Here is a 144,179-nt window from a genome sequence, read left to right on the forward strand (position 1 = left end):
AATCAAGGCAGAATTGCAGGAAACAGATTTCAGGAGGTAGATTCGAATCGCCTTTAAAGCACATGAAAAGCGGCAAAACGTTGACAATGATGCCCTTGGCCAAAAAGGGCGTATGCGTTTTTTCCTGAATATATTCAGGAAAAAACGCATACGCCCTTTTTGGCCAACCAAGCAACCTGGAAAGGCAAATCAGCGCTACAAAGAAGTCTCGCTTCCCATCGGTCAAAAGGGCCATGCTGAAAAAAGTGTCAAAACCAGAAATGCAGGACAGGCCATGGAGAAATGGGAGCCTTGCTACACTGATGGGCGGGATGTAAATCGCCAACAGCCACTCTGGAGAAGTGTACGGTGTGTCCTGAAACATCTAAAAAACACAGCTTAGAGAGCATAGGGCACTTCCACGCATGGGGGGATAAAGTGGGAAAATTGAAAATCAGCAAGACACAAGCACCCCAAAGTTTAGGGCTGCTCTGTTGACAAGGACCTCCACTTCATTCCACCTTAAATATCCCAGGAAAGCGAAAAATGGATCAAAAAGTTGTGGTCCTTATGTACAATGGAATATCACTCAGCCATGAAATCAATGTCATAAGGCTAGTAGCAGCATGATGAGTGGATTTAGGTAAGACGATTCTAAGTGAAATAAGTCACACAGAAAAGGACACTTCTCCTAAGGTGTCACTTATAGAGGGAATGTAAAAACCGTTACACTTGAACTGAATTACAAAACAGAACAGAGTCACACATGCAGAAAACACACTATGGCTGCTTAACGGGAAAGGTGAGGTGGGGTGATACATAAAACAAGAGTTTCAAATTAGCTCAGACACCGTTCCATAAACCCAATATGTAATAGACAAGACCTACTCCTTGCTCAGAGAACGGGACTCAACACGCCCGATTCACCGCACAAGAATATATCTGACTAGTAATAATCTTAAAACCTATGTATTGATATCTCTCTGTTAGTGTGTCAAGTGGGTGCAAAGCGGCATAAACACAGCCGTGAAAAGCAGCTAAACCCCATTATAAAAATAAATTACTTTTAAAAACCCATGAAACAAAGACAGGGAAAGACAGAGAAATTCTTACACAATTCGTTCAGGGGCTGTGATGCAACCTGGATTGACCATATCTAGACCCACAGCTGGATGAGACATAAGGGTGGACACTCTTGGGGCTGAGAGGTTTGGTGAGGTTGGGTGAGCAAACGCAGACCCTTTAAAGTAATACTGCGTGTTACCCATCGCATGGGTCCCAAATCTCCAGGTTCAAGGGCATCTTCCTACATCGAAAACATGCATGAGAAACCCAGAAGATGGTACACCGTGTGATGGGGAAAGGTTTCTAAAACGCACCTCATTTCTCATCTCCTTGTGCTCGGGTTCGCCATTCCAGCCACTTTACTAGCAATCTCCCTACTTGGAGCATCAGCACCTTTAACCTCCTGTTCCGTACAGGTTGCAATTTGTCCTGAGGATGCACGGGAAGACGGGGAACCAATGAGAGACTAGCTCTTGGTGTTGGGACATTCACAGGTCACTCTATTTTCCCATCAGGAAGAAGAATTAACCACAGGCTCAGCCTGCCCCCCGGAACCAGAACAGGGCCTGAAGCCATCCTGCGCTTTTGCGGCCAGCTCCCAAAGAAGCGTCTTGTAAAATGGAGCTTCAGGGCACTGCAATTCACAAACCTGCGAGTTATAAATGATTACTCTCGTCCACAAATATATTGAGGGAAGGCAAAGAAGAGGATTTGAAATCAAGGCAGAATTGCAGGAAACAGATTTCAGGAGGTAGATTCGAATCGCCTTTAAAGCACATGAAAAGCGGCAAAACGTTGACAATGATGCCCTTGGCCAAAAAGGGCGTATGCGTTTTTTCCTGAATATATTCAGGAAAAAACGCATACGCCCTTTTTGGCCAACCAAGCAACCTGGAAAGGCAAATCAGCGCTACAAAGAAGTCTCGCTTCCCATCGGTCAAAAGGGCCATGCTGAAAAAAGTGTCAAAACCAGAAGTGCAGGACAGGCCATGGAGAAATGGGAGCCTTGCTACACTGATGGGCGGGATGTAAATCGCCAACAGCCACTCTGGAGAAGTGTACGGTGTGTCCTGAAACATCTAAAAAACACAGCTTAGAGAGCATAGGGCACTTCCACGCATGGGGGGATAAAGTGGGAAAATTGAAAATCAGCAAGACACAAGCACCCCAAAGTTTAGGGCTGCTCTGTTGACAAGGACCTCCACTTCATTCCACCTTAAATATCCCAGGAAAGCGAAAAATGGATCAAAAAGTTGTGGTCCTTATGTACAATGGAATATCACTCAGCCATGAAATCAATGTCATAAGGCTAGTAGCAGCATGATGAGTGGATTTAGGTAAGACGATTCTAAGTGAAATAAGTCACACAGAAAAGGACACTTCTCCTAAGGCGTCACTTATAGAGGGAATGTAAAAACCGTTACACTTGAACTGAATTACAAAACAGAACAGAGTCACACATGCAGAAAACACACTATGGCTGCTTAACGGGAAAGGTGAGGTGGGGTGATACATAAAACAAGAGTTTCAAATTAGCTCAGATACCGTTCCATAAACCCAATATGTAATAGACAAGACCTACTCCTTGCTCAGAGAACTGGACTCAACACGCCCGATTAACCGCACAAGAATATATCTGACTAGTAATAATCTTAAAACCTATGTATTGATATCTCTCTGTTAGTGTGTCAAGTGGGTGTAAAGCGGCATAAACACAGCCGTGAAAAGCAGCTAAACCCCATTATAAAAATAAATTACTTTTAAAAACCCATGAAACAAAGACAGGGAAAGACAGAGAAACTCTTACACAATTCGTTCAGGGGCTGTGATGCAACCTGGATTGACCATATCTAGACCCACAGCTGGATGAGACATAAGGGTGGACACTCTTGGGGCTGAGAGGTTTGGTGAGGTTGGGTGAGCAAACGCAGACCCTTTAAAGTAATACTGCGTGCTACCCATCGCATGGGTCCCAAATCTCCAGGTTCAAGGGCATCTTCCTACATCGAAAACATGCATGAGAAACCCAGAAGATGGTACACCGTGTGATGGGGAAAGGTTTCTAAAACGCACCTCATTTCTCATCTCCTTGTGCTCGGGTTCGCCATTCCAGCCACTTTACTAGCAATCTCCCTACTTGGAGCATCAGCACCTTTAACCTCCTGTTCCGTACAGGTTGCAATTTGTCCTGAGGATGCACGGGAAGACGGGGAACCAATGAGAGACTAGCTCTTGGTGTTGGGACAGGCACAGGTCACTCCATTTTCCCATCAGGAAGAAGAATTAACCACAGGCTCAGCCTGCCCCCCGGAACCAGAACAGGGCCTGAAGCCATCCTGCGCTTTTGCGGCCAGCTCCCAAAGAAGCGTCTTGTAAAATGGAGCTTCAGGGCACTGCAATTCACAAACCTGCGAGTTATAAATGATTACTCTCGTCCACAAATATATTGAGGGAAGGCAAAGAAGAGGATTTGAAATCAAGGCAGAATTGCAGGAAACAGATTTCAGGAGGTAGATTCGAATCGCCTTTAAAGCACATGAAAAGCGGCAAAACGTTGACAATGATGCCCTTGGCCAAAATGGGCGTATGCGTTTTTTCCTGAATATATTCAGGAAAAAACGCATACGCCCTTTTTGGCCAACCAAGCAACCTGGAAAGGCAAATCAGCGCTACAAAGAAGTCTCGCTTCCCATCCGTCAAAAGGGCCATGCTGAAAAAAGTGTCAAAACCAGAAATGCAGGACAGGCCATGGAGAAATGGGAGCCTTGCTACACTGATGGGCGGGATGTAAATCGCCAACAGCCACTCTGGAGAAGTGTACGGTGTGTCCTGAAACATCTAAAAAACACAGCTTAGAGAGCATAGGGCACTTCCACGCATGGGGGGATAAAGTGGGAAAATTGAAAATCAGCAAGACACAAGCACCCCAAAGTTTAGGGCTGCTCTGTTGACAAGGACCTCCACTTCATTCCACCTTAAATATCCCAGGAAAGCGAAAAATGGATCAAAAAGTTGTGGTCCTTATGTACAATGGAATATCACTCAGCCATGAAATCAATGTCATAAGGCTAGTAGCAGCATGATGAGTGGATTTAGGTAAGACGATTCTAAGTGAAATAAGTCACACAGAAAAGGACACTTCTCCTAAGGTGTCACTTATAGAGGGAATGTAAAAACCGTTACACTTGAACTGAATTACAAAACAGAACAGAGTCACACATGCAGAAAACACACTATGGCTGCTTAACGGGAAAGGTGAGGTGGGGTGATACATAAAACAAGAGTTTCAAATTAGCTCAGACACCGTTCCATAAACCCAATATGTAATAGACAAGACCTACTCCTTGCTCAGAGAACGGGACTCAACACGCCCGATTCACCGCACAAGAATATATCTGACTAGTAATAATCTTAAAACCTATGTATTGATATCTCTCTGTTAGTGTGTCAAGTGGGTGTAAAGCGGCATAAACACAGCCGTGAAAAGCAGCTAAACCCCATTATAAAAATAAATTACTTTTAAAAACCCATGAAACAAAGACAGGGAAAGACAGAGAAATTCTTACACAATTCGTTCAGGGGCTGTGATGCAACCTGGATTGACCATATCTAGACCCACAGCTGGATGAGACATAAGGGTGGACACTCTTGGGGCTGAGAGGTTTGGTGAGGTTGGGTGAGCAAACGCAGACCCTTTAAAGTAATACTGCGTGCTACCCATCGCATGGGTCCCAAATCTCCAGGTTCAAGGGCATCTTCCTACATCGAAAACATGCATGAGAAACCCAGAAGATGGTACACCGTGTGATGGGGAAAGGTTTCTAAAACGCACCTCATTTCTCATCTCCTTGTGCTCGGGTTCGCCATTCCAGCCACTTTACTAGCAATCTCCCTACTTGGAGCATCAGCACCTTTAACCTCCTGTTCCGTATAGGTTGCAATTTGTCCTGAGGATGCACGGGAAGACGGGGAACCAATGAGAGACTAGCTCTTGGTGTTGGGACATTCACAGGTCACTCTATTTTCCCATCAGGAAGAAGAATTAACCACAGGCTCAGCCTGCCCCCCGGAACCAGAACAGGGCCTGAAGCCATCCTGCGCTTTTGCGGCCAGCTCCCAAAGAAGCGTCTTGTAAAATGGAGCTTCAGTGCACTGCAATTCACAAACCTGCGAGTTATAAATGATTACTCTCGTCCACAAATATATTGAGGGAAGGCAAAGAAGAGGATTTGAAATCAAGGCAGAATTGCAGGAAACAGATTTCAGGAGGTAGATTCGAATCGCCTTTAGAGCACATGAAAAGCGGCAAAACGTTGACAATGATGCCCTTGGCCAAAAAGGGCGTATGCGTTTTTTCCTGAATATATTCAGGAAAAAACGCATACGCCCTTTTTGGCCAACCAAGCAACCTGGAAAGGCAAATCAGCGCTACAAAGAAGTCTCGCTTCCCATCGGTCAAAAGGGCCATGCTGAAAAAAGTGTCAAAACCAGAAGTGCAGGACAGGCCATGGAGAAATGGGAGCCTTGCTACACTGATGGGCGGGATGTAAATCGCCAACAGCCACTCTGGAGAAGTGTACGGTGTGTCCTGAAACATCTAAAAAACACAGCTTAGAGAGCATAGGGCACTTCCACGCATGGGGGGATAAAGTGGGAAAATTGAAAATCAGCAAGACACAAGCACCCCAAAGTTTAGGGCTGCTCTGTTGACAAGGACCTCCACTTCATTCCACCTTAAATATCCCAGGAAAGCGAAAAATGGATCAAAAAGTTGTGGTCCTTATGTACAATGGAATATCACTCAGCCATGAAATCAATGTCATAAGGCTAGTAGCAGCATGATGAGTGGATTTAGGTAAGACGATTCTAAGTGAAATAAGTCACACAGAAAAGGACACTTCTCCTAAGGTGTCACTTATAGAGGGAATGTAAAAACCGTTACACTTGAACTGAATTACAAAACAGAACAGAGTCACACATGCAGAAAACACACTATGGCTGCTTAACGGGAAAGGTGAGGTGGGGTGATACATAAAACAAGAGTTTCAAATTAGCTCAGATACCGTTCCATAAACCCAATATGTAATAGACAAGACCTACTCCTTGCTCAGAGAACTGGACTCAACACGCCCGATTCACCGCACAAGAATATATCTGACTAGTAATAATCTTAAAACCTATGTATTGATATCTCTCTGTTAGTGTGTCAAGTGGGTGTAAAGCGGCATAAACACAGCCGTGAAAAGCAGCTAAACCCCATTATAAAAATAAATTACTTTTAAAAACCCATGAAACAAAGACAGGGAAAGACAGAGAAACTCTTACACAATTCGTTCAGGGGCTGTGATGCAACCTGGATTGACCATATCTAGACCCACAGCTGGATGAGACATAAGGGTGGACACTCTTGGGGCTGAGAGGTTTGGTGAGGTTGGGTGAGCAAACGCAGACCCTTTAAAGTAATACTGCGTGCTACCCATCGCATGGGTCCCAAATCTCCAGGTTCAAGGGCATCTTCCTACATCGAAAACATGCATGAGAAACCCAGAAGATGGTACACCGTGTGATGGGGAAAGGTTTCTAAAACGCACCTCATTTCTCATCTCCTTGTGCTCGGGTTCGCCATTCCAGCCACTTTACTAGCAATCTCCCTACTTGGAGCATCAGCACCTTTAACCTCCTGTTCCGTACAGGTTGCAATTTGTCCTGAGGATGCACGGGAAGACGGGGAACCAATGAGAGACTAGCTCTTGGTGTTGGGACAGGCACAGGTCACTCTATTTTCCCATCAGGAAGAAGAATTAACCACAGGCTCAGCCTGCCCCCCGGAACCAGAACAGGGCCTGAAGCCATCCTGCGCTTTTGCGGCCAGCTCCCAAAGAAGCGTCTTGTAAAATGGAGCTTCAGGGCACTGCAATTCACAAACCTGCGAGTTATAAATGATTACTCTCGTCCACAAATATATTGAGGGAAGGCAAAGAAGAGGATTTGAAATCAAGGCAGAATTGCAGGAAACAGATTTCAGGAGGTAGATTCGAATCGCCTTTAAAGCACATGAAAAGCGGCAAAACGTTGACAATGATGCCCTTTGCCAAAAAGGGCGTATGCGTTTTTTCCTGAATATATTCAGGAAAAAACGCATACGCCCTTTTTGGCCAACCAAGCAACCTGGAAAGGCAAATCAGCGCTACAAAGAAGTCTCGCTTCCCATCGGTCAAAAGGGCCATGCTGAAAAAAGTGTCAAAACCAGAAGTGCAGGACAGGCCATGGAGAAATGGGAGCCTTGCTACACTGATGGGCGGGATGTAAATCGCCAACAGCCACTCTGGAGAAGTGTACGGTGTGTCCTGAAACATCTAAAAAACACAGCTTAGAGAGCATAGGGCACTTCCACGCATGGGGGGATAAAGTGGGAAAATTGAAAATCAGCAAGACACAAGCACCCCAAAGTTTAGGGCTGCTCTGTTGACAAGGACCTCCACTTCATTCCACCTTAAATATCCCAGGAAAGCGAAAAATGGATCAAAAAGTTGTGGTCCTTATGTACAAAGGAATATCACTCAGCCATGAAATCAATGTCATAAGGCTAGTAGCAGCATGATGAGTGGATTTAGGTAAGACGATTCTAAGTGAAATAAGTCACACAGAAAAGGACACTTCTCCTAAGGTGTCACTTATAGAGGGAATTTAAAAACCGTTACACTTGAACTGAATTACAAAACAGAACAGAGTCACACATGCAGAAAACACACTATGGCTGCTTAACGGGAAAGGTGAGGTGGGGTGATACATAAAACAAGAGTTTCAAATTAGCTCAGATACCGTTCCATAAACCCAATATGTAATAGACAAGACCTACTCCTTGCTCAGAGAACTGGACTCAACACGCCCGATTCACCGCACAAGAATATATCTGACTAGTAATAATCTTAAAACCTATGTATTGATATCTCTCTGTTAGTGTGTCAAGTGGGTGTAAAGCGGCATAAACACAGCCGTGAAAAGCAGCTAAACCCCATTATAAAAATAAATTACTTTTAAAAACCCATGAAACAAAGACAGGGAAAGACAGAGAAATTCTTACACAATTCGTTCAGGGGCTGTGATGCAACCTGGATTGACCATATCTAGACCCACAGCTGGATGAGACATAAGGGTGGACACTCTTGGGGCTGAGAGGTTTGGTGAGGTTGGGTGAGCAAACGCAGACCCTTTAAAGTAATACTGCGTGCTACCCATCGCATGGGTCCCAAATCTCCAGGTTCAAGGGCATCTTCCTACATCGAAAACATGCATGAGAAACCCAGAAGATGGTACACCGTGTGATGGGGAAAGGTTTCTAAAACGCACCTCATTTCTCATCTCCTTGTGCTCGGGTTCGCCATTCCAGCCACTTTACTAACAATCTCCCTACTTGGAGCATCAGCACCTTTAACCTCCTGTTCCGTACAGGTTGCAATTTGTCCTGAGGATGCACGGGAAGACGGGGAACCAATGAGAGACTAGCTCTTGGTGTTGGGACAGGCACAGGTCACTCCATTTTCCCATCAGGAAGAAGAATTAACCACAGGCTCTGCCTGCCCCCCAGAACCAGAACAGGGCCTGAAGCCATCCTGCGCTTTTGCGGCCAGCTCCCAAAGAAGCGTCTTGTAAAATGGAGCTTCAGGGCACTGCAATTCACAAACCTGCGAGTTATAAATGATTACTCTCGTCCACAAATATATTGAGGGAAGGCAAAGAAGAGGATTTGAAATCAAGGCAGAATTGCAGGAAACAGATTTCAGGAGGTAGATTCGAATCGCCTTTAAAGCACATGAAAAGCGGCAAAACGTTGACAATGATGCCCTTGGCCAAAAAGGGCGTATGCGTTTTTTCCTGAATATATTCAGGAAAAAACGCATACGCCCTTTTTGGCCAACCAAGCAACCTGGAAAGGCAAATCAGCGCTACAAAGAAGTCTCGCTTCCCATCGGTCAAAAGGGCCATGCTGAAAAAAGTGTCAAAACCAGAAGTGCAGGACAGGCCATGGAGAAATGGGAGCCTTGCTACACTGATGGGCGGGATGTAAATCGCCAACAGCCACTCTGGAGAAGTGTACGGTGTGTCCTGAAACATCTAAAAAACACAGCTTAGAGAGCATAGGGCACTTCCACGCATGGGGGGATAAAGTGGGAAAATTGAAAATCAGCAAGACACAAGCACCCCAAAGTTTAGGGCTGCTCTGTTGACAAGGACCTCCACTTCATTCCACCTTAAATATCCCAGGAAAGCGAAAAATGGATCAAAAAGTTGTGGTCCTTATGTACAATGGAATATCACTCAGCCATGAAATCAATGTCATAAGGCTAGTAGCAGCATGATGAGTGGATTTAGGTAAGACGATTCTAAGTGAAATAAGTCACACAGAAAAGGACACTTCTCCTAAGGCGTCACTTATAGAGGGAATGTAAAAACCGTTACACTTGAACTGAATTACAAAACAGAACAGAGTCACACATGCAGAAAACACACTATGGCTGCTTAACGGGAAAGGTGAGGTGGGGTGATACATAAAACAAGAGTTTCAAATTAGCTCAGATACCGTTCCATAAACCCAATATGTAATAGACAAGACCTACTCCTTGCTCAGAGAACTGGACTCAACACGCCCGATTCACCGCACAAGAATATATCTGACTAGTAATAATCTTAAAACCTATGTATTGATATCTCTCTGTTAGTGTGTCAAGTGGGTGTAAAGCGGCATAAACACAGCCGTGAAAAGCAGCTAAACCCCATTATAAAAATAAATTACTTTTAAAAACCCATGAAACAAAGACAGGGAAAGACAGAGAAACTCTTACACAATTCGTTCAGGGGCTGTGATGCAACCTGGATTGACCATATCTAGACCCACAGCTGGATGAGACATAAGGGTGGACACTCTTGGGGCTGAGAGGTTTGGTGAGGTTGGGTGAGCAAACGCAGACCCTTTAAAGTAATACTGCGTGCTACCCATCGCATGGGTCCCAAATCTCCAGGTTCAAGGGCATCTTCCTACATCGAAAACATGCATGAGAAACCCAGAAGATGGTACACCGTGTGATGGGGAAAGGTTTCTAAAACGCACCTCATTTCTAATCTCCTTGTGCTCGGGTTCGCCATTCCAGCCACTTTACTAGCAATCTCCCTACTTGGAGCATCAGCACCTTTAACCTCCTGTTCCGTACAGGTTGCAATTTGTCCTGAGGATGCACGGGAAGACGGGGAACCAATGAGAGACTAGCTCTTGGTGTTGGGACAGGCACAGGTCACTCCATTTTCCCATCAGGAAGAAGAATTAACCACAGGCTCAGCCTGCCCCCCGGAACCAGAACAGGGCCTGAAGCCATCCTGCGCTTTTGCGGCCAGCTCCCAAAGAAGCGTCTTGTAAAATGGAGCTTCAGAGCACTGCAATTCACAAACCTGCGAGTTATAAATGATTACTCTCGTCCACAAATATATTGAGGGAAGGCAAAGAAGAGGATTTGAAATCAAGGCAGAATTGCAGGAAACAGATTTCAGGAGGTAGATTCGAATCGCCTTTAAAGCACATGAAAAGCGGCAAAACGTTGACAATGATGCCCTTGGCCAAAAAGGGCGTATGCGTTTTTTCCTGAATATATTCAGGAAAAAACGCATACGCCCTTTTTGGCCAACCAAGCAACCTGGAAAGGCAAATCAGCGCTACAAAGAAGTCTCGCTTCCCATCGGTCAAAAGGGCCATGCTGAAAAAAGTGTCAAAACCAGAAATGCAGGACAGGCCATGGAGAAATGGGAGCCTTGCTACACTGATGGGCGGGATGTAAATCGCCAACAGCCACTCTGGAGAAGTGTACGGTGTGTCCTGAAACATCTAAAAAACACAGCTTAGAGAGCATAGGGCACTTCCACGCATGGGGGGATAAAGTGGGAAAATTGAAAATCAGCAAGACACAAGCACCCCAAAGTTTAGGGCTGCTCTGTTGACAAGGACCTCCACTTCATTCCACCTTAAATATCCCAGGAAAGCGAAAAATGGATCAAAAAGTTGTGGTCCTTATGTACAATGGAATATCACTCAGCCATGAAATCAATGTCATAAGGCTAGTAGCAGCATGATGAGTGGATTTAGGTAAGACGATTCTAAGTGAAATAAGTCACACAGAAAAGGACACTTCTCCTAAGGTGTCACTTATAGAGGGAATGTAAAAACCGTTACACTTGAACTGAATTACAAAACAGAACAGAGTCACACATGCAGAAAACACACTATGGCTGCTTAACGGGAAAGGTGAGGTGGGGTGATACATAAAACAAGAGTTTCAAATTAGCTCAGACACCGTTCCATAAACCCAATATGTAATAGACAAGACCTACTCCTTTCTCAGAGAACGGGACTCAACACGCCCGATTCACCGCACAAGAATATATCTGACTAGTAATAATCTTAAAACCTATGTATTGATATCTCTCTGTTAGTGTGTCAAGTGGGTGTAAAGCGGCATAAACACAGCCGTGAAAAGCAGCTAAACCCCATTATAAAAATAAATTACTTTTAAAAACCCATGAAACAAAGACAGGGAAAGACAGAGAAATTCTTACACAATTCGTTCAGGGGCTGTGATGCAACCTGGATTGACCATATCTAGACCCACAGCTGGATGAGACATAAGGGTGGACACTCTTGGGGCTGAGAGGTTTGGTGAGGTTGGGTGAGCAAACGCAGACCCTTTAAAGTAATACTGCGTGCTACCCATCGCATGGGTCCCAAATCTCCAGGTTCAAGGGCATCTTCCTACATCGAAAACATGCATGAGAAACCCAGAAGATGGTACACCGTGTGATGGGGAAAGGTTTCTAAAACGCACCTCATTTCTCATCTCCTTGTGCTCGGGTTCGCCATTCCAGCCACTTTACTAGCAATCTCCCTACTTGGAGCATCAGCACCTTTAACCTCCTGTTCCGTACAGGTTGCAATTTGTCCTGAGGATGCACGGGAAGACGGGGAACCAATGAGAGACTAGCTCTTGGTGTTGGGACATTCACAGGTCACTCTATTTTCCCATCAGGAAGAAGAATTAACCACAGGCTCAGCCTGCCCCCCGGAACCAGAACAGGGCCTGAAGCCATCCTGCGCTTTTGCGGCCAGCTCCCAAAGAAGCGTCTTGTAAAATGGAGCTTCAGGGCACTGCAATTCACAAACCTGCGAGTTATAAATGATTACTCTCGTCCACAAATATATTGAGGGAAGGCAAAGAAGAGGATTTGAAATCAAGGCAGAATTGCAGGAAACAGATTTCAGGAGGTAGATTCGAATCGCCTTTAAAGCACATTAAAAGCGGCAAAACGTTGACAATGATGCCCTTGGCCAAAAAGGGCGTATGCGTTTTTTCCTGAATATATTCAGGAAAAAACGCATACGCCCTTTTTGGCCAACCAAGCAACCTGGAAAGGCAAATCAGCGCTACAAAGAAGTCTCGCTTCCCATCGGTCAAAAGGGCCATGCTGAAAAAAGTGTCAAAACCAGAAGTGCAGGACAGGCCATGGAGAAATGGGAGCCTTGCTACACTGATGGGCGGGATGTAAATCGCCAACAGCCACTCTGGAGAAGTGTACGGTGTGTCCTGAAACATCTAAAAAACACAGCTTAGAGAGCATAGGGCACTTCCACGCATGGGGGGATAAAGTGGGAAAATTGAAAATCAGCAAGACACAAGCACCCCAAAGTTTAGGGCTGCTCTGTTGACAAGGACCTCCACTTCATTCCACCTTAAATATCCCAGGAAAGCGAAAAATGGATCAAAAAGTTGTGGTCCTTATGTACAATGGAATATCACTCAGCCATGAAATCAATGTCATAAGGCTAGTAGCAGCATGATGAGTGGATTTAGGTAAGACGATTCTAAGTGAAATAAGTCACACAGAAAAGGACACTTCTCATAAGGTGTCACTTATACAGGGAATGTAAAAACCGTTACACTTGAACTGAATTACAAAACAGAACAGAGTCACACATGCAGAAAACACACTATGGCTGCTTAACGGGAAAGGTGAGGTGGGGTGATACATAAAACAAGAGTTTCAAATTAGCTCAGATACCGTTCCATAAACCCAATATGTAATAGACAAGACCTACTCCTTGCTCAGAGAACTGGACTCAACACGCCCGATTCACCGCACAAGAATATATCTGACTAGTAATAATCTTAAAACCTATGTATTGATATCTCTCTGTTAGTGTGTCAAGTGGGTGTAAAGCGGCATAAACACAGCCGTGAAAAGCAGCTAAACCCCATTATAAAAATAAATTACTTTTAAAAACCCATGAAACAAAGACAGGGAAAGACAGAGAAACTCTTACACAATTCGTTCAGGGGCTGTGATGCAACCTGGATTGACCATATCTAGACCCACAGCTGGATGAGACATAAGGGTGGACACTCTTGGGGCTGAGAGGTTTGGTGAGGTTGGGTGAGCAAACGCAGACCCTTTAAAGTAATACTGCGTGCTACCCATCGCATGGGTCCCAAATCTCCAGGTTCAAGGGCATCTTCCTACATCGAAAACATGCATGAGAAACCCAGAAGATGGTACACCGTGTGATGGGGAAAGGTTTCTAAAACGCACCTCATTTCTCATCTCCTTGTGCTCGGGTTCGCCATTCCAGCCACTTTACTAGCAATCTCCCTACTTGGAGCATCAGCACCTTTAACCTCCTGTTCCGTACAGGTTGCAATTTGTCCTGAGGATGCACGGGAAGACGGGGAACCAATGAGAGACTAGCTCTTGGTGTTGGGACAGGCACAGGTCACTCTATTTTCCCATCAGGAAGAAGAATTAACCACAGGCTCAGCCTGCCCCCCGGAACCAGAACAGGGCCTGAAGCCATCCTGCGCTTTTGCGGCCAGCTCCCAAAGAAGCGTCTTGTAAAATGGAGCTTCAGGGCACTGCAATTCACAAACCTGCGAGTTATAAATGATTACTCTCGTCCACAAATATATTGACGGAAGGCAAAGAAGAGGATTTGAAATCAAGGCAGAATTGCAGGAAACAGATTTCAGGAGGTAGATTCGAATCGCCTTTAAAGCACATGAAAAGCGGCAAAACGTTGACAATGATGCCCTTTGCCAAAAAGGGCGTATGCGTTTTTTCCTGAATATATTCAGGAAAAAACGCATACGCCCTTTTTGGCCAACCAAGCAACCTGGAAAGGCAAATCAGCGCTACAAAGAAGTCTCGCTTCCCATCGGTCAAAAGGGCCATGCTGAAAAAAGTGTCAAAACCAGAAGTGCAGGACAGGCCATGGAGAAATGGGAGCCTTGCTACACTGATGGGCGGGATGTAAATCGCCAACAGCCACTCTGGAGAAGTGTACGGTGTGTCCTGAAACATCTAAAAAACACAGCTTAGAGAGCATAGGGCACTTCCACGCATGGGGGGATAAAGTGGGAAAATTGAAAATCAGCAAGACACAAGCACCCCAAAGTTTAGGGCTGCTCTGTTGACAAGGACCTCCACTTCATTCCACCTTAAATATCCCAGGAAAGCGAAAAATGGATCAAAAAGTTGTGGTCCTTATGTACAAAGGAATATCACTCAGCCATGAAATCAATGTCATAAGGCTAGTAGCAGCATGATGAGTGGATTTAGGTAAGACGATTCTAAGTGAAATAAGTCACACAGAAAAGGACACTTCTCCTAAGGTGTCACTTATAGAGGGAATTTAAAAACCGTTACACTTGAACTGAATTACAAAACAGAACAGAGTCACACATGCAGAAAACACACTATGGCTGCTTAACGGGAAAGGTGAGGTGGGGTGATACATAAAACAAGAGTTTCAAATTAGCTCAGATACCGTTCCATAAACCCAATATGTAATAGACAAGACCTACTCCTTGCTCAGAGAACTGGACTCAACACGCCCGATTCACCGCACAAGAATATATCTGACTAGTAATAATCTTAAAACCTATGTATTGATATCTCTCTGTTAGTGTGTCAAGTGGGTGTAAAGCGGCATAAACACAGCCGTGAAAAGCAGCTAAACCCAATTATAAAAATAAATTACTTTTAAAAACCCATGAAACAAAGACAGGGAAAGACAGAGAAATTCTTACACAATTCGTTCAGGGGCTGTGATGCAACCTGGATTGACCATATCTAGACCCACAGCTGGATGAGACATAAGGGTGGACACTCTTGGGGTTGAGAGGTTTGGTGAGGTTGGGTGAGCAAACGCAGACCCTTTAAAGTAATACTGCGTGCTACCCATCGCATGGGTCCCAAATCTCCAGGTTCAAGGGCATCTTCCTACATCGAAAACATGCATGAGAAACCCAGAAGATGGTACACCGTGTGATGGGGAAAGGTTTCTAAAACGCACCTCATTTCTCATCTCCTTGTGCTCGGGTTCGCCATTCCAGCCACTTTACTAGCAATCTCCCTACTTGGAGCATCAGCACCTTTAACCTCCTGTTCCGTACAGGTTGCAATTTGTCCTGAGGATGCACGGGAAGACGGGGAACCAATGAGAGACTAGCTCTTGGTGTTGGGACAGGCACAGGTCACTCCATTTTCCCATCAGGAAGAAGAATTAACCACAGGCTCAGCCTGCCCCCCAGAACCAGAACAGGGCCTGAAGCCATCCTGCGCTTTTGCGGCCAGCTCCCAAAGAAGCGTCTTGTAAAATGGAGCTTCAGGGCACTGCAATTCACAAACCTGCGAGTTATAAATGATTACTCTCGTCCACAAATATATTGAGGGAAGGCAAAGAAGAGGATTTGAAATCAAGGCAGAATTGCAGGAAACAGATTTCAGGAGGTAGATTCGAATCGCCTTTAAAGCACATGAAAAGCGGCAAAACGTTGACAATGATGCCCTTGGCCAAAAAGGGCGTATGCGTTTTTTCCTGAATATATTCAGGAAAAAACGCATACGCCCTTTTTGGCCAACCAAGCAACCTGGAAAGGCAAATCAGCGCTACAAAGAAGTCTCGCTTCCCATCGGTCAAAAGGGCCATGCTGAAAAAAGTGTCAAAACCAGAAATGCAGGACAGGCCATGGAGAAATGGGAGCCTTGCTACACTGATGGGCGGGATGTAAATCGCCAACAGCCACTCTGGAGAAGTGTACGGTGTGTCCTGAAACATCTAAAAAACACAGCTTAGAGAGCATAGGGCACTTCCACGCATGGGGGGATAAAGTGGGAAAATTGAAAATCAGCAAGACACAAGCACCCCAAAGTTTAGGGCTGCTCTGTTGACAAGGACCTCCACTTCATTCCACCTTAAATATCCCAGGAAAGCGAAAAATGGATCAAAAAGTTGTGGTCCTTATGTACAATGGAATATCACTCAGCCATGAAATCAATGTCATAAGGCTAGTAGCAGCATGATGAGTGGATTTAGGTAAGACGATTCTAAGTGAAATAAGTCACACAGAAAAGGACACTTCTCCTAAGGTGTCACTTATAGAGGGAATGTAAAAACCGTTACACTTGAACTGAATTACAAAACAGAACAGAGTCACACATGCAGAAAACACACTATGGCTGCTTAACGGGAAAGGTGAGGTGGGGTGATACATAAAACAAGAGTTTCAAATTAGCTCAGATACCGTTCCATAAACCCAATATGTAATAGACAAGACCTACTCCTTGCTCAGAGAACTGGACTCAACACGCCCGATTCACCGCACAAGAATATATCTGACTAGTAATAATCTTAAAACCTATGTATTGATATCTCTCTGTTAGTGTGTCAAGTGGGTGTAAAGCGGCATAAACACAGCCGTGAAAAGCAGCTAAACCCCATTATAAAAATAAATTACTTTTAAAAACCCATGAAACAAAGACAGGGAAAGAGAGAGAAATTCTTACACAATTCGTTCAGGGGCTGTGATGCAACCTGGATTGACCATATCTAGACCCACAGCTGGATGAGACATAAGGGTGGACACTCTTGGGGCTGAGAGGTTTGGTGAGGTTGGGTGAGCAAACGCAGACCCTTTAAAGTAATACTGCGTGCTACCCATCGCATGGGTCCCAAATCTCCAGGTTCAAGGGCATCTTCCTACATCGAAAACATGCATGAGAAACCCAGAAGATGGTACACCGTGTGATGGGGAAAGGTTTCTAAAACGCACCTCATTTCTCATCTCCTTGTGCTCGGGTTCGCCATTCCAGCCACTTTACTAGCAATCTCCCTACTTGGAGCATCAGCACCTTTAACCTCCTGTTCCGTACAGGTTGCAATTTGTCCTGAGGATGCACGGGAAGACGGGGAACCAATGAGAGACTAGCTCTTGGTGTTGGGACATTCACAGGTCACTCTATTTTCCCATCAGGAAGAAGAATTAACCACAGGCTCAGCCTGCCCCCCGGAACCAGAACAGGGCCTGAAGCCATCCTGCGCTTTTGCGGCCAGCTCCCAAAGAAGCGTCTTGTAAAATGGAGCTTCAGGGCACTGCAATTCACAAACCTGCGAGTTATAAATGATTACTCTCGTCCACAAATATATTGAGGGAAGGCAAAGAAGAGGATTTGAAATCAAGGCAGAATTGCAGGAAACAGATTTCAGGAGGTAGATTCGAATCGCCTTTAAAGCACATTAAAAGCGGCAAAACGTTGACAATGATGCCCTTGGCCAAAAAGGGCGTATGCGTTTTTTCCTGAATATATTCAGGAAAAAACGCATACGCCCTTTTTGGCCAACCAAGCAACCTGGAAAGGCAAATCAGCGCTACAAAGAAGTCTCGCTTCCCATCGGTCAAAAGGGCCATGCTGAAAAAAGTGTCAAAACCAGAAGTGCAGGACAGGCCATGGAGAAATGGGAGCCTTGCTACACTGATGGGCGGGATGTAAATCGCCAACAGCCACTCTGGAGAAGTGTACGGTGTGTCCTGAAACATCTAAAAAACACAGCTTAGAGAGCATAGGGCACTTCCACGCATGGGGGGATAAAGTGGGAAAATTGAAAATCAGCAAGACACAAGCACCCCAAAGTTTAGGGCTGCTCTGTTGACAAGGACCTCCACTTCATTCCACCTTAAATATCCCAGGAAAGCGAAAAATGGATCAAAAAGTTGTGGTCCTTATGTACAATGGAATATCACTCAGCCATGAAATCAATGTCATAAGGCTAGTAGCAGCATGATGAGTGGATTTAGGTAAGACGATTCTAAGTGAAATAAGTCACACAGAAAAGGACACTTCTCATAAGGTGTCACTTATACAGGGAATGTAAAAACCGTTACACTTGAACTGAATTACAAAACAGAACAGAGTCACACATGCAGAAAACACACTATGGCTGCTTAACGGGAAAGGTGAGGTGGGGTGATACATAAAACAAGAGTTTCAAATTAGCTCAGATACCGTTCCATAAACCCAATATGTAATAGACAAGACCTACTCCTTGCTCAGAGAACTGGACTCAACACGCCCGATTCACCGCACAAGAATATATCTGACTAGTAATAATCTTAAAACCTATGTATTGATATCTCTCTGTTAGTGTGTCAAGTGGGTGTAAAGCGATATAAACACAGCCGTGAAAAGCAGCTAAACCCCATTATAAAAATAAATTACTTTTAAAAACCCATGAAACAAAGACAGGGAAAGACAGAGAAACTCTTACACAATTCGTTCAGGGGCTGTGATGCAACCTGGATTGACCATATCTAGACCCACAGCTGGATGAGACATAAGGGTGGACACTCTTGGGGCTGAGAGGTTTGGTGAGGTTGGGTGAGCAAACGCAGACCCTTTAAAGTAATACTGCGTGCTACCCATCGCATGGGTCCCAAATCTCCAGGTTCAAGGGCATCTTCCTACATCGAAAACATGCATGAGAAACCCAGAAGATGGTACACCGTGTGATGGGGAAAGGTTTCTAAAACGCACCTCATTTCTCATCTCCTTGTGCTCGGGTTCGCCATTCCAGCCACTTTACTAGCAATCTCCCTACTTGGAGCATCAGCACCTTTAACCTCCTGTTCCGTACAGGTTGCAATTTGTCCTGAGGATGCACGGGAAGACGGGGAACCAATGAGAGACTAGCTCTTGGTGTTGGGACAGGCACAGGTCACTCTATTTTCCCATCAGGAAGAAGAATTAACCACAGGCTCAGCCTGCCCCCCGGAACCAGAACAGGGCCTGAAGCCATCCTGCGCTTTTGCGGCCAGCTCCCAAAGAAGCGTCTTGTAAAATGGAGCTTCAGGGCACTGCAATTCACAAACCTGCGAGTTATAAATGATTACTCTCGTCCACAAATATATTGACGGAAGGCAAAGAAGAGGATTTGAAATCAAGGCAGAATTGCAGGAAACAGATTTCAGGAGGTAGATTCGAATCGCCTTTAAAGCACATGAAAAGCGGCAAAACGTTGACAATGATGCCCTTTGCCAAAAAGGGCGTATGCGTTTTTTCCTGAATATATTCAGGAAAAAACGCATACGCCCTTTTTGGCCAACCAAGCAACCTGGAAAGGCAAATCAGCGCTACAAAGAAGTCTCGCTTCCCATCGGTCAAAAGGGCCATGCTGAAAAAAGTGTCAAAACCAGAAGTGCAGGACAGGCCATGGAGAAATGGGAGCCTTGCTACACTGATGGGCGGGATGTAAATCGCCAACAGCCACTCTGGAGAAGTGTACGGTGTGTCCTGAAACATCTAAAAAACACAGCTTAGAGAGCATAGGGCACTTCCACGCATGGGGGGATAAAGTGGGAAAATTGAAAATCAGCAAGACACAAGCACCCCAAAGTTTAGGGCTGCTCTGTTGACAAGGACCTCCACTTCATTCCACCTTAAATATCCCAGGAAAGCGAAAAATGGATCAAAAAGTTGTGGTCCTTATGTACAAAGGAATATCACTCAGCCATGAAATCAATGTCATAAGGCTAGTAGCAGCATGATGAGTGGATTTAGGTAAGACGATTCTAAGTGAAATAAGTCACACAGAAAAGGACACTTCTCCTAAGGTGTCACTTATAGAGGGAATTTAAAAACCGTTACACTTGAACTGAATTACAAAACAGAACAGAGTCACACATGCAGAAAACACACTATGGCTGCTTAACGGGAAAGGTGAGGTGGGGTGATACATAAAACAAGAGTTTCAAATTAGCTCAGATACCGTTCCATAAACCCAATATGTAATAGACAAGACCTACTCCTTGCTCAGAGAACTGGACTCAACACGCCCGATTCACCGCACAAGAATATATCTGACTAGTAATAATCTTAAAACCTATGTATTGATATCTCTCTGTTAGTGTGTCAAGTGGGTGTAAAGCGGCATAAACACAGCCGTGAAAAGCAGCTAAACCCAATTATAAAAATAAATTACTTTTAAAAACCCATGAAACAAAGACAGGGAAAGACAGAGAAATTCTTACACAATTCGTTCAGGGGCTGTGATGCAACCTGGATTGACCATATCTAGACCCACAGCTGGATGAGACATAAGGGTGGACACTCTTGGGGCTGAGAGGTTTGGTGAGGTTGGGTGAGCAAACGCAGACCCTTTAAAGTAATACTGCGTGCTACCCATCGCATGGGTCCCAAATCTCCAGGTTCAAGGGCATCTTCCTACATCGAAAACATGCATGAGAAACCCAGAAGATGGTACACCGTGTGATGGGGAAAGGTTTCTAAAACGCACCTCATTTCTCATCTCCTTGTGCTCGGGTTCGCCATTCCAGCCACTTTACTAGCAATCTCCCTACTTGGAGCATCAGCACCTTTAACCTCCTGTTCCGTACAGGTTGCAATTTGTCCTGAGGATGCACGGGAAGACGGGGAACCAATGAGAGACTAGCTCTTGGTGTTGGGACAGGCACAGGTCACTCCATTTTCCCATCAGGAAGAAGAATTAACCACAGGCTCAGCCTGCCCCCCAGAACCAGAACAGGGCCTGAAGCCATCCTGCACTTTTGCGGCCAGCTCCCAAAGAAGCGTCTTGTAAAATGGAGCTTCAGGGCACTGCAATTCACAAACCTGCGAGTTATAAATGATTACTCTCGTCCACAAATATATTGAGGGAAGGCAAAGAAGAGGATTTGAAATCAAGGCAGAATTGCAGGAAACAGATTTCAGGAGGTAGATTCGAATCGCCTTTAAAGCACATGAAAAGCGGCAAAACGTTGACAATGATGCCCTTGGCCAAAAAGGGCGTATGCGTTTTTTCCTGAATATATTCAGGAAAAAACGCATACGCCCTTTTTGGCCAACCAAGCAACCTGGAAAGGCAAATCAGCGCTACAAAGAAGTCTCGCTTCCCATCGGTCAAAAGGGCCATGCTGAAAAAAGTGTCAAAACCAGAAATGCAGGACAGGCCATGGAGAAATGGGAGCCTTGCTACACTGATGGGCGGGATGTAAATCGCCAACAGCCACTCTGGAGAAGTGTACGGTGTGTCCTGAAACATCTAAAAAACACAGCTTAGAGAGCATAGGGCACTTCCACGCATGGGGGGATAAAGTGGGAAAATTGAAAATCAGCAAGACACAAGCACCCCAAAGTTTAGGGCTGCTCTGTTGACAAGGACCTCCACTTCATTCCACCTTAAATATCCCAGGAAAGCGAAAAATGGATCAAAAAGTTGTGGTCCTTATGTACAATGGAATATCACTCAGCCATGAAATCAATGTCATAAGGCTAGTAGCAGCATGATGAGTGGATTTAGGTAAGACGATTCTAAGTGAAATAAGTCACACAGAAAAGGACACTTCTCCTAAGGTGTCACTTATAGAGGGAATGTAAAAACCGTTACACTTGAACTGAATTACAAAACAGAACAGAGTCACACATGCAGAAAACACACTATGGCTGCTTAACGGGAAAGGTGAGGTGGGGTGATACATAAAACAAGAGTTTCAAATTAGCTCAGATACCGTTCCATAAACCCAATATGTAATAGACAAGACCTACTCCTTGCTCAGAGAACTGGACTCAACACGCCCGATTCACCGCACAAGAATATATCTGACTAGTAATAATCTTAAAACCTATGTATTGATATCTCTCTGTTAGTGTGTCAAGTGGGTGTAAAGCGGCATAAACACAGCCGTGAAAAGCAGCTAAACCCCATTATAAAAATAAATTACTTTTAAAAACCCATGAAACAAAGACAGGGAAAGACAGAGAAACTCTTACACAATTCGTTCAGTGGCTGTGATGCAACCTGGATTGACCATATCTAGACCCACAGCTGGATGAGACATAAGGGTGGACACTCTTGGGGCTGAGAGGTTTGGTGAGGTTGGGTGAGCAAACGCAGACCCTTTAAAGTAATACTGCGTGCTACCCATCGCATGGGTCCCAAATCTCCAGGTTCAAGGGCATCTTCCTACATCGAAAACATGCATGAGAAACCCAGAAGATGGTACACCGTGTGATGGGGAAAGGTTTCTAAAACGCACCTCATTTCTCATCTCCTTGTGCTCGGGTTCGCCATTCCAGCCACTTTACTAGCAATCTCCCTACTTGGAGCATCAGCACCTTTAACCTCCTGTTCCGTACAGGTTGCAATTTGTCCTGAGGATGCACGGGAAGACGGGGAACCAATGAGAGACTAGCTCTTGGTGTTGGGACATTCACAAGTCACTCTATTTTCCCATCAGGAAGAAGAATTAACCACAGGCTCAGCCTGCCCCCCGGAACCAGAACAGGGCCTGAAGCCATCCTGCGCTTTTGCGGCCAGCTCCCAAAGAAGCGTCTTGTAAAATGGAGCTTCAGGGCACTGCAATTCACAAACCTGCGAGTTATAAATGATTACTCTCGTCCACAAATATATTGAGGGAAGGCAAAGAAGAGGATTTGAAATCAAGGCAGAATTGCAGGAAACAGATTTCAGGAGGTAGATTCGAATCGCCTTTAAAGCACATGAAAAGCGGCAAAACGTTGACAATGATGCCCTTGGCCAAAAAGGGTGTATGCGTTTTTTCCTGAATATATTCAGGAAAAAACGCATACGCCCTTTTTGGCCAACCAAGCAACCTGGAAAGGCAAATCAGCGCTACAAAGAAGTCTCGCTTCCCATCGGTCAAAAGGGCCATGCTGAAAAAATTGTCAAAACCAGAAGTGCAGGACAGGCCATGGAGAAATGGGAGCCTTGCTACACTGATGGGCGGGATGTAAATCGCCAACAGCCACTCTGGAGAAGTGTACGGTGTGTCCTGAAACATCTAAAAAACACAGCTTAGAGAGCATAGGGCACTTCCACGCATGGGGGGATAAAGTGGGAAAATTGAAAATCAGCAAGACACAAGCACCCCAAAGTTTAGGGCTGCTCTGTTGACAAGGACCTCCACTTCATTCCACCTTAAATATCCCAGGAAAGCGAAAAATGGATCAAAAAGTTGTGGTCCTTATGTACAATGGAATATCACTCAGCCATGAAATCAATGTCATAAGGCTAGTAGCAGCATGATGAGTGGATTTAGGTAAGACGATTCTAAGTGAAATAAGTCACACAGAAAAGGACACTTCTTATAAGGTGTCACTTATACAGGGAATGTAAAAACCGTTACACTTGAACTGAATTACAAAACAGAACAGAGTCACACATGCAGAAAACACACTATGGCTGCTTAACGGGAAAGGTGAGGTGGGGTGATACATAAAACAAGAGTTTCAAATTAGCTCAGACACCGTTCCATAAACCCAATATGTAATAGACAAGACCTACTCCTTGCTCAGAGAACGGGACTCAACACGCCCGATTCACCGCACAAGAATATATCTGACTAGTAATAATCTTAAAACCTATGTATTGATATCTCTCTGTTAGTGTGTCAAGTGGGTGTAAAGCGGCATAAACACAGCCGTGAAAAGCAGCTAAACCCCATTATAAAAATAAATTACTTTTAAAAACCCATGAAACAAAGACAGGGAAAGACAGAGAAATTCTTACACAATTCGTTCAGGGGCTGTGATGCAACCTGGATTGACCATATCTAGACCCACAGCTGGATGAGACATAAGGGTGGACACTCTTGGGGCTGAGAGGTTTGGTGAGGTTGGGTGAGCAAACGCAGACCCTTTAAAGTAATACTGCGTGCTACCCATCGCATGGGTCCCAAATCTCCAGGTTCAAGGGCATCTTCCTACATCGAAAACATGCATGAGAAACCCAGAAGATGGTACACCGTGTGATGGGGAAAGGTTTCTAAAACGCACCTCATTTCTCATCTCCTTGTGCTCGGGTTCGCCATTCCAGCCACTTTACTAGCAATCTCCCTACTTGGAGCATCAGCACCTTTAACCTCCTGTTCCGTACAGGTTGCAATTTGTCCTGAGGATGCACGGGAAGACGGGGAACCAATGAGAGACTAGCTCTTGGTGTTGGGACATTCACAGGTCACTCTATTTTCCCATCAGGAAGAAGAATTAACCACAGGCTCAGCCTGCCCCCCGGAACCAGAACAGGGCCTGAAGCCATCCTGCGCTTTTGCGGCCAGCTCCCAAAGAAGCGTCTTGTAAAATGGAGCTTCAGGGCACTGCAATTCACAAACCTGCGAGTTATAAATGATTACTCTCGTCCACAAATATATTGACGGAAGGCAAAGAAGAGGATTTGAAATCAAGGCAGAATTGCAGGAAACAGATTTCAGGAGGTAGATTCGAATCGCCTTTAAAGCACATGAAAAGCGGCAAAACGTTGACAATGATGCCCTTTGCCAAAAAGGGCGTATGCGTTTTTTCCTGAATATATTCAGGAAAAAACGCATACGCCCTTTTTGGCCAACCAAGCAACCTGGAAAGGCAAATCAGCGCTACAAAGAAGTCTCGCTTCCCATCGGTCAAAAGGGCCATGCTGAAAAAAGTGTCAAAACCAGAAGTGCAGGACAGGCCATGGAGAAATGGGAGCCTTGCTACACTGATGGGCGGGATGTAAATCGCCAACAGCCACTCTGGAGAAGTGTACGGTGTGTCCTGAAACATCTAAAAAACACAGCTTAGAGAGCATAGGGCACTTCCACGCATGGGGGGATAAAGTGGGAAAATTGAAAATCAGCAAGACACAAGCACCCCAAAGTTTAGGGCTGCTCTGTTGACAAGGACCTCCACTTCATTCCACCTTAAATATCCCAGGAAAGCGAAAAATGGATCAAAAAGTTGTGGTCCTTATGTACAAAGGAATATCACTCAGCCATGAAATCAATGTCATAAGGCTAGTAGCAGCATGATGAGTGGATTTAGGTAAGACGATTCTAAGTGAAATAAGTCACACAGAAAAGGACACTTCTCCTAAGGTGTCACTTATAGAGGGAATTTAAAAACCGTTACACTTGAACTGAATTACAAAACAGAACAGAGTCACACATGCAGAAAACACACTATGGCTGCTTAACGGGAAAGGTGAGGTGGGGTGATACATAAAACAAGAGTTTCAAATTAGCTCAGATACCGTTCCATAAACCCAATATGTAATAGACAAGACCTACTCCTTGCTCAGAGAACTGGACTCAACACGCCCGATTCACCGCACAAGAATATATCTGACTAGTAATAATCTTAAAACCTATGTATTGATATCTCTCTGTTAGTGTGTCAAGTGGGTGTAAAGCGGCATAAACACAGCCGTGAAAAGCAGCTAAACCCAATTATAAAAATAAATTACTTTTAAAAACCCATGAAACAAAGACAGGGAAAGACAGAGAAATTCTTACACAATTCGTTCAGGGGCTGTGATGCAACCTGGATTGACCATATCTAGACCCACAGCTGGATGAGACATAAGGGTGGACACTCTTGGGGCTGAGAGGTTTGGTGAGGTTGGGTGAGCAAACGCAGACCCTTTAAAGTAATACTGCGTGCTACCCATCGCATGGGTCCCAAATCTCCAGGTTCAAGGGCATCTTCCTACATCGAAAACATGCATGAGAAACCCAGAAGATGGTACACCGTGTGATGGGGAAAGGTTTCTAAAACGCACCTCATTTCTCATCTCCTTGTGCTCGGGTTCGCCATTCCAGCCACTTTACTAGCAATCTCCCTACTTGGAGCATCAGCACCTTTAACCTCCTGTTCCGTACAGGTTGCAATTTGTCCTGAGGATGCACGGGAAGACGGGGAACCAATGAGAGACTAGCTCTTGGTGTTGGGACAGGCACAGGTCACTCCATTTTCCCATCAGGAAGAAGAATTAACCACAGGCTCAGCCTGCCCCCCAGAACCAGAACAGGGCCTGAAGCCATCCTGCGCTTTTGCGGCCAGCTCCCAAAGAAGCGTCTTGTAAAATGGAGCTTCAGGGCACTGCAATTCACAAACCTGCGAGTTATAAATGATTACTCTCGTCCACAAATATATTGAGGGAAGGCAAAGAAGAGGATTTGAAATCAAGGCAGAATTGCAGGAAACAGATTTCAGGAGGTAGATTCGAATCGCCTTTAAAGCACATGAAAAGCGGCAAAACGTTGACAATGATGCCCTTGGCCAAAAAGGGTGTATGCGTTTTTTCCTGAATATATTCAGGAAAAAACGCATACGCCCTTTTTGGCCAACCAAGCAACCTGGAAAGGCAAATCAGCGCTACAAAGAAGTCTCGCTTCCCATCGGTCAAAAGGGCCATGCTGAAAAAATTGTCAAAACCAGAAGTGCAGGACAGGCCATGGAGAAATGGGAGCCTTGCTACACTGATGGGCGGGATGTAAATCGCCAACAGCCACTCTGGAGAAGTGTACGGTGTGTCCTGAAACATCTAAAAAACACAGCTTAGAGAGCATAGGGCACTTCCACGCATGGGGGGATAAAGTGGGAAAATTGAAAATCAGCAAGACACAAGCACCCCAAAGTTTAGGGCTGCTCTGTTGACAAGGACCTCCACTTCATTCCACCTTAAATATCCCAGGAAAGCGAAAAATGGATCAAAAAGTTGTGGTCCTTATGTACAATGGAATATCACTCAGCCATGAAATCAATGTCATAAGGCTAGTAGCAGCATGATGAGTGGATTTAGGTAAGACGATTCTAAGTGAAATAAGTCACACAGAAAAGGACACTTCTTATAAGGTGTCACTTATACAGGGAATGTAAAAACCGTTACACTTGAACTGAATTACAAAACAGAACAGAGTCACACATGCAGAAAACACACTATGGCTGCTTAACGGGAAAGGTGAGGTGGGGTGATACATAAAACAAGAGTTTCAAATTAGCTCAGACACCGTTCCATAAACCCAATATGTAATAGACAAGACCTACTCCTTGCTCAGAGAACGGGACTCAACACGCCCGATTCACCGCACAAGAATATATCTGACTAGTAATAATCTTAAAACCTATGTATTGATATCTCTCTGTTAGTGTGTCAAGTGGGTGTAAAGCGGCATAAACACAGCCGTGAAAAGCAGCTAAACCCCATTATAAAAATAAATTACTTTTAAAAACCCATGAAACAAAGACAGGGAAAGACAGAGAAATTCTTACACAATTCGTTCAGGGGCTGTGATGCAACCTGGATTGACCATATCTAGACCCACAGCTGGATGAGACATAAGGGTGGACACTCTTGGGGCTGAGAGGTTTGGTGAGGTTGGGTGAGCAAACGCAGACCCTTTAAAGTAATACTGCGTGCTACCCATCGCATGGGTCCCAAATCTCCAGGTTCAAGGGCATCTTCCTACATCGAAAACATGCATGAGAAACCCAGAAGATGGTACACCGTGTGATGGGGAAAGGTTTCTAAAACGCACCTCATTTCTCATCTCCTTGTGCTCGGGTTCGCCATTCCAGCCACTTTACTAGCAATCTCCCTACTTGGAGCATCAGCACCTTTAACCTCCTGTTCCGTACAGGTTGCAATTTGTCCTGAGGATGCACGGGAAGACGGGGAACCAATGAGAGACTAGCTCTTGGTGTTGGGACATTCACAGGTCACTCTATTTTCCCATCAGGAAGAAGAATTAACCACAGGCTCAGCCTGCCCCCCGGAACCAGAACAGGGCCTGAAGCCATCCTGCGCTTTTGCGGCCAGCTCCCAAAGAAGCGTCTTGTAAAATGGAGCTTCAGGGCACTGCAATTCACAAACCTGCGAGTTATAAATGATTACTCTCGTCCACAAATATATTGACGGAAGGCAAAGAAGAGGATTTGAAATCAAGGCAGAATTGCAGGAAACAGATTTCAGGAGGTAGATTCGAATCGCCTTTAAAGCACATGAAAAGCGGCAAAACGTTGACAATGATGCCCTTTGCCAAAAAGGGCGTATGCGTTTTTTCCTGAATATATTCAGGAAAAAACGCATACGCCCTTTTTGGCCAACCAAGCAACCTGGAAAGGCAAATCAGCGCTACAAAGAAGTCTCGCTTCCCATCGGTCAAAAGGGCCATGCTGAAAAAAGTGTCAAAACCAGAAGTGCAGGACAGGCCATGGAGAAATGGGAGCCTTGCTACACTGATGGGCGGGATGTAAATCGCCAACAGCCACTCTGGAGAAGTGTACGGTGTGTCCTGAAACATCTAAAAAACACAGCTTAGAGAGCATAGGGCACTTCCACGCATGGGGGGATAAAGTGGGAAAATTGAAAATCAGCAAGACACAAGCACCCCAAAGTTTAGGGCTGCTCTGTTGACAAGGACCTCCACTTCATTCCACCTTAAATATCCCAGGAAAGCGAAAAATGGATCAAAAAGTTGTGGTCCTTATGTACAAAGGAATATCACTCAGCCATGAAATCAATGTCATAAGGCTAGTAGCAGCATGATGAGTGGATTTAGGTAAGACGATTCTAAGTGAAATAAGTCACACAGAAAAGGACACTTCTCCTAAGGTGTCACTTATAGAGGGAATTTAAAAACCGTTACACTTGAACTGAATTACAAAACAGAACAGAGTCACACATGCAGAAAACACACTATGGCTGCTTAACGGGAAAGGTGAGGTGGGGTGATACATAAAACAAGAGTTTCAAATTAGCTCAGATACCGTTCCATAAACCCAATATGTAATAGACAAGACCTACTCCTTGCTCAGAGAACTGGACTCAACACGCCCGATTCACCGCACAAGAATATATCTGACTAGTAATAATCTTAAAACCTATGTATTGATATCTCTCTGTTAGTGTGTCAAGTGGGTGTAAAGCGGCATAAACACAGCCGTGAAAAGCAGCTAAACCCAATTATAAAAATAAATTACTTTTAAAAACCCATGAAACAAAGACAGGGAAAGACAGAGAAATTCTTACACAATTCGTTCAGGGGCTGTGATGCAACCTGGATTGACCATATCTAGACCCACAGCTGGATGAGACATAAGGGTGGACACTCTTGGGGCTGAGAGGTTTGGTGAGGTTGGGTGAGCAAACGCAGACCCTTTAAAGTAATACTGCGTGCTACCCATCGCATGGGTCCCAAATCTCCAGGTTCAAGGGCATCTTCCTACATCGAAAACATGCATGAGAAACCCAGAAGATGGTACACCGTGTGATGGGGAAAGGTTTCTAAAACGCACCTCATTTCTCATCTCCTTGTGCTCGGGTTCGCCATTCCAGCCACTTTACTAGCAATCTCCCTACTTGGAGCATCAGCACCTTTAACCTCCTGTTCCGTACAGGTTGCAATTTGTCCTGAGGATGCACGGGAAGACGGGGAACCAATGAGAGACTAGCTCTTGGTGTTGGGACAGGCACAGGTCACTCCATTTTCCCATCAGGAAGAAGAATTAACCACAGGCTCAGCCTGCCCCCCAGAACCAGAACAGGGCCTGAAGCCATCCTGCGCTTTTGCGGCCAGCTCCCAAAGAAGCGTCTTGTAAAATGGAGCTTCAGGGCACTGCAATTCACAAACCTGCGAGTTATAAATGATTACTCTCGTCCACAAATATATTGAGGGAAGGCAAAGAAGAGGATTTGAAATCAAGGCAGAATTGCAGGAAACAGATTTCAGGAGGTAGATTCGAATCGCCTTTAAAGCACATGAAAAGCGGCAAAACGTTGACAATGATGCCCTTGGCCAAAAAGGGCGTATGCGTTTTTTCCTGAATATATTCAGGAAAAAACGCATACGCCCTTTTTGGCCAACCAAGCAACCTGGAAAGGCAAATCAGCGCTACAAAGAAGTCTCGCTTCCCATCGGTCAAAAGGGCCATGCTGAAAAAAGTGTCAAAACCAGAAATGCAGGACAGGCCATGGAGAAATGGGAGCCTTGCTACACTGATGGGCGGGATGTAAATCGCCAACAGCCACTCTGGAGAAGTGTACGGTGTGTCCTGAAACATCTAAAAAACACAGCTTAGAGAGCATAGGGCACTTCCACGCATGGGGGGATAAAGTGGGAAAATTGAAAATCAGCAAGACACAAGCACCCCAAAGTTTAGGGCTGCTCTGTTGACAAGGACCTCCACTTCATTCCACCTTAAATATCCCAGGAAAGCGAAAAATGGATCAAAAAGTTGTGGTCCTTATGTACAATGGAATATCACTCAGCCATGAAATCAATGTCATAAGGCTAGTAGCAGCATGATGAGTGGATTTAGGTAAGACGATTCTAAGTGAAATAAGTCACACAGAAAAGGACACTTCTCCTAAGGTGTCACTTATAGAGGGAATGTAAAAACCGTTACACTTGAACTGAATTACAAAACAGAACAGAGTCACACATGCAGAAAACACACTATGGCTGCTTAACGGGAAAGGTGAGGTGGGGTGATACATAAAACAAGAGTTTCAAATTAGCTCAGATACCGTTCCATAAACCCAATATGTAATAGACAAGACCTACTCCTTGCTCAGAGAACTGGACTCAACACGCCCGATTCACCGCACAAAAATATATCTGACTAGTAATAATCTTAAAACCTATGTATTGATATCTCTCTGTTAGTGTGTCAAGTGGGTGTAAAGCGGCATAAACACAGCCGTGAAAAGCAGCTAAACCCCATTATAAAAATAAATTACTTTTAAAAACCCATGAAACAAAGACAGGGAAAGACAGAGAAACTCTTACACAATTCGTTCAGTGGCTGTGATGCAACCTGGATTGACCATATCTAGACCCACAGCTGGATGAGACATAAGGGTGGACACTCTTGGGGCTGAGAGGTTTGGTGAGGTTGGGTGAGCAAACGCAGACCCTTTAAAGTAATACTGCGTGCTACCCATCGCATGGGTCCCAAATCTCCAGGTTCAAGGGCATCTTCCTACATCGAAAACATGCATGAGAAACCCAGAAGATGGTACACCGTGTGATGGGGAAAGGTTTCTAAAACGCACCTCATTTCTCATCTCCTTGTGCTCGGGTTCGCCATTCCAGCCACTTTACTAGCAATCTCCCTACTTGGAGCATCAGCACCTTTAACCTCCTGTTCCGTACAGGTTGCAATTTGTCCTGAGGATGCACGGGAAGACGGGGAACCAATGAGAGACTAGCTCTTGGTGTTGGGACATTCACAAGTCACTCTATTTTCCCATCAGGAAGAAGAATTAACCACAGGCTCAGCCTGCCCCCCGGAACCAGAACAGGGCCTGAAGCCATCCTGCGCTTTTGCGGCCAGCTCCCAAAGAAGCGTCTTGTAAAATGGAGCTTCAGGGCACTGCAATTCACAAACCTGCGAGTTATAAATGATTACTCTCGTCCACAAATATATTGAGGGAAGGCAAAGAAGAGGATTTGAAATCAAGGCAGAATTGCAGGAAACAGATTTCAGGAGGTAGATTCGAATCGCCTTTAAAGCACATGAAAAGCGGCAAAACGTTGACAATGATGCCCTTGGCCAAAAAGGGCGTATGCGTTTTTTCCTGAATATATTCAGGAAAAAACGCATACGCCCTTTTTGGCCAACCAAGCAACCTGGAAAGGCAAATCAGCGCTACAAAGAAGTCTCGCTTCCCATCGGTCAAAAGGGCCATGCTGAAAAAAGTGTCAAAACCAGAAGTGCAGGACAGGCCATGGAGAAATGGGAGCCTTGCTACACTGATGGGCGGGATGTAAATCGCCAACAGCCACTCTGGAGAAGTGTACGGTGTGTCCTGAAACATCTAAAAAACACAGCTTAGAGAGCATAGGGCACTTCCACGCATGGGGGGATAAAGTGGGAAAATTGAAAATCAGCAAGACACAAGCACCCCAAAGTTTAGGGCTGCTCTGTTGACAAGGACCTCCACTTCATTCCACCTTAAATATCCCAGGAAAGCGAAAAATGGATCAAAAAGTTGTGGTCCTTATGTACAATGGAATATCACTCAGCCATGAAATCAATGTCATAAGGCTAGTAGCAGCATGATGAGTGGATTTAGGTAAGACGATTCTAAGTGAAATAAGTCACACAGAAAAGGACACTTCTTATAAGGTGTCACTTATACAGGGAATGTAAAAACCGTTACACTTGAACTGAATTACAAAACAGAACAGAGTCACACATGCAGAAAACACACTATGGCTGCTTAACGGGAAAGGTGAGGTGGGGTGATACATAAAACAAGAGTTTCAAATTAGCTCAGACACCGTTCCATAAACCCAATATGTAATAGACAAGACCTACTCCTTGCTCAGAGAACGGGACTCAACACGCCCGATTCACCGCACAAGAATATATCTGACTAGTAATAATCTTAAAACCTATGTATTGATATCTCTCTGTTAGTGTGTCAAGTGGGTGTAAAGCGGCATAAACACAGCCGTGAAAAGCAGCTAAACCCCATTATAAAAATAAATTACTTTTAAAAACCCATGAAACAAAGACAGGGAAAGACAGAGAAATTCTTACACAATTCGTTCAGGGGCTGTGATGCAACCTGGATTGACCATATCTAGACCCACAGCTGGATGAGACATAAGGGTGGACACTCTTGGGGCTGAGAGGTTTGGTGAGGTTGGGTGAGCAAACGCAGACCCTTTAAAGTAATACTGCGTGCTACCCATCGCATGGGTCCCAAATCTCCAGGTTCAAGGGCATCTTCCTACATCGAAAACATGCATGAGAAACCCAGAAGATGGTACACCGTGTGATGGGGAAAGGTTTCTAAAACGCACCTCATTTCTCATCTCCTTGTGCTCGGGTTCGCCATTCCAGCCACTTTACTAGCAATCTCCCTACTTGGAGCATCAGCACCTTTAACCTCCTGTTCCGTACAGGTTGCAATTTGTCCTGAGGATGCACGGGAAGACGGGGAACCAATGAGAGACTAGCTCTTGGTGTTGGGACATTCACAGGTCACTCTATTTTCCCATCAGGAAGAAGAATTAACCACAGGCTCAGCCTGCCCCCCGGAACCAGAACAGGGCCTGAAGCCATCCTGCGCTTTTGCGGCCAGCTCCCAAAGAAGCGTCTTGTAAAATGGAGCTTCAGGGCACTGCAATTCACAAACCTGCGAGTTATAAATGATTACTCTCGTCCACAAATATATTGAGGGAAGGCAAAGAAGAGGATTTGAAATCAAGGCAGAATTGCAGGAAACAGATTTCAGGAGGTAGATTCGAATCGCCTTTAAAGCACATTAAAAGCGGCAAAACGTTGACAATGATGCCCTTGGCCAAAAAGGGCGTATGCGTTTTTTCCTGAATATATTCAGGAAAAAACGCATACGCCCTTTTTGGCCAACCAAGCAACCTGGAAAGGCAAATCAGCGCTACAAAGAAGTCTCGCTTCCCATCGGTCAAAAGGGCCATGCTGAAAAAAGTGTCAAAACCAGAAGTGCAGGACAGGCCATGGAGAAATGGGAGCCTTGCTACACTGATGGGCGGGATGTAAATCGCCAACAGCCACTCTGGAGAAGTGTACGGTGTGTCCTGAAACATCTAAAAAACACAGCTTAGAGAGCATAGGGCACTTCCACGCATGGGGGGATAAAGTGGGAAAATTGAAAATCAGCAAGACACAAGCACCCCAAAGTTTAGGGCTGCTCTGTTGACAAGGACCTCCACTTCATTCCACCTTAAATATCCCAGGAAAGCGAAAAATGGATCAAAAAGTTGTGGTCCTTATGTACAATGGAATATCACTCAGCCATGAAATCAATGTCATAAGGCTAGTAGCAGCATGATGAGTGGATTTAGGTAAGACGATTCTAAGTGAAATAAGTCACACAGAAAAGGACACTTCTCCTAAGGTGTCACTTATAGAGGGAATGTAAAAACCGTTACACTTGAACTGAATTACAAAACAGAACAGAGTCACACATGCAGAAAACACACTATGGCTGCTTAACGGGAAAGGTGAGGTGGGGTGATACATAAAACAAGAGTTTCAAATTAGCTCAGATACCGTTCCATAAACCCAATATGTAATAGACAAGACCTACTCCTTGCTCAGAGAACTGGACTCAACACGCCCGATTCACCGCACAAGAATATATCTGACTAGTAATAATCTTAAAACCTATGTATTGATATCTCTCTGTTAGTGTGTCAAGTGGGTGTAAAGCGGCATAAACACAGCCGTGAAAAGCAGCTAAACCCCATTATAAAAATAAATTACTTTTAAAAACCCATGAAACAAAGACAGGGAAAGACAGAGAAACTCTTACACAATTCGTTCAGGGGCTGTGATGCAACCTGGATTGACCATATCTAGACCCACAGCTGGATGAGACATAAGGGTGGACACTCTTGGGGCTGAGAGGTTTGGTGAGGTTGGGTGAGCAAACGCAGACCCTTTAAAGTAATACTGCGTGCTACCCATCGCATGGGTCCCAAATCTCCAGGTTCAAGGGCATCTTCCTACATCGAAAACATGCATGAGAAACCCAGAAGATGGTACACCGTGTGATGGGGAAAGGTTTCTAAAACGCACCTCATTTCTCATCTCCTTGTGCTCGGGTTCGCCATTCCAGCCACTTTACTAGCAATCTCCCTACTTGGAGCATCAGCACCTTTAACCTCCTGTTCCGTACAGGTTGCAATTTGTCCTGAGGATGAACGGGAAGACGGGGAACCAATGAATGACTAGCTCTTGGTGTTGGGACAGGCACAGGTCACTCTATTTTCCCATCAGGAAGAAGAATTAACCACAGGCTCAGCCTGCCCCCCGGAAGCAGAACAGGGCCTGAATCCATCCTGCGCTTTTGCGGCCAGCTCCCAAAAAAGCGACTTGTAAAATGGAGCTTCAGGGCACTGCAATTCACAAACCTGCAGAGTTATTAATGATAACTCTCGTCCACAAATATATTGAGGGAAGGCAAAGAAGAGGATTTGAAATCAAGGCAGAATTGCAGGAAACAGATTTCAGGAGGTAGATTCGAATCGCCTTTAAAGCACATGAAAAGCGGCAAAACGTTGACAATGATGCCCTTGGCCAAAAAGGGCGTATGCGTTTTTTCATGAATATATTCAGGAAAAAACGCATACGCCCTTTTTGGCCAACCAAGCAACCTGGAAAGGCAAATCAGCGCTACAAAGAAGTCTCGCTTCCCATCGGTCAAAAGGGCCATGCTGAAAAAAGTGTCAAAACCAGAAATGCAGGCCAGGCCATGGAGAAATGGGAGCCTTGCTACACTGATGGGCGGGATGTAAATCGCCAACAGCCACTCTGGAGAAGTGTACGGTGTGTCCTGAAACATCTAAAAAACACAGCTTAGAGAGCATAGGGCACTTCCACGCATGGGGGGATAAAGTGGGAAAATTGAAAATCAGCAAGACACAAGCACCCCAAAGTTTAGGGCTGCTCTGTTGACAAGGACCTCCACTTCATTCCACCTTAAATATCCCAGGAAAGCGAAAAATGGATCAAAAAGTTGTGGTCCTTATGTACAATGGAATATCACTCAGCCATGAAATCAATGTCATAAGGCTAGTAGCAGCATGATGAGTGGATTTAGGTAAGACGATTCTAAGTGAAATAAGTCACACAGAAAAGGACACTTCTCCTAAGGTGTCACTTATAGAGGGAATGTAAAAACCGTTACACTTGAACTGAATTACAAAACAGAACAGAGTCACACATGCAGAAAACACACTATGGCTGCTTAACGGGAAAGGTGAGGTGGGGTGATACATAAAACAAGAGTTTCAAATTAGCTCAGATACCGTTCCATAAACCCAATATGTAATAGACAAGACCTACTCCTTGCTCAGAGAACTGGACTCAACACGCCCGATTAACCGCACAAGAATATATCTGACTAGTAATAATCTTAAAACCTATGTATTGATATCTCTCTGTTAGTGTGTCAAGTGGGTGTAAAGCGGCATAAACACAGCCGTGAAAAGCAGCTAAACCCCATTATAAAAATAAATTACTTTTAAAAACCCATGAAACAAAGACAGGGAAAGACAGAGAAACTCTTACACAATTCGTTCAGGGGCTGTGATGCAACCTGGATTGACCATATCTAGACCCACAGCTGGATGAGACATAAGGGTGGACACTCTTGGGGCTGAGAGGTTTGGTGAGGTTGGGTGAGCAAACGCAGACCCTTTAAAGTAATACTGCGTGCTACCCATCGCATGGGTCCCAAATCTCCAGGTTCAAGGGCATCTTCCTACATCGAAAACATGCATGAGAAACCCAGAAGATGGTACACCGTGTGATGGGGAAAGGTTTCTAAAACGCACCTCATTTCTCATCTCCTTGTGCTCGGGTTCGCCATTCCAGCCACTTTACTAGCAATCTCCCTACTTGGAGCATCAGCACCTTTAACCTCCTGTTCCGTACAGGTTGCAATTTGTCCTGAGGATGCACGGGAAGACGGGGAACCAATGAGAGACTAGCTCTTGGTGTTGGGACAGGCACAGGTCACTCTATTTTCCCATCAGGAAGAAGAATTAACCACAGGCTCAGCCTGCCCCCCGGAACCAGAACAGGGCCTGAAGCCATCCTGCGCTTTTGCGGCCAGCTCCCAAAGAAGCGTCTTGTAAAATGGAGCTTCAGGGCACTGCAATTCACAAACCTGCGAGTTATAAATGATTACTCTCGTCCACAAATATATTGTGGGAAGGCAAAGAAGAGGATTTGAAATCAAGGCAGAATTGCAGGAAACAGATTTCAGGAGGTAGATTCGAATCGCCTTTAAAGCACATGAAAAGCGGCAAAACGTTGACAATGATGCCCTTGGCCAAAAAGGGCGTATGCGTTTTTTCCTGAATATATTCAGGAAAAAACGCATACGCCCTTTTTGGCCAACCAAGCAACCTGGAAAGGCAAATCAGCGCTACAAAGAAGTCTCGCTTCCCATCGGTCAAAAGGGCCATGCTGAAAAAAGTGTCAAAACCAGAAGTGCAGGACAGGCCATGGAGAAATGGGAGCCTTGCTACACTGATGGGCGGGATGTAAATCGCCAACAGCCACTCTGGAGAAGTGTACGGTGTGTCCTGAAACATCTAAAAAACACAGCTTAGAGAGCATAGGGCACTTCCACGCATGGGGGGATAAAGTGGGAAAATTGAAAATCAGCAAGACACAAGCACCCCAAAGTTTAGGGCTGCTCTGTTGACAAGGACCTCCACTTCATTCCACCTTAAATATCCCAGGAAAGCGAAAAATGGATCAAAAAGTTGTGGTCCTTATGTACAAAGGAATATCACTCAGCCATGAAATCAATGTCATAAGGCTAGTAGCAGCATGATGAGTGGATTTAGGTAAGACGATTCTAAGTGAAATAAGTCACACAGAAAAGGACACTTCTCCTAAGGTGTCACTTATAGAGGGAATTTAAAAACCGTTACACTTGAACTGAATTACAAAACAGAACAGAGTCACACATGCAGAAAACACACTATGGCTGCTTAACGGGAAAGGTGAGGTGGGGTGATACATAAAACAAGAGTTTCAAATTAGCTCAGATACCGTTCCATAAACGCAATATGTAATAGACAAGACCTACTCCTTGCTCAGAGAACTGGACTCAACACGCCCGATTCACCGCACAAGAATATATCTGACTAGTAATAATCTTAAAACCTATGTATTGATATCTCTCTGTTAGTGTGTCAAGTGGGTGTAAAGCGGCATAAACACAGCCGTGAAAAGCAGCTAAACCCAATTATAAAAATAAATTACTTTTAAAAACCCATGAAACAAAGACAGGGAAAGACAGAGAAATTCTTACACAATTCGTTCAGGGGCTGTGATGCAACCTGGATTGACCATATCTAGACCCACAGCTGGATGAGACATAAGGGTGGACACTCTTGGGGCTGAGAGGTTTGGTGAGGTTGGGTGAGCAAACGCAGACCCTTTAAAGTAATACTGCGTGCTACCCATCGCATGGGTCCCAAATCTCCAGGTTCAAGGGCATCTTCCTACATCGAAAACATGCATGAGAAACCCAGAAGATGGTACACCGTGTGATGGGGAAAGGTTTCTAAAACGCACCTCATTTCTCATCTCCTTGTGCTCGGGTTCGCCATTCCAGCCACTTTACTAGCAATCTCCCTACTTGGAGCATCAGCACCTTTAACCTCCTGTTCCGTACAGGTTGCAATTTGTCCTGAGGATGCACGGGAAGACGGGGAACCAATGAGAGACTAGCTCTTGGTGTTGGGACAGGCACAGGTCACTCCATTTTCCCATCAGGAAGAAGAATTAACCACAGGCTCAGCCTGCCCCCCAGAACCAGAACAGGGCCTGAAGCCATCCTGCGCTTTTGCGGCCAGCTCCCAAAGAAGCGTCTTGTAAAATGGAGCTTCAGGGCACTGCAATTCACAAACCTGCGAGTTATAAATGATTACTCTCGTCCACAAATATATTGAGGGAAGGCAAAGAAGAGGATTTGAAATCAAGGCAGAATTGCAGGAAACAGATTTCAGGAGGTAGATTCGAATCGCCTTTAAAGCACATGAAAAGCGGCAAAACGTTGACAATGATGCCCTTGGCCAAAAAGGGCGTATGCGTTTTTTCCTGAATATATTCAGGAAAAAACGCATACGCCCTTTTTGGCCAACCAAGCAACCTGGAAAGGCAAATCAGCGCTACAAAGAAGTCTCGCTTCCCATCGGTCAAAAGGGCCATGCTGAAAAAAGTGTCAAAACCAGAAATGCAGGACAGGCCATGGAGAAATGGGAGCCTTGCTACACTGATGGGCGGGATGTAAATCGCCAACAGCCACTCTGGAGAAGTGTACGGTGTGTCCTGAAACATCTAAAAAACACAGCTTAGAGAGCATAGGGCACTTCCACGCATGGGGGGATAAAGTGGGAAAATTGAAAATCAGCAAGACACAAGCACCCCAAAGTTTAGGGCTGCTCTGTTGACAAGGACCTCCACTTCATTCCACCTTAAATATCCCAGGAAAGCGAAAAATGGATCAAAAAGTTGTGGTCCTTATGTACAATGGAATATCACTCAGCCATGAAATCAATGTCATAAGGCTAGTAGCAGCATGATGAGTGGATTTAGGTAAGACGATTCTAAGTGAAATAAGTCACACAGAAAAGGACACTTCTCCTAAGGTGTCACTTATAGAGGGAATGTAAAAACCGTTACACTTGAACTGAATTACAAAACAGAACAGAGTCACACATGCAGAAAACACACTATGGCTGCTTAACGGGAAAGGTGAGGTGGGGTGATACATAAAACAAGAGTTTCAAATTAGCTCAGATACCGTTCCATAAACCCAATATGTAATAGACAAGACCTACTCCTTGCTCAGAGAACTGGACTCAACACGCCCGATTCACCGCACAAGAATATATCTGACTAGTAATAATCTTAAAACCTATGTATTGATATCTCTCTGTTAGTGTGTCAAGTGGGTGTAAAGCGGCATAAACACAGCCGTGAAAAGCAGCTAAACCCCATTATAAAAATAAATTACTTTTAAAAACCCATGAAACAAAGACAGGGAAAGACAGAGAAACTCTTACACAATTCGTTCAGTGGCTGTGATGCAACCTGGATTGACCATATCTAGACCCACAGCTGGATGAGACATAAGGGTGGACACTCTTGGGGCTGAGAGGTTTGGTGAGGTTGGGTGAGCAAACGCAGACCCTTTAAAGTAATACTGCGTGCTACCCATCGCATGGGTCCCAAATCTCCAGGTTCAAGGGCATCTTCCTACATCGAAAACATGCATGAGAAACCCAGAAGATGGTACACCGTGTGATGGGGAAAGGTTTCTAAAACGCACCTCATTTCTCATCTCCTTGTGCTCGGGTTCGCCATTCCAGCCACTTTACTAGCAATCTCCCTACTTGGAGCATCAGCACCTTTAACCTCCTGTTCCGTACAGGTTGCAATTTGTCCTGAGGATGCACGGGAAGACGGGGAACCAATGAGAGACTAGCTCTTGGTGTTGGGACATTCACAAGTCACTCTATTTTCCCATCAGGAAGAAGAATTAACCACAGGCTCAGCCTGCCCCCCGGAACCAGAACAGGGCCTGAAGCCATCCTGCGCTTTTGCGGCCAGCTCCCAAAGAAGCGTCTTGTAAAATGGAGCTTCAGGGCACTGCAATTCACAAACCTGCGAGTTATAAATGATTACTCTCGTCCACAAATATATTGAGGGAAGGCAAAGAAGAGGATTTGAAATCAAGGCAGAATTGCAGGAAACAGATTTCAGGAGGTAGATTCGAATCGCCTTTAAAGCACATGAAAAGCGGCAAAACGTTGACAATGATGCCCTTGGCCAAAAAGGGTGTATGCGTTTTTTCCTGAATATATTCAGGAAAAAACGCATACGCCCTTTTTGGCCAACCAAGCAACCTGGAAAGGCAAATCAGCGCTACAAAGAAGTCTCGCTTCCCATCGGTCAAAAGGGCCATGCTGAAAAAAGTGTCAAAACCAGAAGTGCAGGACAGGCCATGGAGAAATGGGAGCCTTGCTACACTGATGGGCGGGATGTAAATCGCCAACAGCCACTCTGGAGAAGTGTACGGTGTGTCCTGAAACATCTAAAAAACACAGCTTAGAGAGCATAGGGCACTTCCACGCATGGGGGGATAAAGTGGGAAAATTGAAAATCAGCAAGACACAAGCACCCCAAAGTTTAGGGCTGCTCTGTTGACAAGGACCTCCACTTCATTCCACCTTAAATATCCCAGGAAAGCGAAAAATGGATCAAAAAGTTGTGGTCCTTATGTACAATGGAATATCACTCAGCCATGAAATCAATGTCATAAGGCTAGTAGCAGCATGATGAGTGGATTTAGGTAAGACGATTCTAAGTGAAATAAGTCACACAGAAAAGGACACTTCTTATAAGGTGTCACTTATACAGGGAATGTAAAAACCGTTACACTTGAACTGAATTACAAAACAGAACAGAGTCACACATGCAGAAAACACACTATGGCTGCTTAACGGGAAAGGTGAGGTGGGGTGATACATAAAACAAGAGTTTCAAATTAGCTCAGACACCGTTCCATAAACCCAATATGTAATAGACAAGACCTACTCCTTGCTCAGAGAACGGGACTCAACACGCCCGATTCACCGCACAAGAATATATCTGACTAGTAATAATCTTAAAACCTATGTATTGATATCTCTCTGTTAGTGTGTCAAGTGGGTGTAAAGCGGCATAAACACAGCCGTGAAAAGCAGCTAAACCCCATTATAAAAATAAATTACTTTTAAAAACCCATGAAACAAAGACAGGGAAAGACAGAGAAATTCTTACACAATTCGTTCAGGGGCTGTGATGCAACCTGGATTGACCATATCTAGACCCACAGCTGGATGAGACATAAGGGTGGACACTCTTGGGGCTGAGAGGTTTGGTGAGGTTGGGTGAGCAAACGCAGACCCTTTAAAGTAATACTGCGTGCTACCCATCGCATGGGTCCCAAATCTCCAGGTTCAAGGGCATCTTCCTACATCGAAAACATGCATGAGAAACCCAGAAGATGGTACACCGTGTGATGGGGAAAGGTTTCTAAAACGCACCTCATTTCTCATCTCCTTGTGCTCGGGTTCGCCATTCCAGCCACTTTACTAGCAATCTCCCTACTTGGAGCATCAGCACCTTTAACCTCCTGTTCCGTACAGGTTGCAATTTGTCCTGAGGATGCACGGGAAGACGGGGAACCAATGAGAGACTAGCTCTTGGTGTTGGGACATTCACAGGTCACTCTATTTTCCCATCAGGAAGAAGAATTAACCACAGGCTCAGCCTGCCCCCCGGAAGCAGAACAGGGCCTGAAGCCATCCTGCGCTTTTGCGGCCAGCTCCCAAAGAAGCGTCTTGTAAAATGGAGCTTCAGGGCACTGCAATTCACAAACCTGCGAGTTATAAATGATTACTCTCGTCCACAAATATATTGAGGGAAGGCAAAGAAGAGGATTTGAAATCAAGGCAGAATTGCAGGAAACAGATTTCAGGAGGTAGATTCGAATCGCCTTTAAAGCACATTAAAAGCGGCAAAACGTTGACAATGATGCCCTTGGCCAAAAAGGGCGTATGCGTTTTTTCCTGAATATATTCAGGAAAAAACGCATACGCCCTTTTTGGCCAACCAAGCAACCTGGAAAGGCAAATCAGCGCTACAAAGAAGTCTCGCTTCCCATCGGTCAAAAGGGCCATGCTGAAAAAAGTGTCAAAACCAGAAGTGCAGGACAGGCCATGGAGAAATGGGAGCCTTGCTACACTGATGGGCGGGATGTAAATCGCCAACAGCCACTCTGGAGAAGTGTACGGTGTGTCCTGAAACATCTAAAAAACACAGCTTAGAGAGCATAGGGCACTTCCACGCATGGGGGGATAAAGTGGGAAAATTGAAAATCAGCAAGACACAAGCACCCCAAAGTTTAGGGCTGCTCTGTTGACAAGGACCTCCACTTCATTCCACCTTAAATATCCCAGGAAAGCGAAAAATGGATCAAAAAGTTGTGGTCCTTATGTACAATGGAATATCACTCAGCCATGAAATCAATGTCATAAGGCTAGTAGCAGCATGATGAGTAGATTTAGGTAAGACGATTCTAAGTGAAATAAGTCACACAGAAAAGGACACTTCTCCTAAGGTGTCACTTATAGAGGGAATGTAAAAACCGTTACACTTGAACTGAATTACAAAACAGAACAGAGTCACACATGCAGAAAACACACTATGGCTGCTTAACGGGAAAGGTGAGGTGGGGTGATACATAAAACAAGAGTTTCAAATTAGCTCAGATACCGTTCCATAAACCCAATATGTAATAGACAAGACCTACTCCTTGCTCAGAGAACTGGACTCAACACGCCCGATTCACCGCACAAGAATATATCTGACTAGTAATAATCTTAAAACCTATGTATTGATATCTCTCTGTTAGTGTGTCAAGTGGGTGTAAAGCGGCATAAACACAGCCGTGAAAAGCAGCTAAACCCCATTATAAAAATAAATTACTTTTAAAAACCCATGAAACAAAGACAGGGAAAGACAGAGAAACTCTTACACAATTCGTTCAGGGGCTGTGATGCAACCTGGATTGACCATATCTAGACCCACAGCTGGATGAGACATAAGGGTGGACACTCTTGGGGCTGAGAGGTTTGGTGAGGTTGGGTGAGCAAACGCAGACCCTTTAAAGTAATACTGCGTGCTACCCATCGCATGGGTCCCAAATCTCCAGGTTCAAGGGCATCTTCCTACATCGAAAACATGCATGAGAAACCCAGAAGATGGTACACCGTGTGATGGGGAAAGGTTTCTAAAACGCACCTCATTTCTCATCTCCTTGTGCTCGGGTTCGCCATTCCAGCCACTTTACTAGCAATCTCCCTACTTGGAGCATCAGCACCTTTAACCTCCTGTTCCGTACAGGTTGCAATTTGTCCTGAGGATGAACGGGAAGACGGGGAACCAATGAATGACTAGCTCTTGGTGTTGGGACAGGCACAGGTCACTCTATTTTCCCATCAGGAAGAAGAATTAACCACAGGCTCAGCCTGCCCCCCGGAAGCAGAACAGGGCCTGAAGCCATCCTGCGCTTTTGCGGCCAGCTCCCAAAAAAGCGACTTGTAAAATGGAGCTTCAGGGCACTGCAATTCACAAACCTGCAGAGTTATTAATGATAACTCTCGTCCACAAATATATTGAGGGAAGGCAAAGAAGAGGATTTGAAATCAAGGCAGAATTGCAGGAAACAGATTTCAGGAGGTAGATTCGAATCGCCTTTAAAGCACATGAAAAGCGGCAAAACGTTGACAATGATGCCCTTGGCCAAAAAGGGCGTATGCGTTTTTTCCTGAATATATTCAGGAAAAAACGCATACGCCCTTTTTGGCCAACCAAGCAACCTGGAAAGGCAAATCAGCGCTACAAAGAAGTCTCGCTTCCCATCGGTCAAAAGGGCCATGCTGAAAAAAGTGTCAAAACCAGAAATGCAGGACAGGCCATGGAGAAATGGGAGCCTTGCTACACTGATGGGCGGGATGTAAATCGCCAACAGCCACTCTGGAGAAGTGTACGGTGTGTCCTGAAACATCTAAAAAACACAGCTTAGAGAGCATAGGGCACTTCCACGCATGGGGGGATAAAGTGGGAAAATTGAAAATCAGCAAGACACAAGCACCCCAAAGTTTAGGGCTGCTCTGTTGACAAGGACCTCCACTTCATTCCACCTTAAATATCCCAGGAAAGCGAAAAATGGATCAAAAAGTTGTGGTCCTTATGTACAATGGAATATCACTCAGCCATGAAATCAATGTCATAAGGCTAGTAGCAGCATGATGAGTGGATTTAGGTAAGACGATTCTAAGTGAAATAAGTCACACAGAAAAGGACACTTCTCCTAAGGTGTCACTTATAGAGGGAATGTAAAAACCGTTACACTTGAACTGAATTACAAAACAGAACAGAGTCACACATGCAGAAAACACACTATGGCTGCTTAACGGGAAAGGTGAGGTGGGGTGATACATAAAACAAGAGTTTCAAATTAGCTCAGATACCGTTCCATAAACCCAATATGTAATAGACAAGACCTACTCCTTGCTCAGAGAACTGGACTCAACACGCCCGATTAACCGCACAAGAATATATCTGACTAGTAATAATCTTAAAACCTATGTATTGATATCTCTCTGTTAGTGTGTCAAGTGGGTGTAAAGCGGCATAAACACAGCCGTGAAAAGCAGCTAAACCCCATTATAAAAATAAATTACTTTTAAAAACCCATGAAACAAAGACAGGGAAAGACAGAGAAACTCTTACACAATTCGTTCAGGGGCTGTGATGCAACCTGGATTGACCATATCTAGACCCACAGCTGGATGAGACATAAGGGTGGACACTCTTGGGGCTGAGAGGTTTGGTGAGGTTGGGTGAGCAAACGCAGACCCTTTAAAGTAATACTGCGTGCTACCCATCGCATGGGTCCCAAATCTCCAGGTTCAAGGGCATCTTCCTACATCGAAAACATGCATGAGAAACCCAGAAGATGGTACACCGTGTGATGGGGAAAGGTTTCTAAAACGCACCTCATTTCTCATCTCCTTGTGCTCGGGTTCGCCATTCCAGCCACTTTACTAGCAATCTCCCTACTTGGAGCATCAGCACCTTTAACCTCCTGTTCCGTACAGGTTGCAATTTGTCCTGAGGATGCACGGGAAGACGGGGAACCAATGAGAGACTAGCTCTTGGTGTTGGGACAGGCACAGGTCACTCTATTTTCCCATCAGGAAGAAGAATTAACCACAGGCTCAGCCTGCCCCCCGGAACCAGAACAGGGCCTGAAGCCATCCTGCGCTTTTGCGGCCAGCTCCCAAAGAAGCGTCTTGTAAAATGGAGCTTCAGGGCACTGCAATTCACAAACCTGCGAGTTATAAATGATTACTCTCGTCCACAAATATATTGAGGGAAGGCAAAGAAGAGGATTTGAAATCAAGGCAGAATTGCAGGAAACAGATTTCAGGAGGTAGATTCGAATCGCCTTTAAAGCACATGAAAAGCGGCAAAACGTTGACAATGATGCCCTTGGCCAAAAAGGGCGTATGCGTTTTTTCCTGAATATATTCAGGAAAAAACGCATACGCCCTTTTTGGCCAACCAAGCAACCTGGAAAGGCAAATCAGCGCTACAAAGAAGTCTCGCTTCCCATCGGTCAAAAGGGCCATGCTGAAAAAAGTGTCAAAACCAGAAATGCAGGACAGGCCATGGAGAAATGGGAGCCTTGCTACACTGATGGGCGGGATGTAAATCGCCAACAGCCACTCTGGAGAAGTGTACGGTGTGTCCTGAAACATCTAAAAAACACAGCTTAGAGAGCATAGGGCACTTCCACGCATGGGGGGATAAAGTGGGAAAATTGAAAATCAGCAAGACACAAGCACCCCAAAGTTTAGGGCTGCTCTGTTGACAAGGACCTCCACTTCATTCCACCTTAAATATCCCAGGAAAGCGAAAAATGGATCAAAAAGTTGTGGTCCTTATGTACAAAGGAATATCACTCAGCCATGAAATCAATGTCATAAGGCTAGTAGCAGCATGATGAGTGGATTTAGGTAAGACGATTCTAAGTGAAATAAGTCACACAGAAAAGGACACTTCTCCTAAGGTGTCACTTATAGAGGGAATTTAAAAACCGTTACACTTGAACTGAATTACAAAACAGAACAGAGTCACACATGCAGAAAACACACTATGGCTGCTTAACGGGAAAGGTGAGGTGGGGTGATACATAAAACAAGAGTTTCAAATTAGCTCAGATACCGTTCCATAAACCCAATATGTAATAGACAAGACCTACTCCTTGCTCAGAGAACTGGACTCAACACGCCCGATTCACCGCACAAGAATATATCTGACTAGTAATAATCTTAAAACCTATGTATTGATATCTCTCTGTTAGTGTGTCAAGTGGGTGTAAAGCGGCATAAACACAGCCGTGAAAAGCAGCTAAACCCCATTATAAAAATAAATTACTTTTAAAAACCCATGAAACAAAGACAGGGAAAGACAGAGAAATTCTTACACAATTCGTTCAGGGGCTGTGATGCAACCTGGATTGACCATATCTAGACCCACAGCTGGATGAGACATAAGGGTGGACACTCTTGGGGCTGAGAGGTTTGGTGAAGTTGGGTGAGCAAACGCAGACCCTTTAAAGTAATACTGCATGCTACCCATCGCATGGGTCCCAAATCTCCAGGTTCAAGGGCATCTTCCTACATCGAAAACATGCATGAGAAACCCAGAAGATGGTACACCGTGTGATGGGGAAAGGTTTCTAAAACGCACCTCATTTCTCATCTCCTTGTGCTCGGGTTCGCCATTCCAGCCACTTTACTAGCAATCTCCCTACTTGGAGCATCAGCACCTTTAACCTCCTGTTCCGTACAGGTTGCAATTTGTCCTGAGGATGCACGGGAAGACGGGGAACCAATGAGAGACTAGCTCTTGGTGTTGGGACAGGCACAGGTCACTCCATTTTCCCATCAGGAAGAAGAATTAACCACAGGCTCAGCCTGCCCCCCGGAACCAGAACAGGGCCTGAAGCCATCCTGCGCTTTTGCGGCCAGCTCCCAAAGAAGCGTCTTGTAAAATGGAGCTTCAGGGCACTGCAATTCACAAACCTGCGAGTTATAAATGATTACTCTCGTCCACAAATATATTGAGGGAAGGCAAAGAAGAGGATTTGAAATCAAGGCAGAATTGCAGGAAACAGATTTCAGGAGGTAGATTCGAATCGCCTTTAAAGCACATGAAAAGTGGCAAAACGTTGACAATGATGCCCTTGGCCAAAAAGGGCGTATGCGTTTTTTCCTGAATATATTCAGGAAAAAACGCATACGCCCTTTTTGGCCAACCAAGCAACCTGGAAAGGCAAATCAGCGCTACAAAGAAGTCTCGCTTCCCATCGGTCAAAAGGGCCATGCTGAAAAAAGTGTCAAAACCAGAAATGCAGGACAGGCCATGGAGAAATGGGAGCCTTGCTACACTGATGGGCGGGATGTAAATCGCCAACAGCCACTCTGGAGAAGTGTACGGTGTGTCCTGAAACATCTAAAAAACACAGCTTAGAGAGCATAGGGCACTTCCACGCATGGGGGGATAAAGTGGGAAAATTGAAAATCAGCAAGACACAAGCACCCCAAAGTTTAGGGCTGCTCTGTTGACAAGGACCTCCACTTCATTCCACCTTAAATATCCCAGGAAAGCGAAAAATGGATCAAAAAGTTGTGGTCCTTATGTACAATGGAATATCACTCAGCCATGAAATCAATGTCATAAGGCTAGTAGCAGCATGATGAGTGGATTTAGGTAAGACGATTCTAAGTGAAATAAGTCACACAGAAAAGGACACTTCTCCTAAGGTGTCACTTATAGAGGGAATGTAAAAACCGTTACACTTGAACTGAATTACAAAACAGAACAGAGTCACACATGCAGAAAACACACTATGGCTGCTTAACGGGAAAGGTGAGGTGGGGTGATACATAAAACAAGAGTTTCAAATTAGCTCAGATACCGTTCCATAAACCCAATATGTAATAGACAAGACCTACTCCTTGCTCAGAGAACTGGACTCAACACGCCCGATTCACCGCACAAGAATATATCTGACTAGTAATAATCTTAAAACCTATGTATTGATATCTCTCTGTTAGTGTGTCAAGTGGGTGTAAAGCGGCATAAACACAGCCGTGAAAAGCAGCTAAACCCCATTATAAAAATAAATTACTTTTAAAAACCCATGAAACAAAGACAGGGAAAGACAGAGAAATTCTTACACAATTCGTTCAGGGGCTGTGATGCAACCTGGATTGACCATATCTATACCCACAGCTGGATGAGACATAAGGGTGGACACTCTTGGGGCTGAGAGGTTTGGTGAGGTTGGGTGAGCAAATGCAGACCCTTTAAAGTAATACTGCGTGCTACCCATCGCATGGGTCCCAAATCTCCAGGTTCAAGGGCATCTTCCTACATCGAAAACATGCATGAGAAACCCAGAAGATGGTACACCGTGTGATGGGGAAAGGATTCTAAAACGCACCTCATTTCTCATCTCCTTGTGCTCGGGTTCGCCATTCCAGCCACTTTACTAGCAATCTCCCTACTTGGAGCATCAGCACCTTTAACCTCCTGTTCCGTACAGGTTGCAATTTGTCCTGAGGATGAACGGGAAGACGGGGAACCAATGAGAGACTATCACTTGGTGTTGGGACAGGCACAGGTCACTCTATTTTCCCATCAGGAAGAAGAATTAACCACAGGCTCAGCCTGCCCCCCGGAAGCAGAACAGGGCCTGAAGCCATCCTGCGCTTTTGCGGCCAGCTCCCAAAAAAGCGACTTGTAAAATGGAGCTTCAGGGCACTGCAATTCACAAACCTGCAGAGTTATAAATGATAACTCTCGTCCACAAATATATTGAGGGAAGGCAAAGAAGGGGATTTGAAATCAAGGCAGAATTGCAGGAAACAGATTTCAGGAGGTAGATTCGAATCGCCTTTAAAGCACATGAAAAGCGGCAAAACGTTGACAATGATGCCCTTGGCCAAAAAGGGCGTATGCGTTTTTTCCTGAATATATTCAGGAAAAAACGCATACGCCCTTTTTGGCCAACCAAGCAACCTGGAAAGGCAAATCAGCGCTACAAAGAAGTCTCGCTTCCCATCGGTCAAAAGGGCCATGCTGAAAAAAGTGTCAAAACCAGAAATGCAGGACAGGCCATGGAGAAATGGGAGCCTTGCTACACTGATGGGTGGGATGTAAATCACCAACAGCCACTCTGGAGAATTGTACGGTGTGTCCTGAAACATCGAAAAAACACAGCTTAGAGCGCATAGGGCACATCCACTCATTGGCATATAAATTGGGAAAACTAAAAATCAGCAAGACATAGGCACCCCAAAGTTTAGGGCTGCTCTGTTGACAAGAACCTCCACTTCATGACACCTTAAATATCCCAGGAAAGAGAAAAATGGATAAAGAAGTGGTGGTCCTTATGTACAATGGAATATCACTCAGCCATGAAATCAATGTCATAAGGCTAGTAGCAGCATGATGAGTGGATTTAGGTAAGACGATTCTAAGTGAAATAAGTCACACAGAAAAGGACACTTCTCCTAAGGTGTCACTTATAGAGGGAATGTAAAAACCGTTACACTTGAACTGAATTACAAAACAGAACAGAGTCACACATGCAGAAAACACACTATGGCTGCTTAACGGGAAAGGTGAGGTGGGGTGATACATAAAACAAGAGTTTCAAATTAGCTCAGATACCGTTCCATAAACCCAATATGTAATAGACAAGACCTACTCCTTGCTCAGAGAACTGGACTCAACACGCCCGATTCACCGCACAAGAATATATCTGACTAGTAATAATCTTAAAACCTATGTATTGATATCTCTCTGTTAGTGTGTCAAGTGGGTGTAAAGCGGCATAAACACAGCCGTGAAAAGCAGCTAAACCCCATTATAAAAATAAATTACTTTTAAAAACCCATGAAACAAAGACAGGGAAAGACAGAGAAACTCTTACACAATTCGTTCAGGGGCTGTGATGCAACCTGGATTGACCATATCTAGACCCACAGCTGGATGAGACATAAGGGTGGACACTCTTGGGGCTGAGAGGTTTGGTGAGGTTGGGTGAGCAAACGCAGACCCTTTAAAGTAATACTGCGTGCTACCCATCGCATGGGTCCCAAATCTCCAGGTTCAAGGGCATCTTCCTACATCGAAAACATGCATGAGAAACCCAGAAGATGGTACACCGTGTGATGGGGAAAGGTTTCTAAAACGCACCTCATTTCTCATCTCCTTGTGCTCGGGTTCGCCATTCCAGCCACTTTACTAGCAATCTCCCTACTTGGAGCATCAGCACCTTTAACCTCCTGTTCCGTACAGGTTGCAATTTGTCCTGAGGATGCACGGGAAGACGGGGAACCAATGAGAGACTAGCTCTTGGTGTTGGGACATTCACAAGTCACTCTATTTTCCCATCAGGAAGAAGAATTAACCACAGGCTCAGCCTGCCCCCCGGAACCAGAACAGGGCCTGAAGCCATCCTGCGCTTTTGCGGCCAGCTCCCAAAGAAGCGTCTTGTAAAATGGAGCTTCAGGGCACTGCAATTCACAAACCTGCGAGTTATAAATGATTACTCTCGTCCACAAATATATTGAGGGAAGGCAAAGAAGAGGATTTGAAATCAAGGCAGAATTGCAGGAAACAGATTTCAGGAGGTAGATTCGAATCGCCTTTAAAGCACATGAAAAGCGGCAAAACGTTGACAATGATGCCCTTGGCCAAAAAGGGCGTATGCGTTTTTTCCTGAATATATTCAGGAAAAAACGCATACGCCCTTTTTGGCCAACCAAGCAACCTGGAAAGGCAAATCAGCGCTACAAAGAAGTCTCGCTTCCCATCGGTCAAAAGGGCCATGCTGAAAAAAGTGTCAAAACCAGAAGTGCAGGACAGGCCATGGAGAAATGGGAGCCTTGCTACACTGATGGGCGGGATGTAAATCGCCAACAGCCACTCTGGAGAAGTGTACGGTGTGTCCTGAAACATCTAAAAAACACAGCTTAGAGAGCATAGGGCACTTCCACGCATGGGGGGATAAAGTGGGAAAATTGAAAATCAGCAAGACACAAGCACCCCAAAGTTTAGGGCTGCTCTGTTGACAAGGACCTCCACTTCATTCCACCTTAAATATCCCAGGAAAGCGAAAAATGGATCAAAAAGTTGTGGTCCTTATGTACAATGGAATATCACTCAGCCATGAAATCAATGTCATAAGGCTAGTAGCAGCATGATGAGTGGATTTAGGTAAGACGATTCTAAGTGAAATAAGTCACACAGAAAAGGACACTTCTCCTAAGGTGTCACTTATAGAGGGAATGTAAAAACCGTTACACTTGAACTGAATTACAAAACAGAACAGAGTCACACATGCAGAAAACACACTATGGCTGCTTAACGGGAAAGGTGAGGTGGGGTGATACATAAAACAAGAGTTTCAAATTAGCTCAGATACCGTTCCATAAACCCAATATGTAATAGACAAGACCTACTCCTTGCTCAGAGAACTGGACTCAACACGCCCGATTCACCGCACAAGAATATATCTGACTAGTAATAATCTTAAAACCTATGTATTGATATCTCTCTGTTAGTGTGTCAAGTGGGTGTAAAGCGGCATAAACACAGCCGTGAAAAGCAGCTAAACCCCATTATAAAAATAAATTACTTTTAAAAACCCATGAAACAAAGACAGGGAAAGACAGAGAAACTCTTACACAATTCGTTCAGGGGCTGTGATGCAACCTGGATTGACCATATCTAGACCCACAGCTGGATGAGACATAAGGGTGGACACTCTTGGGGCTGAGAGGTTTGGTGAGGTTGGGTGAGCAAACGCAGACCCTTTAAAGTAATACTGCGTGCTACCCATCGCATGGGTCCCAAATCTCCAGGTTGAAGGGCATCTTCCTACATCGAAAACATGCATGAGAAACCCAGAAGATGGTACACCGTGTGATGGGGAAAGGTTTCTAAAACGCACCTCATTTCTCATCTCCTTGTTCTCGGGTTCGCCATTCCAGCCACTTTACTAGCAATCTCCCTACTTGGAGCATCAGCACCTTTAACCTCCTGTTCCGTACAGGTTGCAATTTGTCCTGAGGATGAACGGGAAGACGGGGAACCAATGAGAGACTAGCTCTTGGTGTTGGGACAGGCACAGGTCACTCTATTTTCCCATCAGGAAGAAGAATTAACCACAGGCTCCGCCTGCCCCCCGGAACCAGAACAGGGCCTGAAGCCATCCTGCGCTTTTGCGGCCAGCTCCCAAAAAAGCGACTTGTAAAATGGAGCTTCAGGGCACTGCAATTCACAAACCTGCAGAGTTATTAATGATAACTCTCGTCCACAAATATATTGAGGGAAGGCAAAGAAGAGGATTTGAAATCAAGGCAGAATTGCAGGAAACAGATTTCAGGAGGTAGATTCGAATCGCCTTTAAAGCACATGAAAAGCGGTAAAACGTTGACAATGATGCCCTTGGCCAAAAAGGGCGTATGCGTTTTTTCCTGAATATATTCAGGAAAAAACGCATACGCCCTTTTTGGCCAACCAAGCAACCTGGAAAGGCAAATCAGCGCTACAAAGAAGTCTCGCTTCCCATCGGTCAAAAGGGCCATGCTGAAAAAAGTGTCAAAACCAGAAATGCAGGACAGGCCATGGAGAAATGGGAGCCTTGCTACACTGATGGGCGGGATGTAAATCGCCAACAGCCACTCTGCAGAAGGGTACGGTGTGTCCTGAAACATCTAAAAAACACAGCTTAGAGAGCATAGGGCACTTCCACGCATGGGGGGATAAAGTGGGAAAATTGAAAATCAGCAAGACACAAGCACCCCAAAGTTTAGGGCTGCTCTGTTGACAAGGACCTCCACTTCATTCCACCTTAAATATCCCAGGAAAGCGAAAAATGGATCAAAAAGTTGTGGTCCTTATGTACAATGGAATATCACTCAGCCATGAAATCAATGTCATAAGGCTAGTAGCAGCATGATGAGTGGATTTAGGTAAGACGATTCTAAGTGAAATAAGTCACACAGAAAAGGACACTTCTCATAAGGTGTCACTTATAGAGGGAATGTAAAAACCGTTACACTTGAACTGAATTACAAAACAGAACAGAGTCACACATGCAGAAAACACACTATGGCTGCTTAACGGGAAAGGTGAGGTGGGGTGATACATAAAACAAGAGTTTCAAATTAGCTCAGACACCGTTCCATAAACCCAATATGTAATAGACAAGACCTACTCCTTGCTCAGAGAACGGGACTCAACACGCCCGATTCACCGCACAAGAATATATCTGACTAGTAATAATCTTAAAACCTATGTATTGATATCTCTCTGTTAGTGTGTCAAGTGGGTGTAAAGCGGCATAAACACAGCCGTGAAAAGCAGCTAAACCCCATTATAAAAATAAATTACTTTTAAAAACCCATGAAACAAAGACAGGGAAAGACAGAGAAATTCTTACACAATTCGTTCAGGGGCTGTGATGCAACCTGGATTGACCATATCTAGACCCACAGCTGGATGAGACATAAGGGTGGACACTCTTGGGGCTGAGAGGTTTGGTGAGGTTGGGTGAGCAAACGCAGACCCTTTAAAGTAATACTGCGTGCTACCCATCGCATGGGTCCCAAATCTCCAGGTTCAAGGGCATCTTCCTACATCGAAAACATGCATGAGAAACCCAGAAGATGGTACACCGTGTGATGGGGAAAGGTTTCTAAAACGCACCTCATTTCTCATCTCCTTGTGCTCGGGTTCGCCATTCCAGCCACTTTACTAGCAATCTCCCTACTTGGAGCATCAGCACCTTTAACCTCCTGTTCCGTACAGGTTGCAATTTGTCCTGAGGATGCACGGGAAGACGGGGAACCAATGAGAGACTAGCTCTTGGTGTTGGGACATTCACAGGTCACTCTATTTTCCCATCAGGAAGAAGAATTAACCACAGGCTCAGCCTGCCCCCGGGAACCAGAACAGGGCCTGAAGCCATCCTGCGCTTTTGCGGCCAGCTCCCAAAGAAGCGTCTTGTAAAATGGAGCTTCAGGTCACTGCAATTCACAAACCTGCGAGTTATAAATGATTACTCTCGTCCACAAATATATTGAGGGAAGGCAAAGAAGAGGATTTGAAATCAAGGCAGAATTGCAGGAAACAGATTTCAGGAGGTAGATTCGAATCGCCTTTAAAGCACATGAAAAGCGGCAAAACGTTGACAATGATGCCCTTGGCCAAAAAGGGCGTATGCGTTTTTTCCTGAATATATTCAGGAAAAAACGCATACGCCCTTTTTGGCCAACCAAGCAACCTGGAAAGGCAAATCAGCGCTACAAAGAAGTCTCGCTTCCCATCGGTCAAAAGGGCCATGCTGAAAAAAGTGTCAAAACCAGAAGTGCAGGACAGGCCATGGAGAAATGGGAGCCTTGCTACACTGATGGGCGGGATGTAAATCGCCAACAGCCACTCTGGAGAAGTGTACGGTGTGTCCTGAAACATCTAAAAAACACAGCTTAGAGAGCATAGGGCACTTCCACGCATGGGGGGATAAAGTGGGAAAATTGAAAATCAGCAAGACACAAGCACCCCAAAGTTTAGGGCTGCTCTGTTGACAAGGACCTCCACTTCATTCCACCTTAAATATCCCAGGAAAGCGAAAAATGGATCAAAAAGTTGTGGTCCTTATGTACAATGGAATATCACTCAGCCATGAAATCAATGTCATAAGGCTAGTAGCAGCATGATGAGTGGATTTAGGTAAGACGATTCTAAGTGAAATAAGTCACACAGAAAAGGACACTTCTCCTAAGGTGTCACTTATAGAGGGAATGTAAAAACCGTTACACTTGAACTGAATTACAAAACAGAACAGAGTCACACATGCAGAAAACACACTATGGCTGCTTAACGGGAAAGGTGAGGTGGGGTGATACATAAAACAAGAGTTTCAAATTAGCTCAGATACCGTTCCATAAACCCAATATGTAATAGACAAGACCTACTCCTTGCTCAGAGAACTGGACTCAACACGCCCGATTCACCGCACAAGAATATATCTGACTAGTAATAATCTTAAAACCTATGTATTGATATCTCTCTGTTAGTGTGTCAAGTGGGTGTAAAGCGGCATAAACACAGCCGTGAAAAGCAGCTAAACCCCATTATAAAAATAAATTACTTTTAAAAACCCATGAAACAAAGACAGGGAAAGACAGAGAAACTCTTACACAATTCGTTCAGGGGCTGTGATGCAACCTGGATTGACCATATCTAGACCCACAGCTGGATGAGACATAAGGGTGGACACTCTTGGGGCTGAGAGGTTTGGTGAGGTTGGGTGAGCAAACGCAGACCCTTTAAAGTAATACTGCGTGCTACCCATCGCATGGGTCCCAAATCTCCAGGTTCAAGGGCATCTTCCTACATCGAAATCATGCATGAGAAACGCAGAAGATGGTACACCGTGTGATGGGGAAAGGTTTCTAAAACGCACCTCATTTCTCATCTCCTTGTGCTCGGGTTCGCCATTCCAGCCACTTTACTAGCAATCTCCCTACTTGGAGCATCAGCACCTTTAACCTCCTGTTCCGTACAGGTTGCAATTTCTCCTGAGGATGCACGGGAAGAGGGGAACCAATGAGAGACTAGCTCTTGGTGTTGGGACAGGCACAGGTCACTCTATTTTCCCATCAGGAAGAAGAATTAACCACAGGCTCAGCCTGCCCCCCGGAACCAGAACAGGGCCTGAAGCCATCCTGCGCTTTTGCGGCCAGCTCCCAAAGAAGCGTCTTGTAAAATGGAGCTTCAGGGCACTGCAATTCACAAACCTGCGAGTTATAAATGATTACTCTCGTCCACAAATATATTGAGGGAAGGCAAAGAAGAGGATTTGAAATCAAGGCAGAATTGCAGGAAACAGATTTCAGGAGGTAGATTCGAATCGCCTTTAAAGCACATGAAAAGCGGCAAAACGTTGACAATGATGCCCTTGGCCAAAAAGGGCGTATGCGTTTTTTCCTGAATATATTCAGGAAAAAACGCATACGCCCTTTTTGGCCAACCAAGCAACCTGGAAAGGCAAATCAGCGCTACAAAGAAGTCTCGCTTCCCATCGGTCAAAAGGGCCATGCTGAAAAAAGTGTCAAAACCAGAAATGCAGGACAGGCCATGGAGAAATGGGAGCCTTGCTACACTGATGGGCGGGATGTAAATCGCCAACAGCCACTCTGGAGAAGTGTACGGTGTGTCCTGAAACATCTAAAAAACACAGCTTAGAGAGCATAGGGCACTTCCACGCATGGGGGGATAAAGTGGGAAAATTGAAAATCAGCAAGACACAAGCACCCCAAAGTTTAGGGCTGCTCTGTTGACAAGGACCTCCACTTCATTCCACCTTAAATATCCCAGGAAAGCGAAAAATGGATCAAAAAGTTGTGGTCCTTATGTACAATGGAATATCACTCAGCCATGAAATCAATGTCATAAGGCTAGTAGCAGCATGATGAGTGGATTTAGGTAAGACGATTCTAAGTGAAATAAGTCACACAGAAAAGGACACTTCTCCTAAGGTGTCACTTATAGAGGGAATGTAAAAACCGTTACACTTGAACTGAATTACAAAACAGAACAGAGTCACACATGCAGAAAACACACTATGGCTGCTTAACGGGAAAGGTGAGGTGGGGTGATACATAAAACAAGAGTTTCAAATTAGCTCAGATACCGTTCCATAAACCCAATATGTAATAGACAAGACCTACTCCTTGCTCAGAGAACTGGACTCAACACGCCCGATTCACCGCACAAGAATATATCTGACTAGTAATAATCTTAAAACCTATGTATTGATATCTCTCTGTTAGTGTGTCAAGTGGGTGTAAAGCGGCATAAACACAGCCGTGAAAAGCAGCTAAACCCCATTATAAAAATAAATTACTTTTAAAAACCCATGAAACAAAGACAGGGAAAGACAGAGAAATTCTTACACAATTCGTTCAGGGGCTGTGATGCAACCTGGATTGACCATATCTAGACCCACAGCTGGATGAGACATAAGGGTGGACACTCTTGGGGCTGAGAGGTTTGGTGAGGTTGGGTGAGCAAACGCAGACCCTTTAAAGTAATACTGCGTGCTACCCATCGCATGGGTCCCAAATCTCCAGGTTCAAGGGCATCTTCCTACATCGAAAACATGCATGAGAAACCCAGAAGATGGTACACCGTGTGATGGGGAAAGGTTTCTAAAACGCACCTCATTTCTCATCTCCTTGTGCTCGGGTTCGCCATTCCAGCCACTTTACTAGCAATCTCCCTACTTGGAGCATCAGCACCTTTAACCTCCTGTTCCGTACAGGTTGCAATTTGTCCTGAGGATGCACGGGAAGACGGGGAACCAATGAGAGACTAGCTCTTGGTGTTGGGACAGGCACAGGTCACTCCATTTTCCCATCAGGAAGAAGAATTAACCACAGGCTCAGCCTGCCCCCCGGAACCAGAACAGGGCCTGAAGCCATCCTGCGCCTTTGCGGCCAGCTCCCAAAGAAGCGTCTTGTAAAATGGAGCTTCAGGGCACTGCAATTCACAAACCTGCGAGTTATAAATGATTACTCTCGTCCACAAATATATTGAGGGAAGGCAAAGAAGAGGATTTGAAATCAAGGCAGAATTGCAGGAAACAGATTTCAGGAGGTAGATTCGAATCGCCTTTAAAGCACATGAAAAGCGGCAAAACGTTGACAATGATGCCCTTGGCCAAAAAGGGCGTATGCGTTTTTTCCTGAATATATTCAGGAAAAAACGCATACGCCCTTTTTGGCCAACCAAGCAACCTGGAAAGGCAAATCAGCGCTACAAAGAAGTCTCGCTTCCCATCGGTCAAAAGGGCCATGCTGAAAAAAGTGTCAAAACCAGAAATGCAGGACAGGCCATGGAGAAATGGGAGCCTTGCTACACTGATGGGCGGGATGTAAATCGCCAACAGCCACTCTGGAGAAGTGTACGGTGTGTCCTGAAACATCTAAAAAACACAGCTTAGAGAGCATAGGGCACTTCCACGCATGGGGGGATAAAGTGGGAAAATTGAAAATCAGCAAGACACAAGCACCCCAAAGTTTAGGGCTGCTCTGTTGACAAGGACCTCCACTTCATTCCACCTTAAATATCACAGGAAAGCGAAAAATGGATCAAAAAGTTGTGGTCCTTATGTACAATGGAATATCACTCAGCCATGAAATCAATGTCATAAGGCTAGTAGCAGCATGATGAGTGGATTTAGGTAAGACGATTCTAAGTGAAATAAGTCACACAGAAAAGGACACTTCTCCTAAGGTGTCACTTATAGAGGGAATGTAAAAACCGTTACACTTGAACTGAATTACAAAACAGAACAGAGTCACACATGCAGAAAACACACTATGGCTGCTTAACGGGAAAGGTGAGGTGGGGTGATACATAAAACAAGAGTTTCAAATTAGCTCAGATACCGTTCCATAAACCCAATATGTAATAGACAAGACCTACTCCTTGCTCAGAGAACTGGACTCAACACGCCCGATTCACCGCACAAGAATATATCTGACTAGTAATAATCTTAAAACCTATGTATTGATATCTCTCTGTTAGTGTGTCAAGTGGGTGTAAAGCGGCATAAACACAGCCGTGAAAAGCAGCTAAACCCCATTATAAAAATAAATTACTTTTAAAAACCCATGAAACAAAGACAGGGAAAGACAGAGAAATTCTTACACAATTCGTTCAGGGGCTGTGATGCAACCTGGATTGACCATATCTAGACCCACAGCTGGATGAGACATAAGGGTGGACACTCTTGGGGCTGAGAGGTTTGGTGAGGTTGGGTGAGCAAACGCAGACCCTTTAAAGTAATACTGCGTGCTACCCATCGCATGGGTCCCAAATCTCCAGGTTCAAGGGCATCTTCCTACATCGAAAACATGCATGAGAAACCCAGAAGATGGTACACCGTGTGATGGGGAAAGGTTTCTAAAACGCACCTCATTTCTCATCTCCTTGTGCTCGGGTTCGCCATTCCAGCCACTTTACTAGCAATCTCCCTACTTGGAGCATCAGCACCTTTAACCTCCTGTTCCGTACAGGTTGCAATTTGTCCTGAGGATGCACGGGAAGACGGGGAACCAATGAGAGACTAGCTCTTGGTGTTGGGACAGGCACAGGTCACTCTATTTTCGCATCAGGAAGAAGAATTAACCACAGGCTCAGCCTGCCCCCCGGAAGCAGAACAGGGCCTGAAGCCATCCTGCGCTTTTGCGGCCAGCTCCCAAAAAAGCGACTTGTAAAATGGAGCTTCAGGGCACTGCAATTCACAAACCTGCAGAGTTATAAATGATAACTCTCGTCCACAAATATATTGAGGGAAGGCAAAGAAGGGGATTTGAAATCAAGGCAGAATTGCAGGAAACAGATTTCAGGAGGTAGATTCGAATCGCCTTTAAAGCACATGAAAAGCGGCAAAACGTTGACAATGATGCCCTTGGCCAAAAAGGGCGTATGCGTTTTTTCCTGAATATATTCAGGAAAAAACGCATACGCCCTTTTTGGCCAACCAAGCAACCTGGAAAGGCAAATCAGCGCTACAAAGAAGTCTCGCTTCCCATCGGTCAAAAGGGCCATGCTGAAAAAAGTGTCAAAACCAGAAATGCAGGACAGGCCATGGAGAAATGGGAGCCTTGCTACACTGATGGGCGGGATGTAAATCACCAACAGCCACTCTGGAGAATTGTACGGTGTGTCCTGAAACATCGAAAAAACACAGCTTAGAGCGCATAGGGCACATCCACTCATTGGCATATAAATTGGGAAAACTAAAAATCAGCAAGACACAGGCACCCCAAAGTTTAGGGCTGCTCTGTTGACAAGGACCTCCACTTCATTCCACCTTAAATATCCCAGGAAAGCGAAAAATGGATCAAAAAGTTGTGGTCCTTATGTACAATGGAATATCACTCAGCCATGAAATCAATGTCATAAGGCTAGTAGCAGCATGATGAGTGGATTTAGGTAAGACGATTCTAAGTGAAATAAGTCACACAGAAAAGGACACTTCTCCTAAGGTGTCACTTATAGAGGGAATGTAAAAACCGTTACACTTGAACTGAATTACAAAACAGAACAGAGTCACACATGCAGAAAACACACTATGGCTGCTTAACAGGAAAGGTGAGGTGGGGTGATACATAAAACAAGAGTTTCAAATTAGCTCAGATACCGTTCCATAAACCCAATATGTAATAGACAAGACCTACTCCTTGCACAGAGAACTGGACTCAACACGCCCGATTCACCGCACAAGAATATATCTGACTAGTAATAATCTTAAAACCTATGTATTGATATCTCTCTGTTAGTGTGTCAAGTGGGTGTAAAGCGGCATAAACACAGCCGTGAAAAGCAGCTAAACCCCATTATAAAAATAAATTACTTTTAAAAACCCATGAAACAAAGACAGGGAAAGACAGAGAAACTCTTACACAATTCGTTCAGTGGCTGTGATGCAACCTGGATTGACCATATCTAGACCCACAGCTGGATGAGACATAAGGGTGGACACTCTTGGGGCTGAGAGGTTTGGTGAGGTTGGGTGAGCAAACGCAGACCCTTTAAAGTAATACTGCGTGCTACCCATCGCATGGGTCCCAAATCTCCAGGTTCAAGGGCATCTTCCTACATCGAAAACATGCATGAGAAACCCAGAAGATGGTACACCGTGTGATGGGGAAAGGTTTCTAAAACGCACCTCATTTCTCATCTCCTTGTGCTCGGGTTCGCCATTCCAGCCACTTTACTAGCAATCTCCCTACTTGGAGCATCAGCACCTTTAACCTCCTGTTCCGTACAGGTTGCAATTTGTCCTGAGGATGAACGGGAAGACGGGGAACCAATGAGAGACTAGCTCTTGGTGTTGGGACAGGCACAGGTCACTCTATTTTCCCATCAGGAAGAAGAATTAACCACAGGCTCAGCCTGCCCCCCGGAACCAGAACAGGGCCTGAAGCCATCCTGCGCTTTTGCGGCCAGCTCCCAAAAAAGCGACTTGTAAAATGGAGCTTCAGGGCACTGCAATTCACAAACCTGCAGAGTTATTAATGATAACTCTCGTCCACAAATATATTGAGGGAAGGCAAAGAAGAGGATTTGAAATCAAGGCAGAATTGCAGGAAACAGATTTCAGGAGGTAGATTCGAATCGCCTTTAAAGCACATGAAAAGCGGCAAAACGTTGACAATGATGCCCTTGGCCAAAAAGGGCGTATGCGTTTTTTCCTGAATATATTCAGGAAAAAACGCATACGCCCTTTTTGGCCAACCAAGCAACCTGGAAAGGCAAATCAGCGCTACAAAGAAGTCTCGCTTCCCATCGGTCAAAAGGGCCATGCTGAAAAAAGTGTCAAAACCAGAAATGCAGGACAGGCCATGGAGAAATGGGAGCCTTGCTACACTGATGGGCGGGATGTAAATCGCCAACAGCCACTCTGGAGAAGTGTACGGTGTGTCCTGAAACATCTAAAAAACACAGCTTAGAGAGCATAGGGCACTTCCACGCATGGGGGGATAAAGTGGGAAAATTGAAAATCAGCAAGACACAAGCACCCCAAAGTTTAGGGCTGCTCTGTTGACAAGGACCTCCACTTCATTCCACCTTAAATATCCCAGGAAAGCGAAAAATGGATCAAAAAGTTGTGGTCCTTATGTACAATGGAATATCACTCAGCCATGAAATCAATGTCATAAGGCTAGTAGCAGCATGATGAGTGGATTTAGGTAAGACGATTCTAAGTGAAATAAGTCACACAGAAAAGGACACTTCTCCTAAGGTGTCACTTATAGAGGGAATGTAAAAACCGTTACACTTGAACTGAATTACAAAACAGAACAGAGTCACACATGCAGAAAACACACTATGGCTGCTTAACGGGAAAGGTGAGGTGGGGTGATACATAAAACAAGAGTTTCAAATTAGCTCAGATACCGTTCCATAAACCCAATATGTAATAGACAAGACCTACTCCTTGCTCAGAGAACTGGACTCAACACGCCCGATTCACCGCACAAGAATATATCTGACTAGTAATAATCTTAAAACCTATGTATTGATATCTCTCTGTTAGTGTGTCAAGTGGGTGTAAAGCGGCATAAACACAGCCGTGAAAAGCAGCTAAACCCCATTATAAAAATAAATTACTTTTAAAAACCCATGAAACAAAGACAGGGAAAGACAGAGAAACTCTTACACAATTCGTTCAGGGGCTGTGATGCAACCTGGATTGACCATATCTAGACCCACAGCTGGATGAGACATAAGGGTGGACACTCTTGGGGCTGAGAGGTTTGGTGAGGTTGGGTGAGCAAACGCAGACCCTTTAAAGTAATACTGCGTGCTACCCATCGCATGGGTCCCAAATCTCCAGGTTCAAGGGCATCTTCCTACATCGAAAACATGCATGAGAAACCCAGAAGATGGTACACCGTGTGATGGGGAAAGGTTTCTAAAACGCACCTCATTTCTCATCTCCTTGTGCTCGGGTTCGCCATTCCAGCCACTTTACTAGCAATCTCCCTACTTGGAGCATCAGCACCTTTAACCTCCTGTTCCGTACAGGTTGCAATTTGTCCTGAGGATGCACGGGAAGACGGGGAACCAATGAGAGACTAGCTCTTGGTGTTGGGACAGGCACAGGTCACTCTATTTTCCCATCAGGAAGAAGAATTAACCACAGGCTCAGCCTGCCCCCCGGAAGCAGAACAGGGCCTGAAGCCATCCTGCGCTTTTGCGGCCAGCTCCCAAAGAAGCGTCTTGTAAAATGGAGCTTCAGGGCACTGCAATTCACAAATCTGCGAGTTATAAATGATTACTCTCGTCCACAAATATATTGAGGGAAGGCAAAGAAGAGGATTTGAAATCAAGGCAGAATTGCAGGAAACAGATTTCAGGAGGTAGATTCGAATCGCCTTTAAAGCACATGAAAAGCGGCAAAACGTTGACAATGATGCCCTTGGCCAAAAAGGGCGTATGCGTTTTTTCCTGAATATATTCAGGAAAAAACGCATACGCCCTTTTTGGCCAACCAAGCAACCTGGAAAGGCAAATCAGCGCTACAAAGAAGTCTCGCTTCCCATCGGTCAAAAGGGCCATGCTGAAAAAAGTGTCAAAACCAGAAATGCAGGACAGGCCATGGAGAAATGGGAGCCTTGCTACACTGATGGGCGGGATGTAAATCGCCAACAGCCACTCTGGAGAAGTGTACGGTGTGTCCTGAAACATCTAAAAAACACAGCTTAGAGAGCATAGGGCACTTCCACGCATGGGGGGATAAAGTGGGAAAATTGAAAATCAGCAAGACACAAGCACCCCAAAGTTTAGGGCTGCTCTGTTGACAAGGACCTCCACTTCATTCCACCTTAAATATCCCAGGAAAGCGAAAAATGGATCAAAAAGTTGTGGTCCTTATGTACAATGGAATATCACTCAGCCATGAAATCAATGTCATAAGGCTAGTAGCAGCATGATGAGTGGATTTAGGTAAGATGATTCTAAGTGAAATAAGTCACACAGAAAAGGACACTTCTCCTAAGGTGTCACTTATAGAGGGAATGTAAAAACCGTTACACTTGAACTGAATTACAAAACAGAACAGAGTCACACATGCAGAAAACACACTATGGCTGCTTAACGGGAAAGGTGAGGTGGGGTGATACATAAAACAAGAGTTTCAAATTAGCTCAGATACCGTTCCATAAACCCAATATGTAATAGACAAGACCTACTCCTTGCTCAGAGAACTGGACTCAACACGCCCGATTCACCGCACAAGAATATATCTGACTAGTAATAATCTTAAAACCTATGTATTGATATCTCTCTGTTAGTGTGTCAAGTGGGTGTAAAGCGGCATAAACACAGCCGTGAAAAGCAGCTAAACCCCATTATAAAAATAAATTACTTTTAAAAACCCATGAAACAAAGACAGGGAAAGACAGAGAAACTCTTACACAATTCGTTCAGTGGCTGTGATGCAACCTGGATTGACCATATCTAGACCCACAGCTGGATGAGACATAAGGGTGGACACTCTTGGGGCTGAGAGGTTTGGTGAGGTTGGGTGAGCAAACGCAGACCCTTTAAAGTAATACTGCGTGCTACCCATCGCATGGGTCCCAAATCTCCAGGTTCAAGGGCATCTTCCTACATCGAAAACATGCATGAGAAACCCAGAAGATGGTACACCGTGTGATGGGGAAAGGTTTCTAAAACGCACCTCATTTCTCATCTCCTTGTGCTCGGGTTCGCCATTCCAGCCACTTTACTAGCAATCTCCCTACTTGGAGCATCAGCACCTTTAACCTCCTGTTCCGTACAGGTTGCAATTTGTCCTGAGGATGCACGGGAAGACGGGGAACCAATGAGAGACTAGCTCTTGGTGTTGGGACAGGCACAGGTCACTCTATTTTCCCATCAGGAAGAAGAATTAACCACAGGCTCAGCCTGCCCCCCGGAAGCAGAACAGGGCCTGAAGCCATCCTGCGCTTTTGCGGCCAGCTCCCAAAGAAGCGTCTTGTAAAATGGAGCTTCAGGGCACTGCAATTCACAAACCTGCGAGTTATAAATGATTACTCTCGTCCACAAATATATTGAGGGAAGGCAAAGAAGAGGATTTGAAATCAAGGCAGAATTGCAGGAAACAGATTTCAGGAGGTAGATTCGAATCGCCTTTAAAGCACATGAAAAGCGGCAAAACGTTGACAATGATGCCCTTGGCCAAAAAGGGCGTATGCGTTTTTTCCTGAATATATTCAGGAAAAAACGCATACGCCCTTTTTGGCCAACCAAGCAACCTGGAAAGGCAAATCAGCGCTACAAAGAAGTCTCGCTTCCCATCGGTCAAAAGGGCCATGCTGAAAAAAGTGTCAAAACCAGAAATGCAGGACAGGCCATGGAGAAATGGGAGCCTTGCTACACTGATGGGCGGGATGTAAATCGCCAACAGCCACTCTGGAGAAGTGTACGGTGTGTCCTGAAACATCTAAAAAACACAGCTTAGAGAGCATAGGGCACTTCCACGCATGGGGGGATAAAGTGGGAAAATTGAAAATCAGCAAGACACAAGCACCCCAAAGTTTAGGGCTGCTCTGTTGACAAGGACCTCCACTTCATTCCACCTTAAATATCCCAGGAAAGCGAAAAATGGATCAAAAAGTTGTGGTCCTTATGTACAATGGAATATCACTCAGCCATGAAATCAATGTCATAAGGCTAGTAGCAGCATGATGAGTGGATTTAGGTAAGACGATTCTAAGTGAAATAAGTCACACAGAAAAGGACACTTCTCCTAAGGTGTCACTTATAGAGGGAATGTAAAAACCGTTACACTTGAACTGAATTACAAAACAGAACAGAGTCACACATGCAGAAAACACACTATGGCTGCTTAACGGGAAAGGTGAGGTGGGGTGATACATAAAACAAGAGTTTCAAATTAGCTCAGATACCGTTCCATAAACCCAATATGTAATAGACAAGACCTACTCCTTGCTCAGAGAACTGGACTCAACACGCCCGATTCACCGCACAAGAATATATCTGACTAGTAATAATCTTAAAACCTATGTATTGATATCTCTCTGTTAGTGTGTCAAGTGGGTGTAAAGCGGCATAAACACAGCCGTGAAAAGCAGCTAAACCCCATTATAAAAATAAATTACTTTTAAAAACCCATGAAACAAAGACAGGGAAAGACAGAGAAACTCTTACACAATTCGTTCAGTGGCTGTGATGCAACCTGGATTGACCATATCTAGACCCACAGCTGGATGAGACATAAGGGTGGACACTCTTGGGGCTGAGAGGTTTGGTGAGGTTGGGTGAGCAAACGCAGACCCTTTAAAGTAATACTGCGTGCTACCCATCGCATGGGTCCCAAATCTCCAGGTTCAAGGGCATCTTCCTACATCGAAAACATGCATGAGAAACCCAGAAGATGGTACACCGTGTGATGGGGAAAGGTTTCTAAAACGCACCTCATTTCTCATCTCCTTGTGCTCGGGTTCGCCATTCCAGCCACTTTACTAGCAATCTCCCTACTTGGAGCATCAGCACCTTTAACCTCCTGTTCCGTACAGGTTGCAATTTGTCCTGAGGATGAACGGGAAGACGGGGAACCAATGAGAGACTAGCTCTTGGTGTTGGGACAGGCACAGGTCACTCTATTTTCCCATCAGGAAGAAGAATTAACCACAGGCTCAGCCTGCCCCCCGGAAGCAGAACAGGGCCTGAAGCCATCCTGCGCTGTTGCGGCCAGCTCCCAAAAAAGCGTCTTGTAAAATGGAGCTTCAGGGCACTGCAATTCACAAACCTGCAGAGTTATAAATGATAACTCTTGTCCACAAATATATTGAGGGAAGGCAAAGAAGGGGATTTGAAATCAAGGCAGAATTGCAGGAAACAGATTTCAGGAGGTAGATTCGAATCGCCTTTAAAGCACATGAAAAGCGGCAAAACGTTGACAATGATGCCCTTGGCCAAAAAGGGCGTATGCGTTTTTTCCTGAATATATTCAGGAAAAAACGCATACGCCCTTTTTGGCCAACCAAGCAACCTGGAAAGGCAAATCAGCGCTACAAAGAAGTCTCGCTTCCCATCGGTCAAAAGGGCCATGCTGAAAAAAGTGTCAAAACCAGAAATGCAGGACAGGCCATGGAGAAATGGGAGCCTTGCTACACTGATGGGCGGGATGTAAATCACCAACAGCCACTCTGGAGAATTGTACGGTGTGTCCTGAAACATCGAAAAAACACAGCTTAGAGCGCATAGGGCACATCCACTCATTGGCATATAAATTGGGAAAATTAAAAATCAGCAAGACACAGGCACCCCAAAGTTTAGGGCTGCTCTGTTGACAAGAACCTCCACTTCATGACACCTTAAATATCCCAGGAAAGAGAAAAATGGATAAAGAAGTGGTGGTCCTTATGTACAATGGAATATCACTCAGCCATGAAATCAATGTCATAAGGCTAGTAGCAGCATGATGAGTGGATTTAGGTAAGACGATTCTAAGTGAAATAAGTCACACAGAAAAGGACACTTCTCCTAAGGTGTCACTTATAGAGGGAATGTAAAAACCGTTACACTTGAACTGAATTACAAAACAGAACAGAGTCACACATGCAGAAAACACACTATGGCTGCTTAACGGGAAAGGTGAGGTGGGGTGATACATAAAACAAGAGTTTCAAATTAGCTCAGATACCGTTCCATAAACCCAATATGTAATAGACAAGACCTACTCCTTGCTCAGAGAACTGGACTCAACACGCCCGATTCACCGCACAAGAATATATCTGACTAGTAATAATCTTAAAACCTATGTATTGATATCTCTCTGTTAGTGTGTCAAGTGGGTGTAAAGCGGCATAAACACAGCCGTGAAAAGCAGCTAAACCCCATTATAAAAATAAATTACTTTTAAAAACCCATGAAACAAAGACAGGGAAAGACAGAGAAACTCTTACACAATTCGTTCAGGGGCTGTGATGCAACCTGGATTGACCATATCTAGACCCACAGCTGGATGAGACATAAGGGTGGACACTCTTGGGGCTGAGAGGTTTGGTGAGGTTGGGTGAGCAAACGCAGACCCTTTAAAGTAATACTGCGTGCTACCCATCGCATGGGTCCCAAATCTCCAGGTTCAAGGGCATCTTCCTACATCGAAATCATGCATGAGAAACGCAGAAGATGGTACACCGTGTGATGGGGAAAGGTTTCTAAAACGCACCTCATTTCTCATCTCCTTGTGCTCGGGTTCGCCATTCCAGCCACTTTACTAGCAATCTCCCTACTTGGAGCATCAGCACCTTTAACCTCCTGTTCCGTACAGGTTGCAATTTCTCCTGAGGATGCACGGGAAGAGGGGAACCAATGAGAGACTAGCTCTTGGTGTTGGGACAGGCACAGGTCACTCTATTTTCCCATCAGGAAGAAGAATTAACCACAGGCTCAGCCTGCCCCCCGGAACCAGAACAGGGCCTGAAGCCATCCTGCGCTTTTGCGGCCAGCTCCCAAAGAAGCGTCTTGTAAAATGGAGCTTCAGGGCACTGCAATTCACAAACCTGCGAGTTATAAATGATTACTCTCGTCCACAAATATATTGAGGGAAGGCAAAGAAGAGGATTTGAAATCAAGGCAGAATTGCAGGAAACAGATTTCAGGAGGTAGATTCGAATCGCCTTTAAAGCACATGAAAAGCGGCAAAACGTTGACAATGATGCCCTTGGCCAAAAAGGGCGTATGCGTTTTTTCCTGAATATATTCAGGAAAAAACGCATACGCCCTTTTTGGCCAACCAAGCAACCTGGAAAGGCAAATCAGCGCTACAAAGAAGTCTCGCTTCCCATCGGTCAAAAGGGCCATGCTGAAAAAAGTGTCAAAACCAGAAATGCAGGACAGGCCATGGAGAAATGGGAGCCTTGCTACACTGATGGGCGGGATGTAAATCGCCAACAGCCACTCTGGAGAAGTGTACGGTGTGTCCTGAAACATCTAAAAAACACAGCTTAGAGAGCATAGGGCACTTCCACGCATGGGGGGATAAAGTGGGAAAATTGAAAATCAGCAAGACACAAGCACCCCAAAGTTTAGGGCTGCTCTGTTGACAAGGACCTCCACTTCATTCCACCTTAAATATCCCAGGAAAGCGAAAAATGGATCAAAAAGTTGTGGTCCTTATGTACAATGGAATATCACTCAGCCATGAAATCAATGTCATAAGGCTAGTAGCAGCATGATGAGTGGATTTAGGTAAGACGATTCTAAGTGAAATAAGTCACACAGAAAAGGACACTTCTCCTAAGGTGTCACTTATAGAGGGAATGTAAAAACCGTTACACTTGAACTGAATTACAAAACAGAACAGAGTCACACATGCAGAAAACACACTATGGCTGCTTAACGGGAAAGGTGAGGTGGGGTGATACATAAAACAAGAGTTTCAAATTAGCTCAGATACCGTTCCATAAACCCAATATGTAATAGACAAGACCTACTCCTTGCTCAGAGAACTGGACTCAACACGCCCGATTCACCGCACAAGAATATATCTGACTAGTAATAATCTTAAAACCTATGTATTGATATCTCTCTGTTAGTGTGTCAAGTGGGTGTAAAGCGGCATAAACACAGCCGTGAAAAGCAGCTAAACCCCATTATAAAAATAAATTACTTTTAAAAACCCATGAAACAAAGACAGGGAAAGACAGAGAAATTCTTACACAATTCGTTCAGGGGCTGTGATGCAACCTGGATTGACCATATCTAGACCCACAGCTGGATGAGACATAAGGGTGGACACTCTTGGGGCTGAGAGGTTTGGTGAGGTTGGGTGAGCAAACGCAGACCCTTTAAAGTAATACTGCGTGCTACCCATCGCATGGGTCCCAAATCTCCAGGTTCAAGGGCATCTTCCTACATCGAAAACATGCATGAGAAACCCAGAAGATGGTACACCGTGTGATGGGGAAAGGTTTCTAAAACGCACCTCATTTCTCATCTCCTTGTGCTCGGGTTCGCCATTCCAGCCACTTTACTAGCAATCTCCCTACTTGGAGCATCAGCACCTTTAACCTCCTGTTCCGTACAGGTTGCAATTTGTCCTGAGGATGCACGGGAAGACGGGGAACCAATGAGAGACTAGCTCTTGGTGTTGGGACAGGCACAGGTCACTCCATTTTCCCATCAGGAAGAAGAATTAACCACAGGCTCAGCCTGCCCCCCGGAACCAGAACAGGGCCTGAAGCCATCCTGCGCCTTTGCGGCCAGCTCCCAAAGAAGCGTCTTGTAAAATGGAGCTTCAGGGCACTGCAATTCACAAACCTGCGAGTTATAAATGATTACTCTCGTCCACAAATATATTGAGGGAAGGCAAAGAAGAGGATTTGAAATCAAGGCAGAATTGCAGGAAACAGATTTCAGGAGGTAGATTCGAATCGCCTTTAAAGCACATGAAAAGCGGCAAAACGTTGACAATGATGCCCTTGGCCAAAAAGGGCGTATGCGTTTTTTCCTGAATATATTCAGGAAAAAACGCATACGCCCTTTTTGGCCAACCAAGCAACCTGGAAAGGCAAATCAGCGCTACAAAGAAGTCTCGCTTCCCATCGGTCAAAAGGGCCATGCTGAAAAAAGTGTCAAAACCAGAAATGCAGGACAGGCCATGGAGAAATGGGAGCCTTGCTACACTGATGGGCGGGATGTAAATCGCCAACAGCCACTCTGGAGAAGTGTACGGTGTGTCCTGAAACATCTAAAAAACACAGCTTAGAGAGCATAGGGCACTTCCACGCATGGGGGGATAAAGTGGGAAAATTGAAAATCAGCAAGACACAAGCACCCCAAAGTTTAGGGCTGCTCTGTTGACAAGGACCTCCACTTCATTCCACCTTAAATATCACAGGAAAGCGAAAAATGGATCAAAAAGTTGTGGTCCTTATGTACAATGGAATATCACTCAGCCATGAAATCAATGTCATAAGGCTAGTAGCAGCATGATGAGTGGATTTAGGTAAGACGATTCTAAGTGAAATAAGTCACACAGAAAAGGACACTTCTCCTAAGGTGTCACTTATAGAGGGAATGTAAAAACAGGTTACACTTGAACTGAATTACAAAACAGAACAGAGTCACACATGCAGAAAACACACTATGGCTGCTTAACGGGAAAGGTGAGGTGGGGTGATACATAAAACAAGAGTTTCAAATTAGCTCAGATACCGTTCCATAAACCCAATATGTAATAGACAAGACCTACTCCTTGCTCAGAGAACTGGACTCAACACGCCCGATTCACCGCACAAGAATATATCTGACTAGTAATAATCTTAAAACCTATGTATTGATATCTCTCTGTTAGTGTGTCAAGTGGGTGTAAAGCGGCATAAACACAGCCGTGAAAAGCAGCTAAACCCCATTATAAAAATAAATTACTTTTAAAAACCCATGAAACAAAGACAGGGAAAGACAGAGAAATTCTTACACAATTCGTTCAGGGGCTGTGATGCAACCTGGATTGACCATATCTAGACCCACAGCTGGATGAGACATAAGGGTGGACACTCTTGGGGCTGAGAGGTTTGGTGAGGTTGGGTGAGCAAACGCAGACCCTTTAAAGTAATACTGCGTGCTACCCATCGCATGGGTCCCAAATCTCCAGGTTCAAGGGCATCTTCCTACATCGAAAACATGCATGAGAAACCCAGAAGATGGTACACCGTGTGATGGGGAAAGGTTTCTAAAACGCACCTCATTTCTCATCTCCTTGTGCTCGGGTTCGCCATTCCAGCCACTTTACTAGCAATCTCCCTACTTGGAGCATCAGCACCTTTAACCTCCTGTTCCGTACAGGTTGCAATTTGTCCTGAGGATGCACGGGAAGACGGGGAACCAATGAGAGACTAGCTCTTGGTGTTGGGACAGGCACAGGTCACTCTATTTTCCCATCAGGAAGAAGAATTAACCACAGGCTCAGCCTGCCCCCCGGAAGCAGAACAGGGCCTGAAGCCATCCTGCGCTTTTGCGGCCAGCTCCCAAAAAAGCGACTTGTAAAATGGAGCTTCAGGGCACTGCAATTCACAAACCTGCAGAGTTATAAATGATAACTCTCGTCCACAAATATATTGAGGGAAGGCAAAGAAGGGGATTTGAAATCAAGGCAGAATTGCAGGAAACAGATTTCAGGAGGTAGATTCGAATCGCCTTTAAAGCACATGAAAAGCGGCAAAACGTTGACAATGATGCCCTTGGCCAAAAAGGGCGTATGCGTTTTTTCCTGAATATATTCAGGAAAAAACGCATACGCCCTTTTTGGCCAACCAAGCAACCTGGAAAGGCAAATCAGCGCTACAAAGAAGTCTCGCTTCCCATCGGTCAAAAGGGCCATGCTGAAAAAAGTGTCAAAACCAGAAATGCAGGACAGGCCATGGAGAAATGGGAGCCTTGCTACACTGATGGGCGGGATGTAAATCACCAACAGCCACTCTGGAGAATTGTACGGTGTGTCCTGAAACATCGAAAAAACACAGCTTAGAGCGCATAGGGCACATCCACTCATTGGCATATAAATTGGGAAAACTAAAAATCAGCAAGACACAGGCACCCCAAAGTTTAGGGCTGCTCTGTTGACAAGGACCTCCACTTCATTCCACCTTAAATATCCCAGGAAAGCGAAAAATGGATCAAAAAGTTGTGGTCCTTATGTACAATGGAATATCACTCAGCCATGAAATCAATGTCATAAGGCTAGTAGCAGCATGATGAGTGGATTTAGGTAAGACGATTCTAAGTGAAATAAGTCACACAGAAAAGGACACTTCTCCTAAGGTGTCACTTATACAGGGAATGTAAAAACCGTTACACTTGAACTGAATTACAAAACAGAACAGAGTCACACATGCAGAAAACACACTATGGCTGCTTAACGGGAAAGGTGAGGTGGGGTGATACATAAAACAAGAGTTTCAAATTAGCTCAGATACCGTTCCATAAACCCAATATGTAATAGACAAGACCTACTCCTTGCTCAGAGAACTGGACTCAACACGCCCGATTCACCGCACAAGAATATATCTGACTAGTAATAATCTTAAAACCTATGTATTGATATCTCTCTGTTAGTGTGTCAAGTGGGTGTAAAGCGGCATAAACACAGCCGTGAAAAGCAGCTAAACCCCATTATAAAAATAAATTACTTTTAAAAACCCATGAAACAAAGACAGGGAAAGACAGAGAAATTCTTACACAATTCGTTCAGGGGCTGTGATGCAACCTGGATTGACCATATCTAGACCCACAGCTGGATGAGACATAAGGGTGGACACTCTTGGGGCTGAGAGGTTTGGTGAGGTTGGGTGAGCAAACGCAGACCCTTTAAAGTAATACTGCGTGCTACCCATCGCATGGGTCCCAAATCTCCAGGTTCAAGGGCATCTTCCTACATCGAAAACATGCATGAGAAACCCAGAAGATGGTACACCGTGTGATGGGGAAAGGTTTCTAAAACGCACCTCATTTCTCATCTCCTTGTGCTCGGGTTCGCCATTCCAGCCACTTTACTAGCAATCTCCCTACTTGGAGCATCAGCACCTTTAACCTCCTGTTCCGTACAGGTTGCAATTTGTCCTGAGGATGCACGGGAAGACGGGGAACCAATGAGAGACTAGCTCTTGGTGTTGGGACAGGCACAGGTCACTCTATTTTCCCATCAGGAAGAAGAATTAACCACAGGCTCAGCCTGCCCCCCGGAAGCAGAACAGGGCCTGAAGCCATCCTGCGCTTTTGCGGCCAGCTCCCAAAAAAGCGACTTGTAAAATGGAGCTTCAGGGCACTGCAATTCACAAACCTGCAGAGTTATAAATGATAACTCTCGTCCACAAATATATTGAGGGAAGGCAAAGAAGGGGATTTGAAATCAAGGCAGAATTGCAGGAAACAGATTTCAGGAGGTAGATTCGAATCGCCTTTAAAGCACATGAAAAGCGGCAAAACGTTGACAATGATGCCCTTGGCCAAAAAGGGCGTATGCGTTTTTTCCTGAATATATTCAGGAAAAAACGCATACGCCCTTTTTGGCCAACCAAGCAACCTGGAAAGGCAAATCAGCGCTACAAAGAAGTCTCGCTTCCCATCGGTCAAAAGGGCCATGCTGAAAAAAGTGTCAAAACCAGAAATGCAGGACAGGCCATGGAGAAATGGGAGCCTTGCTACACTGATGGGCGGGATGTAAATCACCAACAGCCACTCTGGAGAATTGTACGGTGTGTCCTGAAACATCGAAAAAACACAGCTTAGAGCGCATAGGGCACATCCACTCATTGGCATATAAATTGGGAAAACTAAAAATCAGCAAGACACAGGCACCCCAAAGTTTAGGGCTGCTCTGTTGACAAGGACCTCCACTTCATTCCACCTTAAATATCCCAGGAAAGCGAAAAATGGATCAAAAAGTTGTGGTCCTTATGTACAATGGAATATCACTCAGCCATGAAATCAATGTCATAAGGCTAGTAGCAGCATGATGAGTGGATTTAGGTAAGACGATTCTAAGTGAAATAAGTCACACAGAAAAGGACACTTCTCCTAAGGTGTCACTTATACAGGGAATGTAAAAACCGTTACACTTGAACTGAATTACAAAACAGAACAGAGTCACACATGCAGAAAACACACTATGGCTGCTTAACGGGAAAGGTGAGGTGGGGTGATACATAAAACAAGAGTTTCAAATTAGCTCAGATACCGTTCCATAAACCCAATATGTAATAGACAAGACCTACTCCTTGCTCAGAGAACTGGACTCAACACGCCCGATTCACCGCACAAGAATATATCTGACTAGTAATAATCTTAAAACCTATGTATTGATATCTCTCTGTTAGTGTGTCAAGTGGGTGTAAAGCGGCATAAACACAGCCGTGAAAAGCAGCTAAACCCCATTATAAAAATAAATTACTTTTAAAAACCCATGAAACAAAGACAGGGAAAGACAGAGAAACTCTTACACAATTCGTTCAGGGGCTGTGATGCAACCTGGATTGACCATATCTAGACCCACAGCTGGATGAGACATAAGGGTGGACACTCTTGGGGCTGAGAGGTTTGGTGAGGTTGGGTGAGCAAACGCAGACCCTTTAAAGTAATACTGCGTGCTACCCATCGCATGGGTCCCAAATCTCCAGGTTCAAGGGCATCTTCCTACATCGAAAACATGCATGAGAAACCCAGAAGATGGTACACCGTGTGATGGGGAAAGGTTTCTAAAACGCACCTCATTTCTCATCTCCTTGTGCTCGGGTTCGCCATTCCAGCCACTTTACTAGCAATCTCCCTACTTGGAGCATCAGCACCTTTAACCTCCTGTTCCGTACAGGTTGCAATTTGTCCTGAGGATGCACGGGAAGACGGGGAACCAATGAGAGACTAGCTCTTGGTGTTGGGACAGGCACAGGTCACTCTATTTTCCCATCAGGAAGAAGAATTAACCACAGGCTCAGCCTGCCCCCCGGAAGCAGAACAGGGCCTGAAGCCATCCTGCGCTTTTGCGGCCAGCTCCCAAAGAAGCGTCTTGTAAAATGGAGCTTCAGGGCACTGCAATTCACAAACCTGCGAGTTATAAATGATTACTCTCGTCCACAAATATATTGAGGGAAGGCAAAGAAGAGGATTTGAAATCAAGGCAGAATTGCAGGAAACAGATTTCAGGAGGTAGATTCGAATCGCCTTTAAAGCACATGAAAAGCGGCAAAACGTTGACAATGATGCCCTTGGCCAAAAAGGGCGTATGCGTTTTTTCCTGAATATATTCAGGAAAAAACGCATACGCCCTTTTTGGCCAACCAAGCAACCTGGAAAGGCAAATCAGCGCTACAAAGAAGTCTCGCTTCCCATCGGTCAAAAGGGCCATGCTGAAAAAAGTGTCAAAACCAGAAATGCAGGACAGGCCATGGAGAAATGGGAGCCTTGCTACACTGATGGGCGGGATGTAAATCGCCAACAGCCACTCTGGAGAAGTGTACGGTGTGTCCTGAAACATCTAAAAAACACAGCTTAGAGAGCATAGGGCACTTCCACGCATGGGGGGATAAAGTGGGAAAATTGAAAATCAGCAAGACACAAGCACCCCAAAGTTTAGGGCTGCTCTGTTGACAAGGACCTCCACTTCATTCCACCTTAAATATCCCAGGAAAGCGAAAAATGGATCAAAAAGTTGTGGTCCTTATGTACAATGGAATATCACTCAGCCATGAAATCAATGTCATAAGGCTAGTAGCAGCATGATGAGTGGATTTAGGTAAGACGATTCTAAGTGAAATAAGTCACACAGAAAAGGACACTTCTCCTAAGGTGTCACTTATAGAGGGAATGTAAAAACCGTTACACTTGAACTGAATTACAAAACAGAACAGAGTCACACATGCAGAAAACACACTATGGCTGCTTAACGGGAAAGGTGAGGTGGGGTGATACATAAAACAAGAGTTTCAAATTAGCTCAGATACCGTTCCATAAACCCAATATGTAATAGACAAGACCTACTCCTTGCTCAGAGAACTGGACTCAACACGCCCGATTCACCGCACAAGAATATATCTGACTAGTAATAATCTTAAAACCTATGTATTGATATCTCTCTGTTAGTGTGTCAAGTGGGTGTAAAGCGGCATAAACACAGCCGTGAAAAGCAGCTAAACCCCATTATAAAAATAAATTACTTTTAAAAACCCATGAAACAAAGACAGGGAAAGACAGAGAAACTCTTACACAATTCGTTCAGGGGCTGTGATGCAACCTGGATTGACCATATCTAGACCCACAGCTGGATGAGACATAAGGGTGGACACTCTTGGGGCTGAGAGGTTTGGTGAGGTTGGGTGAGCAAACGCAGACCCTTTAAAGTAATACTGCGTGCTACCCATCGCATGGGTCCCAAATCTCCAGGTTCAAGGGCATCTTCCTACATCGAAAACATGCATGAGAAACCCAGAAGATGGTACACCGTGTGATGGGGAAAGGTTTCTAAAACGCACCTCATTTCTCATCTCCTTGTGCTCGGGTTCGCCATTCCAGCCACTTTACTAGCAATCTCCCTACTTGGAGCATCAGCACCTTTAACCTCCTGTTCCGTACAGGTTGCAATTTGTCCTGAGGATGCACGGGAAGACGGGGAACCAATGAGAGACTAGCTCTTGGTGTTGGGACAGGCACAGGTCACTCTATTTTCCCATCAGGAAGAAGAATTAACCACAGGCTCAGCCTGCCCCCCGGAAGCAGAACAGGGCCTGAAGCCATCCTGCGCTTTTGCGGCCAGCTCCCAAAAAAGCGACTTGTAAAATGGAGCTTCAGGGCACTGCAATTCACAAACCTGCAGAGTTATTAATGATAACTCTCGTCCACAAATATATTGAGGGAAGGCAAAGAAGAGGATTTGAAATCAAGGCAGAATTGCAGGAAACAGATTTCAGGAGGTAGATTCGAATCGCCTTTAAAGCACATGAAAAGCGGCAAAACGTTGACAATGATGCCCTTGGCCAAAAAGGGCGTATGCGTTTTTTCCTGAATATATTCAGGAAAAAACGCATACGCCCTTTTTGGCCAACCAAGCAACCTGGAAAGGCAAATCAGCGCTACAAAGAAGTCTCGCTTCCCATCGGTCAAAAGGGCCATGCTGAAAAAAGTGTCAAAACCAGAAATGCAGGACAGGCCATGGAGAAATGGGAGCCTTGCTACACTGATGGGCGGGATGTAAATCGCCAACAGCCACTCTGGAGAAGTGTACGGTGTGTCCTGAAACATCTAAAAAACACAGCTTAGAGAGCATAGGGCACTTCCACGCATGGGGGGATAAAGTGGGAAAATTGAAAATCAGCAAGACACAAGCACCCCAAAGTTTAGGGCTGCTCTGTTGACAAGGACCTCCACTTCATTCCACCTTAAATATCCCAGGAAAGCGAAAAATGGATCAAAAAGTTGTGGTCCTTATGTACAATGGAATATCACTCAGCCATGAAATCAATGTCATAAGGCTAGTAGCAGCATGATGAGTGGATTTAGGTAAGACGATTCTAAGTGAAATAAGTCACACAGAAAAGGACACTTCTCCTAAGGTGTCACTTATAGAGGGAATGTAAAAACCGTTACACTTGAACTGAATTACAAAACAGAACAGAGTCACACATGCAGAAAACACACTATGGCTGCTTAACGGGAAAGGTGAGGTGGGGTGATACATAAAACAAGAGTTTCAAATTAGCTCAGATACCGTTCCATAAACCCAATATGTAATAGACAAGACCTACTCCTTGCTCAGAGAACTGGACTCAACACGCCCGATTCACCGCACAAGAATATATCTGACTAGTAATAATCTTAAAACCTATGTATTGATATCTCTCTGTTAGTGTGTCAAGTGGGTGTAAAGCGGCATAAACACAGCCGTGAAAAGCAGCTAAACCCCATTATAAAAATAAATTACTTTTAAAAACCCATGAAACAAAGACAGGGAAAGACAGAGAAATTCTTACACAATTCGTTCAGGGGCTGTGATGCAACCTGGATTGACCATATCTAGACCCACAGCTGGATGAGACATAAGGGTGGACACTCTTGGGGCTGAGAGGTTTGGTGAGGTTGGGTGAGCAAACGCAGACCCTTTAAAGTAATACTGCGTGCTACCCATCGCATGGGTCCCAAATCTCCAGGTTCAAGGGCATCTTCCTACATCGAAAACATGCATGAGAAACCCAGAAGATGGTACACCGTGTGATGGGGAAAGGTTTCTAAAACGCACCTCATTTCTCATCTCCTTGTGCTCGGGTTCGCCATTCCAGCCACTTTACTAGCAATCTCCCTACTTGGAGCATCAGCACCTTTAACCTCCTGTTCCGTACAGGTTGCAATTTGTCCTGAGGATGCACGGGAAGACGGGGAACCAATGAGAGACTAGCTCTTGGTGTTGGGACAGGCACAGGTCACTCTATTTTCCCATCAGGAAGAAGAATTAACCACAGGCTCAGCCTGCCCCCCGGAAGCAGAACAGGGCCTGAAGCCATCCTGCGCTTTTGCGGCCAGCTCCCAAAAAAGCGACTTGTAAAATGGAGCTTCAGGGCACTGCAATTCACAAACCTGCAGAGTTATTAATGATAACTCTCGTCCACAAATATATTGAGGGAAGGCAAAGAAGAGGATTTGAAATCAAGGCAGAATTGCAGGAAACAGATTTCAGGAGGTAGATTCGAATCGCCTTTAAAGCACATGAAAAGCGGCAAAACGTTGACAATGATGCCCTTGGCCAAAAAGGGCGTATGCGTTTTTTCCTGAATATATTCAGGAAAAAACGCATACGCCCTTTTTGGCCAACCAAGCAACCTGGAAAGGCAAATCAGCGCTACAAAGAAGTCTCGCTTCCCATCGGTCAAAAGGGCCATGCTGAAAAAAGTGTCAAAACCAGAAATGCAGGACAGGCCATGGAGAAATGGGAGCCTTGCTACACTGATGGGCGGGATGTAAATCGCCAACAGCCACTCTGGAGAAGTGTACGGTGTGTCCTGAAACATCTAAAAAACACAGCTTAGAGAGCATAGGGCACTTCCACGCATGGGGGGATAAAGTGGGAAAATTGAAAATCAGCAAGACACAAGCACCCCAAAGTTTAGGGCTGCTCTGTTGACAAGGACCTCCACTTCATTCCACCTTAAATATCCCAGGAAAGCGAAAAATGGATCAAAAAGTTGTGGTCCTTATGTACAATGGAATATCACTCAGCCATGAAATCAATGTCATAAGGCTAGTAGCAGCATGATGAGTGGATTTAGGTAAGACGATTCTAAGTGAAATAAGTCACACAGAAAAGGACACTTCTCCTAAGGTGTCACTTATAGAGGGAATGTAAAAACCGTTACACTTGAACTGAATTACAAAACAGAACAGAGTCACACATGCAGAAAACACACTATGGCTGCTTAACGGGAAAGGTGAGGTGGGGTGATACATAAAACAAGAGTTTCAAATTAGCTCAGATACCGTTCCATAAACCCAATATGTAATAGACAAGACCTACTCCTTGCTCAGAGAACTGGACTCAACACGCCCGATTCACCGCACAAGAATATATCTGACTAGTAATAATCTTAAAACCTATGTATTGATATCTCTCTGTTAGTGTGTCAAGTGGGTGTAAAGCGGCATAAACACAGCCGTGAAAAGCAGCTAAACCCCATTATAAAAATAAATTACTTTTAAAAACCCATGAAACAAAGACAGGGAAAGACAGAGAAATTCTTACACAATTCGTTCAGGGGCTGTGATGCAACCTGGATTGACCATATCTAGACCCACAGCTGGATGAGACATAAGGGTGGACACTCTTGGGGCTGAGAGGTTTGGTGAGGTTGGGTGAGCAAACGCAGACCCTTTAAAGTAATACTGCGTGCTACCCATCGCATGGGTCCCAAATCTCCAGGTTCAAGGGCATCTTCCTACATCGAAAACATGCATGAGAAACCCAGAAGATGGTACACCGTGTGATGGGGAAAGGTTTCTAAAACGCACCTCATTTCTCATCTCCTTGTGCTCGGGTTCGCCATTCCAGCCACTTTACTAGCAATCTCCCTACTTGGAGCATCAGCACCTTTAACCTCCTGTTCCGTACAGGTTGCAATTTGTCCTGAGGATGCACGGGAAGACGGGGAACCAATGAGAGACTAGCTCTTGGTGTTGGGACAGGCACAGGTCACTCCATTTTCCCATCAGGAAGAAGAATTAACCACAGGCTCAGCCTGCCCCCCGGAACCAGAACAGGGCCTGAAGCCATCCTGCGCCTTTGCGGCCAGCTCCCAAAGAAGCGTCTTGTAAAATGGAGCTTCAGGGCACTGCAATTCACAAACCTGCGAGTTATAAATGATTACTCTCGTCCACAAATATATTGAGGGAAGGCAAAGAAGAGGATTTGAAATCAAGGCAGAATTGCAGGAAACAGATTTCAGGAGGTAGATTCGAATCGCCTTTAAAGCACATGAAAAGCGGCAAAACGTTGACAATGATGCCCTTGGCCAAAAAGGGCGTATGCGTTTTTTCCTGAATATATTCAGGAAAAAACGCATACGCCCTTTTTGGCCAACCAAGCAACCTGGAAAGGCAAATCAGCGCTACAAAGAAGTCTCGCTTCCCATCGGTCAAAAGGGCCATGCTGAAAAAAGTGTCAAAACCAGAAATGCAGGACAGGCCATGGAGAAATGGGAGCCTTGCTACACTGATGGGCGGGATGTAAATCGCCAACAGCCACTCTGGAAAAGTGTACGGTGTGTCCTGAAACATCTAAAAAACACAGCTTAGAGAGCATAGGGCACTTCCACGCATGGGGGGATAAAGTGGGAAAATTGAAAATCAGCAAGACACAAGCACCCCAAAGTTTAGGGCTGCTCTGTTGACAAGGACCTCCACTTCATTCCACCTTAAATATCACAGGAAAGCGAAAAATGGATCAAAAATTGTGGTCCTTATGTACAATGGAATATCACTCAGCCATGAAATCAATGTCATAAGGCTAGTAGCAGCATGATGAGTGGATTTAGGTAAGACGATTCTAAGTGAAATAAGTCACACAGAAAAGGACACTTCTCCTAAGGTGTCACTTATAGAGGGAATGTAAAAACAGGTTACACTTGAACTGAATTACAAAACAGAACAGAGTCACACATGCAGAAAACACACTATGGCTGCTTAACGGGAAAGGTGAGGTGGGGTGATACATAAAACAAGAGTTTCAAATTAGCTCAGATACCGTTCCATAAACCCAATATGTAATAGACAAGACCTACTCCTTGCTCAGAGAACTGGACTCAACACGCCCGATTCACCGCACAAGAATATATCTGACTAGTAATAATCTTAAAACCTATGTATTGATATCTCTCTGTTAGTGTGTCAAGTGGGTGTAAAGCGGCATAAACACAGCCGTGAAAAGCAGCTAAACCCCATTATAAAAATAAATTACTTTTAAAAACCCATGAAACAAAGACAGGGAAAGACAGAGAAATTCTTACACAATTCGTTCAGGGGCTGTGATGCAACCTGGATTGACCATATCTAGACCCACAGCTGGATGAGACATAAGGGTGGACACTCTTGGGGCTGAGAGGTTTGGTGAGGTTGGGTGAGCAAACGCAGACCCTTTAAAGTAATACTGCGTGCTACCCATCGCATGGGTCCCAAATCTCCAGGTTCAAGGGCATCTTCCTACATCGAAAACATGCATGAGAAACCCAGAAGATGGTACACCGTGTGATGGGGAAAGGTTTCTAAAACGCACCTCATTTCTCATCTCCTTGTGCTCGGGTTCGCCATTCCAGCCACTTTACTAGCAATCTCCCTACTTGGAGCATCAGCACCTTTAACCTCCTGTTCCGTACAGGTTGCAATTTGTCCTGAGGATGCACGGGAAGACGGGGAACCAATGAGAGACTAGCTCTTGGTGTTGGGACAGGCACAGGTCACTCTATTTTCCCATCAGGAAGAAGAATTAACCACAGGCTCAGCCTGCCCCCCGGAAGCAGAACAGGGCCTGAAGCCATCCTGCGCTTTTGCGGCCAGCTCCCAAAAAAGCGACTTGTAAAATGGAGCTTCAGGGCACTGCAATTCACAAACCTGCAGAGTTATAAATGATAACTCTCGTCCACAAATATATTGAGGGAAGGCAAAGAAGGGGATTTGAAATCAAGGCAGAATTGCAGGAAACAGATTTCAGGAGGTAGATTCGAATCGCCTTTAAAGCACATGAAAAGCGGCAAAACGTTGACAATGATGCCCTTGGCCAAAAAGGGCGTATGCGTTTTTTCCTGAATATATTCAGGAAAAAACGCATACGCCCTTTTTGGCCAACCAAGCAACCTGGAAAGGCAAATCAGCGCTACAAAGAAGTCTCGCTTCCCATCGGTCAAAAGGGCCATGCTGAAAAAAGTGTCAAAACCAGAAATGCAGGACAGGCCATGGAGAAATGGGAGCCTTGCTACACTGATGGGCGGGATGTAAATCACCAACAGCCACTCTGGAGAATTGTACGGTGTGTCCTGAAAAATCGAAAAAACACAGCTTAGAGCGCATAGGGCACATCCACTCATTGGCATATAAATTGGGAAAACTAAAAATCAGCAAGACACAGGCACCCCAAAGTTTAGGGCTGCTCTGTTGACAAGGACCTCCACTTCATTCCACCTTAAATATCCCAGGAAAGCGAAAAATGGATCAAAAAGTTGTGGTCCTTATGTACAATGGAATATCACTCAGCCATGAAATCAATGTCATAAGGCTAGTAGCAGCATGATGAGTGGATTTAGGTAAGACGATTCTAAGTGAAATAAGTCACACAGAAAAGGACACTTCTCCTAAGGTGTCACTTATACAGGGAATGTAAAAACCGTTACACTTGAACTGAATTACAAAACAGAACAGAGTCACACATGCAGAAAACACACTATGGCTGCTTAACGGGAAAGGTGAGGTGGGGTGATACATAAAACAAGAGTTTCAAATTAGCTCAGATACCGTTCCATAAACCCAATATGTAATAGACAAGACCTACTCCTTGCTCAGAGAACTGGACTCAACACGCCCGATTCACCGCACAAGAATATATCTGACTAGTAATAATCTTAAAACCTATGTATTGATATCTCTCTGTTAGTGTGTCAAGTGGGTGTAAAGCGGCATAAACACAGCCGTGAAAAGCAGCTAAACCCCATTATAAAAATAAATTACTTTTAAAAACCCATGAAACAAAGACAGGGAAAGACAGAGAAACTCTTACACAATTCGTTCAGGGGCTGTGATGCAACCTGGATTGACCATATCTAGACCCACAGCTGGATGAGACATAAGGGTGGACACTCTTGGGGCTGAGAGGTTTGGTGAGGTTGGGTGAGCAAACGCAGACCCTTTAAAGTAATACTGCGTGCTACCCATCGCATGGGTCCCAAATCTCCAGGTTCAAGGGCATCTTCCTACATCGAAAACATGCATGAGAAACCCAGAAGATGGTACACCGTGTGATGGGGAAAGGTTTCTAAAACGCACCTCATTTCTCATCTCCTTGTGCTCGGGTTCGCCATTCCAGCCACTTTACTAGCAATCTCCCTACTTGGAGCATCAGCACCTTTAACCTCCTGTTCCGTACAGGTTGCAATTTGTCCTGAGGATGCACGGGAAGACGGGGAACCAATGAGAGACTAGCTCTTGGTGTTGGGACAGGCACAGGTCACTCTATTTTCCCATCAGGAAGAAGAATTAACCACAGGCTCAGCCTGCCCCCCGGAAGCAGAACAGGGCCTGAAGCCATCCTGCGCTTTTGCGGCCAGCTCCCAAAGAAGCGTCTTGTAAAATGGAGCTTCAGGGCACTGCAATTCACAAACCTGCGAGTTATAAATGATTACTCTCGTCCACAAATATATTGAGGGAAGGCAAAGAAGAGGATTTGAAATCAAGGCAGAATTGCAGGAAACAGATTTCAGGAGGTAGATTCGAATCGCCTTTAAAGCACATGAAAAGCGGCAAAACGTTGACAATGATGCCCTTGGCCAAAAAGGGCGTATGCGTTTTTTCCTGAATATATTCAGGAAAAAACGCATACGCCCTTTTTGGCCAACCAAGCAACCTGGAAAGGCAAATCAGCGCTACAAAGAAGTCTCGCTTCCCATCGGTCAAAAGGGCCATGCTGAAAAAAGTGTCAAAACCAGAAATGCAGGACAGGCCATGGAGAAATGGGAGCCTTGCTACACTGATGGGCGGGATGTAAATCGCCAACAGCCACTCTGGAGAAGTGTACGGTGTGTCCTGAAACATCTAAAAAACACAGCTTAGAGAGCATAGGGCACTTCCACGCATGGGGGGATAAAGTGGGAAAATTGAAAATCAGCAAGACACAAGCACCCCAAAGTTTAGGGCTGCTCTGTTGACAAGGACCTCCACTTCATTCCACCTTAAATATCCCAGGAAAGCGAAAAATGGATCAAAAAGTTGTGGTCCTTATGTACAATGGAATATCACTCAGCCATGAAATCAATGTCATAAGGCTAGTAGCAGCATGATGAGTGGATTTAGGTAAGACGATTCTAAGTGAAATAAGTCACACAGAAAAGGACACTTCTCCTAAGGTGTCACTTATAGAGGGAATGTAAAAACCGTTACACTTGAACTGAATTACAAAACAGAACAGAGTCACACATGCAGAAAACACACTATGGCTGCTTAACGGGAAAGGTGAGGTGGGGTGATACATAAAACAAGAGTTTCAAATTAGCTCAGATACCGTTCCATAAACCCAATATGTAATAGACAAGACCTACTCCTTGCTCAGAGAACTGGACTCAACACGCCCGATTCACCGCACAAGAATATATCTGACTAGTAATAATCTTAAAACCTATGTATTGATATCTCTCTGTTAGTGTGTCAAGTGGGTGTAAAGCGGCATAAACACAGCCGTGAAAAGCAGCTAAACCCCATTATAAAAATAAATTACTTTTAAAAACCCATGAAACAAAGACAGGGAAAGACAGAGAAACTCTTACACAATTCGTTCAGGGGCTGTGATGCAACCTGGATTGACCATATCTAGACCCACAGCTGGATGAGACATAAGGGTGGACACTCTTGGGGCTGAGAGGTTTGGTGAGGTTGGGTGAGCAAACGCAGACCCTTTAAAGTAATACTGCGTGCTACCCATCGCATGGGTCCCAAATCTCCAGGTTCAAGGGCATCTTCCTACATCGAAAACATGCATGAGAAACCCAGAAGATGGTACACCGTGTGATGGGGAAAGGTTTCTAAAACGCACCTCATTTCTCATCTCCTTGTGCTCGGGTTCGCCATTCCAGCCACTTTACTAGCAATCTCCCTACTTGGAGCATCAGCACCTTTAACCTCCTGTTCCGTACAGGTTGCAATTTGTCCTGAGGATGCACGGGAAGACGGGGAACCAATGAGAGACTAGCTCTTGGTGTTGGGACAGGCACAGGTCACTCTATTTTCCCATCAGGAAGAAGAATTAACCACAGGCTCAGCCTGCCCCCCGGAAGCAGAACAGGGCCTGAAGCCATCCTGCGCTTTTGCGGCCAGCTCCCAAAAAAGCGACTTGTAAAATGGAGCTTCAGGGCACTGCAATTCACAAACCTGCAGAGTTATTAATGATAACTCTCGTCCACAAATATATTGAGGGAAGGCAAAGAAGAGGATTTGAAATCAAGGCAGAATTGCAGGAAACAGATTTCAGGAGGTAGATTCGAATCGCCTTTAAAGCACATGAAAAGCGGCAAAACGTTGACAATGATGCCCTTGGCCAAAAAGGGCGTATGCGTTTTTTCCTGAATATATTCAGGAAAAAACGCATACGCCCTTTTTGGCCAACCAAGCAACCTGGAAAGGCAAATCAGCGCTACAAAGAAGTCTCGCTTCCCATCGGTCAAAAGGGCCATGCTGAAAAAAGTGTCAAAACCAGAAATGCAGGACAGGCCATGGAGAAATGGGAGCCTTGCTACACTGATGGGCGGGATGTAAATCGCCAACAGCCACTCTGGAGAAGTGTACGGTGTGTCCTGAAACATCTAAAAAACACAGCTTAGAGAGCATAGGGCACTTCCACGCATGGGGGGATAAAGTGGGAAAATTGAAAATCAGCAAGACACAAGCACCCCAAAGTTTAGGGCTGCTCTGTTGACAAGGACCTCCACTTCATTCCACCTTAAATATCCCAGGAAAGCGAAAAATGGATCAAAAAGTTGTGGTCCTTATGTACAATGGAATATCACTCAGCCATGAAATCAATGTCATAAGGCTAGTAGCAGCATGATGAGTGGATTTAGGTAAGACGATTCTAAGTGAAATAAGTCACACAGAAAAGGACACTTCTCCTAAGGTGTCACTTATAGAGGGAATGTAAAAACCGTTACACTTGAACTGAATTACAAAACAGAACAGAGTCACACATGCAGAAAACACACTATGGCTGCTTAACGGGAAAGGTGAGGTGGGGTGATACATAAAACAAGAGTTTCAAATTAGCTCAGATACCGTTCCATAAACCCAATATGTAATAGACAAGACCTACTCCTTGCTCAGAGAACTGGACTCAACACGCCCGATTCACCGCACAAGAATATATCTGACTAGTAATAATCTTAAAACCTATGTATTGATATCTCTCTGTTAGTGTGTCAAGTGGGTGTAAAGCGGCATAAACACAGCCGTGAAAAGCAGCTAAACCCCATTATAAAAATAAATTACTTTTAAAAACCCATGAAACAAAGACAGGGAAAGACAGAGAAATTCTTACACAATTCGTTCAGGGGCTGTGATGCAACCTGGATTGACCATATCTAGACCCACAGCTGGATGAGACATAAGGGTGGACACTCTTGGGGCTGAGAGGTTTGGTGAGGTTGGGTGAGCAAACGCAGACCCTTTAAAGTAATACTGCGTGCTACCCATCGCATGGGTCCCAAATCTCCAGGTTCAAGGGCATCTTCCTACATCGAAAACATGCATGAGAAACCCAGAAGATGGTACACCGTGTGATGGGGAAAGGTTTCTAAAACGCACCTCATTTCTCATCTCCTTGTGCTCGGGTTCGCCATTCCAGCCACTTTACTAGCAATCTCCCTACTTGGAGCATCAGCACCTTTAACCTCCTGTTCCGTACAGGTTGCAATTTGTCCTGAGGATGCACGGGAAGACGGGGAACCAATGAGAGACTAGCTCTTGGTGTTGGGACAGGCACAGGTCACTCTATTTTCCCATCAGGAAGAAGAATTAACCACAGGCTCAGCCTGCCCCCCGGAAGCAGAACAGGGCCTGAAGCCATCCTGCGCTTTTGCGGCCAGCTCCCAAAAAAGCGACTTGTAAAATGGAGCTTCAGGGCACTGCAATTCACAAACCTGCAGAGTTATTAATGATAACTCTCGTCCACAAATATATTGAGGGAAGGCAAAGAAGAGGATTTGAAATCAAGGCAGAATTGCAGGAAACAGATTTCAGGAGGTAGATTCGAATCGCCTTTAAAGCACATGAAAAGCGGCAAAACGTTGACAATGATGCCCTTGGCCAAAAAGGGCGTATGCGTTTTTTCCTGAATATATTCAGGAAAAAACGCATACGCCCTTTTTGGCCAACCAAGCAACCTGGAAAGGCAAATCAGCGCTACAAAGAAGTCTCGCTTCCCATCGGTCAAAAGGGCCATGCTGAAAAAAGTGTCAAAACCAGAAATGCAGGACAGGCCATGGAGAAATGGGAGCCTTGCTACACTGATGGGCGGGATGTAAATCGCCAACAGCCACTCTGGAGAAGTGTACGGTGTGTCCTGAAACATCTAAAAAACACAGCTTAGAGAGCATAGGGCACTTCCACGCATGGGGGGATAAAGTGGGAAAATTGAAAATCAGCAAGACACAAGCACCCCAAAGTTTAGGGCTGCTCTGTTGACAAGGACCTCCACTTCATTCCACCTTAAATATCCCAGGAAAGCGAAAAATGGATCAAAAAGTTGTGGTCCTTATGTACAATGGAATATCACTCAGCCATGAAATCAATGTCATAAGGCTAGTAGCAGCATGATGAGTGGATTTAGGTAAGACGATTCTAAGTGAAATAAGTCACACAGAAAAGGACACTTCTCCTAAGGTGTCACTTATAGAGGGAATGTAAAAACCGTTACACTTGAACTGAATTACAAAACAGAACAGAGTCACACATGCAGAAAACACACTATGGCTGCTTAACGGGAAAGGTGAGGTGGGGTGATACATAAAACAAGAGTTTCAAATTAGCTCAGATACCGTTCCATAAACCCAATATGTAATAGACAAGACCTACTCCTTGCTCAGAGAACTGGACTCAACACGCCCGATTCACCGCACAAGAATATATCTGACTAGTAATAATCTTAAAACCTATGTATTGATATCTCTCTGTTAGTGTGTCAAGTGGGTGTAAAGCGGCATAAACACAGCCGTGAAAAGCAGCTAAACCCCATTATAAAAATAAATTACTTTTAAAAACCCATGAAACAAAGACAGGGAAAGACAGAGAAACTCTTACACAATTCGTTCAGGGGCTGTGATGCAACCTGGATTGACCATATCTAGACCCACAGCTGGATGAGACATAAGGGTGGACACTCTTGGGGCTGAGAGGTTTGGTGAGGTTGGGTGAGCAAACGCAGACCCTTTAAAGTAATACTGCGTGCTACCCATCGCATGGGTCCCAAATCTCCAGGTTCAAGGGCATCTTCCTACATCGAAAACATGCATGAGAAACCCAGAAGATGGTACACCGTGTGATGGGGAAAGGTTTCTAAAACGCACCTCATTTCTCATCTCCTTGTGCTCGGGTTGGCCATTCCAGCCACTTTACTAGCAATCTCCCTACTTGGAGCATCAGCACCTTTAACCTCCTGTTCCGTACAGGTTGCAATTTGTCCTGAGGATGCACGGGAAGACGGGGAACCAATGAGAGACTAGCTCTTGGTGTTGGGACAGGCACAGGTCACTCTATTTTCCCATCAGGAAGAAGAATTAACCACAGGCTCAGCCTGCCCCCCGGAACCAGAACAGGGCCTGAAGCCATCCTGCGCTTTTGCGGCCAGCTCCCAAAGAAGCGTCTTGTAAAATGGAGCTTCAGGGCACTGCAATTCACAAACCTGCGAGTTATAAATGATTACTCTCGTCCACAAATATATTGAGGGAAGGCAAAGAAGAGGATTTGAAATCAAGGCAGAATTGCAGGAAACAGATTTCAGGAGGTAGATTCGAATCGCCTTTAAAGCACATGAAAAGCGGCAAAACGTTGACAATGATGCCCTTGGCCAAAAAGGGCGTATGCGTTTTTTCCTGAATATATTCAGGAAAAAACGCATACGCCCTTTTTGGCCAACCAAGCAACCTGGAAAGGCAAATCAGCGCTACAAAGAAGTCTCGCTTCCCATCGGTCAAAAGGGCCATGCTGAAAAAAGTGTCAAAACCAGAAATGCAGGACAGGCCATGGAGAAATGGGAGCCTTGCTACACTGATGGGCGGGATGTAAATCGCCAACAGCCACTCTGGAGAAGTGTACGGTGTGTCCTGAAACATCTAAAAAACACAGCTTAGAGAGCATAGGGCACTTCCACGCATGGGGGGATAAAGTGGGAAAATTGAAAATCAGCAAGACACAAGCACCCCAAAGTTTAGGGCTGCTCTGTTGACAAGGACCTCCACTTCATTCCACCTTAAATATCCCAGGAAAGCGAAAAATGGATCAAAAAGTTGTGGTCCTTATGTACAATGGAATATCACTCAGCCATGAAATCAATGTCATAAGGCTAGTAGCAGCATGATGAGTGGATTTAGGTAAGACGATTCTAAGTGAAATAAGTCACACAGAAAAGGACACTTCTCCTAAGGTGTCACTTATAGAGGGAATGTAAAAACCGTTACACTTGAACTGAATTACAAAACAGAACAGAGTCACACATGCAGAAAACACACTATGGCTGCTTAACGGGAAAGGTGAGGTGGGGTGATACATAAAACAAGAGTTTCAAATTAGCTCAGATACCGTTCCATAAACCCAATATGTAATAGACAAGACCTACTCCTTGCTCAGAGAACTGGACTCAACACGCCCGATTCACCGCACAAGAATATATCTGACTAGTAATAATCTTAAAACCTATGTATTGATATCTCTCTGTTAGTGTGTCAAGTGGGTGTAAAGCGGCATAAACACAGCCGTGAAAAGCAGCTAAACCCCATTATAAAAATAAATTACTTTTAAAAACCCATGAAACAAAGACAGGGAAAGACAGAGAAACTCTTACACAATTCGTTCAGGGGCTGTGATGCAACCTGGATTGACCATATCTAGACCCACAGCTGGATGAGACATAAGGGTGGACACTCTTGGGGCTGAGAGGTTTGGTGAGGTTGGGTGAGCAAACGCAGACCCTTTAAAGTAATACTGCGTGCTACCCATCGCAGGGGTCCCAAATCTCCAGGTTCAAGGGCATCTTCCTACATCGAAAACATGCATGAGAAACCCAGAAGATGGTACACCGTGTGATGGGGAAAGGTTTCTAAAACGCACCTCATTTCTCATCTCCTTGTGCTCGGGTTCGCCATTCCAGCCACTTTACTAGCAATCTCCCTACTTGGAGCATCAGCACCTTTAACCTCCTGTTCCGTACAGGTTGCAATTTGTCCTGAGGATGCACGGGAAGACGGGAACCAATGAGAGACTAGCTCTTGGTGTTGGGACAGGCACAGGTCACTCTATTTTCCCATCAGGAAGAAGAATTAACCACAGGCTCAGCCTGCCCCCCGGAAGCAGAACAGGGCCTGAAGCCATCCTGCGCTTTTGCGGCCAGCTCCCAAAAAAGCGACTTGTAAAATGGAGCTTCAGGGCACTGCAATTCACAAACCTGCAGAGTTATTAATGATAACTCTCGTCCACAAATATATTGAGGGAAGGCAAAGAAGAGGATTTGAAATCAAGGCAGAATTGCAGGAAACAGATTTCAGGAGGTAGATTCGAATCGCCTTTAAAAGCACATGAAAAGCGGCAAAACGTTGACAATGATGCCCTTGGCCAAAAAGGGCGTATGCGTTTTTCCTGAATATATTCAGGAAAAAACGCATACGCCCTTTTTGGCCAACCAAGCAACCTGGAAAGGCAAATCAGCGCTACAAAGAAGTCTCGCTTCCCATCGGTCAAAAGGGCCATGCTGAAAAAAGTGTCAAAACCAGAAATGCAGGACAGGCCATGGAGAAATGGGAGCCTTGCTACACTGATGGGCGGGATGTAAATCGCCAACAGCCACTCTGGAGAAGTGTACGGTGTGTCCTGAAACATCTAAAAAACACAGCTTAGAGAGCATAGGGCACTTCCACGCATGGGGGGATAAAGTGGGAAAATTGAAAATCAGCAAGACACAAGCACCCCAAAGTTTAGGGCTGCTCTGTTGACAAGGACCTCCACTTCATTCCACCTTAAATATCCCAGGAAAGCGAAAAATGGATCAAAAAGTTGTGGTCCTTATGTACAATGGAATATCACTCAGCCATGAAATCAATGTCATAAGGCTAGTAGCAGCATGATGAGTGGATTTAGGTAAGACGATTCTAAGTGAAATAAGTCACACAGAAAAGGACACTTCTCCTAAGGTGTCACTTATAGAGGGAATGTAAAAACCGTTACACTTGAACTGAATTACAAAACAGAACAGAGTCACACATGCAGAAAACACACTATGGCTGCTTAACGGGAAAGGTGAGGTGGGGTGATACATAAAACAAGAGTTTCAAATTAGCTCAGATACCGTTCCATAAACCCAATATGTAATAGACAAGACCTACTCCTTGCTCAGAGAACTGGACTCAACACGCCCGATTCACCGCACAAGAATATATCTGACTAGTAATAATCTTAAAACCTATGTATTGATATCTCTCTGTTAGTGTGTCAAGTGGGTGTAAAGCGGCATAAACACAGCCGTGAAAAGCAGCTAAACCCCATTATAAAAATAAATTACTTTTAAAAACCCATGAAACAAAGACAGGGAAAGACAGAGAAACTCTTACACAATTCGTTCAGGGGCTGTGATGCAACCTGGATTGACCATATCTAGACCCACAGCTGGATGAGACATAAGGGTGGACACTCTTGGGGCTGAGAGGTTTGGTGAGGTTGGGTGAGCAAACGCAGACCCTTTAAAGTAATACTGCGTGCTACCCATCGCATGGGTCCCAAATCTCCAGGTTCAAGGGCATCTTCCTACATCGAAAACATGCATGAGAAACCCAGAAGATGGTACACCGTGTGATGGGGAAAGGTTTCTAAAACGCACCTCATTTCTCATCTCCTTGTGCTCGGGTTCGCCATTCCAGCCACTTTACTAGCAATCTCCCTACTTGGGAGCATCAGCACCTTTAACCTCCTGTTCCGTACAGGTTGCAATTTGTCCTGAGGATGAACGGGAAGACGGGGAACCAATGAGAGACTAGCTCTTGGTGTTGGGACAGGCACAGGTCACTCTATTTTCCCATCAGGAAGAAGAATTAACCACAGGCTCAGCCTGCCCCCCGGAACCAGAACAGGGCCTGAAGCCATCCTGCGCTTTTGCGGCCAGCTCCCAAAAAAGCGACTTGTAAAATGGAGCTTCAGGGCACTGCAATTCACAAACCTGCAGAGTTATTAATGATAACTCTCGTCCACAAATATATTGAGGGAAGGCAAAGAAGAGGATTTGAAATCAAGGCAGAATTGCAGGAAACAGATTTCAGGAGGTAGATTCGAATCGCCTTTAAAGCACATGAAAAGCGGCAAAACGTTGACAATGATGCCCTTGGCCAAAAAGGGCGTATGCGTTTTTTCCTGAATATATTCAGGAAAAAACGCATACGCCCTTTTTGGCCAACCAAGCAACCTGGAAAGGCAAATCAGCGCTACAAAGAAGTCTCGCTTCCCATCGGTCAAAAGGGCCATGCTGAAAAAAGTGTCAAAACCAGAAATGCAGGACAGGCCATGGAGAAATGGGAGCCTTGCTACACTGATGGGCGGGATGTAAATCGCCAACAGCCACTCTGGAGAAGTGTACGGTGTGTCCTGAAACATCTAAAAAACACAGCTTAGAGAGCATAGGGCACTTCCACGCATGGGGGGATAAAGTGGGAAAATTGAAAATCAGCAAGACACAAGCACCCCAAAGTTTAGGGCTGCTCTGTTGACAAGGACCTCCACTTCATTCCACCTTAAATATCCCAGGAAAGCGAAAAATGGATCAAAAAGTTGTGGTCCTTATGTACAATGGAATATCACTCAGCCATGAAATCAATGTCATAAGGCTAGTAGCAGCATGATGAGTGGATTTAGGTAAGACGATTCTAAGTGAAATAAGTCACACAGAAAAGGACACTTCTCCTAAGGTGTCACTTATAGAGGGAATGTAAAAACCGTTACACTTGAACTGAATTACAAAACAGAACAGAGTCACACATGCAGAAAACACACTATGGCTGCTTAACGGGAAAGGTGAGGTGGGGTGATACATAAAACAAGAGTTTCAAATTAGCTCAGATACCGTTCCATAAACCCAATATGTAATAGACAAGACCTACTCCTTGCTCAGAGAACTGGACTCAACACGCCCGATTCACCGCACAAGAATATATCTGACTAGTAATAATCTTAAAACCTATGTATTGATATCTCTCTGTTAGTGTGTCACGTGGGTGTAAAGCGGCATAAACACAGCCGTGAAAAGCAGCTAAACCCCATTATAAAAATAAATTACTTTTAAAAACCCATGAAACAAAGACAGGGAAAGACAGAGAAACTCTTACACAATTCGTTCAGTGGCTGTGATGCAACCTGGATTGACCATATCTAGACCCACAGCTGGATGAGACATAAGGGTGGACACTCTTGGGGCTGAGAGGTTTGGTGAGGTTGGGTGAGCAAACGCAGACCCTTTAAAGTAATACTGCGTGCTACCCATCGCATGGGTCCCAAATCTCCAGGTTCAAGGGCATCTTCCTACATCGAAAACATGCATGAGAAACCCAGAAGATGGTACACCGTGTGATGGGGAAAGGTTTCTAAAACGCACCTCATTTCTCATCTCCTTGTGCTCGGGTTGGCCATTCCAGCCACTTTACTAGCAATCTCCCTACTTGGAGCATCAGCACCTTTAACCTCCTGTTCCGTACAGGTTGCAATTTGTCCTGAGGATGCACGGGAAGACGGGGAACCAATGAGAGACTAGCTCTTGGTGTTGGGACAGGCACAGGTCACTCTATTTTCCCATCAGGAAGAAGAATTAACCACAGGCTCAGCCTGCCCCCCGGAAGCAGAACAGGGCCTGAAGCCATCCTGCGCTTTTGCGGCCAGCTCCCAAAGAAGTGACTTGTAAAATGGAGCTTCAGGGCACTGCAATTCACAAACCTGCGAGTTATAAATGATTACTCTCGTCCACAAATATATTGAGGGAAGGCAAAGAAGAGGATTTGAAATCAAGGCAGAATTGCAGGAAACAGATTTCAGGAGGTAGATTCGAATCGCCTTTAAAGCACATGAAAAGCGGCAAAACGTTGACAATGATGCCCTTGGCCAAAAAGGGCGTATGCGTTTTTTCCTGAATATATTCAGGAAAAAACGCATACGCCCTTTTTGGCCAACCAAGCAACCTGGAAAGGCAAATCAGCGCTACAAAGAAGTCTCGCTTCCCATCGGTCAAAAGGGCCATGCTGAAAAAAGTGTCAAAACCAGAAATGCAGGACAGGCCATGGAGAAATGGGAGCCTTGCTACACTGATGGGCGGGATGTAAATCGCCAACAGCCACTCTGGAGAAGTGTACGGTGTGTCCTGAAACATCTAAAAAACACAGCTTAGAGAGCATAGGGCACTTCCACGCATGGGGGGATAAAGTGGGAAAATTGAAAATCAGCAAGACACAAGCACCCCAAAGTTTAGGGCTGCTCTGTTGACAAGGACCTCCACTTCATTCCACCTTAAATATCCCAGGAAAGCGAAAAATGGATCAAAAAGTTGTGGTCCTTATGTACAATGGAATATCACTCAGCCATGAAATCAATGTCATAAGGCTAGTAGCAGCATGATGAGTGGATTTAGGTAAGACGATTCTAAGTGAAATAAGTCACACAGAAAAGGACACTTCTCCTAAGGTGTCACTTATAGAGGGAATGTAAAAACCGTTACACTTGAACTGAATTACAAAACAGAACAGAGTCACACATGCAGAAAACACACTATGGCTGCTTAACGGGAAAGGTGAGGTGGGGTGATACATAAAACAAGAGTTTCAAATTAGCTCAGATACCGTTCCATAAACCCAATATGTAATAGACAAGACCTACTCCTTGCTCAGAGAACTGGACTCAACACGCCCGATTCACCGCACAAGAATATATCTGACTAGTAATAATCTTAAAACCTATGTATTGATATCTCTCTGTTAGTGTGTCAAGTGGGTGTAAAGCGGCATAAACACAGCCGTGAAAAGCAGCTAAACCCCATTATAAAAATAAATTACTTTTAAAAACCCATGAAACAAAGACAGGGAAAGACAGAGAAACTCTTACACAATTCGTTCAGGGGCTGTGATGCAACCTGGATTGACCATATCTAGACCCACAGCTGGATGAGACATAAGGGTGGACACTCTTGGGGCTGAGAGGTTTGGTGAGGTTGGGTGAGCAAACGCAGACCCTTTAAAGTAATACTGCGTGCTACCCATCGCATGGGTCCCAAATCTCCAGGTTCAAGGGCATCTTCCTACATCGAAAACATGCATGAGAAACCCAGAAGATGGTACACCGTGTGATGGGGAAAGGTTTCTAAAACGCACCTCATTTCTCATCTCCTTGTGCTCGGGTTGGCCATTCCAGCCACTTTACTAGCAATCTCCCTACTTGGAGCATCAGCACCTTTAACCTCCTGTTCCGTACAGGTTGCAATTTGTCCTGAGGATGCACGGGAAGACGGGGAACCAATGAGAGACTAGCTCTTGGTGTTGGGACAGGCACAGGTCACTCTATTTTCCCATCAGGAAGAAGAATTAACCACAGGCTCAGCCTGCCCCCCGGAACCAGAACAGGGCCTGAAGCCATCCTGCGCTTTTGCGGCCAGCTCCCAAAGAAGCGTCTTGTAAAATGGAGCTTCAGGGCACTGCAATTCACAAACCTGCGAGTTATAAATGATTACTCTCGTCCACAAATATATTGAGGGAAGGCAAAGAAGAGGATTTGAAATCAAGGCAGAATTGCAGGAAACAGATTTCAGGAGGTAGATTCGAATCGCCTTTAAAGCACATGAAAAGCGGCAAAACGTTGACAATGATGCCCTTGGCCAAAAAGGGCGTATGCGTTTTTTCCTGAATATATTCAGGAAAAAACGCATACGCCCTTTTTGGCCAACCAAGCAACCTGGAAAGGCAAATCAGCGCTACAAAGAAGTCTCGCTTCCCATCGGTCAAAAGGGCCATGCTGAAAAAAGTGTCAAAACCAGAAATGCAGGACAGGCCATGGAGAAATGGGAGCCTTGCTACACTGATGGGCGGGATGTAAATCGCCAACAGCCACTCTGGAGAAGTGTACGGTGTGTCCTGAAACATCTAAAAAACACAGCTTAGAGAGCATAGGGCACTTCCACGCATGGGGGGATAAAGTGGGAAAATTGAAAATCAGCAAGACACAAGCACCCCAAAGTTTAGGGCTGCTCTGTTGACAAGGACCTCCACTTCATTCCACCTTAAATATCCCAGGAAAGCGAAAAATGGATCAAAAAGTTGTGGTCCTTATGTACAATGGAATATCACTCAGCCATGAAATCAATGTCATAAGGCTAGTAGCAGCATGATGAGTGGATTTAGGTAAGACGATTCTAAGTGAAATAAGTCACACAGAAAAGGACACTTCTCCTAAGGTGTCACTTATAGAGGGAATGTAAAAACCGTTACACTTGAACTGAATTACAAAACAGAACAGAGTCACACATGCAGAAAACACACTATGGCTGCTTAACGGGAAAGGTGAGGTGGGGTGATACATAAAACAAGAGTTTCAAATTAGCTCAGATACCGTTCCATAAACCCAATATGTAATAGACAAGACCTACTCCTTGCTCAGAGAACTGGACTCAACACGCCCGATTCACCGCACAAGAATATATCTGACTAGTAATAATCTTAAAACCTATGTATTGATATCTCTCTGTTAGTGTGTCAAGTGGGTGTAAAGCGGCATAAACACAGCCGTGAAAAGCAGCTAAACCCCATTATAAAAATAAATTACTTTTAAAAACCCATGAAACAAAGAGAGGGAAAGACAGAGAAACTCTTACACAATTCGTTCAGGGGCTGTGATGCAACCTGGATTGACCATATCTAGACCCACAGCTGGATGAGACATAAGGGTGGACACTCTTGGGGCTGAGAGGTTTGGTGAGGTTGGGTGAGCAAACGCAGACCCTTTAAAGTAATACTGCGTGCTACCCATCGCATGGGTCCCAAATCTCCAGGTTCAAGGGCATCTTCCTACATCGAAAACATGCATGAGAAACCCAGAAGATGGTACACCGTGTGATGGGGAAAGGTTTCTAAAACGCACCTCATTTCTCATCTCCTTGTGCTCGGGTTGGCCATTCCAGCCACTTTACTAGCAATCTCCCTACTTGGAGCATCAGCACCTTTAACCTCCTGTTCCGTACAGGTTGCAATTTGTCCTGAGGATGCACGGGAAGACGGGGAACCAATGAGAGACTAGCTCTTGGTGTTGGGACAGGCACAGGTCACTCTATTTTCCCATCAGGAAGAAGAATTTACCACAGGCTCAGCCTGCCCCCCGGAACCAGAACAGGGCCTGAAGCCATCCTGCGCTTTTGCGGCCAGCTCCCAAAGAAGCGTCTTGTAAAATGGAGCTTCAGGGCACTGCAATTCACAAACCTGCGAGTTATAAATGATTACTCTCGTCCACAAATATATTGAGGGAAGGCAAAGAAGAGGATTTGAAATCAAGGCAGAATTGCAGGAAACAGATTTCAGGAGGTAGATTCGAATCGCCTTTAAAGCACATGAAAAGCGGCAAAACGTTGACAATGATGCCCTTGGCCAAAAAGGGCGTATGCGTTTTTTCCTGTATATATTCAGGAAAAAACGCATACGCCCTTTTTGGCCAACCAAGCAACCTGGAAAGGCAAATCAGCGCTACAAAGAAGTCTCGCTTCCCATCGGTCAAAAGGGCCATGCTGAAAAAAGTGTCAAAACCAGAAATGCAGGACAGGCCATGGAGAAATGGGAGCCTTGCTACACTGATGGGCGGGATGTAAATCGCCAACAGCCACTCTGGAGAAGTGTACGGTGTGTCCTGAAACATCTAAAAAACACAGCTTAGAGAGCATAGGGCACTTCCACGCATGGGGGGATAAAGTGGGAAAATTGAAAATCAGCAAGACACAAGCACCCCAAAGTTTAGGGCTGCTCTGTTGACAAGGACCTCCACTTCATTCCACCTTAAATATCCCAGGAAAGCGAAAAATGGATCCAAAAGTTGTGGTCCTTATGTACAATGGAATATCACTCAGCCATGAAATCAATGTCATAAGGCTAGTAGCAGCATGATGAGTGGATTTAGGTAAGACGATTCTAAGTGAAATAAGTCACACAGAAAAGGACACTTCTCCTAAGGTGTCACTTATAGAGGGAATGTAAAAACCGTTACACTTGAACTGAATTACAAAACAGAACAGAGTCACACATGCAGAAAACACACTATGGCTGCTTAACGGGAAAGGTGAGGTGGGGTGATACATAAAACAAGAGTTTCAAATTAGCTCAGATACCGTTCCATAAACCCAATATGTAATAGACAAGACCTACTCCTTGCTCAGAGAACTGGACTCAACACGCCCGATTCACCGCACAAGAATATATCTGACTAGTAATAATCTTAAAACCTATGTATTGATATCTCTCTGTTAGTGTGTCAAGTGGGTGTAAAGCGGCATAAACACAGCCGTGAAAAGCAGCTAAACCCCATTATAAAAATAAATTACTTTTAAAAACCCATGAAACAAAGACAGGGAAAGACAGAGAAACTCTTACACAATTCGTTCAGGGGCTGTGATGCAACCTGGATTGACCATATCTAGACCCACAGCTGGATGAGACATAAGGGTGGACACTCTTGGGGCTGAGAGGTTTGGTGAGGTTGGGTGAGCAAACGCAGACCCTTTAAAGTAATACTGCGTGCTACCCATCGCATGGGTCCCAAATCTCCAGGTTCAAGGGCATCTTCCTACATCGAAAACATGCATGAGAAACCCAGAAGATGGTACACCGTGTGATGGGGAAAGGTTTCTAAAACGCACCTCATTTCTCATCTCCTTGTGCTCGGGTTTGCCATTCCAGCCACTTTACTAGCAATCTCCCTACTTGGAGCATCAGCACCTTTAACCTCCTGTTCCGTACAGGTTGCAATTTGTCCTGAGGATGCACGGGAAGACGGGGAACCAATGAGAGACTAGCTCTTGGTGTTGGGACAGGCACAGGTCACTCTATTTTCCCATCAGGAAGAAGAATTAACCACAGGCTCAGCCTGCCCCCCGGAAGCAGAACAGGGCCTGAAGCCATCCTGCGCTTTTGCGGCCAGCTCCCAAAAAAGCGACTTGTAAAATGGAGCTTCAGGGCACTGCAATTCACAAACCTGCAGAGTTATTAATGATAACTCTCGTCCACAAATATATTGAGGGAAGGCAAAGAAGAGGATTTGAAATCAAGGCAGAATTGCAGGAAACAGATTTCAGGAGGTAGATTCGAATCGCCTTTAAAGCACATGAAAAGCGGCAAAACGTTGACAATGATGCCCTTGGCCAAAAAGGGCGTATGCGTTTTTTCCTGAATATATTCAGGAAAAAACGCATACGCCCTTTTTGGCCAACCAAGCAACCTGGAAAGGCAAATCAGCGCTACAAAGAAGTCTCGCTTCCCATCGGTCAAAAGGGCCATGCTGAAAAAAGTGTCAAAACCAGAAATGCAGGACAGGCCATGGAGAAATGGGAGCCTTGCTACACTGATGGGCGGGATGTAAATCGCCAACAGCCACTCTGGAGAAGTGTACGGTGTGTCCTGAAACATCTAAAAAACACAGCTTAGAGAGCATAGGGCACTTCCACGCATGGGGGGATAAAGTGGGAAAATTGAAAATCAGCAAGACACAAGCACCCCAAAGTTTAGGGCTGCTCTGTTGACAAGGACCTCCACTTCATTCCACCTTAAATATCCCAGGAAAGCGAAAAATGGATCAAAAAGTTGTGGTCCTTATGTACAATGGAATATCACTCAGCCATGAAATCAATGTCATAAGGCTAGTAGCAGCATGATGAGTGGATTTAGGTAAGACGATTCTAAGTGAAATAAGTCACACAGAAAAGGACACTTCTCCTAAGGTGTCACTTATAGAGGGAATGTAAAAACCGTTACACTTGAACTGAATTACAAAACAGAACAGAGTCACACATGCAGAAAACACACTATGGCTGCTTAACGGGAAAGGTGAGGTGGGGTGATACATAAAACAAGAGTTTCAAATTAGCTCAGATACCGTTCCATAAACCCAATATGTAATAGACAAGACCTACTCCTTGCTCAGAGAACTGGACTCAACACGCCCGATTCACCGCACAAGAATATATCTGACTAGTAATAATCTTAAAACCTATGTATTGATATCTCTCTGTTAGTGTGTCAAGTGGGTGTAAAGCGGCATAAACACAGCCGTGAAAAGCAGCTAAACCCCATTATAAAAATAAATTACTTTTAAAAACCCATGAAACAAAGACAGGGAAAGACAGAGAAACTCTTACACAATTCGTTCAGGGGCTGTGATGCAACCTGGATTGACCATATCTAGACCCACAGCTGGATGAGACATAAGGGTGGACACTCTTGGGGCTGAGAGGTTTGGTGAGGTTGGGTGAGCAAACGCAGACCCTTTAAAGTAATACTGCGTGCTACCCATCGCATGGGTCCCAAATCTCCAGGTTCAAGGGCATCTTCCTACATCGAAAACATGCATGAGAAACCCAGAAGATGGTACACCGTGTGATGGGGAAAGGTTTCTAAAACGCACCTCATTTCTCATCTCCTTGTGCTCGGGTTTGCCATTCCAGCCACTTTACTAGCAATCTCCCTACTTGGAGCATCAGCACCTTTAACCTCCTGTTCCGTACAGGTTGCAATTTGTCCTGAGGATGCACGGGAAGACGGGGAACCAATGAGAGACTAGCTCTTGGTGTTGGGACAGGCACAGGTCACTCTATTTTCCCATCAGGAAGAAGAATTAACCACAGGCTCAGCCTGCCCCCCGGAAGCAGAACAGGGCCTGAAGCCATCCTGCGCTTTTGCGGCCAGCTCCCAAAAAAGCGACTTGTAAAATGGAGCTTCAGGGCACTGCAATTCACAAACCTGCAGAGTTATTAATGATAACTCTCGTCCACAAATATATTGAGGGAAGGCAAAGAAGAGGATTTGAAATCAAGGCAGAATTGCAGGAAACAGATTTCAGGAGGTAGATTCGAATCGCCTTTAAAGCACATGAAAAGCGGCAAAACGTTGACAATGATGCCCTTGGCCAAAAAGGGCGTATGCGTTTTTTCCTGAATATATTCAGGAAAAAACGCATACGCCCTTTTTGGCCAACCAAGCAACCTGGAAAGGCAAATCAGCGCTACAAAGAAGTCTCGCTTCCCATCGGTCAAAAGGGCCATGCTGAAAAAAGTGTCAAAACCAGAAATGCAGGACAGGCCATGGAGAAATGGGAGCCTTGCTACACTGATGGGCGGGATGTAAATCGCCAACAGCCACTCTGGAGAAGTGTACGGTGTGTCCTGAAACATCTAAAAAACACAGCTTAGAGAGCATAGGGCACTTCCACGCATGGGGGGATAAAGTGGGAAAATTGAAAATCAGCAAGACACAAGCACCCCAAAGTTTAGGGCTGCTCTGTTGACAAGGACCTCCACTTCATTCCACCTTAAATATCCCAGGAAAGCGAAAAATGGATCAAAAAGTTGTGGTCCTTATGTACAATGGAATATCACTCAGCCATGAAATCAATGTCATAAGGCTAGTAGCAGCATGATGAGTGGATTTAGGTAAGACGATTCTAAGTGAAATAAGTCACACAGAAAAGGACACTTCTCCTAAGGTGTCACTTATAGAGGGAATGTAAAAACCGTTACACTTGAACTGAATTACAAAACAGAACAGAGTCACACATGCAGAAAACACACTATGGCTGCTTAACGGGAAAGGTGAGGTGGGGTGATACATAAAACAAGAGTTTCAAATTAGCTCAGATACCGTTCCATAAACCCAATATGTAATAGACAAGACCTACTCCTTGCTCAGAGAACTGGACTCAACACGCCCGATTCACCGCACAAGAATATATCTGACTAGTAATAATCTTAAAACCTATGTATTGATATCTCTCTGTTAGTGTGTCAAGTGGGTGTAAAGCGGCATAAACACAGCCGTGAAAAGCAGCTAAACCCCATTATAAAAATAAATTACTTTTAAAAACCCATGAAACAAAGACAGGGGAAGACAGAGAAACTCTTACACAATTCGTTCAGGGGCTGTGATGCAACCTGGATTGACCATATCTAGACCCACAGCTGGATGAGACATAAGGGTGGACACTCTTGGGGCTGAGAGGTTTGGTGAGGTTGGGTGAGCAAACGCAGACCCTTTAAAGTAATACTGCGTGCTACCCATCGCATGGGTCCCAAATCTCCAGGTTCAAGGGCATCTTCCTACATCGAAAACATGCATGAGAAACCCAGAAGATGGTACACCGTGTGATGGGGAAAGGTTTCTAAAACGCACCTCATTTCTCATCTCCTTGTGCTCGGGTTCGCCATTCCAGCCACTTTACTAGCAATCTCCCTACTTGGAGCATCAGCACCTTTAACCTCCTGTTCCGTACAGGTTGCAATTTGTCCTGAGGATGAACGGGAAGACGGGGAACCAATGAGAGACTAGCTCTTGGTGTTGGGACAGGCACAGGTCACTCTATTTTCCCATCAGGAAGAAGAATTAACCACAGGCTCAGCCTGCCCCCCGGAACCAGAACAGGGCCTGAAGCCATCCTGCGCTTTTGCGGCCAGCTCCCAAAAAAGCGACTTGTAAAATGGAGCTTCAGGGCACTGCAATTCACAAACCTGCAGAGTTATTAATGATAACTCTCGTCCACAAATATATTGAGGGAAGGCAAAGAAGAGGATTTGAAATCAAGGCAGAATTGCAGGAAACAGATTTCAGGAGGTAGATTCGAATCGCCTTTAAAGCACATGAAAAGCGGCAAAACGTTGACAATGATGCCCTTGGCCAAAAAGGGCGTATGCGTTTTTTCCTGAATATATTCAGGAAAAAACGCATACGCCCTTTTTGGCCAACCAAGCAACCTGGAAAGGCAAATCAGCGCTACAAAGAAGTCTCGCTTCCCATCGGTCAAAAGGGCCATGCTGAAAAAAGTGTCAAAACCAGAAATGCAGGACAGGCCATGGAGAAATGGGAGCCTTGCTACACTGATGGGCGGGATGTAAATCGCCAACAGCCACTCTGGAGAAGTGTACGGTGTGTCCTGAAACATCTAAAAAACACAGCTTAGAGAGCATAGGGCACTTCCACGCATGGGGGGATAAAGTGGGAAAATTGAAAATCAGCAAGACACAAGCACCCCAAAGTTTAGGGCTGCTCTGTTGACAAGGACCTCCACTTCATTCCACCTTAAATATCCCAGGAAAGCGAAAAATGGATCAAAAAGTTGTGGTCCTTATGTACAATGGAATATCACTCAGCCATGAAATCAATGTCATAAGGCTAGTAGCAGCATGATGAGTGGATTTAGGTAAGACGATTCTAAGTGAAATAAGTCACACAGAAAAGGACACTTCTCCTAAGGTGTCACTTATAGAGGGAATGTAAAAACCGTTACACTTGAACTGAATTACAAAACAGAACAGAGTCACACATGCAGAAAACACACTATGGCTGCTTAACGGGAAAGGTGAGGTGGGGTGATACATAAAACAAGAGTTTCAAATTAGCTCAGATACCGTTCCATAAACCCAATATGTAATAGACAAGACCTACTCCTTGCTCAGAGAACTGGACTCAACACGCCCGATTCACCGCACAAGAATATATCTGACTAGTAATAATCTTAAAACCTATGTATTGATATCTCTCTGTTAGTGTGTCAAGTGGGTGTAAAGCGGCATAAACACAGCCGTGAAAAGCAGCTAAACCCCATTATAAAAATAAATTACTTTTAAAAACCCATGAAACAAAGACAGGGAAAGACAGAGAAACTCTTACACAATTCGTTCAGGGGCTGTGATGCAACCTGGATTGACCATATCTAGACCCACAGCTGGATGAGACATAAGGGTGGACACTCTTGGGGCTGAGAGGTTTGGTGAGGTTGGGTGAGCAAACGCAGACCCTTTAAAGTAATACTGCGTGCTACCCATCGCATGGGTCCCAAATCTCCAGGTTCAAGGGCATCTTCCTACATCGAAAACATGCATGAGAAACCCAGAAGATGGTACACCGTGTGATGGGGAAAGGTTTCTAAAACGCACCTCATTTCTCATCTCCTTGTGCTCGGGTTGGCCATTCCAGCCACTTTACTAGCAATCTCCCTACTTGGAGCATCAGCACCTTTAACCTCCTGTTCCGTACAGGTTGCAATTTGTCCTGAGGATGCACGGGAAGACGGGGAACCAATGAGAGACTAGCTCTTGGTGTTGGGACAGGCACAGGTCACTCTATTTTCCCATCAGGAAGAAGAATTAACCACAGGCTCAGCCTGCCCCCCGGAAGCAGAACAGGGCCTGAAGCCATCCTGCGCTTTTGCGGCCAGCTCCCAAAAAAGTGACTTGTAAAATGGAGCTTCAGGGCACTGCAATTCACAAACCTGCAGAGTTATTAATGATAACTCTCGTCCACAAATATATTGAGGGAAGGCAAAGAAGAGGATTTGAAATCAAGGCAGAATTGCAGGAAACAGATTTCAGGAGGTAGATTCGAATCGCCTTTAAAGCACATGAAAAGCGGCAAAACGTTGACAATGATGCCCTTGGCCAAAAAGGGCGTATGCGTTTTTTCCTGAATATATTCAGGAAAAAACGCATACGCCCTTTTTGGCCAACCAAGCAACCTGGAAAGACAAATCAGCGCTACAAAGAAGTCTCGCTTCCCATCGGTCAAAAGGGCCATGCTGAAAAAAGTGTCAAAACAAGAAATGCAGGACAGGCCATGGAGAAATGGGAGCCTTGCTACACTGATGGGCGGGATGTAAATCGCCAACAGCCACTCTGGAGAAGTGTACGGTGTGTCCTGAAACATCTAAAAAACACAGCTTAGAGAGCATAGGGCACTTCCACGCATGGGGGGATAAAGTGGGAAAATTGAAAATCAGCAAGACACAAGCACCCCAAAGTTTAGGGCTGCTCTGTTGACAAGGACCTCCACTTCATTCCACCTTAAATATCCCAGGAAAGCGAAAAATGGATCAAAAAGTTGTGGTCCATATGTACAATGGAATATCACTCAGCCATGAAATCAATGTCATAAGGCTAGTAGCAGCATGATGAGTGGATTTAGGTAAGACGATTCTAAGTGAAATAAGTCACACAGAAAAGGACACTTCTCCTAAGGTGTCACTTATAGAGGGAATGTAAAAACCGTTACACTTGAACTGAATTACAAAACAGAACAGAGTCACACATGCAGAAAACACACTATGGCTGCTTAACGGGAAAGGTGAGGTGGGGTGATACATAAAACAAGAGTTTCAAATTAGCTCAGATACCGTTCCATAAACCCAATATGTAATAGACAAGACCTACTCCTTGCTCAGAGAACTGGACTCAACACGCCCGATTCACCGCACAAGAATATATCTGACTAGTAATAATCTTAAAACCTATGTATTGATATCTCTCTGTTAGTGTGTCAAGTGGGTGTAAAGCGGCATAAACACAGCCGTGAAAAGCAGCTAAACCCCATTATAAAAATAAATTACTTTTAAAAACCCATGAAACAAAGACAGGGAAAGACAGAGAAACTCTTACACAATTCGTTCAGGGGCTGTGATGCAACCTGGATTGACCATATCTAGACCCACAGCTGGATGAGACATAAGGGTGGACACTCTTGGGGCTGAGAGGTTTGGTGAGGTTGGGTGAGCAAACGCAGACCCTTTAAAGTAATACTGCGTGCTACCCATCGCATGGGTCCCAAATCTCCAGGTTCAAGGGCATCTTCCTACATCGAAAACATGCATGAGAAACCCAGAAGATGGTACACCGTGTGATGGGGAAAGGTTTCTAAAACGCACCTCATTTCTCATCTCCTTGTGCTCGGGTTCGCCATTCCAGCCAATTTACTAGCAATCTCCCTACTTGGAGCATCAGCACCTTTAACCTCCTGTTCCGTACAGGTTGCAATTTGTCCTGAGGATGCACGGGAAGACGGGGAACCAATGAGAGACTAGCTCTTGGTGTTGGGACAGGCACAGGTCACTCTATTTTCCCATCAGGAAGAAGAATTAACCACAGGCTCAGCCTGCCCCCCGGAACCAGAACAGGGCCTGAAGCCATCCTGCGCTTTTGCGGCCAGCTCCCAAAGAAGCGTCTTGTAAAATGGAGCTTCAGGGCACTGCAATTCACAAACCTGCGAGTTATAAATGATTACTCTCGTCCACAAATATATTGAGGGAAGGCAAAGAAGAGGATTTGAAATCAAGGCAGAATTGCAGGAAACAGATTTCAGGAGGTAGATTCGAATCGCCTTTAAAGCACATGAAAAGCGGCAAAACGTTGACAATGATGCCCTTGGCCAAAAAGGGCGTATGCGTTTTTTCCTGAATATATTCAGGAAAAAACGCATACGCCCTTTTTGGCCAACCAAGCAACCTGGAAAGGCAAATCAGCGCTACAAAGAAGTCTCGCTTCCCATCGGTCAAAAGGGCCATGCTGAAAAAAGTGTCAAAACCAGAAATGCAGGACAGGCCATGGAGAAATGGGAGCCTTGCTACACTGATGGGCGGGATGTAAATCGCCAACAGCCACTCTGGAGAAGTGTACGGTGTGTCCTGAAACATCTAAAAAACACAGCTTAGAGAGCATAGGGCACTTCCACGCATGGGGGGATAAAGTGGGAAAATTGAAAATCAGCAAGACACAAGCACCCCAAAGTTTAGGGCTGCTCTGTTGACAAGGACCTCCACTTCATTCCACCTTAAATATCCCAGGAAAGCGAAAAATGGATCAAAAAGTTGTGGTCCTTATGTACAATGGAATATCACTCAGCCATGAAATCAATGTCATAAGGCTAGTAGCAGCATGATGAGTGGATTTAGGTAAGACGATTCTAAGTGAAATAAGTCACACAGAAAAGGACACTTCTCCTAAGGTGTCACTTATAGAGGGAATGTAAAAACCGTTACACTTGAACTGAATTACAAAACAGAACAGAGTCACACATGCAGAAAACACACTATGGCTGCTTAACGGGAAAGGTGAGGTGGGGTGATACATAAAACAAGAGTTTCAAATTAGCTCAGATACCGTTCCATAAACCCAATATGTAATAGACAAGACCTACTCCTTGCTCAGAGAACTGGACTCAACACGCCCGATTCACCGCACAAGAATATATCTGACTAGTAATAATCTTAAAACCTATGTATTGATATCTCTCTGTTAGTGTGTCAAGTGGGTGTAAAGCGGCATAAACACAGCCGTGAAAAGCAGCTAAACCCCATTATAAAAATAAAATACTTTTAAAAACCCATGAAACAAAGACAGGGAAAGACAGAGAAACTCTTACACAATTCGTTCAGTGGCTGTGATGCAACCTGGATTGACCATATCTAGACCCACAGCTGGATGAGACATAAGGGTGGACACTCTTGGGGCTGAGAGGTTTGGTGAGGTTGGGTGAGCAAACGCAGACCCTTTAAAGTAATACTGCGTGCTACCCATCGCATGGGTCCCAAATCTCCAGGTTCAAGGGCATCTTCCTACATCGAAAACATGCATGAGAAACCCAGAAGATGGTACACCGTGTGATGGGGAAAGGTTTCTAAAACGCACCTCATTTCTCATCTCCTTGTGCTCGGGTTGGCCATTCCAGCCACTTTACTAGCAATCTCCCTACTTGGAGCATCAGCACCTTTAACCTCCTGTTCCGTACAGGTTGCAATTTGTCCTGAGGATGCACGGGAAGACGGGGAACCAATGAGAGACTAGCTCTTGGTGTTGGGACAGGCACAGGTCACTCTATTTTCCCATCAGGAAGAAGAATTAACCACAGGCTCAGCCTGCCCCCCGGAACCAGAACAGGGCCTGAAGCCATCCTGCGCTTTTGCGGCCAGCTCCCAAAGAAGCGTCTTGTAAAATGGAGCTTCAGGGCACTGCAATTCACAAACCTGCGAGTTATAAATGATTACTCTCGTCCACAAATATATTGAGGGAAGGCAAAGAAGAGGATTTGAAATCAAGGCAGAATTGCAGGAAACAGATTTCAGGAGGTAGATTCGAATCGCCTTTAAAGCACATGAAAAGCGGCAAAACGTTGACAATGATGCCCTTGGCCAAAAAGGGCGTATGCGTTTTTTCCTGAATATATTCAGGAAAAAACGCATACGCCCTTTTTGGCCAACCAAGCAACCTGGAAAGGCAAATCAGCGCTACAAAGAAGTCTCGCTTCCCATCGGTCAAAAGGGCCATGCTGAAAAAAGTGTCAAAACCAGAAATGCAGGACAGGCCATGGAGAAATGGGAGCCTTGCTACACTGATGGGCGGGATGTAAATCGCCAACAGCCACTCTGGAGAAGTGTACGGTGTGTCCTGAAACATCTAAAAAACACAGCTTAGAGAGCATAGGGCACTTCCACGCATGGGGGGATAAAGTGGGAAAATTGAAAATCAGCAAGACACAAGCACCCCAAAGTTTAGGGCTGCTCTGTTGACAAGGACCTCCACTTCATTCCACCTTAAATATCCCAGGAAAGCGAAAAATGGATCAAAATTGTGGTCCTTATGTACAATGGAATATCACTCAGCCATGAAATCAATGTCATAAGGCTAGTAGCAGCATGATGAGTGGATTTAGGTAAGACGATTCTAAGTGAAATAAGTCACACAGAAAAGGACACTTCTCCTAAGGTGTCACTTATAGAGGGAATGTAAAAACCGTTACACTTGAACTGAATTACAAAACAGAACAGAGTCACACATGCAGAAAACACACTATGGCTGCTTAACGGGAAAGGTGAGGTGGGGTGATACATAAAACAAGAGTTTCAAATTAGCTCAGATACCGTTCCATAAACCCAATATGTAATAGACAAGACCTACTCCTTGCTCAGAGAACTGGACTCAACACGCCCGATTCACCGCACAAGAATATATCTGACTAGTAATAATCTTAAAACCTATGTATTGATATTTCTCTGTTAGTGTGTCAAGTGGGTGTAAAGCGGCATAAACACAGCCGTGAAAAGCAGCTAAACCCCATTATAAAAATAAATTACTTTTAAAAACCCATGAAACAAAGAGAGGGAAAGACAGAGAAACTCTTACACAATTCGTTCAGGGGCTGTGATGCAACCTGGATTGACCATATCTAGACCCACAGCTGGATGAGACATAAGGGTGGACACTCTTGGGGCTGAGAGGTTTGGTGAGGTTGGGTGAGCAAACGCAGACCCTTTAAAGTAATACTGCGTGCTACCCATCGCATGGGTCCCAAATCTCCAGGTTCAAGGGCATCTTCCTACATCGAAAACATGCATGAGAAACCCAGAAGATGGTACACCGTGTGATGGGGAAAGGTTTCTAAAACGCACCTCATTTCTCATCTCCTTGTGCTCGGGTTGGCCATTCCAGCCACTTTACTAGCAATCTCCCTACTTGGAGCATCAGCACCTTTAACCTCCTGTTCCGTACAGGTTGCAATTTGTCCTGAGGATGCACGGGAAGACGGGGAACCAATGAGAGACTAGCTCTTGGTGTTGGGACAGGCACAGGTCACTCTATTTTCCCATCAGGAAGAAGAATTAACCACAGGCTCAGCCTGCCCCCCGGAACCAGAACAGGGCCTGAAGCCATCCTGCGCTTTTGCGGCCAGCTCCCAAAGAAGCGTCTTGTAAAATGGAGCTTCAGGGCACTGCAATTCACAAACCTGCGAGTTATAAATGATTACTCTCGTCCACAAATATATTGAGGGAAGGCAAAGAAGAGGATTTGAAATCAAGGCAGAATTGCAGGAAACAGATTTCAGGAGGTAGATTCGAATCGCCTTTAAAGCACATGAAAAGCGGCAAAACGTTGACAATGATGCCCTTGGCCAAAAAGGGCGTATGCGTTTTTTCCTGAATATATTCAGGAAAAAACGCATACGCCCTTTTTGGCCAACCAAGCAACCTGGAAAGGCAAATCAGCGCTACAAAGAAGTCTCGCTTCCCATCGGTCAAAAGGGCCATGCTGAAAAAAGTGTCAAAACCAGAAATGCAGGACAGGCCATGGAGAAATGGGAGCCTTGCTACACTGATGGGCGGGATGTAAATCGCCAACAGCCACTCTGGAGAAGTGTACGGTGTGTCCTGAAACATCTAAAAAACACAGCTTAGAGAGCATAGGGCACTTCCACGCATGGGGGGATAAAGTGGGAAAATTGAAAATCAGCAAGACACAAGCACCCCAAAGTTTAGGGCTGCTCTGTTGACAAGGACCTCCACTTCATTCCACCTTAAATATCCCAGGAAAGCGAAAAATGGATCAAAAAGTTGTGGTCCTTATGTACAATGGAATATCACTCAGCCATGAAATCAATGTCATAAGGCTAGTAGCAGCATGATGAGTGGATTTAGGTAAGACGATTCTAAGTGAAATAAGTCACACAGAAAAGGACACTTCTCCTAAGGTGTCACTTATAGAGGGAATGTAAAAACCGTTACACTTGAACTGAATTACAAAACAGAACAGAGTCACACATGCAGAAAACACACTATGGCTGCTTAACGGGAAAGGTGAGGTGGGGTGATACATAAAACAAGAGTTTCAAATTAGCTCAGATACCGTTCCATAAACCCAATATGTAATAGACAAGACCTACTCCTTGCTCAGAGAACTGGACTCAACACGCCCGATTCACCGCACAAGAATATATCTGACTAGTAATAATCTTAAAACCTATGTATTGATATTTCTCTGTTAGTGTGTCAAGTGGGTGTAAAGCGGCATAAACACAGCCGTGAAAAGCAGCTAAACCCCATTATAAAAATAAATTACTTTTAAAAACCCATGAAACAAAGAGAGGGAAAGACAGAGAAACTCTTACACAATTCGTTCAGGGGCTGTGATGCAACCTGGATTGACCATATCTAGACCCACAGCTGGATGAGACATAAGGGTGGACACTCTTGGGGCTGAGAGGTTTGGTGAGGTTGGGTGAGCAAACGCAGACCCTTTAAAGTAATACTGCGTGCTACCCATCGCATGGGTCCCAAATCTCCAGGTTCAAGGGCATCTTCCTACATCGAAAACATGCATGAGAAACCCAGAAGATGGTACACCGTGTGATGGGGAAAGGTTTCTAAAACGCACCTCATTTCTCATCTCCTTGTGCTCGGGTTCGCCATTCCAGCCACTTTACTAGCAATCTCCCTACTTGGAGCATCAGCACCTTTAACCTCCTGTTCCGTACAGGTTGCAATTTGTCCTGAGGATGCACGGGAAGACGGGGAACCAATGAGAGACTAGCTCTTGGTGTTGGGACAGGCACAGGTCACTCTATTTTCCCATCAGGAAGAAGAATTAACCACAGGCTCAGCCTGCCCCCCGGAAGCAGAACAGGGCCTGAAGCCATCCTGCGCTTTTGCGGCCAGCTCCCAAAGAAGCGTCTTGTAAAATGGAGCTTCAGGGCACTGCAATTCACAAACCTGCGAGTTATAAATGATTACTCTCGTCCACAAATATATTGAGGGAAGGCAAAGAAGAGGATTTGAAATCAAGGCAGAATTGCAGGAAACAGATTTCAGGAGGTAGATTCGAATCGCCTTTAAAGCACATGAAAAGCGGCAAAACGTTGACAATGATGCCCTTGGCCAAAAAGGGCGTATGCGTTTTTTCCTGAATATATTCAGGAAAAAACGCATACGCCCTTTTTGGCCAACCAAGCAACCTGGAAAGGCAAATCAGCGCTACAAAGAAGTCTCGCTTCCCATCGGTCAAAAGGGCCATGCTGAAAAAAGTGTCAAAACCAGAAATGCAGGACAGGCCATGGAGAAATGGGAGCCTTGCTACACTGATGGGCGGGATGTAAATCGCCAACAGCCACTCTGGAGAAGTGTACGGTGTGTCCTGAAACATCTAAAAAACACAGCTTAGAGAGCATAGGGCACTTCCACGCATGGGGGGATAAAGTGGGAAAATTGAAAATCAGCAAGACACAAGCACCCCAAAGTTTAGGGCTGCTCTGTTGACAAGGACCTCCACTTCATTCCACCTTAAATATCCCAGGAAAGCGAAAAATGGATCAAAAAGTTGTGGTCCTTATGTACAATGGAATATCACTCAGCCATGAAATCAATGTCATAAGGCTAGTAGCAGCATGATGAGTGGATTTAGGTAAGACGATTCTAAGTGAAATAAGTCACACAGAAAAGGACACTTCTCCTAAGGTGTCACTTATAGAGGGAATGTAAAAACCGTTACACTTGAACTGAATTACAAAACAGAACAGAGTCACACATGCAGAAAACACACTATGGCTGCTTAACGGGAAAGGTGAGGTGGGGTGATACATAAAACAAGAGTTTCAAATTAGCTCAGATACCGTTCCATAAACCCAATATGTAATAGACAAGACCTACTCCTTGCTCAGAGAACTGGACTCAACACGCCCGATTCACCGCACAAGAATATATCTGACTAGTAATAATCTTAAAACCTATGTATTGATATCTCTCTGTTAGTGTGTCAAGTGGGTGTAAAGCGGCATAAACACAGCCGTGAAAAGCAGCTAAACCCCATTATAAAAATAAATTACTTTTAAAAACCCATGAAACAAAGACAGGGAAAGACAGAGAAACTCTTACACAATTCGTTCAGGGGCTGTGATGCAACCTGGATTGACCATATCTAGACCCACAGCTGGATGAGACATAAGGGTGGACACTCTTGGGGCTGAGAGGTTTGGTGAGGTTGGGTGAGCAAACGCAGACCCTTTAAAGTAATACTGCGTGCTACCCATCGCATGGGTCCCAAATCTCCAGGTTCAAGGGCATCTTCCTACATCGAAAACATGCATGAGAAACCCAGAAGATGGTACACCGTGTGATGGGGAAAGGTTTCTAAAACGCACCTCATTTCTCATCTCCTTGTGCTCGGGTTCGCCATTCCAGCCACTTTACTAGCAATCTCCCTACTTGGAGCATCAGCACCTTTAACCTCGTGTTCCGTACAGGTTGCAATTTGTCCTGAGGATGCACGGGAAGACGGGGAACCAATGAGAGACTAGCTCTTGGTGTTGGGACAGGCACAGGTCACTCTATTTTCCCATCAGGAAGAAGAATTAACCACAGGCTCAGCCTGCCCCCCGGAAGCAGAACAGGGCCTGAAGCCATCCTGCGCTTTTGCGGCCAGCTCCCAAAAAAGCGACTTGTAAAATGGAGCTTCAGGGCACTGCAATTCACAAACCTGCAGAGTTATTAATGATAACTCTCGTCCACAAATATATTGAGGGAAGGCAAAGAAGAGGATTTGAAATCAAGGCAGAATTGCAGGAAACAGATTTCAGGAGGTAGATTCGAATCGCCTTTAAAGCACATGAAAAGCGGCAAAACGTTGACAATGATGCCCTTGGCCAAAAAGGGCGTATGCGTTTTTTCCTGAATATATTCAGGAAAAAACGCATACGCCCTTTTTGGCCAACCAAGCAACCTGGAAAGGCAAATCAGCGCTACAAGGAAGTCTCACTTCCCATCGGTCAAAAGGGCCATGCTGAAAAAAGTGTCAAAACCAGAAATGCAGGACAGGCCATGGAGAAATGGGAGCCTTGCTACACTGATGGGCGGGATGTAAATCGCCAACAGCCACTCTGGAGAAGTGTACGGTGTGTCCTGAAACATCTAAAAAACACAGCTTAGAGAGCATAGGGCACTTCCACGCATGGGGGGATAAAGTGGAAAAATTGAAAATCAGCAAGACACAAGCACCCCAAAGTTTAGGGCTGCTCTGTTGACAAGGACCTCCACTTCATTCCACCTTAAATATCCCAGGAAAGCGAAAAATGGATCAAAAAGTTGTGGTCCTTATGTACAATGGAATATCACTCAGCCATGAAATCAATGTCATAAGGCTAGTAGCAGCATGATGAGTGGATTTAGGTAAGACGATTCTAAGTGAAATAAGTCACACAGAAAAGGACACTTCTCCTAAGGTGTCACTTATAGAGGGAATGTAAAAACCGTTACACTTGAACTGAATTACAAAACAGAACAGAGTCACACATGCAGAAAACACACTATGGCTGCTTAACGGGAAAGGTGAGGTGGGGTGATACATAAAACAAGAGTTTCAAATTAGCTCAGATACCGTTCCATAAACCCAATATGTAATAGACAAGACCTACTCCTTGCTCAGAGAACTGGACTCAACACGCCCGATTCACCGCACAAGAATATATCTGACTAGTAATAATCTTAAAACCTATGTATTGATATCTCTCTGTTAGTGTGTCAAGTGGGTGTAAAGCGGCATAAACACAGCCGTGAAAAGCAGCTAAACCCCATTATAAAAATAAATTACTTATAAAAACCCATGAAACAAAGACAGGGAAAGACAGAGAAACTCTTACACAATTCGTTCAGGGGCTGTGATGCAACCTGGATTGACCATATCTAGACCCACAGCTGGATGAGACATAAGGGTGGACACTCTTGGGGCTGAGAGGTTTGGTGAGGTTGGGTGAGCAAATGCAGACCCTTTAAAGTAATACTGCGTGCTACCCATCGCATGGGTCCCAAATCTCCAGGTTCAAGGGCATCTTCCTACATCGAAAACATGCATGAGAAACCCAGAAGATGGTACACCGTGTGATGGGGAAAGGTTTCTAAAATGCACCTCATTTCTCATCTCCTTGTGCTCGGGTTGGCCATTCCAGCCACTTTACTAGCAATCTCCCTACTTGGAGCATCAGCACCTTTAACCTCCTGTTCCGTACAGGTTGCAATTTGTCCTGAGGATGCACGGGAAGACGGGGAACCAATGAGAGACTAGCTCTTGGTGTTGGGACAGGCACAGGTCACTCTATTTTCCCATCAGGAAGAAGAATTAACCACAGGCTCAGCCTGCCCCCCGGAAGCAGAACAGGGCCTGAAGCCATCCTGCGCTTTTGCGGCCAGCTCCCAAAAAAGCGACTTGTAAAATGGAGCTTCAGGGCACTGCAATTCACAAACCTGCAGAGTTATTAATGATAACTCTCGTCCACAAATATATTGAGGGAAGGCAAAGAAGAGGATTTGAAATCAAGGCAGAATTGCAGGAAACAGATTTCAGGAGGTAGATTCGAATCGCCTTTAAAGCACATGAAAAGCGGCAAAACGTTGACAATGATGCCCTTGGCCAAAAAGGGCGTATGCGTTTTTTCCTGAATATATTCAGGAAAAAACGCATACGCCCTTTTTGGCCAACCAAGCAACCTGGAAAGGCAAATCAGCGCTACAAGGAAGTCTCGCTTCCCATCGGTCAAAAGGGCCATGCTGAAAAAAGTGTCAAAACCAGAAATGCAGGACAGGCCATGGAGAAATGGGAGCCTTGCTACACTGATGGGCGGGATGTAAATCGCCAACAGCCACTCTGGAGAAGTGTACGGTGTGTCCTGAAACATCTAAAAAACACAGCTTAGAGAGCATAGGGCACTTCCACGCATGGGGGGATAAAGTGGGAAAATTGAAAATCAGCAAGACACAAGCACCCCAAAGTTTAGGGCTGCTCTGTTGACAAGGACCTCCACTTCATTCCACCTTAAATATCCCAGGAAAGCGAAAAATGGATCAAAAAGTTGTGGTCCTTATGTACAATGGAATATCACTCAGCCATGAAATCAATGTCATAAGGCTAGTAGCAGCATGATGAGTGGATTTAGGTAAGACGATTCTAAGTGAAATAAGTCACACAGAAAAGGACACTTCTCCTAAGGTGTCACTTATAGAGGGAATGTAAAAACCGTTACACTTGAACTGAATTACAAAACAGAACAGAGTCACACATGCAGAAAACACACTATGGCTGCTTAACGGGAAAGGTGAGGTGGGGTGATACATAAAACAAGAGTTTCAAATTAGCTCAGATACCGTTCCATAAACCCAATATGTAATAGACAAGACCTACTCCTTGCTCAGAGAACTGGACTCAACACGCCCGATTCACCGCACAAGAATATATCTGACTAGTAATAATCTTAAAACCTATGTATTGATATCTCTCTGTTAGTGTGTCAAGTGGGTGTAAAGCGGCATAAACACAGCCGTGAAAAGCAGCTAAACCCCATTATAAAAATAAATTACTTTTAAAAACCCATGAAACAAAGACAGGGAAAGACAGAGAAACTCTTACACAATTCGTTCAGGGGCTGTGATGCAACCTGGATTGACCATATCTAGACCCACAGCTGGATGAGACATAAGGGTGGACACTCTTGGGGCTGAGAGGTTTGGTGAGGTTGGGTGAGCAAACGCAGACCCTTTAAAGTAATACTGCGTGCTACCCATCGCATGGGTCCCAAATCTCCAGGTTCAAGGGCATCTTCCTACATCGAAAACATGCATGAGAAACCCAGAAGATGGTACACCGTGTGATGGGGAAAGGTTTTTAAAACGCACCTCATTTCTCATCTCCTTGTGCTCGGGTTCGCCATTCCAGCCACTTTACTAGCAATCTCCCTACTTGGAGCATCAGCACCTTTAACCTCCTGTTCCGTACAGGTTGCAATTTGTCCTGAGGATGCACGGGAAGACGGGGAACCAATGAGAGACTAGCTCTTGGTGTTGGGACAGGCACAGGTCACTCTATTTTCCCATCAGGAAGAAGAATTAACCACAGGCTCAGCCTGCCCCCCGGAAGCAGAACAGGGCCTGAAGCCATCCTGCGCTTTTGCGGCCAGCTCCCAAAAAAGCGACTTGTAAAATGGAGCTTCAGGGCACTGCAATTCACAAACCTGCAGAGTTATTAATGATAACTCTCGTCCACAAATATATTGAGGGAAGGCAAAGAAGAGGATTTGAAATCAAGGCAGAATTGCAGGAAACAGATTTCAGGAGGTAGATTCGAATCGCCTTTAAAGCACATGAAAAGCGGCAAAACGTTGACAATGATGCCCTTGGCCGAAAAGGGCGTATGCGTTTTTTCCTGAATATATTCAGGAAAAAACGCATACGCCCTTTTTGGCCAACCAAGCAACCTGGAAAGGCAAATCAGCGCTACAAGGAAGTCTCGCTTCCCATCGGTCAAAAGGGCCATGCTGAAAAAAGTGTCAAAACCAGAAATGCAGGACAGGCCATGGAGAAATGGGAGCCTTGCTACACTGATGGGCGGGATGTAAATCGCCAACAGCCACTCTGGAGAAGTGTACGGTGTGTCCTGAAACATCTAAAAAACACAGCTTAGAGAGCATAGGGCACTTCCACGCATGGGGGGATAAAGTGGGAAAATTGAAAATCAGCAAGACACAAGCACCCCAAAGTTTAGGGCTGCTCTGTTGACAAGGACCTCCACTTCATTCCACCTTAAATATCCCAGGAAAGCGAAAAATGGATCAAAAAGTTGTGGTCCTTATGTACAATGGAATATCACTCAGCCATGAAATCAATGTCATAAGGCTAGTAGCAGCATGATGAGTGGATTTAGGTAAGACGATTCTAAGTGAAATAAGTCACACAGAAAAGGACACTTCTCCTAAGGTGTCACTTATAGAGGGAATGTAAAAACCGTTACACTTGAACTGAATTACAAAACAGAACAGAGTCACACATGCAGAAAACACACTATGGCTGCTTAACGGGAAAGGTGAGGTGGGGTGATACATAAAACAAGAGTTTCAAATTAGCTCAGATACCGTTCCATAAACCCAATATGTAATAGACAAGACCTACTCCTTGCTCAGAGAACTGGACTCAACACGCCCAATTCACCGCACAAGAATATATCTGACTAGTAATAATCTTAAAACCTATGTATTGATATCTCTCTGTTAGTGTGTCAAGTGGGTGTAAAGCGGCATAAACACAGCCGTGAAAAGCAGCTAAACCCCATTATAAAAATAAATTACTTTTAAAAACCCATGAAACAAAGACAGGGAAAGACAGAGAAACTCTTACACAATTCGTTCAGGGGCTGTGATGCAACCTGGATTGACCATATCTAGACCCACAGCTGGATGAGACATAAGGGTGGACACTCTTGGGGCTGAGAGGTTTGGTGAGGTTGGGTGAGCAAACGCAGACCCTTTAAAGTAATACTGCGTGCTACCCATCGCATGGGTCCCAAATCTCCAGGTTCAAGGGCATCTTCCTACATCGAAAACATGCATGAGAAACCCAGAAGATGGTACACTGTGTGATGGGGAAAGGTTTCTAAAACGCACCTCATTTCTCATCTCCTTGTGCTCGGATTCGCCATTCCAGCCACTTTACTAGCAATCTCCCTACTTGGAGCATCAGCACCTTTAACCTCCTGTTCCGTACAGGTTGCAATTTGTCCTGAGGATGAACGGGAAGACGGGGTACCAATGAGAGACTAGCTCTTGGTGTTGGGACAGGCACAGGTCACTCTATTTTCCCATCAGGAAGAAGAATTAACCACAGGCTCAGCCTGCCCCCCGGAAGCAGAACAGGGCCTGAAGCCATCCTGCGCTTTTGCGGCCAGCTCCCAAAAAAGTGACTTGTAAAATGGAGCTTCAGGGCACTGCAATTCACAAACCTGCAGAGTTATTAATGATAACTCTCGTCCACAAATATATTGAGGGAAGGCAAAGAAGAGGATTTGAAATCAAGGCAGAATTGCAGGAAACAGATTTCAGGAGGTAGATTCGAATCGCCTTTAAAGCACATGAAAAGCGGCAAAACGTTGACAATGATGCCCTTGGCCAAAAAGGGCGTATGCGTTTTTTCCTGAATATATTCAGGAAAAAACGCATTCGCCCTTTTTGGCCAACCAAGCAACCTGGAAAGGCAAATCAGCGCTACAAAGAAGTCTCGCTTCCCATCGGTCAAAAGGGCCATGCTGAAAAAAGTGTCAAAACCAGAAATGCAGGACAGGCCATGGAGAAATGGGAGCCTTGCTACACTGATGGGCGGGATGTAAATCGCCAACAGCCACTCTGGAGAAGTGTACGGTGTGTCCTGAAACATCTAAAAAACACAGCTTAGAGAGCATAGGGCACTTCCACGCATGGGGGGATAAAGTGGGAAAATTGAAAATCAGCAAGACACAAGCACCCCAAAGTTTAGGGCTGCTCTGTTGACAAGGACCTCCACTTCATTCCACCTTAAATATCCCAGGAAAGCGAAAAATGGATCAAAAAGTTGTGGTCCTTATGTACAATGGAATATCACTCAGCCATGAAATCAATGTCATAAGGCTAGTAGCAGCATGATGAGTGGATTTAGGTAAGACGATTCTAAGTGAAATAAGTCACACAGAAAAGGACACTTCTCCTAAGGTGTCACTTATAGAGGGAATGTAAAAACCGTTACACTTGAACTGAATTACAAAACAGAACAGAGTCACACATGCAGAAAACACACTATGGCTGCTTAACGGGAAAGGTGAGGTGGGGTGATACATAAAACAAGAGTTTCAAATTAGCTCAGATACCGTTCCATAAACCCAATATGTAATAGACAAGACCTACTCCTTGCTCAGAGAACTGGACTCAACACGCCCGATTCACCGCACAAGAATATATCTGACTAGTAATAATCTTAAAACCTATGTATTGATATCTCTCTGTTAGTGTGTCAAGTGGGTGTAAAGCGGCATAAACACAGCCGTGAAAAGCAGCTAAACCCCATTATAAAAATAAATTACTTTTAAAAACCCATGAAACAAAGACAGGGAAAGACAGAGAAACTCTTACACAATTCGTTCAGGGGCTGTGATGCAACCTGGATTGACCATATCTAGACCCACAGCTGGATGAGACATAAGGGTGGACACTCTTGGGGCTGAGAGGTTTGGTGAGGTTGGGTGAGCAAACGCAGACCCTTTAAAGTAATACTGCGTGCTACCCATCGCATGGGTCCCAAATCTCCAGGTTCAAGGGCATCTTCCTACATCGAAAACATGCATGAGAAACCCAGAAGATGGTACACCGTGTGATGGGGAAAGGTTTCTAAAACGCACCTCATTTCTCATCTCCTTGTGCTCGGGTTCGCCATTCCAGCCACTTTACTAGCAATCTCCCTACTTGGAGCATCAGCACCTTTAACCTCCTGTTCCGTACAGGTTGCAATTTGTCCTGAGGATGAACGGGAAGACGGGGAACCAATGAGAGACTAGCTCTTGGTGTTGGGACAGGCACAGGTCACTCTATTTTCCCATCAGGAAGAAGAATTAACCACAGGCTCAGCCTGCCCCCCGGAAGCAGAACAGGGCATGAAGCCATCCTGCGCTTTTGCGGCCAGCTCCCAAAAAAGCGACTTGTAAAATGGAGCTTCAGGGCACTGCAATTCACAAACCTGCAGAGTTATTAATGATAACTCTCGTCCACAAATATATTGAGGGAAGGCAAAGAAGAGGATTTGAAATCAAGGCAGAATGGCAGGAAACAGATTTCAGGAGGTAGATTCGAATCGCCTTTAAAGCACATGAAAAGCGGCAAAACGTTGACAATGATGCCCTTGGCCAAAAAGGGCGTATGCGTTTTTTCCTGAATATATTCAGGAAAAAACGCATACGCCCTTTTTGGCCAACCAAGCAACCTGGAAAGGCAAATCAGCGCTACAAAGAAGTCTCGCTTCCCATCGGTCAAAAGGGCCATGCTGAAAAAAGTGTCAAAACCAGAAATGCAGGACAGGCCATGGAGAAATGGGAGCCTTGCTACACTGATGGGCGGGATGTAAATCGCCAACAGCCACTCTGGAGAAGTGTACGGTGTGTCCTGAAACATCTAAAAAACACAGCTTAGAGAGCATAGGGCACTTCCACGCATGGGGGGATAAAGTGGGAAAATTGAAAATCAGCAAGACACAAGCACCCCAAAGTTTAGGGCTGCTCTGTTGACAAGGACCTCCACTTCATTCCACCTTAAATATCCCAGGAAAGCGAAAAATGGATCAAAAAGTTGTGGTCCTTATGTACAATGGAATATCACTCAGCCATGAAATCAATGTCATAAGGCTAGTAGCAGCATGATGAGTGGATTTAGGTAAGACGATTCTAAGTGAAATAAGTCACACAGAAAAGGACACTTCTCCTAAGGTGTCACTTATAGAGGGAATGTAAAAACCGTTACACTTGAACTGAATTACAAAACAGAACAGAGTCACACATGCAAAAAACACACTATGGCTGCTTAACGGGAAAGGTGAGGTGGGGTGATACATAAAACAAGAGTTTCAAATTAGCTCAGATACCGTTCCATAAACCCAATATGTAATAGACAAGACCTACTCCTTGCTCAGAGAACTGGACTCAACACGCCCGATTCACCGCACAAGAATATATCTGACTAGTAATAATCTTAAAACCTATGTATTGATATCTCTCTGTTAGTGTGTCAAGTGGGTGTAAAGCGGCATAAACACAGCCGTGAAAAGCAGCTAAACCCCATTATAAAAATAAATTACTTTTAAAAACCCATGAAACAAAGACAGGGAAAGACAGAGAAACTCTTACACAATTCGTTCAGGGGCTGTGATGCAACCTGGATTGACCATATCTAGACCCACAGCTGGATGAGACATAAGGGTGGACACTCTTGGGGCTGAGAGGTTTGGTGAGGTTGGGTGAGCAAACGCAGACCCTTTAAAGTAATACTGCGTGCTACCCATCGCATGGGTCCCAAATCTCCAGGTTCAAGGGCATCTTCCTACATCGAAAACATGCATGACAAACCCAGAAGATGGTACACCGTGTGATGGGGAAAGGTTTCTAAAACGCACCTCATTTCTCATCTCCTTGTGCTCGGGTTCGCCATTCCAGCCACTTTACTAGCAATCTCCCTACTTGGAGCATCAGCACCTTTAACCTCCTGTTCCGTACAGGTTGCAATTTGTCCTGAGGATGCACGGGAAGACGGGGAACCAATGAGAGACTAGCTCTTGGTGTTGGGACAGGCACAGGTCACTCTATTTTCCCATCAGGAAGAAGAATTAACCACAGGCTCAGCCTGCCCCCCGGAAGCAGAACAGGGCCTGAAGCCATCCTGCGCTTTTGCGGCCAGCTCCCAAAAAAGCGACTTGTAAAATGGAGCTTCAGGGCACTGCAATTCACAAACCTGCAGAGTTATTAATGATAACTCTCGTCCACAAATATATTGAGGGAAGGCAAAGAAGAGGATTTGAAATCAAGGCAGAATTGCAGGAAACAGATTTCAGGAGGTAGATTCGAATCGCCTTTAAAGCACATGAAAAGCGGCAAAACGTTGACAATGATGCCCTTGGCCGAAAAGGGCGTATGCGTTTTTTCCTGAATATATTCAGGAAAAAACGCATACGCCCTTTTTGGCCAACCAAGCAACCTGGAAAGGCAAATCAGCGCTACAAAGAAGTCTCGCTTCCCATCGGTCAAAAGGGCCATGCTGAAAAAAGTGTCAAAACCAGAAATGCAGGACAGGCCATGGAGAAATGGGAGCCTTGCTACACTGATGGGCGGGATGTAAATCGCCAACAGCCACTCTGGAGAAGTGTACGGTGTGTCCTGAAACATCTAAAAAACACAGCTTAGAGAGCATAGGGCACTTCCACGCATGGGGGGATAAAGTGGGAAAATTGAAAATCAGCAAGACACAAGCACCCCAAAGTTTAGGGCTGCTCTGTTGACAAGGACCTCCACTTCATTCCACCTTAAATATCCCAGGAAAGCGAAAAATGGATCAAAAAGTTGTGGTCCTTATGTACAATGGAATATCACTCAGCCATGAAATCAATGTCATAAGGCTAGTAGCAGCATGATGAGTGGATTTAGGTAAGACGATTCTAAGTGAAATAAGTCACACAGAAAAGGACACTTCTCCTAAGGTGTCACTTATAGAGGGAATGTAAAAACCGTTACACTTGAACTGAATTACAAAACAGAACAGAGTCACACATGCAAAAAACACACTATGGCTGCTTAACGGGAAAGGTGAGGTGGGGTGATACATAAAACAAGAGTTTCAAATTAGCTCAGATACCGTTCCATAAACCCAATATGTAATAGACAAGACCTACTCCTTGCTCAGAGAACTGGACTCAACACGCCCGATTCACCGCACAAGAATATATCTGACTAGTAATAATCTTAAAACCTATGTATTGATATCTCTCTGTTAGTGTGTCAAGTGGGTGTAAAGCAGCATAAACAGAGCCGTGAAAAGCAGCTAAACCCCATTATAAAAATAAATTACTTTTAAAAACCCATGAAACAAAGACAGGGAAAGACAGAGAAACTCTTACACAATTCGTTCAGGGGCTGTGATGCAACCTGGATTGACCATATCTAGACCCACAGCTGGATGAGACATAAGGGTGGACACTCTTGGGGCTGAGAGGTTTGGTGAGGTTGGGTGAGCAAACGCAGACCCTTTAAAGTAATACTGCATGCTACCCATCGCATGGGTCCCAAATCTCCAGGTTCAAGGGCATCTTCCTACATCGAAAACATGCATGAGAAACCCAGAAGATGGTACACCGTGTGATGGGGAAAGGTTTCTAAAACGCACCTCATTTCTCATCTCCTTGTGCTCGGGTTCGCCATTCCAGCCACTTTACTAGCAATCTCCCTACTTGGAGCATCAGCACCTTTAACCTCCTGTTCCGTACAGGTTGCAATTTGTCCTGAGGATGCACGGGAAGACGGGGAACCAATGAGAGACTAGCTCTTGGTGTTGGGACAGGCACAGGTCACTCTATTTTCCCATCAGGAAGAAGAATTAACCACAGGCTCAGCCTGCCCCCCGGAAGCAGAACAGGGCCTGAAGCCATCCTGCGCTTTTGCGGCCAGCTCCCAAAAAAGCGACTTGTAAAATGGAGCTTCAGGGCACTGCAATTCACAAACCTGCAGAGTTATTAATGATAACTCTCGTCCACAAATATATTGAGGCAAGGCAAAGAAGAGGATTTGAAATCAAGGCAGAATTGCAGGAAACAGATTTCAGGAGGTAGATTCGAATCGCCTTTAAAGCACATGAAAAGCGGCAAAACGTTGACAATGATGCCCTTGGCCGAAAAGGGCGTATGCGTTTTTTCCTGAATATATTCAGGAAAAAACGCATACGCCCTTTTTGGCCAACCAAGCAACCTGGAAAGGCAAATCAGCGCTACAAGGAAGTCTCGCTTCCCATCGGTCAAAAGGGCCATGCTGAAAAAAGTGTCAAAACCAGAAATGCAGGACAGGCCATGGAGAAATGGGAGCCTTGCTACACTGATGGGCGGGATGTAAATCGCCAACAGCCACTCTGGAGAAGTGTACGGTGTGTCCTGAAACATCTAAAAAACACAGCTTAGAGAGCATAGGGCACTTCCACGCATGGGGGGATAAAGTGGGAAAATTGAAAATCAGCAAGACACAAGCACCCCAAAGTTTAGGGCTGCTCTGTTGACAAGGACCTCCACTTCATTCCACCTTAAATATCCCAGGAAAGCGAAAAATGGATCAAAAAGTTGTGGTCCTTATGTACAATGGAATATCACTCAGCCATGAAATCAATGTCATAAGGCTAGTAGCAGCATGATGAGTGGATTTAGGTAAGACGATTCTAAGTGAAATAAGTCACACAGAAAAGGACACTTCTCCTAAGGTGTCACTTATAGAGGGAATGTAAAAACCGTTACACTTGAACTGAATTACAAAACAGAACAGAGTCACACATGCAGAAAACACACTATGGCTGCTTAACGGGAAAGGTGAGGTGGGGTGATACATAAAACAAGAGTTTCAAATTAGCTCAGATACCGTTCCATAAACCCAATATGTAATAGACAAGACCTACTCCTTGCTCAGAGAACTGGACTCAACACGCCCGATTCACCGCACAAGAATATATCTGACTAGTAATAATCTTAAAACCTATGTATTGATATCTCTCTGTTAGTGTGTCAAGTGGGTGTAAAGCGGCATAAACACAGCCGTGAAAAGCAGCTAAACTCCATTATAAAAATAAATTACTTTTAAAAACCCATGAAACAAAGACAGGGAAAGACAGAGAAACTCTTACACAATTCGTTCAGGGGCTGTGATGTAACCTGGATTGACCATATCTAGACCCACAGCTGGATGAGACATAAGGGTGGACACTCTTGGGGCTGAGAGGTTTGGTGAGGTTGGGTGAGCAAACGCAGACCCTTTAAAGTAATACTGCGTGCTACCCATCGCATGGGTCCCAAATCTCCAGGTTCAAGGGCATCTTCCTACATCGAAAACATGCATGAGAAACCCAGAAGATGGTACACCGTGTGATGGGGAAAGGTTTCTAAAACGCACCTCATTTCTCATCTCCTTGTGCTCGGGTTCGCCATTCCAGCCACTTTACTAACAATCTCCCTACTTGGAGCATCAGCACCTTTAACCTCCTGTTCCGTACAGGTTGCAATTTGTCCTGAGGATGCACGGGAAGACGGGGAACCAATGAGAGACTAGCTCTTGGTGTTGGGACAGGCACAGGTCACTCTATTTTCCCATCAGGAAGAAGAATTAACCACAGGCTCAGCCTGCCCCCCGGAACCAGAACAGGGCCTGAAGCCATCCTGCGCTTTTGCGGCCAGGTCCCAAAGAAGCGTCTTGTAAAATGGAGCTTCAGGGCACTGCAATTCACAAACCTGCGAGTTATAAATGATTACTCTCGTCCACAAATATATTGAGGGAAGGCAAAGAAGAGGATTTGAAATCAAGGCAGAATTGCAGGAAACAGATTTCAGGAGGTAGATTCGAATCGCCTTTAAAGCACATGAAAAGCGGCAAAACGTTGACAATGATGCCCTTGGCCAAAAAGGGCGTATGCGTTTTTTCCTGAATATATTCAGGAAAAAACGCATACGCCCTTTTTGGCCAACCAAGCAACCTGGAAAGGCAAATCAGCGCTACAAAGAAGTCTCGCTTCCCATCGGTCAAAAGGGCCATGCTGAAAAAAGTGTCAAAACCAGAAATGCAGGACAGGCCATGGAGAAATGGGAGCCTTGCTACACTGATGGGCGGGATGTAAATCGCCAACAGCCACTCTGGAGAAGTGTACGGTGTGTCCTGAAACATCTAAAAAACACAGCTTAGAGAGCATAGGGCACTTCCACGCATGGGGGGATAAAGTGGGAAAATTGAAAATCAGCAAGACACAAGCACCCCAAAGTTTAGGGCTGCTCTGTTGACAAGGACCTCCACTTCATTCCACCTTAAATATCCCAGGAAAGCGAAAAATGGATCAAAAAGTTGTGGTCCTTATGTACAATGGAATATCACTCAGCCATGAAATCAATGTCATAAGGCTAGTAGCAGCATGATGAGTGGATTTAGGTAAGACGATTCTAAGTGAAATAAGTCACACAGAAAAGGACACTTCTCCTAAGGTGTCACTTATAGAGGGAATGTAAAAACCGTTACACTTGAACTGAATTACAAAACAGAACAGAGTCACACATGCAGAAAACACACTATGGCTGCTTAACGGGAAAGGTGAGGTGGGGTGATACATAAAACAAGAGTTTCAAATTAGCTCAGATACCGTTCCATAAACCCAATATGTAATAGACAAGACCTACTCCTTGCTCAGAGAACTGGACTCAACACGCCCGATTCACCGCACAAGAATATATCTGACTAGTAATAATCTTAAAACCTATGTATTGATATTTCTCTGTTAGTGTGTCAAGTGGGTGTAAAGCGGCATAAACACAGCCGTGAAAAGCAGCTAAACCCCATTATAAAAATAAATTACTTTTAAAAACCCATGAAACAAAGAGAGGGAAAGACAGAGAAACTCTTACACAATTCGTTCAGGGGCTGTGATGCAACCTGGATTGACCATATCTAGACCCACAGCTGGATGAGACATAAGGGTGGACACTCTTGGGGCTGAGAGGTTTGGTGAGGTTGGGTGAGCAAACGCAGACCCTTTAAAGTAATACTGCGTGCTACCCATCGCATGGGTCCCAAATCTCCAGGTTCAAGGGCATCTTCCTACATCGAAAACATGCATGAGAAACCCAGAAGATGGTACACCGTGTGATGGGGAAAGGTTTCTAAAACGCACCTCATTTCTCATCTCCTTGTGCTCGGGTTCGCCATTCCAGCCACTTTACTAGCAATCTCCCTACTTGGAGCATCAGCACCTTTAACCTCCTGTTCCGTACAGGTTGCAATTTGTCCTGAGGATGCACGGGAAGACGGGGAACCAATGAGAGACTAGCTCTTGGTGTTGGGACAGGCACAGGTCACTCTATTTTCCCATCAGGAAGAAGAATTAACCACAGGCTCAGCCTGCCCCCCGGAAGCAGAACAGGGCCTGAAGCCATCCTGCGCTTTTGCGGCCAGCTCCCAAAGAAGCGTCTTGTAAAATGGAGCTTCAGGGCACTGCAATTCACAAACCTGCGAGTTATAAATGATTACTCTCGTCCACAAATATATTGAGGGAAGGCAAAGAAGAGGATTTGAAATCAAGGCAGAATTGCAGGAAACAGATTTCAGGAGGTAGATTCGAATCGCCTTTAAAGCACATGAAAAGCGGCAAAACGTTGACAATGATGCCCTTGGCCAAAAAGGGCGTATGCGTTTTTTCCTGAATATATTCAGGAAAAAACGCATACGCCCTTTTTGGCCAACCAAGCAACCTGGAAAGGCAAATCAGCGCTACAAAGAAGTCTCGCTTCCCATCGGTCAAAAGGGCCATGCTGAAAAAAGTGTCAAAACCAGAAATGCAGGACAGGCCATGGAGAAATGGGAGCCTTGCTACACTGATGGGCGGGATGTAAATCGCCAACAGCCACTCTGGAGAAGTGTACGGTGTGTCCTGAAACATCTAAAAAACACAGCTTAGAGAGCATAGGGCACTTCCACGCATGGGGGGATAAAGTGGGAAAATTGAAAATCAGCAAGACACAAGCACCCCAAAGTTTAGGGCTGCTCTGTTGACAAGGACCTCCACTTCATTCCACCTTAAATATCCCAGGAAAGCGAAAAATGGATCAAAAAGTTGTGGTCCTTATGTACAATGGAATATCACTCAGCCATGAAATCAATGTCATAAGGCTAGTAGCAGCATGATGAGTGGATTTAGGTAAGACGATTCTAAGTGAAATAAGTCACACAGAAAAGGACACTTCTCCTAAGGTGTCACTTATAGAGGGAATGTAAAAACCGTTACACTTGAACTGAATTACAAAACAGAACAGAGTCACACATGCAGAAAACACACTATGGCTGCTTAACGGGAAAGGTGAGGTGGGGTGATACATAAAACAAGAGTTTCAAATTAGCTCAGATACCGTTCCATAAACCCAATATGTAATAGACAAGACCTACTCCTTGCTCAGAGAACTGGACTCAACACGCCCGATTCACCGCACAAGAATATATCTGACTAGTAATAATCTTAAAACCTATGTATTGATATCTCTCTGTTAGTGTGTCAAGTGGGTGTAAAGCGGCATAAACACAGCCGTGAAAAGCAGCTAAACCCCATTATAAAAATAAATTACTTTTAAAAACCCATGAAACAAAGACAGGGAAAGACAGAGAAACTCTTACACAATTCGTTCAGGGGCTGTGATGCAACCTGGATTGACCATATCTAGACCCACAGCTGGATGAGACATAAGGGTGGACACTCTTGGGGCTGAGAGGTTTGGTGAGGTTGGGTGAGCAAACGCAGACCCTTTAAAGTAATACTGCGTGCTACCCATCGCATGGGTCCCAAATCTCCAGGTTCAAGGGCATCTTCCTACATCGAAAACATGCATGAGAAACCCAGAAGATGGTACACCGTGTGATGGGGAAAGGTTTCTAAAACGCACCTCATTTCTCATCTCCTTGTGCTCGGGTTCGCCATTCCAGCCACTTTACTAGCAATCTCCCTACTTGGAGCATCAGCACCTTTAACCTCGTGTTCCGTACAGGTTGCAATTTGTCCTGAGGATGCACGGGAAGACGGGGAACCAATGAGAGACTAGCTCTTGGTGTTGGGACAGGCACAGGTCACTCTATTTTCCCATCAGGAAGAAGAATTAACCACAGGCTCAGCCTGCCCCCCGGAAGCAGAACAGGGCCTGAAGCCATCCTGCGCTTTTGCGGCCAGCTCCCAAAAAAGCGACTTGTAAAATGGAGCTTCAGGGCACTGCAATTCACAAACCTGCAGAGTTATTAATGATAACTCTCGTCCACAAATATATTGAGGGAAGGCAAAGAAGAGGATTTGAAATCAAGGCAGAATTGCAGGAAACAGATTTCAGGAGGTAGATTCGAATCGCCTTTAAAGCACATGAAAAGCGGCAAAACGTTGACAATGATGCCCTTGGCCAAAAAGGGCGTATGCGTTTTTTCCTGAATATATTCAGGAAAAAACGCATACGCCCTTTTTGGCCAACCAAGCAACCTGGAAAGGCAAATCAGCGCTACAAGGAAGTCTCACTTCCCATCGGTCAAAAGGGCCATGCTGAAAAAAGTGTCAAAACCAGAAATGCAGGACAGGCCATGGAGAAATGGGAGCCTTGCTACACTGATGGGCGGGATGTAAATCGCCAACAGCCACTCTGGAGAAGTGTACGGTGTGTCCTGAAACATCTAAAAAACACAGCTTAGAGAGCATAGGGCACTTCCACGCATGGGGGGATAAAGTGGAAAAATTGAAAATCAGCAAGACACAAGCACCCCAAAGTTTAGGGCTGCTCTGTTGACAAGGACCTCCACTTCATTCCACCTTAAATATCCCAGGAAAGCGAAAAATGGATCAAAAAGTTGTGGTCCTTATGTACAATGGAATATCACTCAGCCATGAAATCAATGTCATAAGGCTAGTAGCAGCATGATGAGTGGATTTAGGTAAGACGATTCTAAGTGAAATAAGTCACACAGAAAAGGACACTTCTCCTAAGGTGTCACTTATAGAGGGAATGTAAAAACCGTTACACTTGAACTGAATTACAAAACAGAACAGAGTCACACATGCAGAAAACACACTATGGCTGCTTAACGGGAAAGGTGAGGTGGGGTGATACATAAAACAAGAGTTTCAAATTAGCTCAGATACCGTTCCATAAACCCAATATGTAATAGACAAGACCTACTCCTTGCTCAGAGAACTGGACTCAACACGCCCGATTCACCGCACAAGAATATATCTGACTAGTAATAATCTTAAAACCTATGTATTGATATCTCTCTGTTAGTGTGTCAAGTGGGTGTAAAGCGGCATAAACACAGCCGTGAAAAGCAGCTAAACCCCATTATAAAAATAAATTACTTATAAAAACCCATGAAACAAAGACAGGGAAAGACAGAGAAACTCTTACACAATTCGTTCAGGGGCTGTGATGCAACCTGGATTGACCATATCTAGACCCACAGCTGGATGAGACATAAGGGTGGACACTCTTGGGGCTGAGAGGTTTGGTGAGGTTGGGTGAGCAAATGCAGACCCTTTAAAGTAATACTGCGTGCTACCCATCGCATGGGTCCCAAATCTCCAGGTTCAAGGGCATCTTCCTACATCGAAAACATGCATGAGAAACCCAGAAGATGGTACACCGTGTGATGGGGAAAGGTTTCTAAAATGCACCTCATTTCTCATCTCCTTGTGCTCGGGTTGGCCATTCCAGCCACTTTACTAGCAATCTCCCTACTTGGAGCATCAGCACCTTTAACCTCCTGTTCCGTACAGGTTGCAATTTGTCCTGAGGATGCACGGGAAGACGGGGAACCAATGAGAGACTAGCTCTTGGTGTTGGGACAGGCACAGGTCACTCTATTTTCCCATCAGGAAGAAGAATTAACCACAGGCTCAGCCTGCCCCCCGGAAGCAGAACAGGGCCTGAAGCCATCCTGCGCTTTTGCGGCCAGCTCCCAAAAAAGCGACTTGTAAAATGGAGCTTCAGGGCACTGCAATTCACAAACCTGCAGAGTTATTAATGATAACTCTCGTCCACAAATATATTGAGGGAAGGCAAAGAAGAGGATTTGAAATCAAGGCAGAATTGCAGGAAACAGATTTCAGGAGGTAGATTCGAATCGCCTTTAAAGCACATGAAAAGCGGCAAAACGTTGACAATGATGCCCTTGGCCAAAAAGGGCGTATGCGTTTTTTCCTGAATATATTCAGGAAAAAACGCATACGCCCTTTTTGGCCAACCAAGCAACCTGGAAAGGCAAATCAGCGCTACAAGGAAGTCTCGCTTCCCATCGGTCAAAAGGGCCATGCTGAAAAAAGTGTCAAAACCAGAAATGCAGGACAGGCCATGGAGAAATGGGAGCCTTGCTACACTGATGGGCGGGATGTAAATCGCCAACAGCCACTCTGGAGAAGTGTACGGTGTGTCCTGAAACATCTAAAAAACACAGCTTAGAGAGCATAGGGCACTTCCACGCATGGGGGGATAAAGTGGGAAAATTGAAAATCAGCAAGACACAAGCACCCCAAAGTTTAGGGCTGCTCTGTTGACAAGGACCTCCACTTCATTCCACCTTAAATATCCCAGGAAAGCGAAAAATGGATCAAAAAGTTGTGGTCCTTATGTACAATGGAATATCACTCAGCCATGAAATCAATGTCATAAGGCTAGTAGCAGCATGATGAGTGGATTTAGGTAAGACGATTCTAAGTGAAATAAGTCACACAGAAAAGGACACTTCTCCTAAGGTGTCACTTATAGAGGGAATGTAAAAACCGTTACACTTGAACTGAATTACAAAACAGAACAGAGTCACACATGCAGAAAACACACTATGGCTGCTTAACGGGAAAGGTGAGGTGGGGTGATACATAAAACAAGAGTTTCAAATTAGCTCAGATACCGTTCCATAAACCCAATATGTAATAGACAAGACCTACTCCTTGCTCAGAGAACTGGACTCAACACGCCCGATTCACCGCACAAGAATATATCTGACTAGTAATAATCTTAAAACCTATGTATTGATATCTCTCTGTTAGTGTGTCAAGTGGGTGTAAAGCGGCATAAACACAGCCGTGAAAAGCAGCTAAACCCCATTATAAAAATAAATTACTTTTAAAAACCCATGAAACAAAGACAGGGAAAGACAGAGAAACTCTTACACAATTCGTTCAGGGGCTGTGATGCAACCTGGATTGACCATATCTAGACCCACAGCTGGATGAGACATAAGGGTGGACACTCTTGGGGCTGAGAGGTTTGGTGAGGTTGGGTGAGCAAACGCAGACCCTTTAAAGTAATACTGCGTGCTACCCATCGCATGGGTCCCAAATCTCCAGGTTCAAGGGCATCTTCCTACATCGAAAACATGCATGAGAAACCCAGAAGATGGTACACCGTGTGATGGGGAAAGGTTTTTAAAACGCACCTCATTTCTCATCTCCTTGTGCTCGGGTTCGCCATTCCAGCCACTTTACTAGCAATCTCCCTACTTGGAGCATCAGCACCTTTAACCTCCTGTTCCGTACAGGTTGCAATTTGTCCTGAGGATGCACGGGAAGACGGGGAACCAATGAGAGACTAGCTCTTGGTGTTGGGACAGGCACAGGTCACTCTATTTTCCCATCAGGAAGAAGAATTAACCACAGGCTCAGCCTGCCCCCCGGAAGCAGAACAGGGCCTGAAGCCATCCTGCGCTTTTGCGGCCAGCTCCCAAAAAAGCGACTTGTAAAATGGAGCTTCAGGGCACTGCAATTCACAAACCTGCAGAGTTATTAATGATAACTCTCGTCCACAAATATATTGAGGGAAGGCAAAGAAGAGGATTTGAAATCAAGGCAGAATTGCAGGAAACAGATTTCAGGAGGTAGATTCGAATCGCCTTTAAAGCACATGAAAAGCGGCAAAACGTTGACAATGATGCCCTTGGCCGAAAAGGGCGTATGCGTTTTTTCCTGAATATATTCAGGAAAAAACGCATACGCCCTTTTTGGCCAACCAAGCAACCTGGAAAGGCAAATCAGCGCTACAAGGAAGTCTCGCTTCCCATCGGTCAAAAGGGCCATGCTGAAAAAAGTGTCAAAACCAGAAATGCAGGACAGGCCATGGAGAAATGGGAGCCTTGCTACACTGATGGGCGGGATGTAAATCGCCAACAGCCACTCTGGAGAAGTGTACGGTGTGTCCTGAAACATCTAAAAAACACAGCTTAGAGAGCATAGGGCACTTCCACGCATGGGGGGATAAAGTGGGAAAATTGAAAATCAGCAAGACACAAGCACCCCAAAGTTTAGGGCTGCTCTGTTGACAAGGACCTCCACTTCATTCCACCTTAAATATCCCAGGAAAGCGAAAAATGGATCAAAAAGTTGTGGTCCTTATGTACAATGGAATATCACTCAGCCATGAAATCAATGTCATAAGGCTAGTAGCAGCATGATGAGTGGATTTAGGTAAGACGATTCTAAGTGAAATAAGTCACACAGAAAAGGACACTTCTCCTAAGGTGTCACTTATAGAGGGAATGTAAAAACCGTTACACTTGAACTGAATTACAAAACAGAACAGAGTCACACATGCAGAAAACACACTATGGCTGCTTAACGGGAAAGGTGAGGTGGGGTGATACATAAAACAAGAGTTTCAAATTAGCTCAGATACCGTTCCATAAACCCAATATGTAATAGACAAGACCTACTCCTTGCTCAGAGAACTGGACTCAACACGCCCAATTCACCGCACAAGAATATATCTGACTAGTAATAATCTTAAAACCTATGTATTGATATCTCTCTGTTAGTGTGTCAAGTGGGTGTAAAGCGGCATAAACACAGCCGTGAAAAGCAGCTAAACCCCATTATAAAAATAAATTACTTTTAAAAACCCATGAAACAAAGACAGGGAAAGACAGAGAAACTCTTACACAATTCGTTCAGGGGCTGTGATGCAACCTGGATTGACCATATCTAGACCCACAGCTGGATGAGACATAAGGGTGGACACTCTTGGGGCTGAGAGGTTTGGTGAGGTTGGGTGAGCAAACGCAGACCCTTTAAAGTAATACTGCGTGCTACCCATCGCATGGGTCCCAAATCTCCAGGTTCAAGGGCATCTTCCTACATCGAAAACATGCATGAGAAACCCAGAAGATGGTACACTGTGTGATGGGGAAAGGTTTCTAAAACGCACCTCATTTCTCATCTCCTTGTGCTCGGATTCGCCATTCCAGCCACTTTACTAGCAATCTCCCTACTTGGAGCATCAGCACCTTTAACCTCCTGTTCCGTACAGGTTGCAATTTGTCCTGAGGATGAACGGGAAGACGGGGTACCAATGAGAGACTAGCTCTTGGTGTTGGGACAGGCACAGGTCACTCTATTTTCCCATCAGGAAGAAGAATTAACCACAGGCTCAGCCTGCCCCCCGGAAGCAGAACAGGGCCTGAAGCCATCCTGCGCTTTTGCGGCCAGCTCCCAAAAAAGTGACTTGTAAAATGGAGCTTCAGGGCACTGCAATTCACAAACCTGCAGAGTTATTAATGATAACTCTCGTCCACAAATATATTGAGGGAAGGCAAAGAAGAGGATTTGAAATCAAGGCAGAATTGCAGGAAACAGATTTCAGGAGGTAGATTCGAATCGCCTTTAAAGCACATGAAAAGCGGCAAAACGTTGACAATGATGCCCTTGGCCAAAAAGGGCGTATGCGTTTTTTCCTGAATATATTCAGGAAAAAACGCATACGCCCTTTTTGGCCAACCAAGCAACCTGGAAAGGCAAATCAGCGCTACAAAGAAGTCTCGCTTCCCATCGGTCAAAAGGGCCATGCTGAAAAAAGTGTCAAAACCAGAAATGCAGGACAGGCCATGGAGAAATGGGAGCCTTGCTACACTGATGGGCGGGATGTAAATCGCCAACAGCCACTCTGGAGAAGTGTACGGTGTGTCCTGAAACATCTAAAAAACACAGCTTAGAGAGCATAGGGCACTTCCACGCATGGGGGGATAAAGTGGGAAAATTGAAAATCAGCAAGACACAAGCACCCCAAAGTTTAGGGCTGCTCTGTTGACAAGGACCTCCACTTCATTCCACCTTAAATATCCCAGGAAAGCGAAAAATGGATCAAAAAGTTGTGGTCCTTATGTACAATGGAATATCACTCAGCCATGAAATCAATGTCATAAGGCTAGTAGCAGCATGATGAGTGGATTTAGGTAAGACGATTCTAAGTGAAATAAGTCACACAGAAAAGGACACTTCTCCTAAGGTGTCACTTATAGAGGGAATGTAAAAACCGTTACACTTGAACTGAATTACAAAACAGAACAGAGTCACACATGCAGAAAACACACTATGGCTGCTTAACGGGAAAGGTGAGGTGGGGTGATACATAAAACAAGAGTTTCAAATTAGCTCAGATACCGTTCCATAAACCCAATATGTAATAGACAAGACCTACTCCTTGCTCAGAGAACTGGACTCAACACGCCCGATTCACCGCACAAGAATATATCTGACTAGTAATAATCTTAAAACCTATGTATTGATATCTCTCTGTTAGTGTGTCAAGTGGGTGTAAAGCGGCATAAACACAGCCGTGAAAAGCAGCTAAACCCCATTATAAAAATAAATTACTTTTAAAAACCCATGAAACAAAGACAGGGAAAGACAGAGAAACTCTTACACAATTCGTTCAGGGGCTGTGATGCAACCTGGATTGACCATATCTAGACCCACAGCTGGATGAGACATAAGGGTGGACACTCTTGGGGCTGAGAGGTTTGGTGAGGTTGGGTGAGCAAACGCAGACCCTTTAAAGTAATACTGCGTGCTACCCATCGCATGGGTCCCAAATCTCCAGGTTCAAGGGCATCTTCCTACATCGAAAACATGCATGAGAAACCCAGAAGATGGTACACCGTGTGATGGGGAAAGGTTTCTAAAACGCACCTCATTTCTCATCTCCTTGTGCTCGGGTTCGCCATTCCAGCCACTTTACTAGCAATCTCCCTACTTGGAGCATCAGCACCTTTAACCTCCTGTTCCGTACAGGTTGCAATTTGTCCTGAGGATGAACGGGAAGACGGGGAACCAATGAGAGACTAGCTCTTGGTGTTGGGACAGGCACAGGTCACTCTATTTTCCCATCAGGAAGAAGAATTAACCACAGGCTCAGCCTGCCCCCCGGAAGCAGAACAGGGCATGAAGCCATCCTGCGCTTTTGCGGCCAGCTCCCAAAAAAGCGACTTGTAAAATGGAGCTTCAGGGCACTGCAATTCACAAACCTGCAGAGTTATTAATGATAACTCTCGTCCACAAATATATTGAGGGAAGGCAAAGAAGAGGATTTGAAATCAAGGCAGAATGGCAGGAAACAGATTTCAGGAGGTAGATTCGAATCGCCTTTAAAGCACATGAAAAGCGGCAAAACGTTGACAATGATGCCCTTGGCCAAAAAGGGCGTATGCGTTTTTTCCTGAATATATTCAGGAAAAAACGCATACGCCCTTTTTGGCCAACCAAGCAACCTGGAAAGGCAAATCAGCGCTACAAAGAAGTCTCGCTTCCCATCGGTCAAAAGGGCCATGCTGAAAAAAGTGTCAAAACCAGAAATGCAGGACAGGCCATGGAGAAATGGGAGCCTTGCTACACTGATGGGCGGGATGTAAATCGCCAACAGCCACTCTGGAGAAGTGTACGGTGTGTCCTGAAACATCTAAAAAACACAGCTTAGAGAGCATAGGGCACTTCCACGCATGGGGGGATAAAGTGGGAAAATTGAAAATCAGCAAGACACAAGCACCCCAAAGTTTAGGGCTGCTCTGTTGACAAGGACCTCCACTTCATTCCACCTTAAATATCCCAGGAAAGCGAAAAATGGATCAAAAAGTTGTGGTCCTTATGTACAATGGAATATCACTCAGCCATGAAATCAATGTCATAAGGCTAGTAGCAGCATGATGAGTGGATTTAGGTAAGACGATTCTAAGTGAAATAAGTCACACAGAAAAGGACACTTCTCCTAAGGTGTCACTTATAGAGGGAATGTAAAAACCGTTACACTTGAACTGAATTACAAAACAGAACAGAGTCACACATGCAAAAAACACACTATGGCTGCTTAACGGGAAAGGTGAGGTGGGGTGATACATAAAACAAGAGTTTCAAATTAGCTCAGATACCGTTCCATAAACCCAATATGTAATAGACAAGACCTACTCCTTGCTCAGAGAACTGGACTCAACACGCCCGATTCACCGCACAAGAATATATCTGACTAGTAATAATCTTAAAACCTATGTATTGATATCTCTCTGTTAGTGTGTCAAGTGGGTGTAAAGCGGCATAAACACAGCCGTGAAAAGCAGCTAAACCCCATTATAAAAATAAATTACTTTTAAAAACCCATGAAACAAAGACAGGGAAAGACAGAGAAACTCTTACACAATTCGTTCAGGGGCTGTGATGCAACCTGGATTGACCATATCTAGACCCACAGCTGGATGAGACATAAGGGTGGACACTCTTGGGGCTGAGAGGTTTGGTGAGGTTGGGTGAGCAAACGCAGACCCTTTAAAGTAATACTGCGTGCTACCCATCGCATGGGTCCCAAATCTCCAGGTTCAAGGGCATCTTCCTACATCGAAAACATGCATGACAAACCCAGAAGATGGTACACCGTGTGATGGGGAAAGGTTTCTAAAACGCACCTCATTTCTCATCTCCTTGTGCTCGGGTTCGCCATTCCAGCCACTTTACTAGCAATCTCCCTACTTGGAGCATCAGCACCTTTAACCTCCTGTTCCGTACAGGTTGCAATTTGTCCTGAGGATGCACGGGAAGACGGGGAACCAATGAGAGACTAGCTCTTGGTGTTGGGACAGGCACAGGTCACTCTATTTTCCCATCAGGAAGAAGAATTAACCACAGGCTCAGCCTGCCCCCCGGAAGCAGAACAGGGCCTGAAGCCATCCTGCGCTTTTGCGGCCAGCTCCCAAAAAAGCGACTTGTAAAATGGAGCTTCAGGGCACTGCAATTCACAAACCTGCAGAGTTATTAATGATAACTCTCGTCCACAAATATATTGAGGGAAGGCAAAGAAGAGGATTTGAAATCAAGGCAGAATTGCAGGAAACAGATTTCAGGAGGTAGATTCGAATCGCCTTTAAAGCACATGAAAAGCGGCAAAACGTTGACAATGATGCCCTTGGCCGAAAAGGGCGTATGCGTTTTTTCCTGAATATATTCAGGAAAAAACGCATACGCCCTTTTTGGCCAACCAAGCAACCTGGAAAGGCAAATCAGCGCTACAAAGAAGTCTCGCTTCCCATCGGTCAAAAGGGCCATGCTGAAAAAAGTGTCAAAACCAGAAATGCAGGACAGGCCATGGAGAAATGGGAGCCTTGCTACACTGATGGGCGGGATGTAAATCGCCAACAGCCACTCTGGAGAAGTGTACGGTGTGTCCTGAAACATCTAAAAAACACAGCTTAGAGAGCATAGGGCACTTCCACGCATGGGGGGATAAAGTGGGAAAATTGAAAATCAGCAAGACACAAGCACCCCAAAGTTTAGGGCTGCTCTGTTGACAAGGACCTCCACTTCATTCCACCTTAAATATCCCAGGAAAGCGAAAAATGGATCAAAAAGTTGTGGTCCTTATGTACAATGGAATATCACTCAGCCATGAAATCAATGTCATAAGGCTAGTAGCAGCATGATGAGTGGATTTAGGTAAGACGATTCTAAGTGAAATAAGTCACACAGAAAAGGACACTTCTCCTAAGGTGTCACTTATAGAGGGAATGTAAAAACCGTTACACTTGAACTGAATTACAAAACAGAACAGAGTCACACATGCAAAAAACACACTATGGCTGCTTAACGGGAAAGGTGAGGTGGGGTGATACATAAAACAAGAGTTTCAAATTAGCTCAGATACCGTTCCATAAACCCAATATGTAATAGACAAGACCTACTCCTTGCTCAGAGAACTGGACTCAACACGCCCGATTCACCGCACAAGAATATATCTGACTAGTAATAATCTTAAAACCTATGTATTGATATCTCTCTGTTAGTGTGTCAAGTGGGTGTAAAGCAGCATAAACAGAGCCGTGAAAAGCAGCTAAACCCCATTATAAAAATAAATTACTTTTAAAAACCCATGAAACAAAGACAGGGAAAGACAGAGAAACTCTTACACAATTCGTTCAGGGGCTGTGATGCAACCTGGATTGACCATATCTAGACCCACAGCTGGATGAGACATAAGGGTGGACACTCTTGGGGCTGAGAGGTTTGGTGAGGTTGGGTGAGCAAACGCAGACCCTTTAAAGTAATACTGCATGCTACCCATCGCATGGGTCCCAAATCTCCAGGTTCAAGGGCATCTTCCTACATCGAAAACATGCATGAGAAACCCAGAAGATGGTACACCGTGTGATGGGGAAAGGTTTCTAAAACGCACCTCATTTCTCATCTCCTTGTGCTCGGGTTCGCCATTCCAGCCACTTTACTAGCAATCTCCCTACTTGGAGCATCAGCACCTTTAACCTCCTGTTCCGTACAGGTTGCAATTTGTCCTGAGGATGCACGGGAAGACGGGGAACCAATGAGAGACTAGCTCTTGGTGTTGGGACAGGCACAGGTCACTCTATTTTCCCATCAGGAAGAAGAATTAACCACAGGCTCAGCCTGCCCCCCGGAAGCAGAACAGGGCCTGAAGCCATCCTGCGCTTTTGCGGCCAGCTCCCAAAAAAGCGACTTGTAAAATGGAGCTTCAGGGCACTGCAATTCACAAACCTGCAGAGTTATTAATGATAACTCTCGTCCACAAATATATTGAGGCAAGGCAAAGAAGAGGATTTGAAATCAAGGCAGAATTGCAGGAAACAGATTTCAGGAGGTAGATTCGAATCGCCTTTAAAGCACATGAAAAGCGGCAAAACGTTGACAATGATGCCCTTGGCCGAAAAGGGCGTATGCGTTTTTTCCTGAATATATTCAGGAAAAAACGCATACGCCCTTTTTGGCCAACCAAGCAACCTGGAAAGGCAAATCAGCGCTACAAGGAAGTCTCGCTTCCCATCGGTCAAAAGGGCCATGCTGAAAAAAGTGTCAAAACCAGAAATGCAGGACAGGCCATGGAGAAATGGGAGCCTTGCTACACTGATGGGCGGGATGTAAATCGCCAACAGCCACTCTGGAGAAGTGTACGGTGTGTCCTGAAACATCTAAAAAACACAGCTTAGAGAGCATAGGGCACTTCCACGCATGGGGGGATAAAGTGGGAAAATTGAAAATCAGCAAGACACAAGCACCCCAAAGTTTAGGGCTGCTCTGTTGACAAGGACCTCCACTTCATTCCACCTTAAATATCCCAGGAAAGCGAAAAATGGATCAAAAAGTTGTGGTCCTTATGTACAATGGAATATCACTCAGCCATGAAATCAATGTCATAAGGCTAGTAGCAGCATGATGAGTGGATTTAGGTAAGACGATTCTAAGTGAAATAAGTCACACAGAAAAGGACACTTCTCCTAAGGTGTCACTTATAGAGGGAATGTAAAAACCGTTACACTTGAACTGAATTACAAAACAGAACAGAGTCACACATGCAGAAAACACACTATGGCTGCTTAACGGGAAAGGTGAGGTGGGGTGATACATAAAACAAGAGTTTCAAATTAGCTCAGATACCGTTCCATAAACCCAATATGTAATAGACAAGACCTACTCCTTGCTCAGAGAACTGGACTCAACACGCCCGATTCACCGCACAAGAATATATCTGACTAGTAATAATCTTAAAACCTATGTATTGATATCTCTCTGTTAGTGTGTCAAGTGGGTGTAAAGCGGCATAAACACAGCCGTGAAAAGCAGCTAAACTCCATTATAAAAATAAATTACTTTTAAAAACCCATGAAACAAAGACAGGGAAAGACAGAGAAACTCTTACACAATTCGTTCAGGGGCTGTGATGTAACCTGGATTGACCATATCTAGACCCACAGCTGGATGAGACATAAGGGTGGACACTCTTGGGGCTGAGAGGTTTGGTGAGGTTGGGTGAGCAAACGCAGACCCTTTAAAGTAATACTGCGTGCTACCCATCGCATGGGTCCCAAATCTCCAGGTTCAAGGGCATCTTCCTACATCGAAAACATGCATGAGAAACCCAGAAGATGGTACACCGTGTGATGGGGAAAGGTTTCTAAAACGCACCTCATTTCTCATCTCCTTGTGCTCGGGTTCGCCATTCCAGCCACTTTACTAACAATCTCCCTACTTGGAGCATCAGCACCTTTAACCTCCTGTTCCGTACAGGTTGCAATTTGTCCTGAGGATGCACGGGAAGACGGGGAACCAATGAGAGACTAGCTCTTGGTGTTGGGACAGGCACAGGTCACTCTATTTTCCCATCAGGAAGAAGAATTAACCACAGGCTCAGCCTGCCCCCCGGAACCAGAACAGGGCCTGAAGCCATCCTGCGCTTTTGCGGCCAGGTCCCAAAGAAGCGTCTTGTAAAATGGAGCTTCAGGGCACTGCAATTCACAAACCTGCGAGTTATAAATGATTACTCTCGTCCACAAATATATTGAGGGAAGGCAAAGAAGAGGATTTGAAATCAAGGCAGAATTGCAGGAAACAGATTTCAGGAGGTAGATTCGAATCGCCTTTAAAGCACATGAAAAGCGGCAAAACGTTGACAATGATGCCCTTGGCCAAAAAGGGCGTATGCGTTTTTTCCTGAATATATTCAGGAAAAAACGCATACGCCCTTTTTGGCCAACCAAGCAACCTGGAAAGGCAAATCAGCGCTACAAGGAAGTCTCGCTTCCCATCGGTCAAAAGGGCCATGCTGAAAAAAGTGTCAAAACCAGAAATGCAGGACAGGCCATGGAGAAATGGGAGCCTTGCTACACTGATGGGCGGGATGTAAATCGCCAACAGCCACTCTGGAGAAGTGTACGGTGTGTCCTGAAACATCTAAAAAACACAGCTTAGAGAGCATAGGGCACTTCCACGCATGGGGGGATAAAGTGGGAAAATTGAAAATCAGCAAGACACAAGAACCCCAAAGTTTAGGGCTGCTCTGTTGACAAGGACCTCCACTTCATTCCACCTTAAATATCCCAGGAAAGCGAAAAATGGATCAAAAAGTTGTGGTCCTTATGTACAATGGAATATCACTCAGCCATGAAATCAATGTCATAAGGCTAGTAGCAGCATGATGAGTGGATTTAGGTAAGACGATTCTAAGTGAAATAAGTCACACAGAAAAGGACACTTCTCCTAAGGTGTCACTTATAGAGGGAATGTAAAAACCGTTACACTTGAACTGAATTACAAAACAGAACAGAGTCACACATGCAGAAAACACACTATGGCTGCTTAACGGGAAAGGTGAGGTGGGGTGATACATAAAACAAGAGTTTCAAATTAGCTCAGATACCGTTCCATAAACCCAATATGTAATAGACAAGACCTACTCCTTGCTCAGAGAACTGGACTCAACACGCCCGATTCACCGCACAAGAATATATCTGACTAGTAATAATCTTAAAACCTATGTATTGATATCTCTCTGTTAGTGTGTCAAGTGGGTGTAAAGCGGCATAAACACAGCCGTGAAAAGCAGCTAAACCCCATTATAAAAATAAATTACTTTTAAAAACCCATGAAACAAAGACAGGGAAAGACAGAGAAACTCTTACACAATTCGTTCAGGGGCTGTGATGCAACCTGGATTGACCATATCTAGACCCACAGCTGGATGAGACATAAGGGTGGACACTCTTGGGGCTGAGAGGTTTGGTGAGGTTGGGTGAGCAAACGCAGACCCTTTAAAGTAATACTGCGTGCTACCCATCGCATGGGTCCCAAATCTCCAGGTTCAAGGGCATCTTCCTACATCGAAAACATGCATGAGAAACCCAGAAGATGGTACACCGTGTGATGGGGAAAGGTTTCTAAAACGCACCTCATTTCTCATCTCCTTGTGCTCGGGTTCGCCATTCCAGCCACTTTACTAGCAATCTCCCTACTTGGAGCATCAGCACCTTTAACCTCCTGTTCCGTACAGGTTGCAATTTGTCCTGAGGATGCACGGGAAGACGGGGAACCAATGAGAGACTAGCTCTTGGTGTTGGGACAGGCACAGGTCACTCTATTTTCCCATCAGGAAGAAGAATTAACCACAGGCTCAGCCTGCCCCCCGGAAGCAGAACAGGGCCTGAAGCCATCCTGCGCTTTTGCGGCCAGCTCCCAAAAAAGCGACTTGTAAAATGGAGC

This window comes from Balaenoptera physalus, assembly GCF_965194825.1.
Source record: "Balaenoptera physalus genome assembly, chromosome: 4".
NCBI lineage: Eukaryota > Metazoa > Chordata > Mammalia > Artiodactyla > Balaenopteridae > Balaenoptera > Balaenoptera physalus.